This window comes from Saccoglossus kowalevskii, chromosome 12 (assembly GCF_978046115.1).
Source record: "Saccoglossus kowalevskii chromosome 12, keSacKowa6.1, whole genome shotgun sequence".
Classification (NCBI taxonomy): Eukaryota; Metazoa; Hemichordata; class Enteropneusta; family Harrimaniidae; genus Saccoglossus; species Saccoglossus kowalevskii.
In genome coordinates, this window is record NC_140652.1 from 21,171,013 (window position 1) to 21,315,191 (window position 144,179).

At 34.8% G+C, this 144,179-nt stretch overlaps 4 protein-coding genes across 6 annotated transcripts; 2 read left to right on the top strand and 2 right to left on the bottom strand.

The window, feature by feature from the left end:
- Positions 1 to 6,938: 6,938 nt before the first annotated feature.
- Positions 6,939 to 55,930, bottom strand: LOC100377934 (uncharacterized). 2 transcript variants are annotated; one of them, XM_085506492.1, is made up of 20 exons: positions 55,786 to 55,930; positions 48,383 to 48,486; positions 47,994 to 48,146; positions 47,124 to 47,225; positions 46,033 to 46,371; positions 41,517 to 41,690; positions 39,405 to 40,367; positions 38,010 to 38,127; positions 37,638 to 37,768; positions 36,762 to 36,947; positions 35,991 to 36,141; positions 34,945 to 35,120; positions 33,586 to 33,708; positions 22,351 to 33,308; positions 21,472 to 21,652; positions 14,307 to 14,437; positions 13,713 to 13,957; positions 11,497 to 11,551; positions 10,566 to 10,702; positions 6,939 to 8,758 (listed from the first exon to the last, which is right to left on the bottom strand). In XM_085506492.1, the coding sequence occupies exons 1-19, from the start codon at positions 55,808 to 55,810 to the stop codon at positions 10,576 to 10,578; spliced, it is 14,442 nt and encodes a 4,813-aa protein (XP_085362618.1). In that variant the 5' UTR covers positions 55,811 to 55,930; the 3' UTR covers positions 6,939 to 8,758; positions 10,566 to 10,575. The 2 variants fall into 2 exon arrangements, with proteins under 2 accessions (XP_085362618.1, XP_085362619.1); XM_085506493.1 differs by lacking the exon at positions 55,786 to 55,930 and adding an exon at positions 53,254 to 53,445.
- Positions 55,931 to 60,032: 4,102 nt separating this feature from the next.
- LOC100378081 (large ribosomal subunit protein uL1-like) lies at positions 60,033 to 63,049 on the bottom strand. Its single transcript, XM_085506495.1, has 5 exons — positions 62,941 to 63,049; positions 61,871 to 62,023; positions 61,023 to 61,171; positions 60,599 to 60,771; positions 60,033 to 60,261 (listed from the first exon to the last, which is right to left on the bottom strand). The coding sequence occupies exons 1-5, from the start codon at positions 62,943 to 62,945 to the stop codon at positions 60,091 to 60,093; spliced, it is 651 nt and encodes a 216-aa protein (XP_085362621.1). The 5' UTR covers positions 62,946 to 63,049; the 3' UTR covers positions 60,033 to 60,090.
- Positions 63,050 to 63,211: 162 nt separating this feature from the next.
- LOC144356726 (ubiquitin carboxyl-terminal hydrolase 47-like) lies at positions 63,212 to 73,721 on the top strand. Its single transcript, XM_078011407.2, has 4 exons — positions 63,212 to 63,399; positions 68,863 to 69,066; positions 72,845 to 72,970; positions 73,566 to 73,721. Exons 1-4 carry the CDS (start codon positions 63,361 to 63,363, stop codon positions 73,719 to 73,721), a joined length of 525 nt encoding a protein of 174 aa, XP_077867533.2. The 5' UTR covers positions 63,212 to 63,360.
- A 2,027-nt stretch (positions 73,722 to 75,748) lies between these two features.
- On the top strand, positions 75,749 to 107,818 carry LOC100378231 (ubiquitin carboxyl-terminal hydrolase 47-like). Of its 2 annotated transcripts, none has more exons than XM_085506494.1 (26): positions 75,749 to 75,852; positions 80,616 to 80,712; positions 81,677 to 81,822; positions 82,527 to 82,666; positions 83,040 to 83,129; positions 83,896 to 83,949; positions 84,694 to 84,833; positions 85,304 to 85,358; positions 89,732 to 90,031; positions 90,991 to 91,067; positions 91,667 to 91,854; positions 92,278 to 92,390; positions 92,842 to 92,946; positions 94,998 to 95,202; positions 95,748 to 95,863; positions 96,369 to 96,485; positions 97,428 to 97,554; positions 97,858 to 98,688; positions 99,612 to 99,703; positions 100,496 to 100,660; positions 101,263 to 101,378; positions 103,027 to 103,145; positions 103,552 to 103,682; positions 104,066 to 104,244; positions 105,127 to 105,198; positions 105,824 to 107,818. In XM_085506494.1, the coding sequence occupies exons 1-26, from the start codon at positions 75,771 to 75,773 to the stop codon at positions 105,924 to 105,926; spliced, it is 3,960 nt and encodes a 1,319-aa protein (XP_085362620.1). In that variant the 5' UTR covers positions 75,749 to 75,770; the 3' UTR covers positions 105,927 to 107,818. The 2 variants fall into 2 exon arrangements, with proteins under 2 accessions (XP_085362620.1, XP_077867523.2); XM_078011397.2 differs by lacking the exon at positions 75,749 to 75,852 and adding an exon at positions 78,475 to 78,577.
- Positions 107,819 to 144,179: the final 36,361 nt, after the last annotated feature.

A 144,179-nucleotide genomic window follows, 5' to 3' on the forward strand; every position in this document is an offset into this window, starting at 1 on the left:
TAAAAGCAAAGGTCGTGGCCGAGTTGTAACTCAAAATCTAAACAAAGTCATCAATCAGTATTATGACAAGCAAAACAAAACATCAAGACGCGGAGAAGAGGTCAGCACAAAACTAATAGGTCAAAAGACAAAGCTGTCTCGCACTACCTAGGAAAACTTGCGAATGTTCGAAGTACAGGTACCCATTGGACAAAAGATACATGGAAGTTTAGCAAACTATCTCCCCGACCCAGTGCAATGTATCCAGTTAGAATCAAAGCTCACGTGTCCCTTATTTGAGGGACCAAATTCTGCCGTAAATTCGCCCTTGGATAAATAAAATGGGATTTAAGAAAATAAAATGGGACTTTTAAGGTGTATTTTGGCGTTATTTTTCGGACATTTCAATCAATCCTGCCGGCTAAAATAGAGTTAAGTTTTACCGTAGTCATTGACGTCTGTCTATTCAAGAGTACACGTGTATGATTTTTATCGTGACTAGCGTGAGCGGGTAAGCTTCCTTTCGAGAATGAGCTGTTATCACTGTGAACAATGTTAAATTATTCTTCAGATGACCAGTTTATTTTTTAAAAACAACTAATTTTTTTATTTAAAAAAAATCATGCCGTTTTCGCATCAAAATCCAAGCCAAAATATCGTACTACAACATCAATCTCTTCCGCATTGCGTTCAATAACATTAACATATTTAAATAAGCTATGGTAATTTGAACACGTTGGCATCATCCAGCTTTTTGATTGGTTAATTAGCGATTTGACCTATTTGACCTAAGAGAACATGGCGGATATCCTACAGCATCAAACGTTTATACGAGACCGGAATCATTCGCTTACGATGAAACTAAGTTGACTTTTATTTGTATTTCATAACCATTCAACAAATTTATTTTGTGTACATTATTATAATCACTACTGAGTACAGTAATAATCAACAATTCAGAAACGCAGCATGCCGAGATTTTTGTGTTCGTTTTTATTTGAAACTTCGTTTATTTAGAATATATTTTCGTTACCAATAAAATAAAAATCTCTCAGTCATTCAAAAACCCGGATTCATGCCTTCGAGGAAGGTCCCATTTGAACGCTCACATCGTTTTTTTTTTCGTTTGGGGGAAAACTAAAACTGGTCGCAATTTTCGAATAAGAATGAGTCGGCAATTTTTAGTGGAGTCGAAAATTTGGAGGTAAATAAAACACCGAAACCCGGCAAATAAATAGGTGATCGAATTTTTAGAGGGGTCGAAATTTTGGAGTTTTCACGGTAGTAATTATTCCATTTCAATGAAACTTAGTACAAAGATGCTCTAGGACAATGTACAAACCTAATTAGTTTGGGGTAAAAATCTGTTCATATTAATTCCCTAATAAGCATAATAATTCATAATTTTTTGGTTCTAATCACATTTCAATTAAACTTGGAGATATAGATTTTCTGTTACATTGCGCAGACCTCATTAGTTTTACACTCAAATCTGGTCATATTAATTTTCTGATTTGCATAATTAGTTTTCAGCTAAGTAATTTCGAATTAAATTTAATGTGTCTCCAATACTCTCAGCACATGGGAGTTCTTTCTAAGCTTTCTTTGATTTTACTTGGTATAATACCACTATTTATCGAGTTGAGGGCATTCACGATTATAAGCCCAGAGTGTTTTTACTGGGCGTCGACGATATTCTTTAAAATATGCGTGTAAAAGGTGTGTTTCATTTCATAATAATCGTGATTGGCATGTTAGTTTGGTTCATGCTTTTAGTTTTATGAGAAAACTCGCATTAATTTTAAGTTCAGAGTACATGGCGAACGTACACAACGTGATTCGCATCGTTTCTATTCTGTCATTTACTCAGGATGAACATCGATGTTGCAATTCTGGAGTAATCCATATTTCTTTGAGTAGTAGCCTTCGAAAAGCCAAATATGTGATTGTCAAGGCGTGTACCTGGTTATTGGGCATGGTTTACTTTGAGACTATCATGAAAGGCCTAGGGTTTGAACGATGAGACATGTTGGTGACCGAGAAAGGTGTTTAAATTCTTCCTCCACACTCAGTTTACCCACGGTTACTATTAACCGTCGTTTATATTTCGGAAATTGCGAATAACCAGTTTTTAGGGAAAAAAATCATCGTTATTTCGTTGCAATCAGTGCTACAGATCGCATTTTAACATTGCGGTAATTCACTTCCGCATTGCGCTAAAAAATCATCGTCAATAATCGGAAAATTTCATCATTACGACACATCATTTTGATTGGTTAATGAAAGACATGACCTGTTATGTCAAAGGAAGTTGTTCCAGGTCAAATCGTGCTGAAAAAACTCATGGTGGAAAATTGTTTTGCGTCGAGAGTTTGCGTACGATCGAAAACATACCAAAACGAAGATAATGATAAATGCTTTCGTCCACTGTTTCCTCACAGACCCTACCCATTATTTCACCGTAAATTCAGACGGTATGTAAATCGTATTGTAATAAAATGTGTGTTTTTTATGAACATGTTTGTTTCTTCATTGTAAGTATCGTTCAAATCAATGACGCATTTTTTTTCAAAAATAAGTATTATTTTCCCGAGCCCGGCGTGGTGAACGAATATTTTTTTTGGATAATTTTTCGTTGTTTGCAAGATGGTTACAGTGTTTAACCCCAAAACAAAATCATTTTTTCTGAGTTGGTCCTCGAGTACAAGCTCATCCCTTACTTTTCCTTTACGTGTTCGTGCCTCCGGGCTTATGATCAAGGAAGTACGGTATACTGTGAAGATTCAATTCAGTCCAGTGTGAGTGATGAGAGTATATCGTCGACGATGCCCCTTGTTCGGATGAAAGTTTTATTTCAAATTACACGGAAGTCTGTGAACAATCTGCTTGGTGTTCCTGTGACACTTGTCCCATGATTTGCCAGTGCAGCCCCGTGAATACATGGACGAAAATGTTTCCACCACCACCCTACGAACTCAAGATTGCATACTCCAGCATCCATACTTTGAATAATTTGCACGCCGCACAGTGCAATACTGGAAACAGCATTTATTAGACAGACAAAAAACAAAACAAAATGCCTGTCTCGATCAATCGCACATCCATAATGTTTGTATGTTGATATGCTTGTAAATAACATTAACGTAAAAGTCGAAACAACCTAGACTAGAAGTCAATTCACCAGTCCAGCCAGCTATGGCTCCCTAAGTTGCTTATATTTAATCAGATACTATTTCGTTATCATGCTTTGTTGCCTTACCTGTTTATACCTCATGAGGGCGTTTTTTATGGCAAGATGGCGCAAACGGAAGTCCTTCGCAGGTTTATGGTTTCTCATATTTAAATCATCATAACTCTGAAGATAATCATTTTTTTTTTCATTTTTTTTTCAAATTTATAATCAATATACATAACTTGATAAATACAAACACCAAAATAGGCTCTATTTAGTTCCCCTTTAATCCAAATCTAAACGTTTTTATTAATAATTAATCACATGGTGAGGCTTGGTGATGTCATTTGAAACATGTGCTATTTTTGGAGCAATTTGTAGAAAAAATTATGTATTGCAGACATAGATAAAATTTTCTCTGTTACAATATAGCTTGTATGAACAGTGTATACTTCTTCATCAGTATTATTGTAAGATTTGTCGTAAATCTTGGGGAATGTTTTATAGTATAGCGCCACCAACGACTATAAGACACAGCATACTGAAAAGGACGTTAATGCAAGACTTGCGTTTCGAGAAGCCAGTCGAATTGTTGACTCCCGTGTGCGAAGCACAAAAAGGGAGTCTTTGCAGTTAGTGTGTGTGTGTGTGTCCGTCTGTTCCACTGATATCTCAAAAACCATACATCAGTTTTTGATGAAACTTGGTGCATAGATGCTCTGGGCCAATCCGCTGATTTGATTAGGTTTGGGTAAAAATCCATGCATATTAATTACCTAATTTGCATGATAATTAGCTAATTTTTAGCTGTTCCACTGATATCTAAAGATCCACTCATTGGATTTTGATGAAACTTGGCACACAGATGCTCCAAACTAATGTGCAGATTTGATTACTTTTGGGTAAAAATCTGTACAATATTAATTACCTAATTTGCATAATAATTAATCAATTTTCGGCTTTTCCACTGATATCTCAAGTACTAATCATTACATTTCAATAAAACTAGGTACATAGATTTCATAGGACACTACACAAACCTCATAGCTTTTGGGGTAATATCAGTATATATTAATTAGCTAATTTGCATAATTAATTAATTTTCAGCTTTTGATATTTCAGGTAGTAATCATCACATTTCAATGACACTTGGTACATAGATGTCATAGGACACTGCACATACCCGATAGTTTTTAGGGTAATATGAGTACGGTACATATTAATTACCTAATTTGCATAATTAATTAATTTTCAGCTTTTGATATATCAAGTAGTAATCATCATATTTCAATAAAACTAGGTACATAGATGTCATAGGATTATGCAGACACCTGATTAGTTTTAATTGGATATTAATTACCTAATTTGCATAATGTTTCACTGATATATAAAGAACCACAAATTGGATTTTAATGAAACTTTTAAAGAGAACTATGCAGAAACCCAATTAGTTTTTGGTAAATATTTATGCTTATTAATCACCTAATTAACATAATTAATTAACACTGATATCTCAATTACTGATCATCACATTTGAATAAAATTTGGTACATAAATGCTCTAGGACAATAGACAGGCCTGATTAATTTTGGGTTAAAATTTGTTCATATTAATTCTCTAATTAGCATAATAATTCATATTTGTTTTTGTTCTGTTCTGTTCATATTAGTTACCTGATTTACATAATTAGTTTTCAGCTTTTCCATCAATATCTCATGTACTAGTAATTTTGAATTAATTTTTAATGTGTCTTCAATACTCTCAGCACACGGGAGTTCTTTCTAAGCTTTCCTTGATTTTTATTTGCTGTCACCCATGCTAACCTCATGTTTTTTAATAAACGATAACTGTATTGACGATATGTATGAATGCTTTCTGAACTGTAACCGGAATTGCGTTTATACCCAGCATAAGTAAATTGACATTTGTTCGAGACATTTGGATAATAAATTCATATCGAATTCAACCGTGGTATTAAGCGCATTATTGCTGTTCTGAATTGCGTAGCCATCCCAACCTTTTTCTACAATTATGTGCATTTGTAAGCCTCGCTGAACTACAAAATACATCTGAAGTTACCATGCTATACCGTGCAGTGGATAAAGAATTTATGCAGATTTCCTATTATATCAATTGAATGTATTACGCAACACTTTCTCACCATATAAGGCAATTACCACAATATAATTAGCATAGAGGAAAAGAAAACTGAACTGAATATCTATTCAAACAAGTCATTGAAAATGACACAGTCCTCGTTAAATTTTCGAAAGTTCTTTGTGCTCATCATATTAAAGTGGATGTGCTGTCGCGAGCGTGTCCTTGAAACTTGAGTCCAAAGTGGCGTATACAGCAGATTCAAACACATGTTGCGTGATGACCCCTCCGGTTTAAGAAAAACATAAATCACAAGTGAAAGCATGTCCAAGTAATCACATTTTGAACAAACAAGATGGCCGCCAGTCGGCCATATTTTATCAAATTGCAAATTGAATTGACATGTACATATATCCATTTATAACATGCTAATTATCAATGAAAATGATACATGGGTGACAGAGACATAGTAATATGGCCAAAAATAAAAACAGCCGTTATTCTGCCATCTTTGATCTGATTATGAAACAAAGTGACATGTATGATGTATGCGCCAAATACGAATGAAAATGGTACATAAATCTTGGAAATATAGTAGTAAGGCTAAAAAGTGAGATAGCTGTCAATCGGCCATCCTTGATTCGATTTTAAAACAAATTGTCATGGACATTTATCCTAACATGTATAAAGTATGTGCCAAATTTGAATGAAAACTTACAAAGCTCGTTCACGATATCACAATTAAAAAAAACAAGATGGCTGCCAGTCGGCCATCTTTTATCCAATTGCAATAGAAATTGTTATGGACATGTATCCTAACATGTATAATCTATGTACCAGGTATGAATGTAAATTGACAAAGCATGTCCAAAATACAACATTTTCAAAAAACAAAACAGTCGGCCATTTTGAATCGTTCGCTAAAACACTGCATGTGCATATGTCCCACATAAAGTACTGGGCACATGCAAAAAAATGAATGGAATTGGTCAAAGGATCCTGAAATATGACTCCGGACGGAGACCGAATTATAAGTCCCTGTTTTCGGACTTCGTCCGAACGGGGACTAATAAAAGAACAAAACAACCAGTATTACAAGAATTAAAATTATTTTATTCTCATAAGCATAAGTTTTTTGTAAATCAAGTATGTGTATCTTTAAATTGCACAAATTATTAATTTAAATGTATCATAATTATTTCCATTAGTTTGGTAGGTCATGTACATTTAATACCAGAATCATTCTTTAGGTTAAAGAGATAGATGCGGCTAACCTTTCAAAAAACAATAACTTCTCTGTGTTTTGCCGAGTGGAAGATCCCATTAAATAATTAATGACAAACATATTTATTCCTAGGAAACAATGACTTAGTGATTTACCTCGGTGTTAATTCTTGTTTATTGGTGCATGTGGGTTTCCAGTTTGTCTATTCGATATTTTGTGGACGAAATCTTAACACATAATTTATATCCATAATTTTGACACACAATTACTGCTGTAATATATTCATAGTCGCGTATATACAATTTGGGAACATGTAGTGACCTAAAAAAACAAATAGAAATGATTTTACCGGAACCTGATGGGAGAAAAATAATATTCCCAGTTTAGAGTTCATTATAAACACAGGCATTCAATTCAAGTGGCCATTTTGAATATCTCAAAACAAATTTGAAGTTAATTTATGAATTTTTCATACTTTCAAACAAACAGCCACAATTTTAATAGTCAAAACAAGTGTTAGCCACATCTAGTCCTAACTGTACATTGACCACCATTTTGTTGAGGTAACACTCCAAATATAATACAGATTGAATCTACTCTCTGTGATACCATATTTCCCCACACCTCTCCTACATATTAATATATATCAATATATACACTTAATATTACATATGTATTATGCCAAACTAAAAATATTAAAAATTATCAACTAAAATGCCCTCGGAGCAAAACTCCTTTAAAATGAAAACATGCAAATAGATACATCTACACATCAATATTTCTATCACCCGTCTCTGAACATGCATTAATGTTTTCACCACCAATTCCATTTTTCCATCAGAAAGTCACGAAATAGTACATTTATAGGCTGCACTTTCCTTCAGTAGAATGGGACAAAAATAGCCAATTTTTGTGAGTAAAAACTGAAAATTTACTCAAATTTTGTCCGATGGCCACAAAATCAAAATATATACATACTAAGTTAGAGCCACCATCAGGCACAATGGTGTAGACTATACGTTTATAAGTATAAGCAACATATGGGATGAACCATTATAATCGGGGGAGAGAGAGGGGCTAATCACTCAAATGGAAAAAATAATAAATGACAGAATAAGTAGAATTACTTGGGACCATTTCACGTTAAAATTAAAACAATGTGATTTTTGTAGAATGATTTTGAAATGAAATTTAAGTTTTCGGGCAAAAGTTTATTTCAATTCAACTCATAAATATAGACTCCAACGTTTGTAACCACGAACATAATATCCGTGTCATAAACTTAACCATTCACATTCTTAATTTCCCGCCAAAATTTTTGTGAAATGTTTTTATGTCTTTTGGATTAGATGGACATGAGTCTTGATTAAAATTAAAAAATTAAAAAAAAAAACATTGGAGAAATTTATTTTGTGAAAGAGAACAAACTTGACTTTGGTATTTTGGTATATAGACTCATCGTGTAGAACATTTAAATTTAAACATCTAAACAATGCTATTTGCCTGTATTGTGTATGTTGCATGGGACCATACAAACCGCAACATAAAGTCAGATGTGTGGGGCACATTACAACATGTGACATATATAGAATAAATATATACGTTGATTTCATCATTTCACAACTTTGTGTTTCATCAATTTTCTTCATACAGAGTATTGAAATAAAAAAAATCTGGCAGTGGGTCAAAGTCATTTTATAAAGAGGGGGGTGAGCATGATATGAGAAAGATATTTAGTCTATGCAATTAACAACATTTTAAGTTTTAAAACAATTATTATAGCAACAATAAGCACCATGTAAATTTACACTGCAAGAATGGACGATGTGGGAGTATTACCCATCAGTCACCCTGTAATTGTACCACGATGCCTACCCCTAAAGTAAAATGGAAAATTCCAGTGTAGCAAATAGTCAAATACATCATTATCCACTTGAGCTGTTGTGAATGCTCATAAAATGTAAGCCTCCTCCCCTGTGTTTTTCTGAATGGAATATTTCTTGACAAAGGCTTTACATAGGGAAGCACGTCTTTTTTTCCTTAATAAAATCAGTGTAAATGCACCTCCTCACACAGCACTTGGTGCTCCTAGTTCACAATGGGATCTTCCTGAAACTGAAGTATCTTGAAGTCATTGGTGGGTCGTACCACTGACAGGGGGGGTTGGAAGACTCTGTTAGCAGTAAATATACAAGTAGAGCGAGAAGACGTGCAATGCGATGCAATACATCAGAATGGAAAGTCGTAAAATTGGTTTGGTATGAAAGAAGCGATAACAGAACCTCCTAAAAGATATAAATAGAAAAACATTATGTTACTGCCTAATTTAAAAACATCTAAATTGTAAAATAGAAACATGGTCCCTTTAAAGAATCTAGCCTTTCCTATCAATGCTGAATTACCAGTATTCTCGGGGGCGGAGCTACATCACAGAATGTTCTACGTTGCTTCATCGTGCACTCTGGGCTATGTGGTAGCTGCTGTGGAACACTGGTGGAAGGAGTCGGTGAAAACAGCTAAAGTCATGAAAACTCAAACAAACTCGTATTTGAGGTAATCCTGAGCAACAAAATTTATCTATAATGCCTATGTTGGGGTAATATTGTTCAGAAGAGTCTTGACAACTAGCTGAAAGTACAGTATCCTGAGAGTTGTCAGCTTTTGTTTTTCAGGTCAGGCGGTGGAAAAATGCCTGGATATCCATTCCTGAGAATTGGGGACAGTGCACTATATTGGCATTATGATATGGAGATGATCCCACATCTCTGTCACATTGTCCCAAACATGGAATTTGACCTGTGACAAAACACACCGTCAGTACTTGTACTGACAATTTTTACACATAAAATAAAGATAGGAAGGAGATACAACATTGATGCACAACATTGGGCACTTTTTGTCGCCTGGCACACAAACAAAATAGACCTTGCGAATCAGGAAGTGACATATTCAGCATGTTGTTCTCCACTAAGAGAAATAAATCCATAAAACATTTGCAGGAACAAACAAACATGCTATGCTACACTCACATTTGATGTACGACAGCCTATATAATCTACTGACTGTATACCCATAATGCATCATGCTGCCCACTATGAATACATGCATATATAACATCAGAATAAGAATATATCACGACACATATAAGGTTGGATGTTTTCCTACCAGGTCAAGTTTTGTATGAAAGTTTAGAAAAGTTGCATTTTTTTTTTAGTTTGTCATCTTATTACAATTGACCTAAGATATATCTAACACATGGTAGAAATTGCAGTATGGCAAATAAAATGATTCCCCCCCCCCCCACCCTCTCACCGAAAAAAAAAATATTGGGCTAAAATACAATGGCAGTAAACTGGCAGATGTATGGGGACTTCATAATTGCGTGGTGTGAAATATTTGTTGTTATGGCATTTTTTGTGTGGTGTGATGTCATGTCATTATGTGATATTATCTTTGGGTGATGTGATATGCGTGTTGTGATTTTATTATGTGTTGTGATTTTATTATGTGTTGTGATTTTATTATGTGTTGTGATGTCATTATGTGGTAGCATGTCATTATGTGGTAGGATGTCATTATGTGCTGTGATGCCATTATGTGGTGTGATGCCATTATGTGGTGTGATGCCATTATGTGGTGTGATGTCATTATGTGGTGTGATGTCATTATGTGGTGTGATTTCACTATGTGGTGTGATGTTATGTGTTGTGATGTCATTTATGTGTTGTGATGTAATTTATGTGTTGTGATGTAATTTATGTGTTGTGATGTCATGTGTTGTGATGTCATTATGTGTTGTGATGTCATTATGTGTTGTGATGTCATTATGTGTTGTGATGTCATTACGTGTTGTGATGTCATGTGGTGTGATGTCATGTGGTGTGATGTCATGTGGTGTGATGGTTGTGTGATGTGATGGTTGTGTGATGTAATTTATGTGGTGAAGCCATATTTGTGTGTGAATGTTGAACTTAATGCATGTTGATGTGGATATGATGTCATATTTATTCTCACACTTCAATGAAGAATAAAAACATTGAATACTACAAATTGATTGGATAAGCGGGGGTAAACTTTTTGCCATATACTTACACTACAGTGTTTACTCTGAATCTGACGAGGTTTCTTCGACTTCATCAGAAACAAACAATCCAGGAATAAAATAAATAGCAGATGACACTGCCCCTGCAATAGAGCTACCCTCACTGATAGCTGGTTGTTTTGGTGTACTGAAGGTAAAAATAATGAAAAATTACAGAGAAAAAAACTTTAGAATTTTGAGAAACACTTTAACAATGTCACTGGATATGCTAATTACACTTGGTAATGCAGGAGAAATAAAAATAAGTTTTCCTTCAGACTATTTGATGCATACCATAAGAACGAGGATCAGTTGTATTGAACATTTTGAGTCCCTTTGTTTTTTTACCAAAATGATACTTGAGTGTTTTATTTCATTTAACAAATAATCCAAAGTTTGTACGATGAAAATTAAAAACATCCATGAACACGTGTTGATATCATGCAGTATGCATATGAAGACCAGAGACAGATTGTAGAGCGCCCCCAATAGGTATAGAATGGAAATGTAAGACAGCCACAGGCAGAGTGAAATCTCCCACAGAGTAATACAAGGTGTTTATACATCTCGACAAGAAAAATGTTTCCTTGTGCCCCACTTTCATCACATATACAGAGAAAGATCACAAATCAACTTTCTGTTTTCATAATACTCAAAAACAGATAGATTTTTTTATTATAAGAGCATCTCCAATAGACATGGATTTCAACCAGCAGTTGTACGTGTTGTATTCTGAATCATTAAATTATTACTAATTTTGACTAAAAAATCACCTCAGAAATGTATGTAAATGCATGTGCTACTAATATAGCAAATATGCTTCTGTCTAATGAACAAGGTTTTCACTGAAAGTAAAATATTTTTCTTAAAATGAATGTCAAATGGTTTGAAAGTTGATGTTTAAATGAGACTGCACTAAAATGAATAATGGGTAATACCTACCTTCTACCAGTAATCCATCTCCCAACTTGGGATGGAAACGAGTTGACATTACGACCTGTACGAGAGAAACAGACAAACAATGAAGACAGTGCTTCCTATAATGTAGTCAAATCACCTGAAATGATACTTACAATAATTTCACAAAATCTTTTCATGTTTGGAAAGAGTTGTTTATTTTATTATTAATATAAGCGGATGAAATCCATTTAATTTACATTTAATTTAGTAAATTCATGAACTTAGCAAAGAAAAAATTGCTTTAGATCAAAAGATGAATTTTTTGCCAAATCCTAGACCAACATTATTTTTTTGAACAAAAATTTTGCGTGTGTTTAGAATATTCTTTATGCCAAATTTCTCATTTGTACATACATTAATTTAGTCGTAAAAAATTCTCCAATTCATTGCTGAACAAATTTTTTGCCAAATTTTAGGCCAAACTATTTTTAGGGTCAAAAAGTTAGAAAACCTTTCCCCCAGCAATGAGTTTGTAGTTTTTTCCTGACAATTTAATGCATGTACTTTTTTGTGCCATTGGGATAAATGATTCCAATCAACCAAAAAACAAGCAGCCTGTCGGCTGAGATAGCTCCGCTGTTAGCAATGCACATGGCAATTAAAGAACAGAAGATATCATTAGAAAATGAACAAATCTGAGAGAGGTCCACATGTAGTACCTATATGTATAATATATCAAAGCAATTGGACTTGCGGTTTTCAACAAGAAGTCGAAAATATCACTTTTTACCAAAAATTACAAAAATATTCATCAAAATTAGAGATATCATTATGAAATGAACAAATCTGAGAGAGGTCCACATGTAGTACCTATATATGTAATATCAAAGCAATTGGACTTGCGGTTTTCAACAAGAAGTCGAAAATATCACTTTTTACCAAAAATTACAAAAATATTCACCAAAATTAGAGAATTAAAGATATCATTACAAAATGAACAAATCTGAGAGAGGTCCACATGTAGTACCTATATATGTAATATCAAAGCAATTGGACTTGCAGTTTTCAACAAGAAGTCGAAAATATCACTTTTTACCAAAAATTACAAAAATATTCACCAAAATTAGAGAATTGAAGATATCATTACAAAATGAACAAATCTGAGAGAGGTCGACATGTAGTACCTATATATGTAATATCAAAGCAATTGGACTTGCGGTTTTCAACAAGAAGTCGAAAATATCACTTTTTACCAAAAATGACAAAAATATTCATCAAAATTAGAGATATCATTACAAAATGAACAAATCTGAGAGAGGTCCACATGTAGTACCTATATATGTAATATCAAAGCAATTGCACTTGCGGTTTTCAACAAGAAGTCGAAAATATCACTTTTTACTAAAAATGACAAAAATATTCACCAAAATTAGAGAATTGAAGATATCATCATGAAATGAACAAATCTGAGAGAGGTCTACCCAAGGTACATATACACCAAGTATCAAAGCATTCAGGCTTGTAGTTTTCAAGAAGAAGTCGAAAAAGTAAAACATTGACACGGACGACGACGACGGACGACGACGACGACGGACAATCACTCATATGATAAGCTCCGCTCGACAAAGTCGACAGCGGAGCTAAAAATTGTAATACACTACTCTTTCAGGAATGCAAATAAAATTCTGGGTATTTAAATGTGAACTAAATATAAGCACTTCACCTGAAGTATTTGTGTTTATTTTCCAGACCTATATCATTCTACACTACTCATTATTAAAGTCAATAAACATCATAGTTATGTGTGCTTATTTATATGTACATTATGTTTGCTATGAAGCAACAATTGTAAAATTCTCAAAGCTTTCTCAAACTGAAATCTATGACAGGAATACTATCCTCAAGCGGAGCTACGTCACTGACGTTCCAAGTTGCTAAGACGCACACCACTGTACCATGTATTTCTATGGGCTCTGCACGCGCTGCTGTGGAACGCCGGGCAAAGAACCGGTGAAAATTCAAGAAAACAACACAAACTCAACTTTGAAGTAATCCCGAACAACCAAATTTACATATGTTACACACGTAGGGCTAATCTTGTTACACTTTTCAGGGGAGTCTCAACACCAACCCCAAAGTACCGTTTTCTGAGAGTTTTCGGCCTTTGTTTCTACGGAGATGGTTGCCAGGTGGTGAAAATGCCCGGATGTTCGAGACTGAAAATAACTGAATTAATCCTGGAAGTATAATTTACTTACTTAATGTATATGTGGTCGCCCTGGTGGGTAACAAAGCATCCACGTCATCACTGGATTCAATTGTTATAGAGTTTTCTTCTGACGGCAGATCACGAGGTATACTCTCATTATATTCAATCTCCTCTGGCATTTCAACTAACGGTTCATCAAAGTGTTTGGGCCCCTCCCTTTCCTCTATAGATGCAGTCTCAGAATTGCCGTTATCTTCCACAAACTGTGACTGCGTGAGTTTTGTTTCTTCAAGTCTATGGGAACCAAAGATTTTTCAAAGATTACTGTCACTGCAATTGTTCGTTGTATCACAAAACAATAACACTGACAACTAATGTGCTGCCTGGTTTGTGGTGCATGACTCAAGATCGCTTATATCAGATAGAAATCTCACATCCCAAAGAAGTTGTCTACTTGAAGAAAGCCTTAACAAAATTATTTCAGTAAGTTTTGTCTATTTATTCATATGCTGAATCAAATAAATTTATGAATATTTAATTATGTTAGTTTATGTTTGGTGTTGTCATTTGTGAATGCTATTTTTGTTATACTTGTTGGCATGGTTACACAAGTTTTTCTAACAACAGCCTCACTTTTACTTACCTCTGGTTGAGTTCAATAATTTCATTTTGTGCCGTTTCTATCACACTAGGTTCTGGTGATGGTTTCCTTGGTGACAGCATTGACGTGTCTTGTAGAGTTATAAAGGCAGTACTATTCATGGTGTCCTGGTCCTGCATGATAACAAAATAAAACCATTTACTGCATGCCTTGATTTCAAATTTAAGTCAACCATTAACAAGTCATTGAAAATGACACAGTCCCCGTTAAAAGTTCTCTCTGAGCTCGTCATATTAAAGCGGAGGGGTTGTCGTGAGCGTGTCCTTGAAACTCGAGTTCCAAGTGGCGTATACAACAGATTGTTTATTTACATCAAAACACGTGTTCCGTGTAGTAGTAAAATGGCCAAAAATAAAAACAGCCGTTATTCGGTCATCTTTGATCTGATTAAGAAACACACTGATATGTATGATGTATGTGCCAAATACAAATGAAAATGGTACATAAATTGTGGAAGTAGTAAGGCCAGATTTTGAAACAAATTGTCATGGACATGCATCCTAACATGTATAAAGTACATGTATGTGCCAAATTTGAATGAAAACTGACAGAGCACGTCCAAGATACCGCATAAAAAACAAAAACAAGATGCCTACCAGTTGACCATCTTTGATCCAATTGCGAAATAAATCGTCATGGACATGTATCCTAACATGTATAATCTATATACCAAGTTTGAATGACAACTGACAAAACATGTCCAAAATACAACTTTTTCAAAAAACAAGATAGCTGCCAGTTGGACATTTTGAATCGAATCGCTAAACCACTGCATGTGCATATGTACCACATAAGGTACTAGGCACATGCAAAGAATGAAAAAAATCGTTCCACAGGATTCTGAAATATGACTCTGGACAGACTGACGAACGGACGGACGGACTCAGGAACTCACGGACGGTCAGGGACATGTATCCTAACATGTATGATTTATGTACTAAATTACATGTATGTGCCAAATTTGAATGAAAACTGACAAAGCATGTCCAAAATACAACATTTTCAAAAAACAAGATGGCTGCCAGTCGGCCATTTTGAATCGAATCGCTAAACCACTGCATGTGCATATGTCTCACATAAAGAACTAGGCACATGCAAAGAATGAACGGAATTGGTCACGGGGATTGTGAGATATGACTCTGGACGGACGCACAGACGCACGGATGGAGACCGAATTATAAGTACCTGTTTTCGGACTTCGTCCGAACGGGGACTAATAATAAGTTGTCCCTTTCAAGTCAGAATGTTTCATTTGCATAGTTACATGTTTAAATTTGGTGTACTTAACCCCACTGTGCACCAAGGTCAACTTTTGTCACAATTCACAAAAAAATGAAAAAAATGATCAAGACCTGAAGCCATTGGAACAGAACTTATTGAAAAGTACATACAATTGTGCAAAGGGTTAAATCAACATTTTGGTGGGTAAAGTTATGGCATTCAAAAACTATATTGATATCTTCAGATTACATTCCACAATTCATGCTTCAAATGTCATATTTTTTGACCACCTTTCAGTACAACGTTTTTATATACTTTTTATATACTTTTTATATATTTTTCATGTATATTTTCTACACTTTTCTATACAATTAGGGACCCAATACAGTGTACGGGTCTTGATCAAAATATTTGAAAATAAAATATGAAAACAATTAATATGCAGCTTTATTTTGTAAGAGGAAACAAAATTTAACTTTGGTGCTCAAATGGTTAATGATATGCAAATTACCTAATTAATATGCACAAACTGTACATTGAACTATATTGTTTAATGTGTTACTATTGTGTGGTATTTTTTTATTAACCTTTGAGCACCAAAGTCCACTTCAGGCACCATCTACAAAATAGTTCCATTCATAGTCTGCCCTTTTTTGCAAAAAATTTTGCGAAAATTTCAAATTTGTTTCATACATTTTGTTGGTTTGTCCCAAAAAACAAATTTACCCAAATTTGAACGAAAAAAAAAATTGTCTGTGATGTAATGTAAGAAATCAACATTTCTGTAACAAAACTTTAAGATTTGAAAGGGGATACTTCTTCATTCACAAAAAACAATAGTACATAAATTATTTTACCTATTTTAATATAGTAATACTTTTTTCTAACTGTGTTTGATCACTTTTCTTAAAATTCAGCTTTGAAAAAAAATTTTTTTTTAACTCACAATAAAGTAAAAGATACCTTTGACACGAAACCAACATAACAATAGAAATGTGAACTATAGCAGTTTTACAGCTATACTATTCAAATCAACATATGTCACGATGTGATTTATCTTCAATAGTTCATTAGGTCACAATACAATCAATGCTTTGTAGTCGATGAGTCTACGAACCCAAGGGTTTGATTGAGTTATTGCTTAACCATGTAGTGTACCAATACTATGGTTGCTAAGATACCAGTTAACAAATCAGGTGATATTTACAGATACCACTGGAAATTCACAATGTTGTCATTCTTTGTTTTAACCTGGTCCTTGAGAAAAAAAAAATGACCTTAGACTATGAACTAAATGATTTACCTCAAAGGTTATATAAAAAAACACTTGGTAAAATTTTTTCATATTTCTTTCTCATGCACAATATTTCAAACTGGCTACTACTATAATATTTTATTCATAAACAATTTTATTTTATTTCAACTTTACTTCAAAGTTATGAATGTGCAATCTGACGCTTATTAATCTTCATCAGGATATGCCACCACTTAACCTCCTCAGTTTGGTTAAAAAATGAATGTGCATCTTAATGAATAAATCTTTTGGGGAAAAAAATGGCTGAAAAATTCAAATTATAAAGGTGATATATTTGATACTGTATATTTAATAGAATAATAAATTTAATATAAAACAATTGTAAGTAATACAATTGTCGAGGTCAGTTCTCGTGACCTTAACTATTATTAGTAGTCTCAACATATCTCGTGACTTATCTTTAAGGGCATGTTGGAACAACACAACAAAACAACGTAAGCTAATACTGTTGACACAAGACTACAAAGGTGTGGTGTCTGGACCGTAAACGACAAACCATGGCTGCAAATACACCAGACGGGACTGCCGATAACTCGCTAACTTGTTCTCAGTTTTCGGAGCATTACGAGGATATCAATATATCATCTTGTCAGGATTCTTTTTGTCAGCGATGTTTGACACAACAGGTGAACGACCCTGGCGAACTGGAATGTTTCAATTGCCGACGACGCCTTTCCGCGAGTAGCATTCAACAGCCTCCCGAGAGTGTATTAATAAACTCGACAATGGAATTTCAAGAACAGGAAAAGCAGCGGGGTGGAGACAAAATATGCAATTGTTGTCGACAGAACCCACCAACAATGAGATGTGTAGATTGTGCCATGGATTTTTGTATGACAGGTAACCTGATTCATGGCAATTTGCCAACGACTCGGCAACACCACACTCTAACAACTGAGGACTTTGAAAAAGCTAAAACGAAAAATGTCTCAATAGCTCTGTCTGTAATTCATTGCATTCATCATGAAGAAAACTTGGTTCAACTTTATTGCAATGCATGCAAAGAACCAATCTGTAATTTGTGTTTGGGATTGGAACACAGAAGCCACGATGTTGCGGGCATACAGGAGGCAGCGGACCAGTTCTCGGGAACAGCAAAAAACTACATCAAACGATTAACGGCGAAACAGATAGAAAATCAACAAAGCGAAATAGACGCATCAAATCAACTTCAACTATTAGAAAAACAATTTGCCCAACAAGAGGAACTGATACGAAGACATTCCATGGAAACGATAAACAGAGTAACAGATTTGATAAGAGAACAAGAAAAAAACTTCATTGATGATTTGAAGGCAAATTATGATAGAATAAATGAAACAGTCAGAAGAGAAATACACCAGTATCAAATAAATGAGGAGCAGCTTACAAGTACGATAACGTCAATAAATGAAATATTACATTATTGCAGTGCTGCACAGCTGATGAAAACAAGCGAGGAAACCATAATTCAGTTAGACAAGATGGTATCACTACACACGACTTGGAATGAAAAAAACAGCATACTTCCAGCGTTTGAGACTGGTAGTGTAATCGTGCAGGGAATTCTGGGACAGTTTGAACCCGGGGAAATGGAAGCAGCAGCATCATCAGATGAAAGTGACGACCACGATGAGATAGTTAGAGGATTTGTGCCTGGTGGTGTGATCCAGAATGATAATATGGGGCAATTTCAATTGGAATTGACAGACCCTACATCACAAGATGGAAGTGGTTACTATGACGATTTGGGTCTGGAGTTTGAATCGGTGATAACTGACACGGCTTCAGAAGACGAATGCGATGATTCTACCGGCACATTTACAGTGTTTGAGTCAGAAGATGAGACCCTGCATGGAAACCTAGATAAACTTCAATCAGTGATAACCAACACAAACTCAATAGAAGGAAGTGATGACCAAGCTGCCACACTTCCAGAGTTTGACCCAGCTGATACAACCCTGTATGGAAATCTGGAAAAACTTCAACTAATGGTGACAGACCCAGATGGAAGCAGTGACCTTGACGGTATCCACAGGGGAGTCAAGATAAAAGCAAGAAAGGTAGCGATGAAGTTGGAGAGGGAATTAAGAGGGTATGTAAGTTTAGGAGGAGTGAACATTGATGAGGACGGTGATATCGTGGTTGCAGGGAAAGATAAAATTCAAATTTTTGATCTGCATAGACACAAAAAAGAGTTGACGTTTCCGGGATACAAAAAGATCGTCTCCCCGGTAGATGTAGCCATATCAGCTAAGAACAATTACTTCATAGCAAACGCGGATATGGACAACACCCAGTTGATGGTTTGCGAGAAGAAGGATGGGAAAGTATTGAAGTGTTTCGGTGGAAAAGAATTACAGTGTCCGCGTGGCATCGCCATCAATCGCAATAATGGCATAGTATACGTAGTAGATATGGGTGCGCAATGTATACGATTATACCAGATGAAAGATTTCAAGTACGTGAAATCCATCGGTGGTGTCAAAGACTGCTGCCAGTTCAAATGGCCAGAGTTCATAGCTATTAATAGTAAAGGACGCATAGTGGTAACTGACGAACAACGTATTCAGGTTCTGACGCCAGAAGGCGAGGTCACGTTTGAGTTTCGCGGTGGCCACCAACATTTCAAGCCTACGGGAGTAGCCACCGACAGTATTGACAATATTTATGTATGCGTTGATAAGAAAATACAAGTGTTTAATAGTGAGTGTGAATTCATCGCTAATATCGGTGTAGGAATTTTGAAAAATCCCAGAGGCATAGCAATTAATAACAACAATATCATAGTCACTGACGGCACATATGTCAAGATATTTAAACGTCCACGTTTATAAGTACCATACTTGTTTTATTAGTAGCGCATATCTTTACCTTTTGAATTCTATAATTGTACCCACCAAAAATTGATAAAACAGTTTGCAGATTTTTAAGTATTTTTCTTGAATTTTGTTGCTATTTTTGGACCAAATAGTCATAGTTTTCTACTGGTCTTGATATAAATTATTGGAAGCAAAATAGAAAAAATGTTGCGGGTTTAATTTTGTGTACGGTGACAAAAAATGAACACTCAAAGAGACATACATAAATGTCTAAGTGTATCGTTAAACCAAGTCATAATTTAATGATATACTCCATACTGTAACAAGGAATGCAATTTTTGGTTTTAGTAGGCTTCCACCAAAGATGGACTTGTCAGCTATACAGGTTTTTTGTCAAATTATACCTGTACCTAAGTGGAAATGCAACTTTACGGTAGCACTAGGGGGGGGGGCATATTATTTTTTTCATTTTTAGACTAAAGCGGGAAGGTTGACACCTGTGTACGCGCAGGAATTGAGTCCTAAGCAACGATAAAAACACACGCTAATAACGCAAAGGCTCATGGGTAGACGTTTGTGATAACTCCCTTGCTTTAATTTCAAAACAAAGAGGGCAGTGTGTTTTTATAGAGAGCTTAAGATGAGAAACAAACAACATATTAACAGTGTTTATCCCAGGGAATAAAAGCTTCCCCATTAAGGGCCTTGGTGAAATGTCGTGGGGGAAAATATAGAAAGGTGTTGACTATTCAAATTTATGGTGCTAACAGACTGTCTACAAATGTTTGTAGACATTTTTATATAAATTTCAGAAATCCTGCTTATAAACAGATATCAAATTTTATAAACCCTCACTGTTACAGGGACGACCAGTAAGATATGTCTATCCACAAAGGATTTTTCTTTTTTTTTCAAGAAAATTATTGTATGCTATTATATATTTATAGTATTGTAAATTCACATATAAAAGCATGGGTTTTTGATCTAGCAATGAAATACTGTAAAATACTTTATTTTCACTTTGAATAAATTTTCGCTATTTTTGATGAAGGAATGATTCAGTGAAAATAAAATCCAATGAATAAACCTGTTTTCCTATATTTTACATACAACTAGTCAAAAATCAGCAGAATTAAATTCTATACAAAACACCCAAAAAGTAATTTCAGCAAAAATTAATTCCAGCTAAAATAAAGTATGTTACAGTATGCAGTTTTCTAGTTTTGCTTCTTATTATCGTAAGCTTCATATTTAAACCAGTTTCTCACTTATTTTTTTTTGCAATTCTGTGTTTTGGTGATGTGTGCCATACACAGCACTTGTATTTTCTTTTTCTGTTTTAGAAGATGTTTTGTTGACCCAAATCAAAGATTGCCTCAAAGTTTTCACTATGTCATAATAAAATCAACATGGCCGCCAGTTGGCCATTTTGAATCAAATAGTGGAACCTGTACATTTCTAAAGTTTATGAAAGAGCTGGTCTGTGTTCATCATAGTGTTTTTTTGCACTCCCCACCCCTAACCCTAACTAAAATCTTACCCCTACCCTCCAGCAATAGTGTCATCAATCAAAACAAAACGCTTTACAAAAATTGTAAAATACACTTTAATATCTTTATATACTGGATACAGCTTTTGCGGCCCACAGTCAAACGGTTAACACACCTTGCAAGCTTGGGCGTTTCCGCTGCACAACCTTGGGCCACAACAGCTGTCTCCAGTCCAGAAAGACTACCCGGTATTATTGATACAGCACATCCTGGCCAGTTACAGTAATGCTCTCTCCGATATATATATAACAATGGCTTACCTCAGTAAGATGGCTGTTTGCTAATTCATAATATTTACGTTCCAGCTCTTGATAACGTGTCTGTAAATCTAGTAAACGATTTTCTGACTCTTGGAGTCCACGACTTCCGTTCTTGACTTGAAAATGCAAGTTGTTCTTCTCTTCAATCAGCTGCGTTAGTTTCATCGTCAGTTCTTGGACTCTGTTGAGAGAAGAATGGTGCACTGTAGGATGGATTAATGCTGGGCTGGTCAGGCCACAGATTTAGAATTGTCGTACTGAAGGAATGTACCAATTTTAGAGTAACATTTTTCTAAGGTTTAACATCATGACATACCGGTATATACATATGTATCTATATAACTGAATATGAATACGTTATTCAATGGTATGCAGTAACACACGACTGGTAGATACCGGTAGTTTTGCTTGCTGATCAACTAACAAATTCCATCCCAAAAAATAAATACAGTAGCTTGTCTGTGATTTTTGAAAGGGTAGAGATCGCCGCAGCTATGAACATTAAACTTATACAAATGCATCTGACCCACAAGCATATGTTGATATGTATAGCATGGAAAAATACACAATAAAACACTGTAAAGAGTTATAATTTTTTGTTGCTTTTAATATGAAAACAAATTCAAGTCTGAGATGCATGACGATAGTTTGTTTGTTTATTTATTCATTACTGAACAATGATTTCAGTGATTGAGTGTGTTCAGAGGCGACTGAGACAGTGAATTTGTTTTTGTTTACAATATTTGCTGAACATAATTAAATATTAAGTTTACTGTGTATGAAGTGGGTCCACTGAAAGGTGCATGAACAAGTCTTTTCAAACAAAAGAATTGAAAGCGGTGATCAATAGAGGGCAGTAGACATGGAATGGTACAGTACCTTATGTCTTTGCCATGGTAACCTTGCATCACGCCCTCAAATTCACTTTGTATCCTGTTTTTCTCCTCTGCAGTGTCATTCAATTCTTCTTTCAGGTTGTTCAACATTTCTTCCTTTTGCTGCAAAATTTGATTGTTTTGATTTTTCAAATCTTTGTTTTCTGTCCTTAGTTCCTGCACTTCAACCTCATACTTTTCAATTTCCATCCTGGACATTGTGTTCATTTCATTCACATTTTCTAACTCTTTTTTAAGCGTGTCCAATTCTTCCTCAAGATAAACATTTTCATCTTTCAACTCAGTGCAATCAACAACATGTTGATTCATCACTTTTTCAAGTTCAGAGATTAACTGAATGTTTTGTTTTTTCGAGTCTGTGTTCTCCCGCAGTGTTGTTTCATACTGTTCTTGCAAATTCTCAAACTCGTCTTGCAGGGTATCTTTCTCATTTTGCAAAGTTCTCATATCCTTTTTTAAATTTGTAAGTTTCTCAAACTCAATCATAAACTGTCGGTTCTCCTCGGCAAGCTTCTCAATCTCAGATTGAAGCTCCTCCACATGCTCTTGTCTCTGAACAATCTCAGACTCCAACTGCTTCTGATGTTTCTCATTTTCTTTGACAGTGCTTTCCAGGCCCTGCAGACTTTCCTGCAGCTCTTCAATCTCATCGTCTAACGTCTCTATATGCTCTAAATGTTGCCTGTTTTCAACTTTTAATTTTTCTTCATACTCTTTATGTTGTTGAAATTCCATCTGCATCTCTTCCTGCTTTTTCTCTGTCTGTCTGACCTTGGCCATCAAGCCGTCTTCTTTCTCTTTCAGTTCTTTAATCTCTGAGTGCAGCATCAGTAATTGTTCCTCATTCTCTTGGATGGTCGTTTTATTTTTCTGTGAAATATTTTTGAGTTTTTCGAGCTCAGCCATCAGATTTTCTTCCACACTTTTTAATATAGCAACATTCTTTTCAAGTTCCTTGTTCTGTTCTTTGACAACACTTAAGTCTCTTTCTAATGTGTGTTTTTCCTCCTCTAATAACTTCAGTTCATCTAACTCTTCTTTAACACTGCTCAACTCCCAAGCAATCGTGTCACGATGACTACCGACTTCACTCAATTGCTGCCGCAGAGAATGCATCTCATTTACACATTCCAGTTTTTCACTTTCCATTCGTGTCAAATCTTTTTTCAATTCCACAATTTCAGCATCATAATGTTCAACCTTCAGATCTTTGTCTGACAACTCCTGTTGTAATCTGTTTTCAAGTTCCTTATTTTGTTCTTTGACAACATTTAACTCTTTTTCTAATGTTCTATTCTGCTCCTCAACTAACTTCAGTTCATCCAACTCTTCTTTAACACTGCTCAACTCCCAAGCAATGGTGTCACGATCACTCCCGACATCACTCAACTGTCGCCGTAGAGAACCTGTCTCATTCACACACTCAAGTTTCTCACTTTCAATAAGTGTCAAATCCTTTTTCATTTCCGCTATTTCAGCATCATAGTGTTCAACCTCCACATCCTTGTCTGACAACTCCTGTCGTAGTCTAGCTATTTCATTCTCATACTTGTCTCTTGTGTCAATATTCTTTTGCTCCATATCCTCACGAATTTTTTCTAACTGTGATTTTATTTCAGTGTTTTGTCTCTCTAAAAGAGATTTCATTTTTTGGAGTTCAGCTTGTTGTTGATTGTTTTCATTTTTCCCAACTTTCAATTCATTTTTCATTTTCACAAGATGCGTATGATACAGAGTAGTTTTCTGTTTCAGTTTCTGATTTTCTTCACAAACTTGTTGATGCTCATCTTTCAAAGTTGTCAACTCCTGCATAAAAGATTCATTTTTCAGTCCTTTGTCTTGACAGCTTTGCTGCACAGAAAGTAGTTCATCTTTAACAGATGCACATTCATTCACAACAATTTGAAATTTTTCAGTGACAGAAGAAACCTCATTTTTTGCAATCACTAATTCTTTCAATGTTTGTTCATGTTTTTCTCCAAGAAGTGTCAGTTCATTTTTAATATTCCTTGTCTCAGTGTCCATGTCACTGCTACTTTGACGAAGATTCTCTATTTCATATTTTGACTCCTGCATTTTTGTATACCAGTCATCACGTTCTTTTATCAATGTTTCTGCAACATTGGATTTCTCACTTTTCAAAGCTTCAAGTTCATTTTTCACAGCCAATAACTCATCTGATGTTTGGCGATGTTTATCTCTCAGAACATTTAGTTCATTTTTAACATCCATTGTTTCAACAACACTTTCACTACTATTTTGACGAAGATTCTCTATTTCATATTTTAATTCCTGCATTGTTGTATGCCACTCATCACGTTCTCTGGTCAATGTTTCGAGTTGATTTTTAAATTGTTCTTCAGAAAGTTGTGCAGTCTCTAACCGTGCAAGAGTTTCATCAAATTGTTGCTTCAGATGATCTTTTACCTTCTGCAACTCTTCAACTTGTGACTTCAGCTGATTTATATAAGACTTCCCACTTTCCAAATCATTCCTCAATGCTTCACAAGCACTTTCAAGTTTTTCTATTGTTGCTGAAGATTCAATTTCAAGGTTTTGTTTTGCTGTTGTCACATCCTCCAGCTGTTTCACCATCTCTTGTTGACCTTCTGTAGAAGAGGCATTTGACAACTCAATTTCTTTGAGTTGTTCCATCACAGCGGATTTTTGTGTCTGCAACTCAGAGATAATGTTTTCGGCATCCTCTAAACTCTTTTTAAGATTTTCACATTCCATGGTTCTTTCTTTAATTTGTGCATTAAAAGTTTGTTCAAGTTCTTGTTTAGCCTCTGTCATGTCACTTAACTGTCTGGTCATCTCTTGTACACTATCCATAGAAGAAGCACTAGACAACTGGATAGCTTTTAAGCGTTCTTCTTCATCTGCTTTCTCCATCTGCATAGTTGCCAATTCCCCCATCACTCGAGTTATTTCCTCATGTGTCTCTAAAAATTCTTCCTGCTTTTTCTCAAACTCAGTTTTCCAGTGTTCACTTTCATTCCTTGCAGCTTCAAGATCTTCTTGCTGTTGATCTGTTTCTTGCACAAGTTTCTTTAACTCCTCGTCCATGACATCTTTCTCACGTTGAAGTGTTTCAAGATTAGTTTTCATGTGTTCATTCTCACTTCTTGTAGCCTCCAGCTCGACAATCTGCCGATCTGTTTCCTGCACAAGTTTCCTCAACTCCTCATCCACATTATCTTTCTCATGTTGAAGCATTTCATGGTTTTCCTGTAGTTCCTCAAGAAACAGTTCGAGCTTCTCTTTCTCCTCCCGAAGTGTTGCAATGTTCTCAACTAAATGTTCATGGTCTCTGCTCTTGCTTTTATCTGCACCTTGAAGTTGACTTTGGACTTCATCTATGTTTTTTATCACATCCTTATATTGTTTCTCAAACCTTGAAGCACAATCCTCAGAGTTGTGTAGTTTTATCTGTATGGCCTCTAACTCTCCTGTTACAGCATCTTTCTCTTGTTGTATACATTTCATCTGATCGTCCTTCTCTTGAATATACTGTTTGGTTTGTTCTAACTCTTCCTTTATAGCAACATGCTCTTTGAGATCATCACTCACTTTTTTTACAATTTCTCTTTCATTATCCAGCTCTTGCTGTAGTTCTTCTATCTTCTCTACTTGCATTTTCAATGTTTCTTTCAACTCTTGGATTTCACTTCTTTGAGACTTCACCTTTTCTTTTAAAAGTACAAACCCTTTTTGTAGTTTGGAAATACTTTCACTCTGTTCTTTGATTACTTCCTGTTGCTTAATAACTTTTTTGTCACTTATATCAGCTCTTTCAGTCTGCGAACTGATGTTGTTCTGCAAAATAACAATTTGTTCATTTAATTTTTCTAAGTTGTCTTGATACTTTGAAGCCTCTTGTTCCTTCAACTCCGCAAACTCCTTTTGCTTAATAATTTCATTTTCAAACTTGGAAACATTATCCTTCAAACTGAGCACCTTTTCATTTTTTTCCCATACTTCTTTTCTTAATGACTCAACTTCCTGTTTCAGATGTATATGAACCTCGTCTTCTGTGCCTTGCATTTTCTTCAAACTCTCAATTTCATCATTTAGTGCATTCTTTTCCCGTGAACTTAATTCAAGTTTCGCCTTAAGCTCCTTGGCCTTCTCTAGCAGCTTTGCATAGCGTTTCCTAATATTTTCAATTTCAATGCCATGTTTCTCCTTTTCCTCATCCAAAGTCGCCTGTAACGCACTGAAACTATGAGTCAATTCTTCAACTTTACTATCTTTTTCAGTAAAGCTAGTTCCTAATGTGACCAAATCAGTTTCCTTTTCTGTTAACTGTTCTTTGAGTATCTCTATCATTTCATTTTTTGCTTGTACTTGCATTTCCATCTCCTCTATCTTACTAAAACTATTCTCATAAGCTTCTCGATAACTCTGTGTCTCTTTACTCTGCTCACTTTCCAGCATTTGTATTTGGTTTGTAAGTTCGTCACAGAGTGTTTCTTTCTCTGACAAATTTTGTTGGATCATTTTCAGGTCTTCTTTTTCATTTTTGATGATCTCATCCTGGTCAGCTTGTTGCTGTTTTAAACTTTCCATGGCTTCCTTTGTTTGTTGTAGTTCATGTTCCAATGTTTCCAGCAGCTGGTTTTTGGATTGCATAGTTTCATTCAGACTTTTGTGTTTTTCTTGTAAAGTTTTCAGTTCTTGCTGTATTATTGTTTCCTTGTAGCTATGTTCTTTTTCTGCCTTCTGCATTTCCTTCTGCCAACTAGTTTCTGATTCTTGAAAGTTGTGTTGTAACTTTTCAACAGTGAAGTGTTTAGTCTGCAGTTCATCACGAAGTTGCTGGTTATACTGTTCAACACAGTCTAATTTCTCCTGCAGGGAGGCATGAGTCAATTCCTTTTCCTCATATTGTTGCAGCTGATCTTCCAATTGTTTCTTCTTCACAGCAGCAGCATCTTGAAAATCTTGCAATTCTTGTTCTTGTTTCTCAATCAATTCCTTCAATTTCTTGTCTTTCTCATGCAGCTGAACTGACAAACTTTCCATCATATTTTCGTTGTCTTCTAATACTACTTCAAGTTTCTTTATGCACTGGTCTTTCTCTTCTATAATCTTGTTGAGCTCATTCACTCTCTGAGCAAGATTGTTCTCTTCGTCTGAGCTTCTTTTCAGCTCAACTTCCTTATCATTCAAATTCTTCTTCAAATTTTCAATTTCTTGTACAAATTGTATTTCATTATCGATTACTTTTTGTGTCAAATCCTCAATAATCTCATTCTTATCATGCAAGTGTGTCTGAATTTCCTCCAGTTTTGAATGTAAGAGTGTAATACTCTCTTGAAGTTCCATTGTATTGGACTCCAAATTGGCTTTCTCAGCTTCCACTCTCCCCAACTCCTCCTGTAGCTGAAACTTTGCATCAATTTCATGTATCAGCCGTTCTTGACCTTCTTGCAACTCTTGTGTAATACCTGACAAAGTATGACGTGTTTCAGAAACCTCTTCTTGTAGTTTCACAATTTCTTGCTTATGTACCTCTAATAAACTCTGTTGGGAGCTGCTAGACTGTTGTTGAATATTTTCTATAATGTGTTCACGTTCAGCTAAGGATTGGTTTAGTTTTTCAATCTGAGCAATGTAATTTTCGTGCTGCTTCTTTGTATCATCCTGTGTACCTGCCAAGTCTTGTGTGAGCTTTGCTATTTGTTGTGCATACATATCTTGAACTTGTTCGGTGTTTTGCTGAGCAATCTTTAATTCCTCTACTAGATTTGTATTATGTTGAGTGTGTTGCTTCTGCTCTTCATGTGCCTTTTCCCTGACAACTGACAATTCTTTAGTCAGTTCAGCAATCTGTTCCACATATGTATCTTGCTGCTTTTTGGCCTGTTCATTCATGCCTGTCAATTCCTCTGTTAACCTAATGACTTGCTCAGTGTAATAATCTTCTTTTTCCTGCAATCTTTCCTGTGTGGCCGACAGCTGTTCAGACAATTTTGCTACTTGTTCATCATACTGACTGATATCTTTGGCTGTGCTCTCTCGCAACTGTGACAATTCTTCAACAAGTCTTGCAACATGTCCACTTTGTTCACTCTGTTGATGGTCTGAAGACTGCTGTGTAGCAGCTAATTCATCTGTAAGTTTAGCAAATTGTACGGAATATTGCTGTTGCATCATTTCCATCACTTTTTGTTTCTCTGCATTTTCCTCTTCAATATTTTGTTTGAGAACTATAACACGTTTCAGTTCATCATCAAGTTTACTTGTGTGATGTTTTTCTTCACGTAAATCTTCCTCTAGTTTTCCTATCTCTTTCTGAGATTCAGACAACTGATGTTCAAATTGACACTTTTCATTTTCCTTTATTGAAAGACCCTCCCTTAACTCAGTCAGTTCATGTTCGTACTCCACAATTTTTGTCTCATGTGCCATCATTTCAGACTGAAAATGCTCTTCCCTTTCTTGGAATTGTTTTTCTATAGCAATCACTATGTTTTGTTTTTCAGTAGCTTCTGATTTCAGGGTCTGAATGGCAGACATAGAGACCTGCAGTTCCTCATTAAGACTGTGGATTTCAGTTTGTTTTGTATTTTCTTCTTCTTGTAACATATTCTGTATTTCATCAATCTCCTTCACCAATGATTCAATTTGACCTTGCTGTTGTTCTACCATAGTGGTCTTCTCTGTGATCTCAGTATTGAGACGTAAGACAGTATTTTCATGATCTAAGTTTGCTTGTTTTAGATTTGTCTCTATTCTGTCACATTCTTCATTCTTCTTCTGTAAAATGTCTTCAAGCTCAATCATCTTTCTTTCTTTTCCACGAATTTCTTCCTCAAGTTGTTGAATCACTTCCATTTTGTTCATCATCATTTCTGTTGTTGCAGCAAGATCTTTATCCAGCTGAGCAGCCTTAGCTTGTGCTATACTTAGCTCATTATTCAAAAGGGATTCTTTCTCTGAACCTTCATGTGACAGCATTTCAATAACTTTGTTCTTTTCCTGCAGTTGGAAAGTGAAGCTTTCAACATCCCTCGCCAGGGACTGTTTCTTCTCATTATTAATTGCAATATCTTGATTCAATGTTTCAATTTGATTCAACATTTGACTGGCAGCTTCTTTATGATTTTTTATATCATTTTCTTGTCTCTCAATCTGTGCAGCCAAATCTTGATTAATCTGTATTTGTTGGTTCAACTGTGATGTTCTTTCCTCCAACTCATTAACATTGCTCTGCAGCCTCCTTCTAAAGTCTTCAACAGAGTTTTGCATCTCTTGAAGTTGTACCTCCAGATTCTCTTTACCATTACTAACTTCTTGGAGCATGGCATTAGTACCAGTCAACTCATTTGTAAGTTGTTTACACTTATCATTTAAATTAGATTCACATTCATGAGCATTTGTTTCAATCAAAGCAATCATTTTCTGCTTCTCTTCAATCATGATATGCATATTTTCCTTCTCTGCCACTGAAGAAATTAACTGATTCTGCATTTGATCTATGAGTTGTTCTTTTTCATCAACACTTCTTTCCAGCCCTTCTTTCTCCGACTCTAGGAATTCTAGTTGCTTTTTCAATTGCTCTATAGTGTATTCTTTCTCCTCAATAAGTTTATTCATTTGTTTTATGACTTCGTTTTTCTCTTGTATTGTCACAATCAGAGATTCCTTTTCAGAAGTAGCTGACAACACTTCATTATGTTTATGTTCTATTTCCTGTACTTTCTCTTCCAAAATAGCACTCAAATTTTCTTTTTCAGTTATCAAAGCCTTTAATTGATTTCTTATTTCCTCAACTGTATCATTCTTCTCTTTGATAACAGTATTTAATGAATCTTTCTCCACCATCACTGCCATCAGCTGATTATGCACCTTATCCACCTCTTTCTCTTTCTCCTCTATGTTAACTTTCTCATCCATCAGTTGGTTGCGCATTTCTCCAATGGTGTTCTCAAACATCTGTTGCTGCTCGAGGAGATGTTCTTCTAGCAGGTTAACTTTTGCTGTGGCTTGTGTCAGCTCTGAAGCGACATTCTTGGCACGCTCTTCAGTCTGTAGTTTCAAATCTTCTAGTTGATTAAAGTGAGATTTTATCTGACTATTTGCGGCTTCCATGTCTTGATTCTGTGCTTGCAATTGATGTGTCAACACTGTGATCTGACCCAGCTCTTCCTCTTTTTCTTTCACCTCTCCTTGGAGTTGATAAATTTTCTGCAAATTATCTTCAACAGTTTTCTGAAGAATCTCTTTTTCAGTACACATCTCTGCTGATGTCTTTTTCAATGAGGCAATTTCACATAACTGTTGCTTGTGTCGTTCTTCCGTTGTTGCATTTTCTTGTAACATAAACTGAGTTTGATTCTCAAGCTCATTCTGTAACTCTTGATGTTTTTTCAAATTTTCATCTAGCAAATTCTGCATATCTTCTGCAACTTTGATATCATGAGCATCACGTTCCTGTTTAAATCTTGTCATGTCTTCTTCTTTTTCGGCAATTGAGTTATTTAACATTAGAACACAGTTTTCACTTTTCTCTAACTGACTCTGCAATGATGAAATTTCATTTTGTGCTACTGAAAGTTCTTTTTGGACCATCGTTAGTTGCTGCTGCAATTCTTGCAAGTTAGCATCTAACTGCTTTGACTTTGAGAAGCTTTCATTTCTTTCTTCTCGTAAAGTCTGAATTTGAGTTTGAAGAGTACTGTTGCTGTCATCAGCTGACAGAATAGTGTCTTCCAAATCTTCAGCCCTTTTTCTTAATGTGTCAATATCTTTATTTTTCTCATCGACCAAACTTTGCTGCATCACAATTTCTTTTTGAAGAGTTGACAGCTCAGCTAATTTTTCCTGCAACACAACATCCATCTCATTTTTTTGTGAGTGCAACATATTGTCTTTCTCTTGCAACTGGTGTTCAAGATTTTCTATACAGTGTTTTCCAGCTTCCAAAAGACTTTCTTTTTCTATCAACTTCTTCTGAACATTTTCTATCTCTTCCTTCTGCAACTGAAGCATATTTTGTTCTTCTTGGAGCTCCAACTGCATGCGATGTACCTCATCTTCCTGTGACTGCAGGAGGGTGACTTTTTCTTGCAGCTGACTCTGCAGTTGTTCTATTTTTTCCTGCTGCAGACACAGCATGTTTTCTTTTTCAATCAGTTGTTGCTGCAATTTTGCTATTTCTCCCTTTTGTGATTGCAGCATACTTTCCTTCTCTAGAATTTCTCTGTGCAGTGTGTCCACTTCCTCCCTCTGTGACAGCAAAACTTCCTCTTTTTCTTCCAGGTTTTGGTGCAAGAGTGCAACTTCTTCCCTTTCACATTGCAACTGGTTCTCCTTCTCTTGAATTCGTAACTGCAATTCTTCAACACCTTTTTCTTGTGATTGCAATAAGGTTTCTTTTTCCTGTAAATCATGCTGCAATCGCTTAGTTTCCCTTTCCTGTGAGTGAAGCTGGCTGCGCTCCTCTTGAAATTGTTGCTGCAGCTTTTCCATCTCTGAATTAAGTTTTGTAATACTTTCATTATTCTCTTCCTGTTGAAGCAGTGATCTTTTTTCTTTCTCTGAAACTTGTTGTTCCAACTCTGATATTTTTTCTGCTGAGTTTGAATCTGTTTCAACCAGCTTTTGTTGCAACAAATCTAAATCTTTCTGTGACATAGACAATTTTTCTTGCAAACTGTCAAGCTCTGACAACAGGTTCCCTTCTTTGTTATTGAAGTGTTTCCTTTCATCATCTAACTGCTTGCTCACACTTGTTAAATCATCTTGAAGGCTAAGTAACTGAGTCGATGAACGGTTCAGCATCGCCTGATGTTTTTCCTGTTCCTGTTTCAGTTTCTGTTGCAGCTGATTAATTTCCTGCATTGAAGCATCTTCTTTTTTCGCATGTTCCATCTGCATTTCTTCCAGTCGTATTTGCAGATTCTCACATCCTGCTGTTAACGTGCCAATTTCACTGGCAAGATTATTCACATGTTCTTTGTTATTATCTTCTAAACTCTGATACTCTTCTTTGGCAGTTTTCAACTGCTCCTGGTAACCTGTTTCTTTGTCTTGAACAAGTTGCAGCGTATGAATGAGCTGTTCTTGAACACCTTTCAACTGGGTATCTCTCTCATGCAGCTGCTGTTGCAACTTCTCATGGTCAGTGTTCAACTTAGCTATGACTTGCTCCTGATCATGATTTCGGTTCTGCTGTTGCATCAACTCTTTTTCTATATCACTGATTTGCTCCAATAGTGAAGTGATTTTCGATTCAACTTTTACACCTTCGACAGACTGACTTTCTTGAAGGACTTCAATCTCACGATTGGTACTACTCATTTTCAGCTCCAACTCCTGGAATTCCTGACTCAGATGCTGTATGTCCTGAACCTTCTTTTCAAATTGGTTCTTCTGCTTCTGAACTTCACTTTCCAATAGTCTAACATTTTCTTTTAATTCATCTGCAGCATTACTATCATTTTTTCTTGCTAGATGTAGTTCTTCAATGTCTTTATTTTGCTGCTCTATAATTCTTTCATACTCTGATTTATCTCCGTTAAATCTATTCCTCTCATCTTCAATTGACTTGTTGGCTTCATCCAACTCAGACTGCAAAGTGTCCAATGCATTTTCCAATTCTAAAATGTGCGTGTTCATGTTCTTCACTTTCTCTTGGACACTCCCTAACTGTACTTGCAGCTCTGCTACTTCAGTTTCTTTGCCTGCAAAGTTTTCCGCCCAAGTAGTTGCTTCCATTTCTCTTTGTCTGAGTTTTTCGGCAGTATCTACCAATATGTGTTGTTTTTCCACCAGCTTTTCATCTAAATGTCCTTTTTCTGTCGTTATATCTGAAAGCTCTTGCCCAAGTTTTGCTAACTGTTCTTCATTTGTGGCTTTGTGTCTTTCCAGTTCTTGAAGTGTCTTTTTCAAAATATCTACCTCTGATGCTGTACTTTCAGCTGTTTCGTTCTGGGAAAAAAAAGACACACACAATTTTGGATTACTTTATTGTTATTCAATGTTTCTAATAAATAAACAATACTCATAATTGTGCTAAGCGAGTACAGACGTCTAGCAATAGGCAAATGCATGAATGTATATCAAGCATTTTCACACAGAATTAAAACTGTTGAGAAATCAATTGTTGCAATTCAGTCATTATTAACACATCAACAGCTGAAAGCCTTCATGGATTACTGATAGCAACTGTATAAAAAAAAGCCATAAACGACTGAATTTCAGTTACCTGTGTGATAACAGCAGTCTGCAAGTTATCCACTTCCTGTTTTCTTTCCCTCAAACTATTCTCAATTTCAATTTTATTGCTCAAAAGTTCTTCAATTCTTTCTTCTTTCTGTCTCAGAAGTTCCTGAAAAAAATCAAGATGATAACATGCGTGTCATTTCCACATATTGTGAGGGATGGTGATAGTTTTTTATTTACTAAAAATAACCAACATCCAATATGGGCAACAAATTTTCCAAGATTAATATGGTAATAATAATGGTAGGTGCCTGTTATAGAACAACTGTAATGTGTCGTGTATGTAAATTTATCACATGATTCTGCTGGGCTGATTTATAATTCTGTATGCACGCTTGTATTACTGATATATCGCCCTCTGAGTGTGGCATCCCCACATGTTTTTTCTTTCATTGCTTATATATCACCCTCTACAGGCAACATACACGTGTCACCCTCTACAGGTGACCTTTAGAGATGTCACCCTCTACAGGCAACATGCACAATTGTTGCCCTCTACAGAAGTCACCCTCTACAGGCAACATGCACATGTGTTGCCCTCTACAGGTGAACTCTACAGGTGAACTCTACAGAAGTCACCCTCTACAAGCAACATGCACATGTGTTGCCCTCTACAGGTGAACTCTACAGAAGTCACTCTCTACAGGCAACATGCACATGTGTTGCCCTCTACAGGTGAACTCTACAGAAGTCACCCTCTACAGGCAACATGCACATGTGTTGCCCTCTACAGGTGAACTCTACAGAAGTCACCCTCTACAGGCAACATGCACATGTGTTGCCCTCTACAGGTGAACTCTACAGAAGTCACCCTCTAGGTCTCATGCCACTAATTAACCAATGGCTGCTCGTAGCCCTCAATTTAAATGCCCAGCAAGAACCAATGAAATTTTTTAAATATTATTTTTCTCAGGTGCTCCCTGTTTGAGGGCGTAATCACTTGGGTCAGAGGTGAGACCAACATGTGGTCTTTTGTTTACTACTTAGCGGCTGTGTACCTGTGGGTTTATTCTGTGTGTTAATGGATGTTCTAATCTTGGTGTTTTTCCAGTGATTTCTCTTGGTGCAATCCAAATACAGTAGGTGTGTCTTGTTTACCTGAGATTTGCAAGAGTTTGAGCTGGCCAACATGTTAGTTTTTTTCATATGGTTGATTACTGGCATGTTGATTTCCCATTTTTGAGCCATATTTTCAACTTTCTTCGTCATTTTCATATAGCAATCTCGTCATATGTTAACATTGTCGTCTATGGAAATTCAATTAGTGGTATGAGCCCTCTACAGGCAACATGCACATGTGTTGCCCTCTACAGGTGACATCTACAGGTGAATGTTGACTCACCTCTTTCTGCTGGTGACTTTGTTGAATGTCATTGAGCCCCTGTTGAAGTGAAGTAATCTCATTCATGTATTGTTTTCTTTCATTTTCAATCTCAAACAATGGACGGTGTTCATTTTCTATCTTGCTGTTCAGTGACTGGACCTCTTCCTTTAACTCGTGTTTCTCTCTCTCTAAACCTGAAAAGATGGATACATATTGACAACAAACATTTTACTAACATGTCAAACCACCACTTTATAATTGAATTATTTCTTTGCATTTGGTTTATTTTTCAATTTCGAAAAGAATCTTTGAACCTGGTGATGCAGAAAACAAACTCTTCAAACTGCATTATGTTTTAATAATCATAATATCTTAATAATTACAGAAAGGCTTAAGAGGGTACCTAGTTCTGAAGCCATTTTGCACACTGTGTATAGGAAGTATAGGTATTTTTTCATTGGGACAAGACCAATTGGTTTGCCAATTGCATTTGTTACATTTATAGTGAAGTTCAAGACCAAGTTATTCCTACAGATGGTTGAAAACAAAGTTAAACAATGGCAAATTTTAACTGTTAAATTAAACTAAAATTGAGTCTGAACACAGACTATGCAGAAAATGTTCAGAATGAAGTACATGTTTTTTAGACTGTACATACTTTGACACTGCAAGGCAAACACTATTGCAGGAATGTGTAATAAATGTATACATGTACAATGAAAATCATATTCAAGAATTGATTTTCAGTAAAGCTACAGACAGCAACATTCCATTTATAAAATATCTCAAGAAAACAGTTTACAAATCATCAATTAAAGAGCACAGGTATACTTAGATGTATTGTTATAATATCGTAACATTAAATCATGAATTAAATTCACTGTGAATTATTATTATTGAATTATTGTACTGCTGTGTTTAAATTACCATACTGTATCCTCTGATGTTATACACGTAGTAATGTAATCAAGTTATTACTATAACTGGATCATCATCTATACTAATAATATAACTAAAATTAAATGTACTTTCCAGACTCACTCTGAAATCTGGTATTAACCTACCATCTTTCTCCTCTTCAATCTGTACCAGTCTCAGTTCTAAAGTCACCTTGTCTTGTTCAATACAAGTGTTTGTCTCTTGAACCTCTTTCAACATCTCTGATAATTTTTCCAGATTGTCCTTCATAGCAGTGATGGTTTGGTTCTGAGATTCCTGGAGGTTGAACACAATAACTCTAACAATGATGTGTTGTATCAGTCAATCAAGAAATTATTGTACCAAATACATGTACATACAAAACTCCATCTGGGTTAAACAGCCTGTACATACAGCATGTCTTGTACATGTATGTGTATGAATACATACAAATACATGCATCAGTGTACAGATCCAATAATTTTATTTTACCCATAATGTATTGCAATCTGACTTATCATAATCCATGCATACATGTGGAACACAAAAGAGTACCATCAACACGACAAAAGCATTCCCTTTCATTTTTATAAATATTTATAAAAGTTCACAATTCTACTGAGATAAAAGGTTTCTCTTGGCTGATGGAATAACATTGGAACATTTACAAATGAGGTCATTGGACACTGCGCTCGTTGATAGGCTGGTTGAACTCAACCACCATTGAAATTTACAAATATTTATTAAAATTAAGAGAATGGGTTTATTGTGTTAATAGTAAAATGATATTATTTCAATCTACTCATTCAAAGCGACATTCATTAGCATTTTGGGATTAGTATAGCAATGCCTTCTGCGACCTCTGACCTCTCTACTGTACAATACTAGGCATGCAGTGCTGTTATCTCCCAACTTACAAGTGAGAACTCATTCCTTCTTTGTATCTCTTCAAGCTCCAGAATTCTGGCCTCGAAACTTACACGAGCTTTCCTTTCGGTGTCCTTTTCTTCTCGCAACTGCTCCATCATGGACTTCATCTCATGTATCCGTGCTTCATGTTCAAGTTTCTGATCTTCTTCTGATTGGCTGAATGTTGCTTCCATCTGTAAACACAATGAGTACGAAACATCAAGAGCTAAATACGAAACACAGGAAGTGTCTACAATAATCTTGACGAACAAATTTCTGATTTTCTCTTCACATTCAAAAATTGATTAGAAAAAAAATACCAAGCGACAAACGTCTCCCATGAGAGTTTGAACAAAATTTAATACTGAACGTGTTACTGAGTATACTGTTAATACTGTTAATTTTTCTGATAAGTAAAATCCACTAAATTAAATTCAAGTAAACATGTAAAATACTCATTTTTTTTCTCTGCCAAGTTCATAAACTTAAAACCCAGCGAAAAGGCTCAAACATCAAAATGGTGAAACTAAGTGACAAAATGGTTTTACAAAATGTAATGCATTATGTGAGATAAATGCTCATTCACAAAAACACAAGAAAGCTACTGAAATATAATTTTTTTTTTCAAATTGTATCAATTAGGACTTTTAACAATAACAAAATATGTCACAAATCAATCTTAAAATTTACAAAGTATAAGAAAATACATTCGCAACAGAAACCCAGTGCAAAAATAAAGATAAAATTTTTGACATTTTCAATGACGTTTAGTTTTTTCAAAATGTCAAATGACCCTAATTGCATTATAGGTATCCTGATGGCATGAACCTATAATAATTAAAACATGAAGACAAATTACATAATTCTTAATTCAGCTTTCTTACCATTCTAATCCGGTCTTCAAGTTCATGTATTGTTGCATCGTTATTCTCTTTCTCTTGTTTCAACTCTGACACACTTTGTATCAATTCTTGTTTTTCCTGTGTTAGCAGGTCAATAGTATCTTGCAATTCAACTGAAGACAGAAAATTTTACAGTAAAACCACAGTAAATAACCTGAGACGGTATCCCCTGAATATCAAAGGCATTGTTGTGTACAATCTGGTGTCTCATCCAAAGAGTACATAGATAGGAATTCAAAAATCAAAAGCAAGAACATATAGAAAGCTTTGATGTTAATCTCTTTCATTCCATGAATAAATTATGCAAATGAGTATTTTAATATGCAAGAATAATACAAGTAAATCGGTGATTACCTAACTTAATGTTCATTTCATCGAAATCAACAAGCTTTAACTGCAACTGTCCCTTCTCATCTTCGAGTTCAGCAATCTGATGTTGCAGTCCACTCACCTCCTCAGCTAGTGAGTCAGACTAGACATTAAAATAAACCAGAACTAGAAAAGTTAATATTGTCCACATAAATTAGTCCCCATGATGGAAAGGATCAACTGACATTATTCAATAATGCCTACCGAGATCTTTTTGAGAACCACGCAACTTGTTTTTGCCCCTCGAATTGAGTTTCATTCTATTCAATTGATGACGTCTACTGTTCCACCAATCTATGTTAACCACAGTATTTAGAATATTTACAACAGTGGACATGATGACAAAGGAAAATGAAACAGACGTAAAAAAATGAGTTGCATGGTTCTCTCGCTATCAACACAATCCCAGCGTAAATTTGCAAAAGATGATCCAAAGTCGAACATGTTTGTAATTGCGATTCTGAGATTTGTATCCTGAGTGGTTGTGACAATTGCATATTTCAGTGAATAGTAATAAACTGACAATTATACGAGACTGAAACAATTATGTATTAGTGTTAAATATTCACAGGGTTTTAATTGGAAAATGCGTTATAAAATTAAAACTCAGTCAATATGTAAAATTTAGCATAGAACACATTATCTACATGATAAAACCGTGAATATGCCTTAAATGGTAAATGAGCAAATTTACAGCACAATGATTCTACTTGCTGTGTGACAATAATATACACACTATAGTGTCCATAGTTGTAATTTCAGTGACATCGGTGTTTAGGACTATTATGCGATATATTCAATGATATGAATACAATGAGTACACACTGTAAGAAATGACAGAGGATTCATCAAGGAGGTCTTCCCTAAATTACTGTTACTTGCAGTTATTTGGAAGAGATTCTATGTATTCTTTTGTTAATGGTAGTAGAGTATGTACTCACAAAATTTATTCCTATGGTCAAAATACGTAATATTTCAATGATTCAGTATACAACTAATGTGATGTGTTGTTTATACATGTATGAGCTTCTATTAGAACAAACACTCTACATGGAATTATAATTGAAAAGTGGTAACAGTAAATTTGGGACCAGAAATGAAAAGATGAAACAATTGGCAACACTCTTACATGTTGAAATGGCTTAATTTAGTGCAATTCAAGCAAAGTCATCAAGCCAATCAAAATAGGTATTAGCACATTAGCACGAAAATTGCATTTGTTGTTCAATTTATACTGAATCATTAACACTTCTAATTAAGTGTCTAATTAATTACTTCTTATGTAAGTGCAGAGAACTACGGTAATACAGTATTAACACCAAAAATATAACCTGATCTGTTCTTGAGGAGTGCTATGCAATACATGGCCAGATTCCTAACCTGTTTCAACTGTTCCAACTCAGTTTCCAGATTTCTCATCCTTTTCTTGGAATGAGCTTTTGCTTTCAGTACTTTTGTCTCAGTCTCCTTCAATGACTTTGACAGGTCCTTGATGGTTTGCTCTTTCTCTTTCAGTTCTGTCCTGAGTTTATCAAGCTCTTCCGATTGTACATGGTGTTGCGATTCCGAGGCACTGTCCAGTTCAATCAAGCGTTGTTTTGATTGGTCAAGCTCACCCTGAGTTTGGTGTAAAAGTGATTCTAATTCTCTGTACCTTTTTTGAATAGATGAATGGGCTTCGTTTAACGCAGTGAAATCATTTTCATACTGGGCGGTTGAGGTTTGTAAAGCACTGATGGTGTTCAGTTTTTCAGATAGTTCATTTTCATACTTTTCCTTCACGTCTGAGATGGCCGTTTTCCATTCGGCTTCTTTTACAGGATAGGCTTCCTGCCACTGTTGTAAATACCCTTCTGTCATCTGCAGCTTTTCGGTTAGCGACCTTATAGATGATTTTTGCTCCAGTAACTGTCGTTCCCTGTCTGCAATCTCAGCTTGTAGGACTTCGATCACTTTCAGCTTACCACTTAAGACTTCCTCTCGTTCATGCATCTTTTGCTGAAGCGTCTTGACAGCTTCTTCTTGTAAATTAGAATCAGTTTTTGACGCTAAGTTCAACAACTCCTTTTCGTGTTCTGCTATCAACAGAGCAATTTTTTCCTCCCTGTTTTTTAACATCAGTTCAACTTCATTCAGTTTTTCTTTGTAATATTTTTCAAAGTCTTCAAGTTTTTTATGATTGTTTTCCTGTTCCTGGCGGAGTTCATTCTCCTTAATTTCCAGCTGCTCCTGGAAGTGACTGCGACGTTCTTCTCCGATTTCGACTGTGTGGCTGAGCTTTTCTACGGCCGCAGTTTGATTATGAATTGTCGAATCTTTTTGACTCAACTCGTTCTGTAGCACCTATAAAGTATAAACACTTTTAAATAAAGAATGCATACACAAAACACTGTTGTGAAACATCCTGATATAATTAAATGGTGGCGATCATCGTGCCATGCATCGATCAGAAATGGGACGGCAGTGATAATTAATAGTTTATCACAATGCAATGCGCACATATCCACAGAAACAAATCTGTAGCCAAATTAGAGTGTATATGAACAAAGGAACAGTACAAATGCATATTCTCTATCGCACTGCATCTATTTCGTACAGAAAAAACCTTGGATAATAAACGCGATGACAGAAGAAAAGAAAAAACAAGTCACATGGTCTCTATCGCTCTCATCGACTAATTTCGTCTGAGGTCTATTGTTCACACCACCGTGACTTTGAAGTATGAGACACGTTGCAGTAAGTATCTCTACCAGACGACAAAGTTACTTAATTCAGAAAGCAACTTGTTTGTTACTTCATGTCCATTATTAACAAAAAGGTGGGCGCCATGCTGGTTCAACATAGCATAGTCACATATATGCATAAAAAGCTGGTTATTTGCATATATTTGCATAAATTACAAATATGCCTGACATGACGACCACTGCACATTACATTACTAGTCACAAAAAAACACAAATCATCCAGTACTGCGGTAAAAAAGAATAAAAAGCTTGCCATGAATGATTTAACAACACAGAAATAGAAATCAAATCAATTAAAACATCCTAGTTTTAATAATTGGTTTTAATGAGACAAAAACAGAATTAATTATGAGTTCTTACATTAATTTATTAAACATGCCATGCATTAACATCGCATTCACTGTTGTCATAGTTACCATGCAAGAACATATAAAACAAGATGCAACATAGAGTATAAGTATAACAATTTTCTATATTATAGTGACCAAGTATGAAATAATACTCATGAATTAGGCAAGAAAATACGAGACCCTTGACCCCCAGCAAAGCCAAAGCAGTGTTCATTGAGAAACAGATTTCAATGTTTTAATGATTTTTTTTCTAATTGCCATCATAATTATAGATGAATAAGTCATAATAAAAATCCACAATGACAGAGAAAGTAGCTATATGTAACTGAAGGATAAACTTATCAGAACTCAGAACACACATTGCCATGGCAATGCACTTTGACCTCTGACCTCCTTACCTTGATAACCTTATCTCTACTGTCTATGACTTCATTTTTGTCCTTGACATGATCCCGCAGCTCCGATATCAGCTGGTCATTTTCAAGCATTTTATTGTTTAACTCCACCACCATTTTATCCTTATAAACCATCTGGGCATACATGTCCTGCAGCTGGGTGGACTCAGCTGAGATCTGTCCCAACCAATAAACATGCAACTGATTACATGACCAATGCATGCAAACAATAATAGGACTACAATCACCACATTCAGGTTTGACGCTAGGATCCCATCACCTTTAACCTTTTCACCACCAGTTTCCTCTTTTCATCACAAATTCACAAAATAGTTCTGCTCATAGTCTGCACTTTCCTCCAGAAGATTGGGACAAAAATAGCCAAACTTTTTGAGTAAAAACAAATAATTTACACAAATTGTTCTCTGTTTGCTCCAAAATTAAGGTTCATTTTCAAAAATAATGAAGAATATTAGAAAAAAGTGCTGAAAAATTTGTTGAGAAAGTCTGGTGGTAAAAAGGTTAAAAAGTTGCATTCCCACTTTTTACGATCTGCAGAAAACCTCTCACGAATTCCTGCAAGCTTTATAAGAGCTTTAGGCTTTGTACAGTTCATGAGAAATCTTATCTATTTACAATAGAATGCTGGAATAAAATTTAGAAAATCCTCTTAAGGATGCTGTATAGGTTTTTGGTATTGATTTTCTAAACGGGTGTTTCCATATAAAATATTTACTGAACCATACAAAGCTATATATTGATGGAAAGCTTATTTCACACTGAATGTGAAATCGACAAGATAGTGTGTGTATGGACGTGTAAAGTCACGTGATCTCTGTGTAAACACAGAAGCCATTTTCGGTAACAAAATAATTGAACCAATGAATAAACGAATTTAGTGGAACATTGGCAACAAAACAGTTTTTCAGACGACGCTCACCACCATTCTGCGTTGATTGAGATATATATCTACATGATAGTTGGAGAAGAAATAATAATTTAGCTATCTTGAAAAAACAATGCGATCTTGTTCTTTTCGGTATTCAGAAATTAGAACGTAATTTCGAAACAAATAAGAAAATAGAAAAATCCCAGCGCCGCTTGAGAGGCAACATATCGAAGAGTGTCTGTGCGAAAAATTAGTATAATTCGTCCACTAGAACTCAAGATCAAAGGCCTGCAGTTGCCGTGAATCGCTGTTTTGTTTTACCGAGAAAACGGCAAAAACAACTTAGCAGCAACGTATCGTTGGCTAACTCAAAATCCGTTTGTCCCTTGGATCAAAACAAACTCATAACGACTAGTCATGGTATCTGTCTGTCATAATCACGCAGATGTGTGGATATGCGTGGTTGCAATTGGTTATAAAGTACGAAATTATGCTTCCGAATCCAATAGGAAACACTGTTTCACGGCGTGACAAAGTCGCGCCAAAATGACGTCATGATTTACATATTCATTATTAAGTTGTGGGAGGAGACACTCCTTTTTTCTGGAAGACTCATTACCATACATTGCCCTCTATGGAAGGTCATTCTCTTGCTCCGCTGCTGAACCAGTAACCGTGGCTGAACGCACCACCAGAGTCAACTACATGTAGTTTTCTTTCCAAGTTTTGTTTTTACAACGCGAGATGTCTCGACTAAGATCTGTATTATCTGATTTGAATGGCAATGGGGGTGAGAGAAGTCACAGCGAGTACTGAACTGAATCGGGAGTTGCGATCGCTTGGGTTTAAAATTGTCTGTCCATCGGGCGGTGAATTTTCAGTTTGTTTGCTTTTGCGTTATTATTTTGTAGATTTGTGAAATAACCTGTTTGCCATAAATCGAGTTTTCCGTTTTTTAGTTCCCAAAACTGTTGTGACAAAAGTAGTGTGAAGATTCTTCTTCCATCTTCAACGCGTAATGCATAGTACCGGAACAACCGCTGGCAGGGACCACTCCCGGTATCTTACATTCAGTTCACTTTCTATATCATGTACAACAAATCTAACTTAATTGAATCTGTCAAGTTATTTATTGAGAATGTGAAGATTAAGAAAAATAAAACAGGTAAAACAAGGATGCTCACACACACAGACGCGTACGTTTTCTTTTACAGCTGATTGTCTCAGGCTTTACGTGTGGCCACGTGTTGAGGGACGGTGGTGTGGCCAAGTGTTTCACTTCCGACTCATTGTGGTCGGAGTCCATGACACGTAATTTGGTCACGAAAACTAAGTCTGCCATGTGCTCAAATTGTCTACATTCTGTTTATACCTCCATGGTCTAGTCGATAAAATCGTGGAAGGTACTAACGTTAGCACCTTTCATGATTAAATTTTAATAATAATCGCTTTACATACTGTCAACGTTCTTCTCCAAATTTCTTTGGATTCGTTTTCTTTCGTCACTGTCATAGTCGACCCCAAGACGGTTTTATAATCGACTGTTTGAAGAGCGAGAAATTCAACGAAATTAATACTTGTATTACTAGTCTGAGCTTGTACTGAATGCAAGAGACTGTTTATATTTGCTATGGGTGGTGACTATTATGCAAATTATCTGTCTATTATGTCTTTGGCTGATTAATTAAAACATAGCTTTCAAAACAATGACATGTGCTTTTGTTTTTAATTAACAAAAATTGATTTTTACACCATATAAAAACATCCAAATCACTTTTTTTCCTACTGAGTGTTTGCTCCTTGTAGTCAAGCATTGAAAAATACAAAAAAGTAGAATTTTGGGTTTCAAAGCAAAAAAACCTACACAGCATCCTTAAAGTAAAGTTAAGTGGCCCAGAGTGAATACAACAGTGGAAAGTATGGTATGTTTGATTTTGTGATACATCACTACACCCTTCAGTGCAGGATTGCTTCAGAGCTCAAATATTTCAGAATTCAAACCACCTGATTTTATTATTTTACATTATGATCACAATAATCAGTCAGAGGTGTATACTTATGATAAAAAGTGAGATTGCAACTTTAGAAATCTAATTTGAATACGCTGCCAAAAACGCTGTAATCAGATGCTTTATACATGTATAATCAACCTCAACAATGTCTACAACCGAGAACAGAATGGTGTGTATCTTACATATGCTGTCTTTATGTTTTGTGATTAATCAGTTACCATGTCCCATTTCGGTGACATTGTTTTGCACACTTCATAATAGACTGTCAAAATTCCCTCTGGCCTGATGGTTTTTTTTTTCAACTAAAATGATTTAATCAAATGTCGCGATGCGGTTAAAAAAAGCTGAAGGCCCTCGCTTGACATGCCTACGCAATTTCGCAAAAGCATTGCTGCATTCGATTAAAGTAGTTTAGTTGAAAAAAAACATTAGACCAGACTGGTGGTAAGAATTACTATGTACGATGTCAACCACAGCCATGGTGCATGTACGAATATATTATATACGTTAAACGTTCAAATAGTCAGCACGTAAAGAAACGATCACGTAGCAACCCTTAACATGCATTCATGTAAACTGTTCAGCATATACAAGAAACGGTCATGCAATTCTGTTCTTCATTGCAGATTGCTGAATTTGGACTCCTTCAATTGACTTTGTCATGTGACTGATTTGACCTCATGGATTGTGACTGTAAACTGGCCAGTATATTGAATGCATGATGTCACATCCTGTGTTCAACACCTCAGCCAATCATTATCCTATCAATACACCTTAAAACAGGATGTGACATCAACTGCAAAGAATTGTGGATGTATATGATGTCACATCCTGTGTTCAACACCTCAACCAATCATTATCATATCAATACACCTTAAAACAGGATGTGACATCAACTGCAAAGAATTGTGGATGTATGTGATGTCACATCTTTTGCTAATTATATTTAATCATATCATTACATTTACCCATAATACACCATATACAGGATGTGACATCATTTACAAGCTATCAAGCATGAACACGTCAGATCAATGGTTTGTAGTTACAATGAAAATCTCGCAAAATTAGTTAGTACTGGTAGTTAGGTAATATCGGTTGATAGTCAGTACTGTTAGCTGGAATGGTTTATTTAAAAATGATCCATACAATGAAAAATAACAATCATCACTTTCCATTAGCGCATTATGACTGAATAGCATTACATCACAACTGAGATTATGGGTGCATCTAAATAGTGCATTCTATCACCAGATGGAGATGATTTTCAGCTAACAAAAAAATTCTTCTTTTAAATTAATATCTGTTCTATCTTCTTAGCAAATTCATAATAAATGTCTATATTTTGGATGCAGTAAACTGCAAAAGTTCCAATGTTACAAAAAACAAACGTTTTCCACAGTAATTGTGATAGAGGGCGGTATAACCTCAAATTTAAATATGGAATAGGAAAAAAATGAGTTTTTCAATGAAAGTAATGTCATCATTTTTATAGTATTCTAATTTTAGGCATCAAATTTATATTGTCAGTTTATGAATTAGCCGCTGTAAACAAGAAAATTGTAGACAAATAAACATATATTTATCTGAAAAGTGGGTACATTATGGATGACCTTACCTCGCTCGTTGTAAGACCGCCACTCCGCATCGCTTCAATAACAGCTTCTCGCTTTTCAATCACTTTATCTTTCTCTCCAAGTTCCCCAATCAGAAGCCGCTCTTTCTCCTCCAGTTCTTTTATCACCATCATCTGCTCTTCAAACTTCTTCTCCATCTCCTCCGCATGACCATTGTTACTTTTCAATCGTCCCAACTCTTTTTCAATTTTTTTTATGTGCTGATCTTTTTTTTTCAACATCTGCTCTTTGTCATCTAGTTTTTTCTTCATCACAAGTAGTTTCCCTCTGTTTGCCGATTCTTCTTTTGTGTCTCCTTCAGCCCCACTAGCACCGTTGCCCTGGAAATGAAAGATGATGATCTTTCAAATTTACTGTCGAGTCAGTGATTTTAGGAAAGAACTGATTTTCTTTTTTAAATGCAAATACAACTTTTGTCACCATTAACATAATTTATTTTAAATTGTTCTTAATAATTTTGACCTGTGGGAATAGTAAACTTATGTCTATTTGGTCCAAAAAGTTACTTCTTTAGGCAGCAAAGACAACATTTGTCAATTTTCACAAAATACATCTGCATATTTTGATCACAATATGTCACAATGAAAAATACATCTATTTTGTTGCCCCAACATTTTTATGGGAATGGACTTTTTACTTTGGGCCAATGGAGTAACTGATCCTAGGAAATCAGTGACTTTTACTGGAATCATAGAAATTCATATTAACTTCCACTGGCATCCTAGGGAGTCATGTTGACTTTCACTGGGATCCTAAGGAGTCAAAGTGACAACATTTCATTCTCATGAATGCCTGTTAAGTTTTAAGTTATAGCGCCATCAATTGGTTTCCATGCAAGAATGAAGGGCAGATTTCTAGCTTGCTCAATTTATTCGCTGGATTCCCTGTTTATACAACAAAATCACCTCCCTACAAAGACGAAATTGGAATGTTACACCAGAATGCACAAGTTTTAAAGTAGACCTCGAAATTTTTTTATTGTAAAATCATGGAAATTAACAGAGGCAAAAAAAACTAAAACGTTTTACAGTAAATCGCCACCCAAATTGACAAAGATGCAGTAGTTACTGACCCCGTCAGGTTTATCTTTCTTTAGTTCTTCCAACTGAGAGGTCAGAGACGAAATCTTGGCTTTCGCTTGTAACTTGAACTTGGACAATTTTCCATTGTGTTCCTAAAATGAAGAATACAAAATAAAAGTAAATCAAATACTGGGATCCAAATTCCTCATCACAAACACACTTCCGTGAATTTCCAACTAGAGTGTAATTGCAAAAACTGCAGCGGTGAACAATCTATTTAGGTTCTCTACATAGAAATGGAATCTTGTTTACTTTCGGAAAACCTAAAATTTTTCCAGTGTGCCCTTAACCTTTCCACCACCAGTTCCCTCTTTTCATCACAAATTCACAAAATAGTATATAATCTGCACTTTCCTTCAGAAGAATGGGACAAAAAAACGAAAATTGACTCAAATTTTGTCTGTTGGTTCTTGTTAGCTCTTGGCACCTTCTTACAATGGGTTACGCTAATCTCAAGCATTCGGTAATATTCGGAGCATGTTAGGTAGTAATAGACGAAATGCGCATACACAAGATTGAAAATGATGTCTAGTTGGAATGTTGTTTTTAATGAAAAATTGGCAGATACAACATCGATTGAAGAAGAACTAATGAACTATCTTGTTCTTGTTACAATTGCTATTAATGAAAATCTGTGAAATCAAATGATCTGTTGAATTTCCGGTTGTGAAATGCGTATTTTGACCTTTCACACCTAAACTATCATCAACATTAAAGATGAGCTAGACAATGTCCTTATCAGGATTAACTTGGGTTGAAACAAAAGGAAATAAGCCAATTTAAGAGGCTTAAGTGGCCAATTTAAGAGGCATCGTGGCTCCTTCCGTTAGTACCTTCCATGTACATATTAACAACAGTACCTGTATTTGTTTTTCTTTTTCACTGAGTTCTTTGTCTTTTTCACGTATCATATCTTTGAGTTGAGCCAGCAATTGTTCTTGTGGATGCAACTCATCGTTGGTTTCAGATGTCGATATAAAACTAGCGTCATCCATCGTGATGTCTTCCTCAGTCTATAAATAAACCAAAGTTATTACAATAAAACTAAAATAGGTATTGAAGCATGTGTACAAAGCCAACTCCTACATAGTGTCCAAGTCTAGGAGATTACAACAAATAAACTGCGAAAAATTGGAATAATGTGTTAGACGCAAGTTTCAAACTAAAGCGCACAATGATGATAAGCAAAACCAATTTTTGTTGCTAGTGGGAGAAATGAATGGTGGGAGACAGAGCAAGTGATACTCACCGTCTCAGGTAAACCTTGTTCCATCTGATCGGTGCCTTGATCCACAACAACAGCACCTTGAACCGTCTGTGCCAAGTTAGACAGCCTGTTCCACATGCCTTCGGCTGAAACAGATACAAGATTATGCATGAACAAGACTGATTTAAAGATGGATGTCAGCTTGATATTAAGTTTTTAAAGTCACTAGTCTGAAATACATGTTGCTTATATATTTACTATAGTCTGATTAAGAAATCCACGTCACGATCAAGTTGTCCAAATGACTTAGTGCCTCACCCCTTTCAGGAATTTCCTGAAACTTAGCTAAATGGCGTGGTGGTCTGAATAAAAAACTTTGGATAACCAAACAAATTTCTAAATTATAAACCCTCAATACATTTTTCCCATAAATCACATCCTCTCGTGCTTCTTGACACAAAGATCATTCAAACCATCAATATCTTTTCGATCAGTAGACATTCATCAATAAAGATCATGTTTTTGCAAGAGTTTACTGTATTCTAGATGACATACTGCCACACAACATAACACATTTGTTGCTTTGAATGTCATTGTTTTTATCCACATCCGCCATTTTGATGTCACACAGAAAACTAACAAGAATTTGTAACGCTTTTAAAAATTCTAAAATTAGTAAACTGATGTTATTTTTTTATTATTTGTTTCTGATTTCAATATTAACTATCACAGCAAGTCATGATAAAAACAAGAAATATGATGGACAGTATTGGTTCTACGGCTTTTGTCAAAGTGAAACCAATAAAACTTGAGTCAGCTTGTTGACTGCTGGGGAGGTCAAGGGATAACATGCAGACACTTTCGTAGATCAACAGCTGTTCTTTTTTTTTTTATTAATATTGATACTAAAGTGTAGACCAGAAGCTTGTTACTATGTAAATAAATATAAAAAAAAACATTGCAGAGAAAACAAATATTTTGATAAAAAAAATTATTATAAAATTATTAATTATTTCCTAATACTGCACACATCCTTAAAATATCAATGAAAGAAAAATGTTTGAAATTCAATGTCAGGGTATATTTGCAACCTTGACATTCAGTTCAGCTTGCATATATATTTGTAGGTCAAAGCTATACCCCGATATCAATAACAAAACAGTGTACCCCATAAGTTTCTCATAATTATGTAATAAACATCTATGATTACAGCATATGTATGGTGACGCAATAAAGTTATTCAGCATTATTAATTATTTAATCTATTTATGCAAGTGTAATCCTCAGAGTGGCTAAGTCAACATTTGACATACATAATAAAAATTAACGTCGCTATGCTGTAAAAATGTACTGTAGATTTAGATTTTTTTTTAATTTAATAAATTACTGTAAAATCTTCATTAAAATGGTACAATGCAACAGGGGGGATGCAGCTTCTATCAGAGCATCAACACATATGAGAAATGATGAAATTTAAAAAAAAAATGGGTGCAGCTTCTACCGGGTATTAGGGATGCGGCTTCTAAGAGGGATGCGGCTTCTATTGGGGATGCAGCTTCTATCGGGGATGCGGCTTCTATCGGGGATGCGGCTTCTATCGGGGATGCGGCTTCTGATACAGATTTTATGGTTATACATGTAACATTCACATTAGTAAGTATGGAAAACATTTTCTTTTTCTTCTTTTTTCTGTCAATTGTAAGATTTACAAATTTTTCCTTAAATCTGCCCATCTAAAATTCCATTTCTGAATTTTCAACTAGTAGGTAATTATCTTGTTTCCAAGTAAAACCCCTCCACAGACATGTGTATGAATAATTCCATGAAGTCAAAAATTTTGGTTGTGTTAACATTGTCTTCTGGAAGCCTCCACAGACATACCAAAATCAATAGGAAGAAAGATTGTTAATAGGGAAAATGTTAAATATTTTTAAGAGATTCCTATGTACTTCTAGAGTGTAAAAATATATCGAAAAACAATTACTTTGGTAAGTGAGTCAACAATGTCATTATTAGACTGCAAAGTGACAGCCATAGAAAAATAATATTCGTCTCAGGCTGATGTTAAAAAAAATGGTTTGGTGAGCCTTCATTTTTGAATTTTTTTTAAATTTTAAAAGAAACCAGAAAAATATGTCAGTAACAGCTTTTGAACTGATGCACGCACTGACCATTCTCGTCGCTGCCAGTAAGTAATATGAAAAGTATTGCCTGTTTGTATTTTTCCGATGGAAAGCGACTAAAACTAAAATATTCTAGACATAAATAACGATGGAAACACTACCATAGTTGTCCAAATGTTAACCCCCACAGAGAAAACGGCAAATTAATGAAATAATTAAGAAGGCTTATAAACGGATATGAGTCAAAACGATAATTTAAATTTATTCATTAAAAAAAATTGTTAAGACCACTAGAATTTACTCGTACTAGACTAACCATGGACCAAAAACAGTCACTAAGAATGTATATCAAGATCCCAATACAGCCTCAAATGGTTGAAAACAAATTTATCCTATTTTTATTTACAAAGCTTAGTGAGATAATGTTTTTACAATCAGAACAAGTACAAGTATATGGCATAATTAGAGGTCATTTTTAACCAAAATTTCTATAAATTTTCTGTTGCAGCAACATTTTTCTAAGTAGAAATTTGCATAAGAAAGTAAAAGTGCATTGTCTGAATGTTGTTTAATATAAACAAATGTACCGTAAACATATTGAAATAGCTACATGCCATTTTAGCAAATTTGACTCTATGCATGAAATAACTGAATCTTCATTTACCTAAAGTGTCAACAATCTCATTGTGAGAATATGAGGTTATTACGAGGATACCTTAAGTATGCGCAGCGGAGGTCTATGCGACGACGTACTGTCTGAGTGCATACTTTGACGTGTCCTCGTAATAACCTTTTTATAATATTATACATCTTTTTCTTCCAAGGATACATCATGGGAATGTCGAAATCCAAATAGCTTAGAACAGAATCAACAAACTTCTTTGTGTGAAGTCCGGTCAAACCCTGGTGGCAGCCATGTTTGTTTTTATTATTAGAGGACACTTATGTGCGTAATCATTCCATATTTGGAATTCGCATTTCCTAATATGGTAGGATGAAAATACCTTGTAAAATACCGCAAAATTACAGCACACTGTAACTTATGACATTACCGTGACAGATGTATAATAATATACTTTATTTTAAATAAGTGATGTCTTGAATTAGTGAAATTAAGGATTAGCTAGAATAACTTGCGAGCTAAATAGTCATATTTAACAGTACCACTTGGACATAAAGTCATAGCAAAGTCCTTTGCAGGTCTGGTTGAATTGCCTGATTTATCAACACTTCAACATGTGACTTTAGGCTCACCAGATTTTTTTCAAATACTAAATCACTTGCTGATTACTAGAACATGAAATCTGTATCAATCAAAGATGAAGAACCATCTACCTGTGTTTACACATTTTCAGGAAAACTTCAAACAAACTTAATGCGTTGAAGAGATGATAGCAACGAGTAAAAACAAAATGCATGTTCATCACTCCCAATAGCTAAATTAAAAATGTAAATCCCTATTGACAAAGAATTTCAGTGGGGCTTTAGTGTATAGAATCAGCATAAACTGTTTTTGCTACCAGTGATGGTGTGGATTGTACATAGTATAAATCATGGCATAACAAGCAATAAAGGTTCATTTATAAAAAATTAAATACATGTACGAAGCTCATTTTAACTTTTATTTTAACAAAGTATTTTTATCAAAATTTGGTGATGTGAATTTGATTAAGTATTGAGCTCAGTGACGAGTACATGTCACGACATTGACCCCAATATGCACTTGAACTTTTGTTTCACAATATGCGACAAACACGATATGTCATGTTTACAATTCACCAGTCTCCCTGAAGAATGTTATGATCAGTATGAAAACATGAGCTGTCATTCATTTTTATTATCCATGTCAGAAGGGTTATAATTGGGAAAATGCTGTAAATTTCATAAATACTGGTCAGCCTTGGGGCAATCCAAGTCCCCTTGATGTGGCAACACTACAACTGCTATTCTACTTGAGTCTTCTCCCGCTTCGAAAGGCATTCGTCACAACATTAGCTTAGGATATTTTGTACAAAATGGAAACTAGCATCATGGGACAATTCTAATTATCTGCCATATTTTGGGCGTGAAACAATAAATGTAAAAGAAAACACTTATATACATGACCTTTGTCTGAAATGATTGAACAAAATAACATGTAGGACATTTTGAAAAAAATACCAGAAAATTTCTGAAGTCCAGTCATCTGAACTGTGAATTATATAAAATTAAAAACAAGCATCTAAAGGTCTTTACTAGTAAGACTGCGATTATGATCTACATAAATTAAAAAAAAATTACAACTACGGATTCAGTTAAATATCGACACATATGATAATTTATATGATTTCCTGCCTTTTAATAATTACATAACGAGACCTTCAGCCCTGCATGTAATATACCACTCTAATAACATCACGGATTGATGCCCACTGCTGGTACGGATTACCGACCGATCAACTGTTACTATGATTGTTATTGCGAGAAACTCACGTTCGGGATACATACTTCCCGATCACCCACGGTTGATTCGTGGCCGTACTGATTCGGTCATGAAAACACGAATCTGACGAACACGACTGATTCGTTGCGTTGAATTGGATGGGAAATACGGTCAAGCCACGTTAATATCACTCGTTGAGTCCGTGTTCGCAGTTCGCAATGCGTGGCTGCTTCGAGTGATCTCTCCAGACAAATTCACAATTTCAAGAAGTTTAATCGTGGTATCCCTTGGAGCTGGGTCAAAGTGAAACTGGCGAAATACCGGGTTGGCCAAGGGAATACCCGTTGATATATCATGATCGGACTCACCTTATTTTTGTAGCTAGAATGATTTCATAGATCAGTTTCCGTGTCAACCATATAATCGCGTTCCATGTGGCAAATCTGTGCGTTCCGGATTATTTCGTATCTATCAACCTACACTCGCAACAGCTGTGCACAGGCCGCCATCTTAAATGCAACGTCAGCGGTGACCTAGACTCTAGGTGGCGCTATTCTCTGACCTAATTTCACTCTTCTTCCCAGAGGCCCGAGCGCGCTTAAGTGACCTAAATTCGTCCCTGAAAAGTCACAAGAACCGGGCAATCCTGCTATGACTGTACGAGATTTATATACCGTTATACTGTAATAATCCCAATGAACGTGAAGAAAGGCGTAGAGATAAGGGGTTGACCATTAGGAACACTTGAGGGCGGGCGATGACAGAATAAGAAAAAAAATGCACAGGAAATCATGAAAGGATTAATGAAAAAAAAACTGCACACCTAAGTCTTAGGGAAATATATTTTACACAGGTAGAAAGATACGGTAAATTCATCATGGAAACAAAAACATTGCACAAAATATTTTGCACAGTTTTTCTGTCGACTCCTGTCAATTGTGTAAATAAATGATGTCATTCTATTTCAATTCTTCAATCCACTTTGCCGTGATTGCGGGGTCGGGTACGCATGTGTAAACATAAAAACGAATTTTCAAGAAATATTTTTCTACAGATTTACGCGGACCAGGTTGGCCGCTGAGGGCGGCCCACCATCGGACCCAGGAAAGAGACATAACGCACACGGGCGTGTAGACTGGCGCAGTCGGGGCGATTAACTTGTTTAAGTAGTTTAATTAAAATTAAAAAAATCGTGAAATGGAGGTGTAAAGCGAAATCCCCCCGACTGGTTTATTCTGCATGGCCCTCTATCGACACTGCAGGAACCCGTCGATTTTTCAACGGGTAATTATGTTAATGAGTGTTCTAATTGACAATCATCTAAGCCAATCACAACGTCTCTTCAACTGACCTCTGACCGAGAAGACGTCGGCTGATTGTAGCAGCCGATATTTTTTAATTCTACTACTAGTACGAGTTACTTTTTTACACATTGTGATGAATTAGAAACGAGGACTACGATAAACTCGAATTTCAACGAGCCGCCATGTTGTGTCTGCAGTGTGACCTTCACCATGTTGACCTCATTATGCACGTATTTCCGCGCCCACCTCATTATAATATGTGCATCATGAATATTTAATAGCAATGAATTTCCTGCAGAATAAATCAGTCGGGGTGATTTCGCGCTAACACCTCCATTTCGCGATTTTTTTTATTTTATTTAAACTACAAAAACAAATTAATCGCCCGACTGCGCCAGTCTAACGGACGTGTTGATGTCGAAGCTTTTCTGCTGCAGTGTTATAAACAATTGATTTAAGGTAGAAGCCTACTCATAAATTAAAAAACCCAGAATTTATTCATTTTGCAATAAACTGTACTCCAAGGCAATATAAGGATTTTGACCTAAAAAAAATTGGGGGTCACCAGCCTTTTTTTCGAGAAATAGATGGTTGTATTTTAGTGGAAAGTCACCATTTTGGTACTATTATAATGCTTTTACCATAGGTTCCTATGGCAGAGATATTATGAAATATCTCAAAATCTAGCCTGGTGACATAGGCTGAAAAAATCATATATTGTTAATGATGGAGTAATTTTTGTTGTTCTGAATTATTTAAAAAATCTAGGTTTTAAAAGGTATCAACAAATGCAATTATTTTTAACATTGTGTTCTATGTAATTGTCTAAAAATAGCAATTTTCAAGAAATATTACGACACGTTTCTCAAAAAGCGTAACTGTAACACACATTGTACCATGATACATTAGCTTCATGATTGTACATAATAAACTAATGAACATTGTCATGCGATTTATGACCAATTTTGTTATGGGCTTGGAAAGGTTGGTTTTAAAAAGAATGCAAGCTCGACATCGAGAGAAAATATTTGCATGTTTTGCATTTTAGAGACGTTAGACATTTTTGAAGCTTCTATATTTTGAAAATGCACGTTTGATATTTTTCGTCAAACGTGTATTTCAAAAATGAAAAATTGTCTTGTCCTGAGCTGATGCATTAATGCGTACGTGGGGTCACAACAAGGAGTCACAATAATGGCCACTTGTGCGGCCTGTTATACTCCTCGGACATAATACGTCAGTCCGTTTAATAAACTGCTGGAAACATGCTACGTGAATGTTTGATGTCCTGGTATTGTAAAGGTCAGCACAAACTTGAATTTGTACACCCAATGCCGGCACAATTTTGCTCACCCTACCGAACTTGAATGTCGTCACAAATTTGCTTACCCTGATGTTTTCACAATTTTGCTCACCCGGGTCACATAAAGAATTATTGTAGTAAATAATAGTGAATCAATATATCAGATACTAACTTTGCTGCTTCCTTGTAATATAAAAAAAAATCCGTTTCAGTAAATATGAATTTAAAATTATTTAGTGACATCATGAAAATATCGTGAACTCACATATTCAAAAAGTACGCAATCTACTCACTGTTCCCTGAGTTACTGAATGACATGAACAATTTTCCAAATTTCTCTAAGCAACGTAAAATCCACCAGCGCGACAGTTAAAATGCAACATCCGTCCAACAGTGTGAGAAAATCATATCGACCTAGAATTCACAGCTGCCGTAGATTGACCAAATGTTCGTTCGATAACAAGGATAATATTATATGAAACATCTAGCGCATGTTTTGGGTGTGTCCATGAAAAATAATTGTATGTTATTCTTTTAGTTTGTATTTGCATGACTACCATATCTCATCATTATATATTTTCAGCATTACGAGTATTTACTATCATGGGTCACGATAACAGTCGTTAGTGAAAGACAAACAATATTTGCTATGTTTTAAATAACCAATAATAACGCAAAAAATAACAAAAATAGTTGGATATTTGCGTCGCAGAAAAGCTTCGGAACTAGAGGGCGTGGATCAGATAGGAAAGGTGTTTTGCATTTACGGTCAGTCAAACCATGGAGCTCCATAGTTAAACGAAACACCTGCACTCAATACATTTCCTGGAAAATTGAGTTCATTCTTCACAAATAAAATATTCCTATCATTCCTACGTTGTATTATAAAAAGAACACTTTCCACTGATGATACCGAGAAGTTATTGGAGCTCTGAAGCTAGTCTGCACTTGACGGAAACAAGATTGCCTGACCACTAAAGCAAACACACTTTTAATTGTAGTAATTACTGAATGCCACGTGGCGTTTGCATTATTTAGATGGTTTCAGGATTCTGTTAACATTTCTTGGGAACAACACAAAATCCAAAGCCATTCATGATGATGCTGACAGGGGTCAGTGAGATGGTTTCTACAAACCATAGAGTGGAAATGCAACTTCAACATACTAACATACTTTCGATGCACGAGGCATTGTCCAAAAATTTACCGAGTTATATTCCTAGCTTTGTTTTTTTTGGTTTTGTTTGTTTAGTTATTCACGCCGACGTAACGTGTTCACCATTCCCTTTCACCGACGCAAGGAACACAGATGTGAACACGTTATTATAATTAAATGAATTTAACTATTACATGTATAACACTTAAAATAGATTCATTGGCTAAATTTTGTGTGAAACAGTTAAACATTACGTGTTTGACAGCGCACCATATGTGCTGTCTGTAACGGTACACCGGTTCCATCCATCCAGCCAATCATCGAGTCGTATCAGTATACTAATTATCATATGTGTCACGGCGAATAAACGGCAATAATTGCGTAACGAGACAGTATCAGCGGCCAATTTTGTCGACTCGAGAAGGAGGGAGAGAACAGGACAGCCGTAGAACCGCGACATTTCTCTCGAATTCAGCCTGACATACTGCCAGTTTTGTGTAGACTAATCTCATTCAGGGGTATAGATTGTGATTTGAAGACGTGTACTCGGAGAACGCCTTCTAAAACCAACGTTGATCACTTACTCAAAAATATTCAACAGTTAATGGAACCATCTATAAAAATAAATGTATCTTCAAGTTGCTACACCAACCAATTGATTCAAAGAAAACGGATTACTCTTCTTCTTTGGTAAATGACAAAGAAACATGCCGTAATTCACCGTTTATGATCCTAAAATCACTTCTAAATAGAAAACAAGAATCTCCACTGCCATCGCATACATCTTCAAGGAAGAAGACAGAAAGATGTCATTTTTTTCAGATAAAATCAAATAGTATCAGCCTTCTAGTAGTCCTATAGAAACATACTACCGGTGCGCTTGAGTTGACGTCCTTTCATCAAGCCCCAAGGAAGAAATTGGAATTAGTACGACTCATGATAAATAAATCATGCAACCTCGATCGACCGTGATACTAAAAGATGCGTCGTCACTTTAAATAGAATTTTTTGAGAAATATTAAGACTAATTACTCCAAATACGTTATAAATCAATGAACTTTGTCACGATTTATGACCGACTTTCTCACAAATCACAATCGAGCCTCTACCATTAATAGAGATTTATCTAATCACCTCGTCCATATGTTAGTGTCCCTTCCAGACTATGCAGATACTTCTCTGCACAGTATAACACAAGTCAACATAAAGAAACTTCAACAAATCCACAACACAGTAGCTCGTTTATAAATTACCAAAACTAGAAAGTTTTATCACTGATATCACTCAATCGATATCATACCGACAAGCTACTTGACAGAGCCGAGCAATGGTTTAGTATAAAGAATGCCTTTATCGTGTTATTAGATTTACATTGTCGATTGCAGTGATGTTCATTTAGATTCGCATGCAACAAGGCAAATCTGATATGAACAGACGCCCCCACCGACTTTCTAACAAAACGGCCACTAGACACAGAGGGCGCAATACACTAGTATAGCGATGTATATTCGACCAAAGTGCATAATACCAGATTAAGCACCCCCCCCCCCCCCGAGTGTAAATGCGCATCGAAATTAGTTTCTTTTAAGGCTAAAATAAGGTAATTAATTTACATATTCTACAGTTTAGGACATAATTAATCTTTTCACCACCAGTTCTTTCTTTTCATCACAAATTCACAAAATAGTCCCGTTTATAGTCTGCACTTTCCTTCAGAAGTTTGGGACAAAAACATTTTTTCAGTAAAAACTGAAAATTGACTCTCAAATTATATCTGTTGGCTTCTGAATTAGTGATCATTTCTAGAAATATTGTATACAAGAAAAAAAGTGCAGAACAATTTGGACGAGAAAGTCTGGTGGTGAAAAGTGCCGAGGTCATAGTTGCCAAAAAAGTATTTTCTGTTCATTCGTTACTTAGGGACGACGTCAAAAGATCGATGTCGGATAAAAAAACTTATTTCCTTTAGTTTGGGGGTGGGGGGTTTTGACCTCAAAAAGTTTCCATCCTACAAAAACGATTTTATTTTTTAATGAAGTCAAAAAAAATCTTGGAGTATTTGTAGTTCGTTTTTTTTCTATCCAATCATGGACAGAAAAAAACGAAAAGGGAAAAAAACAGAAAAATGGTTTGGTTCGAGTGTAAATCTGTGCGTCAAATGAGGCGCATTTGTAAAATCTTTTTACATCCACCCGACAACCAACTGCTATGCAATACTACTGTCCGATTATCAATTTGTATTTAATGGTGAATGTAGTCTGACGCCATGACCAATATTTATCAATTAAGTTTCAGTGGGGGGTAGGGGGGTTTGGAAAAAAACTAAAGGAATTAAGTTTTTTATCCGACATCTATCTTTTGACGTCGTCCCTTAGTCCCTATGAAAATACATTTTCATTAAAAAAAAGTTGCATGCATTATTGGCCAGGTACCCCATTGTGTTAGATTAGCGTTTCTGCAACTCCACACTTCCGTTTCATCTCTATGTAGATTAATATTCACTTTTTTAATACAGTTCAGTTATCTGCCCTTTTTTTTTTTATGTACATTAGCAAGACCCAGTTTTGTTCTATGTATACGTAGATTAATAATTGACTCCATTTCATATATAGATTAGGGAATACTCTGGTATTGAAGTTAGATTGCTAACGTTTTAGTGTAGTTATTATTCAACTACAATGAATGGTTGGTTATACTAAAAACCCTGATTGTTGGGATAGCTCTAAAAGACATTTAACAGACACATCTGCAATCGAAGGCCTAAAGTTTATGCGAGTGGTTCAATATATCTGTATTTCTAGTTTTAAATTGTTGTATCATTTGAGTTCTTTCTGTAAACACAGCCTTTGACCTCTTGAAATTCACAAGATGCTGATGGGAAGCTTAGGCATTACAACTGAACTCCAAAGCTACTTGTAGGATCAACCAACGACAAGTTACTCTGGTTCAAGAACACCATTTAGTAAATACCAAGACGCTCATTTCCAGCAAGTTTGTAGTTGCTAATGGTCACCACAATAAAAGCATGTTCCAAAAAATTATCTTCTTCATAATATCAATTACCCGGTATACCAAAACTTAATAGTTTTTAATATAATTAAACATCGGCAAAAATAAACAGTATATACCCACCATGTAGCACTTAAAGCGAGAGGGTTGTCACCTGCTAACGCGCAGGAAGTCCAAAACAACAACACAACGCTTTTTTTGGTAAACAATGAAACGCTATGGCCAACTGACGCATGTGCAGGTGACGACTCCCCCGCTTTAAGGGATTTCAGCGTACACTGCAAATACTTAATACCGGGTACATATCACTCGCGTCTTAAATCCATTGCAGTGACTGGTGATTCAACCATACAAAGACAACACAACTACCAAATGTACACCTCGGACCACTCATTTATTTGTACACATCTGATCTTACAAGATGAATATTAAATTAATACAATCGCTGAGGTTTTCCCATGGTGCTCTTAATATAAAGAGATCGGACATTCTGCCAGTTCTTTTTCAACAATGAAACTAAGAAATTGATGCCCAAATTGATGTTTGCTGCAAGTTCATCTTCACCCATTCCAACATGGCCAATAGCAACAGCCAAGCACAACACCTGTAAATAAACAGTGATGTAATGTTTATATCAGCAAGTGGGTTGGTCTGTCCAGGAACTCCAAAGAAAGATTTTATTTCTCCCCTTCAGAAAAGACAAACTTTCCATTATTCTTAATGTTCAAAAATTACCCCTCTTTATTTATGTAATTAGATAGTTGTCTTTAAATGAACACAAGAATAGTCTGATGAAAACAAGACATTGAAAAAAACATTTTCATTTATAAATTTCCTTACATTTTTTAAAACAGTTTGTTCGATAAAAAATTGGCAACTAGAGGTATTTTTTGTGCACATGCCGAGATTTGCGGTCTAGATCATAGAATTTTCTATCTTACCTTCTTCATTTGGAATTTGATGGTGGCTTTGACTTCTTCACACTTGGCAACCATTGAGTCGTTATGAGTCAACAGAGTTGGAAATTTACCAGCCTTGTTTAGACCAGGACCAAGGAGTCGAGGAATTTGCTTGATGAGAGAATCCGAAGCTAGGAAAGCATCATATTTCTTAGCTAAGGTACAAATAAGAATATAAATTAGAGATCTACAACAGAATTAGTGATAGATCTTGTTAATTTACCTTTAGCTTTATTTTCAATTTAAATCACGCATTGCATTTGCTCTATTAATAGGTAGTGAATCTATGCTCAAAATTTAATGATACAAGAAATGTGAATTTTGTGTGTGCTTTGAACAGGGGGAAATACGGTATTGCATGTGCCAACAGCATTGAGCACTTCCACTTTTAATTTCGCTTACTCACCTAATTTCTTAACCAACTTTTTGTTCTTGTTCAGCTTTTTCAAAGCCTCAGCATCCATACATGGCAAGTTGTTAGCTTTAGCTTCATCCATATGCTGCTGATCAGCAAGAACACAGATCCTGAATTTCGGTCGCGGTATATTCCTCAGCCTGTGAAAAGGAGGATTTATCATGAAGAGGCCCGCTCATAGTTCAAACTATAATAAGGGCTTGAAAAGATTACCAACTCTGATCCCAAAGGCAACTACATTTCAGCAGTTTAGTCAAAGCATATATACAAAGCAAATTTTATTATTTCTAAAAAAATCAAACGAGCTGCTCTGATTGGTTTAACTGTTGCAGTTGGGGAAGACAGCCCAATCTTGCTAGTAGCTTCACAACTCAAAACAGGATATTCCCTGTTCACTTCAAATACGTCTCTCGGGGTTTTTGAATACCAATTTTTCAACCAACAAGTACACCAAATTTGAGGGCAACCGCTTAAAATGCCTTGAACTGATTGAAATTGTAAATGAAAGACCACTTGAGGTATTCAGGTATCTGATTTTTGAACTCTGCATTTATAGATTTTAAAGTAGGTTATATTAAAAAACCACCTGCATGCCTAAGTTAATACATGCCAAATAGTTAAATCATCACTGAACTGAATCCATGCGTTTTGCCAGCCATTCACTGTATACAGTAATGTATTGAAAATAATACCACAACCACAAAGTTCTACCTTCTAGTTATACAAGGAAATTAGTGGCATATCTGCCTCCCCAGTTTTTAAAGACCCTGGGTACGAGTCCGTTAGACATCAAAGTCCAACTACCCCAGTGGGGTTTGAAAACTCAAAAGCCTTCATACTTCACTGTTCCAGAGAAACGCTTGTCTTTCTGTGGATCATAATTTTTCAGGTTAATCTGTAGTTCGACTGTCTCTTGAAATTTCCTTTTTTTCTCTTGACTTCCTTTAAGGACTTCTTGTACGGCTTCGTACAGGGTATCCCTGGTAATCTTACTGTAAACGGGAAAACAAGTTATTTAATCAATACTGAAGACCGACAAAAAATAAAGCAAATCGAAATTTGAAGAAAAAATTTGACTGCATGCATTATAATTTGTTAACAATATGTTGTGATTAACAAGTTGTGTACATGTGCCCCCAAATCAAACGTGCAAGTGCATTTTCCAGCAAGTCACACAAGTATTGGGACTGCAAGTTAACAAACGTAATCACCAACCACAAGAGTTTTGACTAAATTTTGAATATTACCATTCATTTTTTCACTGTAAAATTGCTAGTAATATCTAAAAAACAAAGGTTGATGTTTTTGTATGCAATAATGTTTGTCATGGTCAAATCTGTTTTGTCAAACCTAAAGTTATCAACGATTAGTGAGCAAGTTTGCTAACTTGCTGTCCCAATACTTCTGTGACTTGCTGTAACAAAATCTTAATTTAGCTTTCACTCTTTTACATACAGTATCTGGAGATGGTACAAACTGGTTAAACGTGTGTCAAGAATGAGCCACTGAATAAATAAGATTGTTAACACGTTCTCATACCGGGACTGGGGACAAATCGCGCAATTCGTCGAGAAAGGAATGCCTTAAGTTCAAGTAGCGAAAGTCCGAAAAACCATACAGCATGCACCACAAGATGGTATGATGGATGCACAAACATCTCCGTTTGTTCAGGTTATCAAATCAATAAATTAATGTTCATGTACTATCTATTTTTCATTCATAGGGCCCGAGAACATATGTTCCGGACGGGGCAATCCCAGAAACTTTTTGAAATGTAAACACAATCAGTATAAAAACATAACATAAAATACAATGAACTACATATTAAAATATCATTGAACTATCAAGGTGATAACATGTCACAATCATCAGATGGAAGTGGATTATTTTCAATAATTATTGAACGAACCTCATCTTGCAGTAAGATGGCGAACACCGATGGTGAAAAAGACCATGTGATAGCGAGGCTTCAGCCTCGTCGGAACCAATATTTTATGAGTTGAATGTTCCTGTTTAAATATTGTCCAAATGTTGATCTAGATATAAAATTAACATATATAGATGTAAAATGCATTATTATTTATAATATATTTCGACATTGTAACTTCTATTTTAATATTTAGTTGATAATATTGTCGCTGTTACGAGTAGTCGTTCGAGGTCATCATCTCGCATATTGCGAGACGATAATTGTCGAGACTTCCTGGATTTCTTTTTTCGCCATGTTGTGCATTTCTGCGGATGAAGTAACTAAAAATATACTTGGAATGGTGGGCTCTCCAGCGAATGACACACATTCCCGGTATAGTACCTAACCCAGACATCAATAATGTTACCAGGAGAAAGTAATCAGCTCGTAGCAACTGAGGTATGTTTCAAAACTGTAACGTACCACCCGATCATCATTAATCGCTAAAATCGGTGTCTCGGCATGCTCGGCCGTACCGGTTAAGTTAAAAAAAAACATCCGACAACCACAGAATGATCCGATCCGTCACCGCTTTTCAACAAGTGTCCCGTTATGTGACTATAATCCTCATGCGAGAATTCATCAACGCGGCCGGCAACTTTTACTCAAACCGTTCGTTGTTCCGGTCGAGCCGGAAGAGAAATAAAAAAAAATGCCACGACTGATTATTTTCAAAATAACGATGACGACATCATTTGTTTCTATCATTGAACTAAAAAGAAAATTATACATAATATCCACATATGTATTTTCAAGAATCGGCACCACCAGTAACTTCTAAACAATACGATAACGATCTGTCAATTCGTTAGGTGATCATCGGTGACACGAATGTACAATGGTGGGTGGGAGTGAATGAGAGCGTGAAGGGGGTGAAGCACCCTAGTTTGACAAAAAGTGGGACAGGTGACAACTATTGGAATGTTCGCTTCAAACTCTTACAATCATCATTAGTTAAAATAAATAAGGATTACAACAATCTCTATACCCATCACATTAAAATGTTTATTATTTGGTATGACTATATTTGTAAATTAAAAATGCAGGGTAGATATAAATACAGTAATACCCATGATCAACTCTGTGTTGGAAACACAGAGCTGATTACGGGTGTTACGTTACCCTACTGGACGTAACTAGGCCGCGTTAGCACCCAAGCCCCCTTCCCTTTGCGCAATTTTTATATTCGGGGTCACATTCGGCAAAACACCCACCTTTTCAAAATGCCACTAATTTAAAACTTGGTCTTTGATCATTGCCTAACGAATACTGGTAATCGTTTTTATATGATACAACGTGGATATCAACCAACGAGAGTATGTTGTGAATGCGTAGACCCTGGTAATCGTGCATAAACTACGCTTCAACAATGGCCTGTTAATAAAAGTAATATGTGGTTAATATTTCATGTCATACTCAGTTTATCTATCAAAAATTGCTGGTTACCTGTTTTTTGACCAATGTCCATGTCGTTTATTCACCGAAATCAATTCCAGAAGATCGTACAATTCACTTCCACATTGCGTAACCAGAAAGTCTTAAGGAATTTCTAAAGAATTATGTCGGTACAACACAACATTCTGATTGGTTAATAACAGACTTGTCAATGATGGCGCAACTAATTTTCAAAATTCTATTTTCCCTCAAAGACGTAATATTCCCCCTCAATCTGTCACTTGGTGAATTAAAATTGTCATTTGCACTTTTTTCCCAGAGGGGGTGCTTGGGTAATCATGATTTTCTGAGTTGAGAACCCTGGGTGCTAACGCGATCGAGTACGGTAAATGTCGTTACTGATGATGTTATGGATGATGGGGACATAAAACAACAGATTAAATCATTCTATGGTAAAGCAAATATACCGCTTCGAAAATCTTCTAGCTGCAGTAGTAATGTTAAAATTACATTGTTTCAAACCTTTTGAGCTAACATGTGTTGTTCACAGCTTTGGTTTCAACATAATCGTAGAAGTATTAATAATCTCCATGTTTCATATAGTAATGCATTTCGTTTATTTTTGGGCCTGGATTGTAGTGCTGGTGGTATGATTGTATCCTCCAACATTCCTACATGTGACATTCTTAGACAAAACATGTCTTTTTTCACTCTATACCCGTCTTAATAAAAGTGGTAATAGAATTGTTGTAGTGCCTTCATCATCTGATACGCTTTTTTGCTCCGCTGTCGACTTTGTCGAGCGGAGCTTATCATATGAGTGATTGTCTGTCGTCGTCGTCCGTCATCGTTCGTGTCAATGTTTTATTTTTTCGACTTCTTCTTGAAAACTACAAGCCTGAATGCTTTGATACTTGGTGTATATGTACCTTGGGTGGACCTCTTTCAGATTTGTTCATTTCATGATCATATCTTCAATTCTCTAATTTTGGTGAATATTTTTGTAATTTTTGGTAAAAAGTGATATTTTCGACTTCTTGTTAAAAACCGCAAGTCCAATTGCTTTGATATTACATATATAGGTACTACATGTGGACCTCTCTCAGATTTGTTCATTTTGTAATGATATCTTTAATTCTCTAATTTTGGTGAATATTTTTGTCATTTTTGGTAAAAAGTGATATTTTCAACTTCTTGTTAAAAACCGCAAGTCCAATTGCTTTGATATTACATATATAGGTACTACATGTGGACCTCTCTCAGATTGTTCATTTTGTAATGATATCTTTAATTCTCTAATTTTAGTGAATATTTTTGTCATTTTTGATGAAAAGTGATATTTTCGACTTCTTGTTAAAAACCACAAGTCCAATTCTTTGATATTACATATATAGGTACTACATGTGGATCTCTCTCAGATTTGTTCATTTTGTAATGATATCTTTAGTTCTCTAATTTTGGTGAATATTTTTGTCATTTTTGGTAAAAAGTGATATTTTCAACTTCTTGTTAAAAACCACAAGTCCAATTGCTTTGATATTACATATATAGGTACTACATGTGGATCTCTCTCAGATTTGTTCATTTAGTAATGATATCTTTAGTTCTCTAATTTTGGTGAATATTTTTGTCATTTTTGGTAAAAAGTGATATTTTCAACTTCTTGTTAAAACCGCAAGTCCAATTGTTTTGATATTACATATATAGATACTACATGTGGACCCTTCTCAGATTTGTTCATTTCGTGATGATATCTTAAATTCTCTAATTTTGGTGAATATTTTTGTCATTTTTGGTAAAAAGTGATATTTTCGACTTCTTGTTAAAAACCACAAGTCCAATTGCTTTGATATTACATATATAGGTACTACATCTGGACCACTCTCAAATTTGTTTATTTTGTAATGATATGGTCAATTCTCTAATTTTGGTGAATATTTTTGTCATTTTTGGATAAAAGTGATATTTTCGACTTCTTGTTAAAAACGACAAGTATAATTGCTTTGATATTATTACATACATAGGTACTACATGTGGACCTCTCTCATATTTGTTCATTTTGTAATGATATCTTTAATTATCTACAGTAATTTTGGTGAATATTTTTGTCATTTTTGGTAAAAAGTGATATTTTCTTCTTGTTAAAAACCACAATCATTTATGGTTAAAAATGATATTTTTGAATTTTTGTTGAAAACAGCAAGTCCCATTGCATTGATACTATTCATATTGTTCATTTTCTAATGATATCTTCTGTTCTATAATTGAAATGTGCATTGCAAACAGCGGAGCTATCTCAGCCGACAGGCTGCTTGTTTGTTCTTTTTTTATGTTCTGTACCATACACTTATGTGATACGTCACAGTTACTCTCAAGTACTAGTATTAAGTCAATTCTGTGTTCTCCCCAATATACAACATTAGGAATAAATTATGTAAATCATATTCTAACTATTATGCAAACTAGCTGTCATCCACCTAAATCCTGGGGAAAACACTGCAATTCTTTTTATATGTTTTTTCTCTGACGTTGTTGGTTTTATACATATTGTTTTATATACAGGGCTTCAGTGTTCTCCCCAGAAATTTTCCATAGAGTCGCGGCTAATTTGCATAATAATTAGCATATCATTAACATATTGTTTGTCATATGGGGGAAATAAAACAAGACCAGTTTTTTTTCCTTTTTTTTCTATTTATTTTATGTACAATCTGTATACAATAAAAGTGCACTGCATGTTTAGTATTGCAAATGTCGCGCAGAAATACTGAGTTTTCTGATTTTTTTGCTTGGCCCAGCAATCAGCAACTTTATAAAACCCTGTTCGGTCCCGGTAAATTAAACATTGGGTTGATGATTCTCAGTGCTTATCTTCCGTTTCTGTTGTTTTCCGGTTAAGTACAACAACTGTTACAAGTCACGATACTTATGCTACTATGTTCGAGCAATAATAGTTTTTCTGGCTGAAATCATCCATCTTTATGTATTTTTTTTAATCGTCGATGTTGTCTGTTCAACACAATTGTGAACAAGTCGAGACAATGGAGTTCTGAATTACGAATTGTCACCATTGTTATACCACGTATAATTGAGGCTTTTCCTTCAAGAAATAACACAAGTGTCACTCCAATTTCCACACGTTTCTTGATTAGAATTCCTGATTTCTTGATAAATATATTATTTTCCATTATGCTTCACTTAATTCATCCGGATCTGAGCACGATATGCGATCCGAGTGGGAAGTTCACGCTCACTGGATCTTACGTGGATGACGCCATCTTGGATTCACAATCATGAGGTCAAAATTGTTTACATCATAAATATATATTTTTTCACATTTTGATCACAAAAAAACAAATACAATATCAAAAATACTGATAAAAATCAAAACCTAGAATAATAGTACGACTACATTTCTAAAAATAATAATAAAAATACGTTTCGTACACACCGGAAACATGTGGTTTTTGTCCCTAAGTGTGACTCTATCATTTGCATATGAATATACGTTTGGCAAAAAGCGTTTGAGACCGGAGCTTACGGCTTTGTCTTTATAGAACTGCTTTGTTTTTTTAAACGATATCCAACCAATGAGAAACAACAGGGAGTTATCCCGGGAAATTGGCGTTAATACAATGCATTTGTAGATTTAACTAGTTAGCCAGGAAACTTTACAGTCTGTGAGAGACTGAAGAAATCAGATCACGGGATAAATAATAGCATCGCGGAGGAAACACGTAGCGTCGCGGGAAAATCCGATCGCGCCGCGTATAAGATGTACAAACTTTTAATAAAGATTTAATAAATAAATTTTCACTTCGAGAGATTGTTATAATAATTGACCAATTTAATTGATAGTGGCTCAAAATAAACTATAGTCTTGAACAATCATATTTAGTATGGAACGTGTACATGTGAAAACTAGTTGCCCATTGATATCAACTATCAAGTAAATACAAAATACAAAAATAAAATACATGTTTCCTTTTTCAGTATTATTTATTACCTATTTTTAAAAACAATTTCAAAGTTTTTTTTTTTCAGTGTTTGTAAAAATAATCGTCTAAAGAAATAACAACGCTATATTGAAACTAAGCGAAATCATTCAAATCTCGCACTATGTGAGATTTCAGTGTGAGATTAAACTGTGAGGGTGCTGTCATGCTCAAATCTCAAATTGTACCAGAACTACTAATAGCCTTAAAGAACGGAAGTCGTCGTGCCACACATGTGCGATACATATGGGTCTCATATAAACAAAGATGGCAACTTTGACTGTTGCAGTTTAGAAGGAATCGAAGGAGTCATGAGCGGTAATTAGTTCTAGTCACGCCCAGGTCGAACCTCACATTTGTGATTTCCATTAGAAGAGGGCATTGGATTGTGGAAAAATCAACGACGACTACCACCTTTTAACCATATCTACTCAACAAGCCGATTATCAAATATTTTTTTTTTTCATTTCAGGTTTCGTGCGTAGCTGATGCACCCAAGATTTTGTGTATTATTCGAGATACTACCAATCCACAATGGCAGACATGCAATATTACGATAAATTTACCAGCCAGTTGCCCTTGTCGTGAACTACACGATGAAGTTGCTCGGCATGCTAACTATGAAACAGACAGTTTCTCATTGGTGTGGATCAGGGGAGGGCAAGACACTGATGAGGCAAGTCACTTGTTTTCTCGAAATTAACCATTTAGACGAGTGATGAGAATGAGATCATTTGTAGGGATTATCTACTTGACACTTGTTTTCCTTAACCCTTTCCCCGGCAAACTTTCTCATTCAAATATTTTTGCACTTTTTTTCTTGTATTCTTCAATATTTCCTAAAATGACCCCTAGTTTTGGAGCCAACAGACAAAAGTTGAGTTACTTTTCAGTTTTTACTCAAAATATTTGGCTGTTTTTGTCCCAATCTTCTGAATGAAAGAGCTGACTATAAACAGGACTGATTTGTGAATTTGTGATGAAGGTGGAGAATAAGTTGAGGTAGAAGCCTAGTCATAATTTTTGACAAAATTGGTCATAAATCGCATGACAATGTTCATTAGTTTATTATGTACAATCATGAAGCTAATGTCCCATGGTAGAATTAAATAGCATTATTTTGTGTGTTACAGTTAAGCTTTTTGAAAAATGTGTTCTAATATTTCTTGGAAATTATTATTTTTAGAACTATTCCAAAGACACCAATGTTAAAGAAAAATTGCATTTTTTGACACTTTTTAAAACCCCGATTTTTAAATAATTCAGAACAACAAAAAGTACTCCATCATTAACAATATATGATTTTTTTTCAGCCCATGTCACCAGGCTAGATTTTGAGATATTGCATAGAAACCTGTGTCAATATAATAGTGTCAAAATGGTGACTTTTCGCTAAAATACAACCATCAATTTCTCGAAAAAAAGGCTGGTGACCTTTTTTTGATCAATATTCTTATATACCGGTAGTACAGTTTTCTGCAATGTGAATAAATTTTGGGTATTTTAATCTATGAGTAGCTTCTACCTTAAGCAAACCTTACTTTGGGGATCACTCAGCTAGTCTATCAATAATCACTTGCCTGGATCAAGATTTAGAAGTTCTAATCATCACTCTTCTCATGCATACCACTTTGATGTGATTTTCACCTTGTTCCAATTGTCTATTTTAAGCTCCCAGGCCATATTCAGAAGGAAAGGCCTATTGTTAGTGGTTTTATTAACTTTGGCAAATACATATTTATTGAAAGGAAAGAACCACCCAAGAATTTTCAGAATTTATTCATTTCACAAATTGTTTTTCTCAGTCAAAAGGATACTGACTTTAATCAAATTGTCTATTTTAAGGTCTGCTGTAAACTTAGTCGATAGAGCTGAGCTCTTCATTTTACTGATTATTCTTTGGCATCAACTTTACATTTTCGACTTCGATTTTCAAATCTCTAATTTTGATGAATATCTTTTTAATTTTTGACTTAATTTAAAAAATGGGCAGCCCACTTGCCTTGATATTTTATATATCGGGAATGGAATATCACTAGCTGATATGGTACGATAAACTTCACAGTATTAATGTTATAATGTAAATGTCATCATTTCTTTTGTGGTTGAACTATACAAGTATTTCCTACTGAATGACAATTACTTGAATGATGTAATTATACTATTGTGTAGTAATATAAGTTCACTTTGAAAAGATATAGAGAAGGGTAATATTTCTATTAATTATTATTCAAAAAAGATTTAGATAGACGATACATGTAGCCACAAACGCCATATTAGCATATGAATTGTAATCATATATTTAAAATGAATTATGATTTCTCTGTATTTTTGGCGCTCATTCATCTGATGAAAAAGTTTAATATCATTTTTTTTATAGAGCTGGTTGAATACTAGTAGCCCCAAACAAGCAAGTGGTACCAGCTATTAACCCTTATAATCTTGTGAAATGTTTGGTTGCCTTGGTGACACACTCATTATCAATAATATGTCATGGAAATTAATAAACTTTTATTAGTGTGAAAGTGAATCAATGCTTTGCGGTATATAAATAATTTGCAATAATTGAATCGTTGTCATGGAAAATACCCAATATTTAACGTAGTTGACTGCCATTTGTATAACTGATCTGATTTTCTTGACGATTACGCATAGTTTTATTTTATGCTAGTTCACTAAACCCAGATAAAAATAGATGGTCAACTACTTTATACAAAACACTGGTCAAGCTTATAAAAATGGTTGTTTTTGAGTCATTTACTATTGGTTCATTTCGTATATATTGTTACACCGTGTCTGAAATTTTTGTTTTGTTACATGTGGTGAAAAAATAATATTTAGTTATAGTATGGGTACTTAAGTTAGGCATTCTGACGGTTATTATTTCTTTTTTTATTATTTGTGAAAAAATGCTTTATAATAGCTTCCTATAGAAATTATTAAAAAATGACTATTATGTTTTGTTTTCAGCATTTTTTCTCTCAAAAAATATTTTGTACCAAAAATAAACATGTGTGTCAGAATCATGAAATTAATGACATGTGTCACTTTTAAAACAAAAGAATGTGAATTTTTTTTTATCCCTATTTGTCTGATTGAATACCTGTGATCTACCCCAATTAGTCCCCGTTCGGACGAAGTCCGAAAACGGGGACTTATAATTCGATCTCCGTCTGTGCGTCCATCCGGAGTCATATCTCAGAATCCCTTGGACCGATTCCGGTCATTCTTTGCATGCGCCTAGTACTTTATGTGGGACATATGCACATGCAGTGGTTTAGCGATTCGATTCAAAATGGCCGACTGGCAGCCATCTTGTTTTTTGAAAATGTTGGACATGCTTTGTCAGTTTTCATTCAAACTTGGTACATAGATTATACATGTTAGGATACATGTCCATGACGATTTATTTCACAATTGGACTGGCAAGCATCTTGTTTTTTGAAAATGTTGTATTTTGGACATGCTTTGTTAGTTTTCATTCAAATTTAGTACATACATCATACATGTTAGGATACATGTCCCGACCGTCCGTGAGTTCCTGAGTCTGTCCGTCTGTCTGTCCGTCCGTCCGTCCGTCCGTGTGTCTGTCCGTTCGTTCGTGCGTCAGTCTGTCCAGTCATATTTCAGAATCCTGTGGACCAATTCTGTTCATTCTTTGCATGTGCCTAGTACTATATGTGGGACATATGCACATGCAGTGGTTTAGCAATTCGATTCAAAATGGCCGACTGGCCGCCATCTTGTTTTTTGAAAATGTTGTATTTTGGACATGCTTTGTCAGTTGTCATTCAAACTTGGTACATAGATTATACATGTTAGGATACATGTCCATGACAATTTATTTCGCAATTGGATCAAAGATGGTCGACTGGCAGGCATCTTGTTTTTTTTTGTGCGGTATCTTAGACGTGCTCTGTCAGTTTTCATTCAAATTTGGCACATGCATGTACTTTATACATGTTAGGATGCATGTCCATGACAATTTGTTTCAAATTCTGGTCAAGGATGGCCGATTGACAGCCATCTGACTTTTTGGCCTTACTACTATATTTCCACAATTTCCACCATTTTAATTCATATTTGGCACATTCATCATACATGTACATATCAGTGTGTTTCATAGTCAGATCAAAGATGGCCGAATAACGGCTGTTTTTATTTTTGGCCATATTACTACTACATGGAACACGTGTTTTACAATCTGTTGTATACGCCACTTGGAACTCAAGTTTCAAAGACACACTCGCGACAACCCCTCCGCATTAATATGACGAGCACAAAGATAACTTTCAAAAATTTTACGGGGACTGTGTCATTTTCAATGACTTGTTGATTTTCCAATCGTTTTACTAGTTTAACACTCTTCCGAATCACAGGTACATGTATGGTGGCTTTCTTGATTTTCAGCTGTCAATTTTTTTTTTTTAATCATCAATTTTTTTTCAATGTAGATTTTGCTGAATGGTCTTGGTGAGAAGACGCTATTGGAATGTGGAATGCAGCCTAATAAAATTAAAAACTACCTCCAAATAAGAGACAGAGATGGGGAACAGCCAATACCCATACCAGTCAGTAAGGTGAGTGGCACAATGAATTTCATTTTATTTTCAAATTTTACAATGCGACCGATGACATTCGCTACTGAAACCGCTCCCTGCCAAAGTTAATAGGTGATTTTCCGTTCACATTGCCTTGTGCGAAAAGTGTATCTGTCGCAAAAAACAAGTGACTTTTTTTTAGCTGAATGACTAAATGCCAATCTTTCAGAAAGGAACATCACATTCTGACACCCTAACTTCATCAAAATTGACCATTAAGAAATGTATATACAATGTAGCACATAATTAGGCATGGAAATAACCCAAAAATTGATGAGCATTTGTTGAAACACTCTTTGAGACTATGACTTTTGTTTGTTCTGTTTTTATGTCTGATTTGTGAAATTTCCGTGTTTTTCTTGATTGAACTGTGAGGGTGCTATGTGCTGTATGGTTCAAATTTGTGGGGGCGCTATTTGTCATATCATTTATGATCATTCTTCGTGCCCCTGCTGAGTATTATTATTATGACAGGAACATTTTCCAACTGATTGTCCCTTTTCACAATCAGATACATTTTTTTTTTAATATTTCGTCCTTCTAAACCATACATGTATCTATTAACTCTGTTTAGGATGTAAGTACATGTACAGAAGAAAGCAGTAATAGTAGTCTACAAGGAATATCACCTATCATGGATGCATCATCATCTATATACAGTGCTAGTGACTATCCATATTCCTATACTTATGCATCAGCAGTCAAGGTAGATACGGGTAAGTCTACATAGAGTAGTTGTCTACAAGGTATATCACCTATCATGGATGCATCATCATCTATATACAGTGCTAGTGACTATCCATATTCCTATACTTATGCATCAGCAGTCAAGGTAGATACGGGTAAGTCTACATAGAGTAGTTGTCTACAAGGTATATCACCTATCATGGATGCATCATCATCTATATACAGTGCTAGTGACTATCCATATTCCTATACTTATGCATCAGCAGTCAAGGTAGATACGGGTAAGTCTACATAGAGTAGTTGTCTACAAGGTATATCACCTATCATGGATGCATCATCATCATCTATATACAGTGCTAGTGACTATCCATATTCCTATACTTATGCATCAGCAGTCAAGGTAGATACGGGTAAGTCTACATAGAGTAGTTGTCTATAAGGTATATCACCTATCATGGATGCATCATCATCTATATACAGTGCTAGTGACTATCCATATTCCTATACTTATGCATCAGCAGTCAAGGTAGATACGGGTAAGTCTACATAGAGTAGTTGTCTATAAGGTATATCACCTATCATGGATGCATCATCATCTATATACAGTGCTAGTGACTATCCATATTCCTATACTTATGCATCAGCAGTCAAGGTAGATACGGGTAAGTCTACATAGAGTAGTTGTCTATAAGGTATATCACCTATCATGGATGCATCATCATCTATATACAGTGCTAGTGACTATCCATATTCCTATACTTATGCATCAGCAGTCAAGGTAGATACGGGTAAGTCTACATAGAGTAGTTGTCTACAAGGTATATCACCTATCATGGATGCATCATCATCTATATACAGTGCTAGTGACTATCCATATTCCTATACTTATGCATCAGCAGTCAAGGTAGATACGGGTAAGTCTACATAGAGTAGTTGTCTACAAGGTATATCACCTATCATGGATGCATCATCATCTATATACAGTGCTAGTGACTATCCATATTCCTATACTTATGCATCAGCAGTCAAGGTAGATACGGGTAAGTCTACATAGAGTAGTTGTCTACAAGGTATATCACCTATCATGGATGCATCATCATCTATATACAGTGCTAGTGACTATCCATATTCCTATACTTATGCATCAGCAGTCAAGGTAGATACGGGTAAGTCTACATAGAGTAGTTGTCTACAAGGTATATCACCTATCATGGATGCATCATCATCTATATACAGTGCTAGTGACTATCCATATTCCTATACTTATGCATCAGCAGTCAAGGTAGATACGGGTAAGTCTACATAGAGTAGTTGTCTACAAGGTATATCACCTATCATGGATGCATCATCATCTATATACAGTGCTAGTGACTATCCATATTCCTATACTTATGCATCAGCAGTCAAGGTAGATACGGGTAAGTCTACATAGAGTAGTTGTCTACAAGGTATATCACCTATCATGGATGCATCATCATCTATATACAGTGCTAGTGACTATCCATATTCCTATACTTATGCATCAGCAGTCAAGGTAGATACGGGTAAGTCTACATAGAGTAGTTGTCTACAAGGTATATCACCTATCATGGATGCATCATCATCTATATACAGTGCTAGTGACTATCCATATTCCTATACTTATGCATCAGCAGTCAAGGTAGATACGGGTAAGTCTACATAGAGTAGTTGTCTACAAGGTATATCACCTATCATGGATGCATCATCATCTATATACAGTGCTAGTGACTATCCATATTCCTATACTTATGCATCAGCAGTCAAGGTAGATACGGGTAAGTCTACATAGAGTAGTTGTCTACAAGGTATATCACCTATCATGGATGCATCATCATCTATATACAGTGCTAGTGACTATCCATATTCCTATACTTATGCATCAGCAGTCAAGGTAGATACGGGTAAGTCTACATAGAGTAGTTGTCTACAAGGTATATCACCTATCATGGATGCATCATCATCTATATACAGTGCTAGTGACTATCCATATTCCTATACTTATGCATCAGCAGTCAAGGTAGATACGGGTAAGTCTACATAGAGTAGTTGTCTACAAGGTATATCACCTATCATGGATGCATCATCATCTATATACAGTGCTAGTGACTATCCATATTCCTATACTTATGCATCAGCAGTCAAGGTAGATACGGGTAAGTCTACATAGAGTAGTTGTCTACAAGGTACAGTACAGTTCTCGCGGAAGCTTTGGCTTCACTTCAGCTTCACCTTCGCTTCAGCATCGCATCATTATGGCATTGTTATGGCTTCAGCATCGCTTCAATGTCGCGACATTAAAAAGTTAGGCGATTATCGCTTCGCTTCATTGTGGCCTCATTATGGCGACAATGTGGCATCAGCATCGCTTCATCAAACAAAGAAGTACTGTACTCATTTTCCCCAAACCTCTTGACCGCTTCCGCTTTTGACCGGTCAATTTCCGTTTTATTTTCGACCGTGCAACAATTCGGACTACTAAAAATTTTCTGGTTTTCATAGATCACGGTTACTAGTTTAGTAACCGTGCATAGATGTTGAACAACCGTCAAAAGTTCAAATACTTTTTGTTTTAACTATCTATAATTATATGCACGCAATCTGACCCTTTGACCTAGATTTGGCTGGGATTGAATATTTTATTTTAGACAATATTCCGACGTGACGCACTGCTCCAAAATGTATTCAACAGAAGTACAACATGGTTGTCTGGGTTTCTTTTCCTGACTGTGTTGAGTTTACGATTTGTATAATTATTGTTGTTCCCCTCCCCCAAGCAGAAGACAAGCCGAAGGACCATGAAGCTAAATAGAATTCCCACGCATGGACGTGGACTGAGTGAAAAAAAATATTTCTAAGTCTAAAATAAAAATGACCTACTATTACACCTCTTTGTGTATTTGTCAATTTTGTATATATTTGGTATGACCGTATGATCGTAAATACCTAGCAAAATCTCGTCTTTCGTTAATAATTTCATTTGTTTGAAATGTCTACCGACCGTAATTTGTTTCTTCAAACGGTCCCGACGTCCGTCATTCAACACAATCAGCATTTATTTATCGCAATTCATGGGGATCATGTCCCGTAATTTGCGGGTTGTACAACCAAATAATTAAACAAGTACTATTTATTGTATTTTTGTTTTACCTCGCGAAACTATAACAGAGCGTAGAGTTGTCGCGGTTAAATAGTCGCCTTGAAATCGATGGAACTTCAACTACTAGTATCCATTTCTCACGTTGAAATAAAAAAATCGAAGAGCATCGGGGGATATATTATTAACCGGTCTTACGAATCGCTAGCTTTATTTTATTCGAATTCATAAAATTCACGAGTTTTCGACATTTGTTGGCAACTTCCGCGCTAAAATGGTTGAAAATGTGGGTGTGGTTTTCTCGCAAAGTCCTGTTGATAATACGGACTAATATGGTTCTGTGACCCAGGTCGTGCTCCGATCAGGTGACTCTCAGCCAATCAATGATGTTGTAACAAAACATATTTAACGCAAATTGAAGGGTCGTCGTACCATCCAATCTCAATCGTCGATTCACAAAGTTTTTTTTTGTGCTGTGACAGGCTTCGCAATTATTCACTGAAAAACATCGGTATATTTTGACAAACGGATGGGATTTTACCTCAGTTCAAAAAAAGAAAGAAAAAAAACAGGGCTGAGATACAAATCAGTTTTGCAAGTTGGGAAATAAGGTAAACCAGACTGGGGTCGATGATTTTCAGTATCGAAGGACTTCCGTGTGAATCATGATTTTCAAATTGTTCATCGGCTGGTGACCAAATATTTACGGCCACACTAAATGGACACGTTTTTTTTTTCTGAAGCCCAATAAATTATTTCTGCATGTCAAGTGCTATTCGATTTTTTACAGGGCATGTGGCTCGTTTTCATTCGAAAATATGTTTGTGAGAATACTTTTAAAGTACGTATAGATCGAGCTCAGATCACTGATCGTGACTTAATTTTGAGAATTGGTTGTCAAATTTTACCAGACCGACGCCACCACAACCATCCAATCATATGTTGGAAATGTACGCACTTGTTTTGGAACTTTGTATCGAGATGACTGGCGCCGACGCACCCGGCGGCGTACGTGTGTATTGCTTTGTTTTAGTAGTCCGGGCATGGGGTCGGACTCGGCTAAAACTAAACGAAACACAGAAAAATACCACCGAAATGAGGAATTCGAATCTGCTCTTCTAGCAACAAATAAAATGAGCGAAAAAAGGTAAATTTTATAACAAGAACAGTTCGACTTCGTATACAGCAAATTGTGTTGTATCAGAACGACGATTCCATCGTGTGATTTGAATTTATCGCGATTTTCCTTCCAGTCAATATGAAACTCGTCACCTTGCCGATTGTAATGTACTTCGCAAAGTTTTTGGTGCCCAATACTCGCAACACTAAAATAATTAAACAAGATATCTTTTTAAAATATCATTTTACTCTTGATCATATTATTTTATTCGCCTTGAATTTCAAATCGATTACATATCGAACTTCTGTACATGTTTTTGTCTACTGCCCTTCTGCGTGCAAATAATGAGGTCATACTCATGTCACAATAAGTTGAAACTGATGCCATGTTGATGCCATGAGACTGCGAAGCTGAGGCCACGATGATGCCACAAAATAGCGAGGCGAACACAGCTTCAATTTTCAATGACGCGAAGCTGATGCCACAATGATGCGATGCTGAGGCGACAATGAAGCCATGCGTAGGCGACTGATGCCACAAAAGCCAAAGCTTCCGCGAGAACTGTACTGTATATCACCTATCATGGATGCATCATCATCTATATACAGTGCTAGTGACTATCCATATTCCTATACTTATACATCAGCAGTCAAGGTAGATACGGGTAAGTCTACATAGAGTAGTTGTCTACAAGGTATATCACCTATCATGGATTCATCATCATCTATATACAGTGCTAGTGACTTGTACATATGATTAATTTGAATTATAAATACTCGGCCTCCAGCCAGTACACACAAAAAATAATACAATTGGAGTATACAAATTATAAATGAACACAGATATACACAAAAAAAACCAGCCAATTAAAATTAAAATTACTTATTAATTTTGCGTAATTTCTCTGATGTCCTGTATGCAAGGAAGCACATATTTTTCAACGCACTAGCATATACATGTATAGTGCCCTTTACAGAGATAAATTTACCATGTTTTTTGAGTGATTAATTTATTGACTAGTAAGTATTTCACTCACAAATCCCGTAAAGCAGGGTATATTAGAAGAAAGCGGTATTCGTCTTCCACATCAGTACCGTTGCTTACTTTACACAACCTAGTAGACAATGCTTTCATGTCGTTCTACTTTTATTGGTGGGCACATGTACAACAGGCTTGCCAAAGCGTGAATAAATTTACAATAGAGTAAAAAGTATGTGTTTTTTTAGGCTGTGATTCTTTTTCATTATTTGTGTACGTACATATGCAATGAGTTAGTTAGTCAAGATACGGTAGATATGGGCAAGTTCAAGTTTGGTACTACATGTATGAGGTTACCTAGAGGTTCCTGAGATACCACCTTTTCAATAAGAGCTGTAAATTTTAGCATGGGATTCATGCCTGAGTTTAGTGATGGGAGTCCATTTCTGTACCATCCTGTTTTGTATAGGATTTTACGGATGACTAGAATCAATTGTTTGCGATGCCAGATGTGTAATAAATTAATAAATAATATCTGTATGTTGTTTTGTATAAAATGAAAATTTTTTTTTCATGGGAAATCGAAAATTATGTTCATTTGTACCTAGCTAGAATTATTCTAGAAAAATATGTGAAATATTGGCGATAAAAATTATCGTGTGTACATGATATTCATAGAATAAAAATATATCCTGACTTGCTCACATGACCTCTCCTCATCATGTATTTGTAACAATGTATTTAAATGACAGCTGATAGATAAAACAGAGGTCACTATACTCAACAGATTTTGAATTAGATTGTAATGAACTTGACCTTTAACTCTAGATATGAAACCAAGGCAAAATAAAAAGGGAACGATGAAATAAATATGTATTGGTTTTTTACTTTAAGATGAGCACCATTTATAATTGGCAAAACAATATTGTTATGATTTGGTGATTATTGTTTTTGTTATCTGTATCTCTTATTGAATTGCACACAAATCAAAAATTGGATATGTTTTACATTGAATCCTTACAATGACTTAGGTTGACCATGTCATTTACGTAAGTGCATATTATAATGAAGCAAACCAAATTTGGTCTGTTAGATGCGCACATGCACAGCAATAATTGTGTCCAGAAGAATTGCTGTAAAATACTTTCGCTTGGAATTCATTTTCGCTATTTTAGCTGAAGGAATGATACAGTGAAAATAAAATCCAGTGAATATACATTTTTACTTATATTTTACATTCAACTTGTCAGATATCAGTGAAATAAAATCTTGTTTTGTTTTAAAAATGTTTTTGTGCCCAGTGACAGTTCTGGACATTGAATGTCACTGTTGTATCTCCTGACTTTTTTTTCGTATGTGCAAGTTGCAAGTGCTAGTGCTGACATATAGTGCATTTTTGCCACATAAGTCATATTCATGTTTGGGACTACTTGATAGAGCTGTGCGGCCAGCACATGTCATGTCAGTGTTTTTTTTTTTTTTGAAACCTACAATAACAAAAGTTAAATTGGGAACAGAAAATGTAAATAATGTTTTTGACACACTCGTAACCCCCCCCCCCCCCCCTGATCATTGATTTCTTAGTGGTTTAGTTGGTCACCTGTACTACTAGTACTTGTCTTATCTTTAGCGCAATAGTTTCAGTGCAACACTGAATACATTTCCTGCACACACCTTTTGAATTGTATGTTTATGATCATCGTCTTTTTTTCTTCCACACTTAGGTTTTGTAGGACTAGTGAATCAAGCTATGACCTGCTACCTCAACAGTCTGCTACAAACACTTTACATGACCCCAGAGTTCAGGAATGCCCTCTACAGGTGAATAATGTTAATCTTTCCTTTTTTTCTTTCTAAAAAGTCTAGCGTTTGTGGTGAAAAACGCTGGGTTGGTTGTGTTCAGAATAGTGATGGGCTTCCACTAAAGATTGAATAGTTTACCCATGATAGTTGATACTACATTTTACATTTTTTTAATTAATAATCAGCTTGTTTAGTCAATTCACAAAAAGGGAGACAATAAATAATATTATGATCTAAGTCTAAAACTTGGCAGCTCGGTGTTTTCGCTAGATAGTAAATAAGTCTTGTTTCAATTACTCAGACTATACGACTTCTATGTGTGTTCATTTCCCTGTCAGCTGGTGTGTGCCCATTTATTCCTCCTCGAGAGTAGTGAAAAAAATAAATCTTAATAAGAAAAGCAATTCATGGTAAAAAGAAATTTTGATTCATTTATTGAATACTGGACCATTAAAATATGACATAATCACTATGGACAAACCTGTCATTTGGATAGCATGTGTTACTATTAGAGCAAATACTGTGTACAAAAACTCTCGGTAAAAAAGTAACATGATGGGTGAGATACAAGATAAGATGACCACACTAGTCAGAAATACCGTAATTGCTTTATTGAAGGCACATCTCTGAAATAAGATGTTAATTTCATTGTATGCTGGATCATTAAAAGGACTTATTTTGACCATTTTTACACTTCATTTACATATATTTAGTATATACAATATTAATTGCGCAAATATGGTGAATGTGTTAATCAATCACTGGTTTAAATTTAAGTAAAATCTGCAAAGTTAAATCGATGTGAACAAGTAAAACAATTTCCCTCCTGAGTTTGTGAAATTTAAAATCCAGTGAAATTGCTTGAAGCATTAACATAGTGGAATTAAATGCCAGTGAAAAATGGTTTTACAGTGTATGCCCCCATCCCGACATGCTGATAATCAAGAACCATGCCCTTTCTTAATCATACTTTCTTTCTCAGATGGGAGTTTGATGCTACTGAAGAGGAAGAGATGACAAGCATCCCGTTTCAACTCCAAAAACTGTTTATACAAATGCAGACTAGCAAGAAGAAGTCAGTGGAGACGACGGAAGTCACAAAAAGCTTTGGATGGGACAGCAGTGAAGGTGGGCCGATTGAATCAGTTATATCTGCTTGTCTGCTACCTCAACAGTCAACAAAAGTAGATCATCAATCAATTGTCTTTGCAACTTAGAAAGCATGTTATCTGAATCACTAAATTTGCTAAATGTGAATGCCCAGATTTGATTCAACAACGCAGAATAGTGTGGTCTTGATGTAAGATTTTCAATCTGTCCTATATTATGTGGAAATGACCACAATATTTTATCTTAGTTTGACGTCAACAAACATGAGTAGCAGTTGGCGAGAATTTATGCTACTCTGGCGACAATCATGTGCGCCTTGTATGCTAATGTTGTTGACGCCACGGTGTGCTGTTTCACAAGAACATGTGTGTGGCAACATTACTTGTGCATGATATTTGAAAAAATATTTTGGAGGAACCAAACAAGAAATCCCCAAATTTATATACATGTACAAGTTTGCGAAAATGAACCATTTTTAACACAATACAGGGTTTTACGAACCTTATATAAACCAGATACTTATGAATCTTCAGGCAGTGCATACAGAGAAAAATAGTATGTGATATACATGTAGAACTATGTGATATGCATATTCATCTATTCTGTGTTAAGAAATTCTTTCTTAATTTTCTTTCTCTCTTCTAACTTGTGTATCTTACATAAAGTTGACTGTTCTATTTAGAAACCTTGTCGCTATATAACAGGTGGTACTTTGTTTTCAGCTTGGCAACAGCACGATGTGCAGGAACTATGTCGTGTCATGTTTGACGCTTTAGAGACAAAGTTTAAGAACACAGAACAATCTGATTTGATTAATCAGTTGTACCAAGGCAAAATGAAAGATTATGTCAAGTGTTTGGAGGTAGGTTAAGCAACCACCATCCAACCTCCATCCTACAACCACCCTAATGCCACCCAACCCTATCTCCACTAAACTATACCATACCAAGGCAAAATGAAAGACTATGTCAAGTGTTCAGATGTACGACCAACGTCCCTACAACTCCTTCCAACCCATCTTAATTATTAAATTTGATTAATCACCCCTTACGCCACCCCATCACCACCCTCCACTTAACTATTGAATTTGATAAATCAGTTGTACCAAAGAGGAAAAGTATCTGGAAGTAAGACAAATCACCCTTCCCACCCTTCTTCTGAACATAACTTGAAAATGCATGTAATAACTGTCAAATTTACATCTGGTAATGATAACATTTCATGTTTCATTTCAGTGTGGTTATGAGAGTGCAAGAACCGATTCCTTCCTTGATATTCCTCTAACCATTAGACCATTTGGTTCAACACAGTCTTTTTTAAGTGTGGTAAGTTATTTCTCCTTTTGACACCTTAATAGATTTACCGTTGCCATGTAACGAACCAAAGTCTGTATTCTGACATTGTGTTACATTAACGACACTCAGAAATAGAGATCGGCTACTGCTGTCTTTTCTTGGGATTTGAAGGGAATACAAAATCAATGTGTTTTTTATTTACACTATTGATGTGCTCTATCAATGGAGTATTACTTTACAGTGTTCCATTGGCCCTATCCCTGCATGTCATTTTGACATTTAGTTATGATAATTATGTAACATTTCATGTTTTCTGTTTGAGTTTGTGGCATAACAATCAAAGGATGACTATTATATTCTCATTGCAGGGCCAGGCATTACATGCATTGGTCTAATCAGAATCTTCTGATCACAGATTATTTAACTACCGGTATTCTCATTACAGAGCCAGGCACTACATGCATTTGTCCAATCAGAATCCTCTGATTACATATTACTAACTATTCTCATTGCAGGGCCAGGCACTAAATGCATTTGTCCAACCAGAATCCTTTGATTACATATTACTAACTATTCTCATTGCAGGGCCAGGCACTACATGCATTTGTCCAACCAGAATCCTCTGATTACATTTTATTTAACTATTCTTATTACAGGGCCAGGCACTACATGTATTGGTCTAATCAGCAACCTCTGACAGTAGTACACATTTATTCTCATTGCAGGGCCAGGCATTACATGCATTGGTCCAATCAGAATCCTCTGATTACATATTATTTAACTATTCTCATTACAGGGCCAGGCACTACATGCATTTGTCCAACCAGAAACTTTAGAAGGTAGTAATCAGGTGGGTACAAGTACAAGTCTTGTCACTTTCAGTCAGTTTACAGTTTGGGTAATTTACATGAGATGGCCCATCACAAATAAATTGGATGTGTATTGAATTCATATAACTTGCAAATGTGAAACTTGTTCTGATTAATGAGTACAATATTGTTTAACATAGTGCTTCACCTACTGACACCAAAGGGAACTTTTCCACAAGTTTAGTTTTGTCCTAAATATGTTTTTATTAGCCTTGCTAGCTTTGCAACTGATTTTGTTACTGAGGCTTATTTGTTTAATATTTTTTGACCACCTGAGGGCGCCATATACTGTGCATCTTATCCTCTGGGGCGGAGCTATGTCAGAAGACGTTCCACGTTGCTAAGACACGCACCACTCTTCCATGTATTTCTATGGGCTCTGCGCGCGCTGCTGAGGAACACAGAACGCCGAGCGAAGAGCCAGTGAAAATTTGAGAAAACAACAGGAACTCAACTTTGAAGTAATCCTGAACAATCAAATTTATATGCGTTACACATGTAGGGATAATCTTGTTACACTGTTCAGGGGAGTCTCAACAACCATCCCAAAGTACTGTTTTTTTGAGAGTTTTTGGCCTTTGTTTTCACTGTTATGGTTGCCATCCGGTGAAAATGCCCGAATGTCCGCCCTCGAGAATTGCTGGTTCTCATGATACTATGACAATGCTGATACTGTATTGTCACTGGCTTTCTTAAGCGGGAATTTCACTATTTTTTTTTTACAGTATTTCTGTGAGAAGTGCAATAAGAAGTGCGATGCTCACAAAGGATTGAAGTTCTTGAAGTTCCCATATTTACTAACATTGCAACTGAAACGATTTGACTTTGACTACACTACTATGCACAGAATCAAATTGAATGACCAGTAAGTACACTAAAAACTTAAACCAATGCTCGAGAATAAAAGGACTTGGCACTGACATTATTATGTGTTATAAATCACTACTATAATAATTAGAGTTTTGACATTATCACACAGCGACAAATTGTGGTCGACAAAACACAGCAATGACAATTGTGTCTGAAGGTACAGTGTGTTAACTGTTTCATCACGACTTCCCTCTTTTCATCACAAATTCACAAAATACTCCTGTTTATAGTCTGTACTTTCCTTCTGAAAATTGGGACAAAAATAGCCAAATTTTTTGAGTTAAAACTAAAAATTGATTAAAATTTTGTCTGTTGGCTCCAAAATTGGGATTCATTTCCAGAAATATTAAAGAATATATAAAAAAAAAGTGCAAAACAATTTGGGTGGGAAAGTCTGGTGGTGAAAATTCAGATAATTGTTATAAAATGTATACTACATACTAACAATGTGTTATTTCATTTCAGGATGACGTTTCCAGAGATTATTGATCTAAGTCATTTCATCACAGATGATATTAAGGTAAAAAATAGTCATCTTGGGTTCTTAACCTTTTATGTACAATAATTTGCATAATATTGTCTGTTTTTATGTATTTTTTTGATCATAATTTTAGAAAAATTATGCGAGTTTGAAATTTGAGAATGGTGACAAAAAATGGCTGGTGCTCAAAGGATTTAATGCATATCATAAAATATGTACTGTACTGTTCGACCATTTTTTTTAAGAATTGCTGAATTATAGGAATAAAAAATAAATGGTTGAGTTTATGAAAAACGAAAAGGGGATTTCATTCACTATTCATTTTTATCAAGGAACAATGAATTTCTATGAAAAACAAAAATATGTTGAGTGAACTGAATCAACCATGATAAAAACATGCTGCATCACCTAGTTGACCTTTGACCCAACCTTTGACCCAGTAGAGATTACTCACTAACCAATCAGAATGATTAAAAATACCATTTACTATTTATTGATACACCAAGCGTAAAAGAAATTTCCAGGATGTTTTCTAATCTTGATTTATCCACTTTTTAGCTCCGCTGTCGAGCGGAGCTTATCATATGAGTGATTGTCCGTCGTCGTCGTCGTCGTCCGCGTCAATGTTTTACTTTTTCGACTTCTTGAAAACTACAAGCCTGAATGCTTTGATACTTGGTGTATATGTACCTTGGGGAGACCTCTCTTAGGTTTGTTCATTTCATGTTGATATCTTCAATTCTCTAATTTTGGTGAATATTTTTGTCATTTTTGGTAAAAAGTGATATTTTCGACTTCTTGTTAAAAACCGCAAGTCCAATTGCTTTGATACTACACATATAGGTACTACATGTGGACCTCTCTCAGATTTGTTCATTTCGTGATGATATCTTCAATTCTCTAATTTTGGTGAATATTTTTGTCATTTTTGGTAAAAGTGATATTTTCGACTTCTTGTTAAAAACCGCAAGTCCGATTGCTTTGATATTACATATATACAGTACAGTTCTCGCGGAAGCTTTGGCTTTTGTGGCATCATTGTCGCCTACGCATGGCTTCATTGTCGCCTCAGCATCGCATCATTGTGGCATCAGCTTCGCGTCATTGAAAATTGAAGCTGTGTTCGCCTCGCTATTTTGTGGCATCATCGTGGCCTCAGCTTCGCAGTCTCATGGCATCAACATGGCATCAGCTTCAACTTATTGTGACATGAGTATGACCTCATTATTTGCACGCAGAAGGGCAGTAGACAAAAACATGTACAGAAGTTCGATATGTAATCGATTTGAAATTCAAGGCGAATAAAATAATATGATCAAGAGTAAAATGACATTTTAAAAAGATATCTTGTTTAATTATTTTAGTGTTGCGAGTATTGGGCACCAACAACTTTGCGAAGTACATTACAATCGGCAAGGTGACGAGTTCCATATTGACTAGAAGGAAAATCGTGATAAATTCAAATCACACGATGCAATCTTCGTTCTGATACAACACAATTTGCTGTATACGAAGTGAAACTGTTCTTGTTATAAAATTTACCGTTTTTCGCTCATTTTATTTGCTGCTAGAAGAGCAGATTCAGATTCCTCATTTCGGTGGTATTTTTCTGTGTTTCGTTTAGTTTTAGCCGAGTCCGACCCCATGCCCGGACTACTAAAACACGCGTATGCCGCCTGGAGCGTCGGCGTCGTCGCCAGTCATCTTGATACAAAGTTCCAAAACAAGTGCGTACATTTCCAACATATGATTGGATGGTTGTAGTGGCGTCGGTCTGGTAAAATTTGACAACCAATTCTCAAAATTAAGTCACGATCAGTGATCTGAGCTCGATCTATATGTACTTTAAAAGTATTCTCACAAACATATTTTCGAATGAAAACGAGCCACATGCCCTGTAAAAAATCAAACAGCGCTTGACATGCAGAAATATTTTATTGGGCTTCAGAAAAAAAACGTGTCCATTTAGTGGTGACCAGCCGATGAACAATTTGAAAATCATGATTCACACGGAAGTCCTTCGATACTGAAAATTATCGACCCCAGTCTGGTTTACCTTATTTCCCAACTTGCAAAACTGATTTGTATCTCGGCCCTGTTTTTTTTTCTTTCTTTTTTTGAACTGAGGTAAAATCACATCCGTTTGTCAAAATATACCGATGTTTTTCAGTGAATAATTGTGAAGCCTGTCAAGGCACAAACAAAACTTTGTGAATCGACGATGGAGATTGGATGGTACGACGACCCTTCAATTTGCGTTAAATATGTTTTGTTACAACATCATTGATTGGCTGAAAGTCACCTGATCGGAGCACGACCTGGGTCACAGAACCATATTTGTCCGTATTATCATGGAACTATAGTTCCATGGTATTATCAACAGGACTTTGCGAAAAAACCACACCCACATTTTCAACCATTTTAGCGCGGAAGTTGCCAACAAATGTCGAAAACTCGTGAATTTTATGAATTCGAATAAAATAAAGCTAGCGATTCGTAAGACTGGTTAATAATATATCCCCCGATGCTCTTCGATTTTTTTTTATTTCAAGGTGAGAAATTGATACTAGTAGTTGAAGTTCCATCGATTTCAAGGCGACTATTTAACCGCGACAACTCTACGCTCTGTTGTAGTTTCGCGAGGTAAAACAAAAATACAATAAATAGTACTTGTTTAATTATTTGGTTGTACAGCCCGCAAATTACGGGACATGATCCCCATGAATTGCGATAAATAAATGCTGATTGTGTTGAATGACGGACGTCGGGGCCGTTTGGAGAAACAAATTACGGTCGGTAGACATTTCAAACAAATGAAATTATTAACGAAAGACGAGATTTTTCTAGGTATTTACGATCATGCGGTCATACCAAATATATACAAAATTGACAAATACACAAAGAGGTGTAATAGTAGGTCATTTTTATTTTAGCCTTAGAAATATTTTCTGTCACTCAGTCCACGTCCATGCGTGGGAATTCTATTTAGCTTCATGGTCCTTCAGCTTGTCTTCTGCTTGGGGGGAAACAACAATAATTATACAAATCGTAAACTCAACACAATCAGGAAAAGAAACCCAGACAACCATGTTGTACTTCTGTTGAATACATTTTGTAGCAGTGCGTCACGTCGTAATATTGTCTAAAATAAAATATTCAATCCCAGCCTAATCTAGGTCAAAGGGTCAGATTGCGTGCATATAATTATAGATAGTTAAAACAAAAAGTATTTGAACTTTTGACGGTTGTTCAACATCTATGCACGGTTACTAAACTAGTAACCGTGATCTATGAAAACCAGAAAATTTTTAGTAGTCCGAATTTTTGCACGGTCGAAAATAAAACGGAAATTGACCGGTCAAAAGCGGAAGCGGTCAAGAGGTTTGGGGGAAATGAGTACAGTACTTCTTTGTTTGATGAAGCGATGCTGATGCCACATTGTCGCCATAATGAGGCCACAATGAAGCGAAGCGATAATCGCCTAACTTTTTAATGTCGCGACATTGAAGCGATGCTGAAGCCATAACAATGCCATAATGATGCGATGCTGAAGCGAAGGTGAAGCTGAAGTGAAGCCAAAGCTTCCGCGAGAACTGTACTGTAGGTACTACATGTGGACCTCTCTCAGATTTGTTCATTTTGTGATGATATCTTCAATTCTCTAATTTTGGTGAATATTTTTGTAATTTTTGGTAAAAAGTGATATTTTCGACTTCTTGTTGAAAACTGCAAGTCTGATTGCTTTGATATTACATATATAGGGACTACATGTGGACCTCTCTCAGATTTGTTCGTTTTGTGATGATATCTTCAATTCTCTAATTAATTTATTTTGGTGAATATTTTTGTAATTTTTGGTAAAAAGTGATATTTTCGACTTCTTGTTAAAAACTGTAAGTCCGATTGTTTTGATACTATACATATTGTTCATTTTCTAATGATATCTTCAGTTCTTTAATTGAAATGTGCATTGCTAACAGCGGAGCTATCTCAGCCAATAGGCTGCTTGTTCATAGCATTATAATATTTCTGCTCCAAGCTTTTTATTAGGACATCATAAAAGTAAAATGCATATTTGGCTGTTCAGCTAATTTAGGCAGATTTACATTTATCCCATTTCATCAAATATTTACTCTGCTATTTTTTACGACTAACTAGGCAAATTCACTTTTGGCCATTCTCGCATATAAAATTATGCTTTTGGCTATTTAGCTAACTTGGTAGATTCACTTTTAGCCATTCTCATAAATTATTCACTTGGCTGATTGTGTGCATTGTAATCCTTGATTTACAAATATGAATTGTCGGTAGTTTTACTAACTGATGGCTGTTTTTGATTCAAATCATCGCCTATGCAAGCAGGGGTATCCATATCCGAAATTCATCTTTTTCTCTCTCTCTATCTACCTCAGAACAAGGTTGATGCAGATAGCAATACTGACAGTGGTGCTGAAAACGAGGACAGTTCCCATAGCAACAACAGCAGTGACTGTCAGCAGGATGGTGTGGATGAAGGCATTGATATTAAATCTACAAATAGTGAAATGGCTAATGAACAAAGTAGTGCCAGCAGTGAAATGGCTAATGGACAAAGTAGTGCCAGCAGTGAAATGGCTAATGGACAAAATAGTTCCAGCAGTGAAATGGCTAATGAAAAACAAAGTGCCAGCAGTGAAAAGACTAATGAACAAAGTAAATCACAACAAGATAAAGTAAGCATAGTGTATGTGCTACACAAAATTACTGTTTCATGGGTTATTTTGTAATATGTTGTACAGTAGACAGTTTACTGGTAGTGTAGTGGTTGTAACGCCAGGCACGTACTATTGGTAGGTTAAGGGTTCAAATTCAGCTTTGGTTGTATTCCAAATGGAGGTCAACACATACCCGAGTATGTATGTTGTAGACTGAATAGGATTCTTTCAATCTCTGCAGTAACGTTGTGAGAAACGTTGCTAAACTCTGCAGTTGCTTGGCTTAGATTTGTCCTGCTTGATGTCTGGATAGTGCATTGCTGTTAAAATAGGAATATGGTCTTATAGTCCTAAACATGGTACATGGTTTCCATGGCAAAATGTACTACTGTAAAATCTTCTATTAAAATGGCACAGAGGGGATGTGGCTTCTATTAGAGCATCTTACACATATGAGAAATGATGAATTTTTGGTTCTCAGTTATTCAAAAAGAATTGGTGCGACTTTTATTCCGGATGCAGCTTCTAATACAGATTTTACGGTACTTGTCAGTACTTGCACATAGTCATGAAAAACAATAATCAATGTCTTGCGCTGTCACTCGGTAAAATAATATTCAGTAATAATTAGAAAAAAAATATGTGATAAAATGGAGAATACACCAAGACAGTGCTAGCTGTAAGCAATACCTACTACCGTAAAATCTGTATTCGAAGCCGCATCCCTAATAGAAGTCGCACCCATTCTTTTTGAATAATTGAGAACCAAAAATTCACTATTTCTCATAGGTGTAGATGCTCTAATAGAGGCTGCATCCCTTCTGTTTTATTGTATCATTTCAATAGAAGCCGCGGTTTCTAATACAGATTTTACAATACAACTACTTAGAAAAGGCCATTTGTGTTGGTTTGTTGCCCTATATTCTAAATAGAAAAGATTGGTAATAATACTTCATTCGTGCGTTTGTCTAACTTAGGGTCCATCATATGAATTATTTTCTATCATGGTGCATTCTGGTAGTGCTGCAGGGGGACATTATTACGCCTATATCAAGTAAGTGTACAGTTCTTCTGTACCTATAAACACTATTGAAATTCCAAATCTATAATGAATTGTGCAATAATTTTGACCGAATCGAACATAACTCACAAAGCCAAACACAAAGCATTCATGCAACCTGACGAAACTATTCCCACAATGCATTCAGTTGTGGAAATCGTTATATGATCCATATAATTTCATGTGGCTGTGAAAATATGATTATTTATTTAAAGATGATTGTACTTGAATATATTTAAAGAAACACTGTTATCCGAGATATGCACCAACCCATAACATGAGACTAGAATTGTGCCAAAATCTTGCCCAACTAGTAAACTTAAAACCTTATTTTGCATTTATTAAAACATATTGATGAATTCATGAAGCATCACCATTGTGTGTGATTGGATACTGAAAATCGTCAGTCTTTTATTTTATACTCCCGGAGCTGCAGTTAAACATGTTTTATTCTTGTTAAAAGGTAGTGGTCGTCACGCATTTTACATGCATTGTTATACGTCGCTATGAGCCTCAAAATGAAAAGAACGCAACGCAATGACTACGACCCTTTACTTAAAGTCTATTATTGTTACACCTTCCTGTATTGTCAGATCTTTCACTGATGGTCAGTGGTATTGTTTCAATGACCAACACGTCACAACAATAACGCAAGATGATATCAGGAAAACGTATGGCGGCTCAGTGAGTGGTTACCGTGGTTACTACTCCAGCGCCTATTCCAGCTCCACCAATGCCTACATGCTAATGTACAGGCAAGTGCAACCTGATAAAAACAAAGGTACAAACATAATTTTTCATATTTGGTATGAAGAGATGTACATTACCCTGAATAATAGGTGATTTTCCGTACAATTGCGAGATCTCGCGAGATGCATGAAAGACGCGCGTCAAATGTCTGCCGTAGCTTACATTGACCGGCCGATCTTCGACAGAGGAATATTGCTTCCGAATACCCTTACTTAATCGAAATTGCCTATCATCAAATGTGGACAGCACATTATTAAGCATGGAAATGTCCCCAAAATACTTTCGCGCTTGTCGAATCCCACGCGATGTTTGACGCGACTACGATGCTATGACCTTTGTTTGTCTTGTTTTTACGTTCGATTTCACGCATAACGCGTGATTCTCGCAGTGAACGGAAAATGGTCTATTTGTCCTTACTTGCAATGTCATTATTCATGCGTGTTTTATTTTGTAGCATTCATCAAGGAAAGCGACTTCCCTCCCCATATTGTATCACTGGTAGAAGACTTGAAACAACAGGAAGAAATTGAAAAAAGACAGCGGGAATTAGACCGCAACACTTGCAAGGCGAGTATTTGTATTTATTACTACTCCATTGCTATGGATTTGATACTATTACCTTGCTGACATCATCCTGATGTATATCAGGGGGTTCTAGTCTCTTAACCATGTGTGTTAAGTCCAATGTGGGCAACTGTGAAAGATTGAAAAAAATACTTTGATAACGTGAACAAATTTTGGAGTGCATGATTTTATGTTGGCTTGATCTCAGTGCTCTTTTATAACAATGCACTTTTTTTAAGAAGCCTCTGTATTCATTCTCCATGCATGCATGTTTCAGGTTCAGGGGAAAATAAATTGTTGTTTTATGAAACTGTATTACAATAATTAATACCATCTAAGTAACTAATAGAGAAAGTAACAAACGTTGTATGGTTATAAATTCTGTTTGTGTATTAGCAACTTCCATAAGCTTTCATGAAACGTTCCTGAACAATTTGAATATTTGTTATTGCAGATAAAGCTGTTTGGATTTAATTCAGATAAGAATAAGACTTTGGAGAGAAAGTTAGAAGTCCATAAGGATAAAACTTTGAAAGAAGCCACAGAATTAGCGCACAAGGTAAGAACTGCTCTTTGTGAAACAGCAACTTGCTTCAAACAGCACTCTGAAGTGATTTATAAAGCTTTATAGGGGATCTTGGAACTATTATGTGTAATATTTGATGGTATGAATACAGTATGAATTCTTAGATTATTCCTATAGCTGTATTGGAATCTTGGGATTATTATGTGTAATATTTGATGGTATGAATACAGTATGAATTCTTAGATTATTCCTATAGCTGTATTGCAATCTTGGGACTATTATGTGTAATATTTGATGGTATGAATACAGTATGAATTCTTAGATTATTCCTATAGCTGTATTGGAATCTTGGGATTATTATGTGTAATATTTGATGGTATAAATACAGTATGAATTCTTAGATTATTCCTATAGCTGTATTGGAATCTTGGAACTATTATGTGAAATATTTGATTGTATGAATACAGTATGAATTTTTAGATTATTCCTATAGCTGTATTGGAATCTTGGAACTATTATGTGTAATATTTGATGGTATGAATACAGTATGAATTCTTAGATCATTCCTATAGCTGTATTGGAATCTTGGAACTATTATGTGAAATATTTGATTGTATGAATACAGTATGAATTCTTAGATTATTCCTATAGCTGTATTGGAATCTTGGGATTATTATGTGTAATATTTGATGGTATGAATACAGTATGAATTCTTAGATTATTCCTATAGCTGTATTGGAATCTTGGGATTATTATGTGTAATATTTGATGGTATGAATACAGTATGAATTCTTAGATTATTCCTATAGCTGTATTGGAATCTTGGGATTATTATGTGTAATATTTGATGGTATGAATACAGTATGAATTCTTAGATTATTCCTATAGCTGTATTGGAATCTTGGGATTATTATGTGTAATATTTGATGGTATGAATACAGTATGAATTCTTAGATTATTCCTATAGCTGTATTGGAATCTTGGGATTATTATGTGTAATATTTGATGGTATGAATACAGTATGAATTCTTAGATTATTCCTATAGCTGTATTGGAATCTTGGGATTATTATGTGTAATATTTGATGGTATGAATACAGTATGAATTCTTAGATTATTCCTATAGCTGTATTGGAATCTTGGGATTATTATGTGTAATATTTGATGGTATGAATACAGTATGAATTCTGAGATTATTCCTATAGCTATATTGGAATCTTGGAACTACATGTGTATTATGTGAAATATTTGGTGGTATGAATACAGTATGAATTCTTAGATTATTCCTATAGCTGTATTGGAATCTTGGAACTATTATGTGTAATATTTGATGGTATGAATACAGTATGAATTCTTAGATTATTCCTCTGTATTGGAATCTTGGAACTATTATGTGAAATATTTTGTGGTATGAATACAGTATGAATTCTTAGATTATTCCTATAGCTGTATTGCAATCTTGGAACTATTATGTGTAATATTTGATGGTATGAATACAGTATGAATTCTTAGATTATTCCTATAGCTGTATTGGAATCTTGGAACTATTATGTGAAATATTTTGTGGTATGAATACAGTATGAATTCTTAGATCATTCCTATAGCTGTATTGGAATCTTGGAACTATTATGTGAAATATTTTGTGGTATGAATATGCATGTATTGAAGGGAATTTTTTATATTAATGATTTGTCCTGATCCAAAATTTTTGCAGTCCACTGTAATTCAGATTCCAGGATATTCTATGAGAATCCACGCACTTTGAAACACAATTCAAAAGTGTTAGTAAATGAAATGCTCACCAACATATGGATACATTTCCCACAACTTAAAAAATAAAAAAATTTAGGCCATCTGTAGACTTGCATACAGTCTCTTATTTTTTGTGTTTTTTTCAATAAAATAAAATATCTTAAAAGTGTATAAATGGCGAAAGCCAGTTTTTGTGAAATACACAAGAAGCAGAACCATCAACTACATCACGCAGTAACCCCAGGAATCTATGATCTTAGATAGAAAATAGAATAAAACTTTGAAAGATTTTAGGTAAACTAACTTCTTGAATTAACTTCCCTACTTATTCAGTTGTTGGAACTTGATGACGTGCCACTCGAATTATGTCGGCTCATTAAATACGACGAGTTCCATGATTCATTAGAGAAGTCATTTGAAGGGGAAGAAGACACCACGATGGGAGTGTTACTCGGTGGGGTCAAATCAACATATTCCTTTGACTTACTCCTGGAGACGAGAAGAGCCGAACAAACATTCCAAGTGTATAAGCCTGGAGGTAAGAAGTAAACCCTTTGTGATGTTTTTCTTTTTGGGCAGAAGATCAATAAATCTTTTTTTCACATTACCCATTTTACAGTATTTATTTTTTCAATCATTCAATTTCCGAATAGTGCAACCTCTTAAAACATAAGCACAGTATAACCCATGGCAGCTGTTCAGTAAGTAAATAAACAACATGTAATCTTTGCAGGAATAAAGACTTATCGCATTGGAAACTATTTTTTACTTGTTGTTTTTTTTTTTCAATTTTCTGCTCTTGTCTGTTTACTCTGTTTTAATGTAAAAATGTGGTTTTGGGTGATTGATAATTATAAAGCATGCAGAAAAACACACTACTCTGATACTACATTCATAGGTTATCCTACTTGTTAATGTGTGTGTACCCATTGACAAGAAACTGATTATTTGTAAAAAACAAACAAACAAAAAAACACTTCTGTCCTACAATAAAAGTCACTTACATTTTAATTTTCACTGAATAACCTTGTGATTTTCGCAAAATACAGTGTTCCTATTATGTCTTGTTTTTCTGGATTTCAGGAGTTACGGTGAAAGTGTATGAAGTGGATATCTTGGCTGATATCATCCATCCCCCTATCACTGTGCGAGCTCACTTAGAACAAACAGTGCAAGAATTCAAACAGTTACTAGCACAGGTAAATAAGGCAATATGTCTGTTTTCACCTTGTAGACTCGATATGAGCAAATTCGAGTGTAATCAGGGATTGTACATCTATAATTTGTGCGAGGCTTCCACATTTTCTTACTTCAATCAAACATTAGACCACCTGTGTATAGTACGTGTGTGGTTAGCATGTATGTCTTGCATCATAATGGTTGTGGGTTCAATCCCCTCAGCTGACTGCTCACTCATCAAAAAAGTAACAGTTCAGAGAGAATGACACTTTATCAGACGAGTGACCATTTTGGTCCCAAAAAAAATTGAAAAACGAAAATGTCAATGTGTACTTGGACATGTCTGGGCTGATTTCATTCAAACTTGGTTAGAACCTCACACATAGTAGGTTACTGATGCATATTTTGTTTCACAAATCAATTGAAACATTTTTTTAAATGTTGAAACAGCGCCCTCAATGTCAATTGAATACTATGAGATTTGAATATTGTGATGTCTTGTTAACACAAACTTTAATTTGTCAGGTTACTGGTAAAAATAATGAAATGCGTGTGATATTAGAAAGGTATTACAACGATTTACGAATGTTAACAGTACCTAATAAAACCCTTAAAGGTGAAGGGTTTTTCAGAAGCAATAAGGTAAATAATGTCACTTTTTTAAAGACTCAGGCTTACAAGCTATACTGTATTTTCTATATTGAAAGTTCATGAGCGAAAAAAAAATACAAACCAAAAATGTACACTTAATCATAAAATAATTTTTGATAATAAAAACACCTCAATAAGTGCATATCCAAATACGGACACTGCTATAGGTGCATTATAATGTATACTGACCTCGCCATTGATTGGTGCTGATTTCTAGGAAGTAGTCACTGACATGTACATAGATCATTAACATCACATTATGCCCAAATATGGACACCACTATAGGTACATTATAATATATACTGACCTCTTCACTGATTGGTGCTGATTTCTAGGAAGTAGTCACTGACATGTACATAGATCATTAACATCACATTATGCCCAAATATGGACACCACTATAGGTACATTATAATATATACTGACCTCTTCACTGATTGGTGCTGATTTCTAGGAAGTAGTCACTGACATGTACATTGATCATTAACATCACACATTATGCCCAAATATGGACACCACTATAGGTACATTATAATATATACTGACCTCTTCACTTATTGGTGCTGATTTCTAGGAAGTAGTCACTGACATGTACATTGATCATTAACATCACACATTATGCCCAAATATGGACACCACTATAGGTACATTATAATATATACTGACCTCTTCACTGATTGGTGCTGATTTCTAGGAAGTAGTCACTGACATGTACATTGATCATTAACATCACACATTATGCCCAAATATGGACACCACTATAGGTACATTATAATATATACTGACCTCTTCACTTATTGGTGCTGATTTCTAGGAAGTAGTCACTGACATGTACATTGATCATTAACATCACACATTATGCCCCAATATGGACACCACTATAGGTACATTATAATATATACTGACCTCTTCACTTATTGGTGCTGATTTCTAGGTGTTTATTGAATGTGAAGACATAGAAGATGCATTACTGCCATTGCTGGAATCAAGGCTGTATGAAATCATAGACCGCCATGCTCACACAATACGTGTCTTTATATCACTACCTCATACAGTACCAGGTCAGTAAACTAGCATTTATGGTAATAATAATAATAATTTATTTCATTTCAATAGGCCACTACACTACAATACCATGCGATTTCCGGCTATTGGTGAGAAACTTCTGATGCACGCATGTTGAGAACATCATAACTGTTGCATTTATTATATTTCACATTAATACTTCACATGCCAAAGGCTTCAAACTAAATTTTGTCGACAATGCAACATTGTAACGAAAATCTTACTGAAACATGTAGTATACATTGCAATGGATTCGAATTGAACATGCCGCGATAAATGTATTTGATCTTCCGTTTCAGATGTTGATGACAGTGACGCCATGCAGGTAATGAGTGAAGAACATGCTGTCAACATTGCTCAGGACCACCACAGGCCTGACAGCATCACCAGGGAGAGGCCTGACACCATTAAGGACATCCTACAATCTAACGATGATATCACCACAGATGTTGTAAGGTCTGTGGCGGATAAACTAAGCCAGTTGAATTCAGGCTCCACAGACAGGACGATAAGAGACGATGGCACAGATCAAAGTGCTGGCGAGAACTGTAGCAATAATGGAACAGATACAGTCGAGACAGCGTCTGTGAGTGATTCGGATCATAATAATCAAAACAATGTTGAGAGTACGTTAGCTACTGTGGATAAGGCTGTTTTGAATAAGGAGAATGTGGCTAGCGGTGACCATAATAGCAGTACAATAACTGGTGCCTCCACTCGTAGCAGTGCTGCGTGTACACAGGATGCTATACATGGAGAGGAACTTATGTTCAGTGATCCACTGAAAGTTACAGAACAGTGTAAAATTATGCACTCCGTCGATGATACTGCAGCTTGCAAACAACGTGGCATCGATAGCATGCAGGAGATATCCACGAGAGCGCGGTCCGCGAGTGCCCCAGTGCAGACTGCCAAATACAGTGATTCCGAAATTAACTCTGAAGTCTCCAGCGTGTGTGACAATTGCAATAAAGTGGCACTTCCAGTGCAAGAAGTGCAGCTATGTGCTTCTGGTAAAGAAACTCTCAGCAATACGGTAGTTGATAATACTGAAGCCAAAGAAAAAAGGAACGTTAAATCAAAGAAGAAATCTTACATCAAAATTGAGAAGTACAAACATGATGATTCAGGTATGACGTCTGCTATGTTAGGTTTCATGCATGAAGGTCACACACCTTGCTAATTATGCATGACCCCTGGAGGTCACACATCCTGGTACTTATGCATGACCCCTAAAGGTCACACATCCTGGTATCTATGCATGACCCCTAAAAGTCACACATCCTGGTACTTATACAAGACTCCTAAAGGTCACACCTCCTGGTACTCGTTTAGTTGAACAAATTCACTTTTAATAAGTTTCAAAAACGAGGAAACCAGTTTAATATTAGAAATTAGTCCAAACAAGGTTACCAGGATGTCTGACTTTTAGGAGGTCGCAAGTAAATCTTAATTGACTCAGAATAAAAATATTTATATTAGTCAAAAATTTTTAAAAAAATTTGCACGCGTGGATGTTGTGAAGTTTTTATATAGCCTTATTAGAAACATTTTTGGACAGTATTTAGCTGTAGAGTTAAACGACTGCTCCACAATCCTAAAGATTGCACCAGTGTGCAATGGGGAATGTTATTTTTGGATGGCATCACCCATTGTTAACTGTATATCTATATACAAGTTTTACCAGATCCTACATGCTAACATCTTGCATACGCCATTGTCTGCCCTAAAAGGATATAATGTCACAAATTTGAATAAACTTGTGATTGGTCAGTCATTTTTGAAAACTTTTGCATGGCTGTAAAAAAACATGCCTTGATCTTAACTTTAAGGCAATAATTCCAAAACTCAGAAACTAAAATTCAAATGATATTATTTTTAACATGTATGTGAAAAATGAAGTTTTTTTTCTTGGAGAACTCCAACCAAATACATCACTATGGAGTGTGATTTGCTCTCTGGATTCTTGTCTCCATATTTCATTTCATACGCTCTGGTCCAATGCTAGAACTTTATACTTACATCCATTAACACTTACACTCCCTGCTTTCAGTACTAATGGTGTGTCTGGACAAGAGAGTATCACTTGGTATCTTAAAAAAATCCCTGGAACCCTACGTTGGTGTCGCATCTCCTGATTTTAAGGTAGGAATTATTGATTTGAAGGGGAAGCTGCCATCCCTGGGATTGTACCATGGAATTATGGGTCACCATTGTTTATATTGTATTACAGCAAGCATCAAAATAAACCACCATCTCCCTATCAATTTTCTGTAGAACATTTTTAACAGTTTGTTTTGGCTTTAGTACTTTCAATCTCAGTTAGCCAAGGCTCTAGGACACCCATCATCATGTGGGTGCTGGGTGGTAAAAACATCAATTAGGAAATAAGCAATACACTTGTTTTTTTCCCACATACATGTGAACCACATATGCTATATTGAAAATGAAAATTCAATTATGGCTGTAGACCTGGCAATATATTATGAATAAACTCGTCCATATAAAAATGACCTTTATGGAATAGCCCTGTTTGTCGATATTTCTGAATCGTGTGTTGCAGATTGTGCTCCTTAAATGCCAAGACATCACAGAATTTTGTGGGCAATGTGGACCACGGATTCAAAGTCTGCGACAGGGCCTTAATTTCAGAGTTTGTAGGTGTTTCGCACTATCACAGTCATTCACCATTTGATATTCTTAATTTGAGAAGTATCAACATTTTTAAACATAATTTTCGAAACTTGTCTTTTTAATAAATACTTCAAAGTACTTTTTTTGGTGAATTTAAACTTTTTACATCATTTTTAAGAGATGATGTAAAATACACTGATATATATATATATATATATAATGGGTTTTTTGAAAAAGATGTCCAATATTAATATATCACAAGGTGATTTGAATGTGTCTAACATTATTATACGATGATTGCAGGTATATAGAGTATATCCTAACAACCAGGAGTTCGAGTGTGTGCGACTTAATGAGAATCTGACATCCTATGGTGATGATAGTAAAATAGCAGTGAGACTCGGAAGAGCTCTGAAGAAAGGTGAATACAGGGTAAAAGTATACCAACTTCTAGTAAACGATCCGGAGGTAAGTCACCATATCCATACTGTAAACTGCATAGTTTTCGCTATGAGGAATTTTCACAAATTTGAAGATTTTATGACACTTTGTTTGCAAAAGTCATCAAGACTCCATGTTGTACTACCCCAGAGGTATTCTCAATGCTACAAAATTTCTCCAATCTGCACTGACTCGCCAAAAATTGTCTCTTACGAAATCAATGCGGTTTACAGCATAAAACCAGCCTAGCCTGCTTAGCCTACTTTCAAAACTGCCAAACATACATTTGTATCTTAACTGTACAGAGAAAATATGTCTCATACTAGAAATATTAGTGAATGCTACGAAAAATAACAAAATATTGCTGACAATGAGGGAAAAATATGCTGTCAACATTGCTCAGGACCACCAAACAGGCCTGACAGCATCATCTAATAGCAAAGTAAGCTGATAGTTAGCTTCACCGCTAAGGTATACCCAGACTTTACTGCATTTTCTCTACTACTACACCACATAGAAGCGTGCATAAACTAATGATTGCATTCATTGTTTACTGGATCATCACAGTATGTTTTATTTTAAACATGGACTTGCATCTGTCATGCAATTATGTGCTTTGTATCTCGCAGCCATGTAAGCTGTTATTTGAGTGGATATTTGCAAAAGGAATGACAGTATTGGAATCCAAGCAGCAAATCATAGAAGAGATGAATAGAATGTACGATACAGATACACCTGTAGAAAGGTAGGACAGTATTCCTTGCATGAGCTTTTAGTACATGCTTATCTGGCACCACTATTCTAGTTTTTAGTCCCCGTTCGGACGCAGTCCGAAAACAGGGGGACCCTGTTTTGACCGTGCATTCGTCCGGACCTGTATCTTAGACATGCCTGAACCAATCACAATCAAACATTACACAAACATCATACATAATATAATACGTTGGACATTATGGGACCTTGATGCACATTTTATTTTTCAGATCCAATTTAAAATGGCCGACTCTCTGCCATGCTTTGACTGATTATGCTCGAATTATATATATTCATTATACATCATGACATAGATATATTGGTTTGACTATCTGATTCAAAATGGCCAAATGTCAGCCGTTTTTGTGCTAAAAAATCATCAAAAATCAAGCATTTCTGGCATTCCAGAACTGGATCTTGGTGTTTATGGATGGATTTTGTTCAAACTTGGTACATACATTGGAGATTATAGGACCTTGATGCAAATCATTTTATTTTTATTTTTTATGATTTGTTAACATTCACTCTATTATCATTGACACAATTGATTGTCAGCTGCCTAATTATTCATAAGTAATCATGAGTAGTCATTAGTAAAATGTTTCACTCACCAGCTTAAAGCTTAGACCATAGTACTATTTTGAGTGAAATCAAAGATAGCCACTGCAAAATCAAATAAATGAAATCAAAGATGGCCACCACAAAAAAACAGAATTAACTTATGCATATGATATTACGAACACCAGTGACTTTCAAATATTTTATTGAACAAACAAATTTAATTCAATCTGGTTTGCACTCATCCTAAAGGAAATAAGAGACTTTGAAGAAAAACAACAGATAGCCTTATTATGACAATAACAAAAATATGGTCTGTATTATTTTAGCTGATTAATTAACCATTTAGCAAGGCCATCAATGATCTGATTGGCTAATGATAGCCTGAGATCATTTCTGATTGGCTAATGATAGCCTGAAATTCTTTCTGATTGGCCAATGATAGCCTGAAATCATTTCTGATTGGCCAATGATAGCCTGAAATCATTTCTGATTGGCCAATGATAGCCTGAAATCATTTCTGATTGGCCAATGATAGCCTGAAATCATTTCTGATTGGCCAAAGATAGCCTAAAATCATTTCTGATTGGCCAATGATAGCCTGAAATCATTTCTGATTGGCCAATGATAGCCTGAAATCATTTCTGATTGGCCAATGATAGCCTGAAATCATTTCTGATTAGCCAATGATAGCCTAAAATCATTTCTGATTGGCCAATGATAGCCTGAAATCATTTCTGATTGGCCAATGATAGCCTGAAATCATTTCTGATTGGCCAATGATAGCCTGAAATCATTTCTGATTGGCCAATGATAGCCTGAAATCATTTCTGATTGGCCAATGATAGCCTGAAATTATTTCTGATTGGCCAATGATAGCCTGAAATCATTTCTGATTGGCTAATGATAGCCTGAAATCATTTCTGATTGGCCAAAGATAGCCTAAAATCATTTCTGATTGGCCAAAGATAGCCTGAAATCATTTCTGATTGGCCAATGATAGCCTGAAATTCTTTCTGATTGGCTAATCAAGGTTATAGGCATTGAATTCTAATCTTGTAAACATTATATCTGCTGTGTAGGTGCCGCATGAGAAAGAAAACATGGAAGAATCCAGGCACAATATTCCTAAATGATCAGATTTATGAAGATGACATCCCAATTTATTCAAATTGGGAGATATTTGTAGAAATACTACCAGGTATAAGCATTTTACAGTTATTATTGGATATGGGCATCAATAAGTTGTATGAAAAAAAGTTGTATTTATTTTTTGTAATATATTTAAATGTATTTATCATGGCACTTTTTAGGGTGCTGGTGTCGTATCACAGGAGTTATTTTCAATTTTGAAGTTCAGTAATAATTTTTTTTTTGGCAATGGTAATTTAGAAAATTTCTTAGACATTTTGAGTTAACTTGGGGAGTACTTGGATGATACTGTTTTCAATCAGTATTTGGTGGATATGTCACCTTGGGCACTGACTATTTCACAATTAACTTATACCAGTACATCAATGTAGTCTTTCTTGATGTTGATCATTTTGCGACTGTTTGGAATATTAGTTCATTTTCCAAATTTTGACAATGATTTTTATATTTTACAGAACCAGAAAAAATGATGTCTATGGCACAGTTGTCCTTATTTTCCAAGCGATGGCGGCCTTCTGATCTATCCCTGGATTCATTTCAGGAGATAATCCTGGAAAACTCCACTGTTGAAGAGCTGAAAAAGAGGGTAAGGTTTTCCATATTACTATATGTGTCATTTTTGCTATTCTAGTAAATGTGAATAGCTACTACTTGAATAACAACAGGAATATGGTTGTATATTTCCATCTTTGGATTGTTGTTATAGTTCAAATAATGTGGGCAAATAATACTGATTTAACAATTCTACAAAATAGTACATGCTGCATTGTACTATTATTGTCCCATTTATTTCTCATTGACTGATATTTTGTGATTTTGACTTAGCGTTCATTCATTTCATATAATTACCAAAGCGGGACTGTCACTTGACCTTATTTAATCATCTATAATAACTTTTCTGTGGTAACCAATCACTTTATAATATGACACCACTATCCTTATAAGTATGGTATTTTTTTTTTTCTTAAGCTTTCCGAAGTAAGTGGATTGGATCCGGAAGTCATAGAATTTGCTAAAGGAAGAGGAACATTTCCATGTGAAGTACCTATATTAGATATGCAGACAGAGTTAGAATGGGAACCACCAGTGTTATTACTCAATGTTAATCCTTTGTATATATCGGATGATGGCCAAGTTATATATTACAGGTATGTAAATATGGAATAATAACATTATAGTCTGACTTTTACACATATTCACACAACAAAAACAGGTCATATATAATTTATATACCAATCATAATATAAATGAGAAAACTTGTTTTAAAATTATATAAAAAGTCAGTATTGGTTAATAATACCCAGGATTATTCGGCTAATTATACAATGGGTTACTCTGTGTTACCCAGCTGCCATTACCCTGATTCATTTGGATAATAATGCCTTTGGTTACTCAAATAACATTACCCTGGGTTACTATGTTAACATTACCCTGCGTCACTTGATTAATAATACCTTGGGTTACTCAGTTACCATTACTCAGGTCGCTTGTTGATAAAGTTCATAATTCCCTGGGTTACTTTGCTAGCATTACCCTGGTTCATTTAGCTAATAATACCATAGGTTACACAAGTAATATCCCTCTTACTGATGTCACTTGCTTGGTAATTCCATGGGTCACTTGATTGATAATTGACATTACCCTCAGTCATTTGGCTAATAATACCCTTGGTTTCACAGCTATCATTACCTTTGGTCATTTAATTATTTATACCCTTGGTTATCAAGCTACTATTACTCAGGTCACCTGATTGATAATTCCCAGCGTCATTTGCTGATAATACCCTTGGTTACTATGCTACCATTATCTTTGGTTACTTGGCTAATAAGACCTTGGTTTTCTCAGTTAAAAATAGCTTCAAGTTAGTTCATTTTGGTAATAATATACACAGAGTTTTTTTGCTGGCATTATCCTGGGTTAGTAATTTCCTGAGTTACTCTGTGAACACATTCCTGGATCACATTTTTACTGTATATGCAAATAAAATATCTTTGATTATACTTTTAAACTCAAGCACTTTCACTTTTCAGAGATAACCGTGAAGAACTGAAAGAAATCTCTGATGAAGAGAAAAAATCCATCCAGAAAAAAGAAAATGCAAAGTAGGTTTTTTTGTTTATCTGCAAGTAGTCTGTGTACTTGTTTTACCATTAAATATACCATAACTACTTTTAAAAAAAAATGCTTACGGTCAGTCGTGTACAATTTCACTTATATTGCTGACACTAAATGTAATAGATTTGGGCGCTTTAGTAATGTGCTTTAACTAATACAATTAATACATAAGAAAATTTCATAGAACTATACAGGAGGAAGGGAGTGATCTAAACTAAAGAACATAGCAACCTTGTCTTGCGCTGTAATAAGATGTGAATCAAGTGTGATCACATCTTGCATTAAAGCAGACATTTTTCGCTTTTTAGATTACTGTACAAATCTTTGTTTTACCTGTAATTTTAGCTGAGAAGTATTTTTTGGGTGTTTCGTATGGAATTTATTCTCACTGCTTTTTGGCGAGTTGAATGTAAAAATATAGGAAAAAGGGTATGTTGGCTGGATCTCATTTTCACTGACTCGTCCTTTCAGCACGCATTTCACATGCACTATTTCCATTATACTATATGATATACATGTATTCATCTTTTATATGGAATGTTGTGTACTGGTGTCTTTCTTATGGGATGTCATTGTGTTGATGGCAACATTAAAAGGTTAATTTCTTTACAGATGGGTGAATTCAACGCAACGTGTAACTTACTCTCCGAAGAAGGAAAGAGCACTAAAGATCTACACTGACTCTTCTCCGCCAACTCCAAAAAATGAAGACTAAACTATGAATTCAACATTTACAATCTGTTCTGGTAGCAGGCTTGGGAATTGCTGACTGCTTGGATATATAGTTACATCAGAATATTTGTGTTGACCCTTGAACCAAATGTGTGAAAATAAACAGTAATAAATCCAAAATTTTTTGATAAAGACGAAGCCAATCAATGGTGAAATGACCTATAAATTTATAGTAAGGCTGCTTTGCCATGCAGGAGATACTTGTATCTAACTCTTGATATATCTGACTGTCTGTGTTTTTTAATCTGAAGAATATTCCCCCTCATACCAGTGACTGTTGTCATATGATTTTTTGATCATGGCATTCTTTGTTATTTGAAACAACCAACGAATATTTTGGAAGAAATGTTTTCTTCTATTTATAATGGAGGTTGATCAATTTATTTTCCCAAAACCATCCAATCTTTAATTATAACATAAAAAACAACAACATTGAGAGTGCAGTAAACCAGACAATTTTTCAGAATATGGGAGATACTCTATTGTTTCAATATGTCGCAATACTAATACATGGGGTAATATATACTACAGACTATTTGGTACAAGCCAACCAGCTAACTTTCCCTGGATTGTTTGGTCAATAACCTTGGGTCAATTGGTTAACAATACTCTGGGTTACTCTGCTAACATTACCCTGGGTTACTCTGCTAACATTACCCTGGGTTAATTGGTAATTCCCTAGGTTACTTCGCTAACATTACCCTGGGTGACTTGGTTAATACCCTGGGCTATTCTGCTAACATTGCCCTGGGTTAATTAGTTATTACCCTAGGTTACTTCGCTAACATTGCCTTTTGTTATTCTGCTAACATTGCCTTGGGTCAATTGGTTAATGCCCTGTGTTATTCTGCTAACATTACTCTGGGTTATTTGGTTAATACCCTGGGTTACTCTGCTAACATTACAGTGGAATATCTGGTATATACCCTGGGTTACTCTGCTAACATTACAGTGGGTTATCTGGTTAATACCCTGGGTTACTCTGCTAATATTACAGTGGGATATCTGGTTAATACCCTGGGTTACTCTGCTAACATTACAGTGGGATATCTGGTTAATACCCTGGGTTACTCTGCTAACATTACAGTGGGATATCTGGTTAATACCCTGGGTTACTCTGCTAACATTACAGTGGGATATCTGGTGTATACCCTGGGTTACTCTGCTAACATTACAGTGGGTTATCTGGTTAATACCCTGGGTTACTCTGCTAACATTACAGTGGGATATCTGGTTAATACCCTGGGTTACTCTGCTAACATTACAGTGGGATATCTGGTTAATACCCTGGGTTACTCTGCTAACATTACAGTGGGATATCTGGTTAATACCCTGGGTTACTCTGCTAACATTACAGTGGGATATCTGGTTAATACCCTGGGTTACTCTGCTAACATTACAGTGGGATATCTGGTTAATACCCTGGGTTACTCTGCTAACATTACAGTGGGTTATCTGGTTAATACCCTGGGTTACCCTGCTAACATTACAATGGGTTACTTTGCTTACATTACCTTGAATCACTTTGTTAATCATACTCCAGTGTTTCAAAAGTGTTTCAAAACACATTTCTCTAGTATGCTTTACAGTGTTATTCAAAAGAATACTATCTGATATTTTCACATTCAAAGAAAAAAGATTAAGTGTCATCCTCGTTGTAAACTGACTTTCAAGCAAATTATTTGTCAAAATGCTGATGGTCACCGTCTAAAAAACATGACCATAGCCCCCAATTGACGTAGCTTATTGTAAGACAAGTACTGATTGATTGCTTGGTACATGTGGACATTATAGTATGATGTCATGTCATATTGATGTTACATTCTATGTTTTTTAAAGCCAAAATCTAATAATGAATAAACTTAAATACAAGAAGCGTCTGTTGGTGTGGATACAATGGTCAAACTGCTGTATGGATGTACAAGTATACATGTATCATATTTGTTCTACTAGAAGTGCATCTCTTCATTTAATAAAGGTGGTAGTTTTAGTACAACAAACTAACTAAGTGATTTGTTCATGCTCACTTTCCAACATAGCATATATGCAAGTGTACGCATTTCTTTCGAATAGAGCAAATATGGCACATTTTGGAGGAAAGTTTATGTGTGCAATGTTTATGTAACCATTTCTGAATGCAGATATAATGTTTGATTGGTTTTCCACTAGTTGATGAAAACAATTGTAATATGTGTACATTTATTCTGAAATTAACTTACCGTTATAAAAAGGTAGTTGTGTGCGTTTTAAATATTATAAACAGGAACCTTAAGAATGACCTTTAGCAAATCTTGTAAGCTGGTGTATCTGTATCTTTTTTACAAGTACATTGCCACAGATGTTTTCATTTGGTGACATTGTACTTGGCCATGCATATGAATGCCAAGATAACATTCAGGAGAAATGGTGATATTTTTTGTGCATAAATAAAAGATAGTTTCACAAAATTAGTATCTTTTTAGTACAGGTAATCATAAGTTGTAAACTCTGCAGTTGAAGTCGAAAGTCCAATGTGTTTATAAAATGCTGAGCACAACTGTTTACGATCTTCCATGCACAATATCCAATTGCAATTTATCAGAACTGCAAAATTAGAAGATTCATCAATCAGTTGATTTGCCCCATACAAGGTGGAATTAACGTTGATTTGCATAAGTGCAAAAGGTCTATTGTACGCTCTGGCATTCGCTCATTAATAATTCAGTGCACGAGAAAGAACCTCCAAGATCGTTATTGGGGGTCGACCTGTAGCAGTTGGTAGAGTGCGTTCAGACCCTACGCATGGCTAACTTTATCAGTACTTTAGGAAAGACTTCATCTTAACACCACTCCAAACGTTGCACCTAGACTAAAGCTCCAACGGTTTACAAGAACCACCATAAATCACGATTTGCGATCATATCAAAGATAAACACCAATTAGTATATACAATCCTATATTAAAAGGATTTATACTTACTAGTGAAAAATGGAACTGACGTACAAGTGGATGTTGAATGCGTGGTCCACTAAATGAATGAATATGGTTATTTTTAATATTGATAAGACAGATTGTATCACTGTCGTAGTGTAATTGGACACGAAAACTCGTGTCGCATGTCTGTGCCATTATGACTTAAAATATACATGTTAACATATTGTGTACACTGCTGTTCCAACAGTATCTAGCATAATCTTCCCAAAAGTGTCCACATTATTGTATTGTGGCCGAGTCAAGTAAAGAAAATCTGCTTACATTGTGATTTATCTTCAGCAAAAGGATGGGAATGACGTTTTACCGCATTTGGGAAAAATATACTTAAATTCAAATTTGTCACCATGACCAACAAAAAAGTACTTTGAGAGGCCAGGCATAGATGGTAAGCATTATTACGAGAATGGGAACAACAGCAAGAAGAAGCAGAAGGTAATACTTCATATGTGCCCTTATAAACTATGGATGTAATTTTTATTAGAAGCAGTCATCCTTGCGATTTTTTGACCGATTTAGATAACTTTATGCTCAATTGTTAGTCTCCAAGAGCCAGTAAAATTCAATATTTCAAGATGGTTAATCCGATAATAGTACCGATAATTAAAATCCAATAAAACAATTTCTGTAGCAAATTGTACAGTTACAAATATCGACCTATTGTCACTTTGAGCCGAAATTGTGGACTTAAAATGAAAAATCACAAAGAACATTCACCCCCCCCCCCCCAGTTTGGAAAGTGCCTAGCTATGATGCCATTTAAATTTTATTAATTCCCTTCGAACACAGTCCAAAACGCGACTTGTTTTAACTTGTGTGTCAATTTTAACGTATTGCCTTTCAAATTCAATGTCAATTTTCTGAACAGTTCCAATAAAGCTTTTTTTTTTAGCTCTGCTGTCGACTTTGTCGAGCGGAGCTTATCATATGAGTGTTTGTCCGTTCTTGTCCGTGTTAGTGTTTTACTTTTTCGACTTCTTCTTGAAAACTACAAGTCTGAATGCCTTGATACTTTGTGTATATGTACCTTGAGTAGACCTCTCTCAGATTTGTTCATTTCGTGATGATATCTTCAATTCTTTAATTTTGGTGAATATTTTTGGCAAAAAAGTGATATTTTCGACTTCTTGTTAAAAACCAAAAACCCCAATTGCTTTGATATTACATATTTAGGTACTACATGTGGATCGCTCTCAGATTTGTTCATTTCGTGATGATATCTTCAATTCTCTAATTTTGGTGAATATTTTTGGTAAAAAGTGATATTTTCGACTTCTTGTTAAAAACAGCAAGTCTGATTGCTCTGATACTATACATGTACATATTGTTCCTTATTAAAATGTGTATTGCTAACAGCGGAGCTATCTCAGCTGACAGGCTGTTTGTTTTCTTTATCTTCATCATATGTAAAAAGGCGACCTCTGCACAATCAAAACTGTCTACAATGAACCGTTTATTGTGGTGACATAGAGCAGATATCACTAAAGTGAACAGGACGTGACCCCCCCCCCCCCAATATTCATCGTAGTGCTTGTACTGTGGCCACTAAATACATTTAAAACAGTTTTGAGTACATTTTTACTAGGTTCCTAAATAACTTTAATTGTAATCCAGTTTTGTTGACATAATTCGGACATACGTAGACAACTACAAAAGTCTTTCTCGGAAAGTGGTAAAAAACAGCTATATTGAATTTCTAAAATAGGAATGCTTTTAGAAAAACCCCAACAAAGTACCTATTGTGGAATGCTGTGATACCTGGCTGATATGTATAACGTATAATGACATAGTTGAATTCTGGTGACCTTGCCCTTTGTTATATAATATTATTCCCTTTATCACAGTTTGTTTCAGTATGAATATGCATTGCCCTAATTAATTTTGAACACAAACAAGTTTTGGGATTGAAACAACATTGGGAAAGCAGTTTACTAAATGTCCGTGATAGATGTAAATATCTTACAAAAACATTGGTGCCTAATTTGTTTAATTATTTCAAGAGACATAATTTCCAGCTTTATTCAAATAATTCAGATATTTTAGTATAAAAACTAATGCCTCATCTCAGAAAAAAAGTGCTGCATTTAGACGTGAATAGATTCATAAAACATGCAAGATATCCAAAATTCTTAGCTGGCTTTTGTATTTTGTACAGGTGTCTCTCAAAAATTTATGATTCACTGAGACAAATATGAACTGCCTTATTATATTCATTGTGTTACTACTGTATTATTTGACAAGTAAAAAAATATCAAGTCAACTTAAATAGTTAGTTGGTATCCAGTAGAGAGAGAAATCAACAGTACTACATAATATATATATATACATATTACGTAATAGACGAGATAGCTGCAAACGTAAGTATACAACATAAGACTACACTGAGTTGTCTTTCTAAATGAGTGGCTGTGACAAACATAGAACTGATCGGTAAACATTATTAATAACCGGAATCACTGCTAACGAGGTCAGTCTCTATAGCAGACATTAAACACATGTTGTTTACAATTATGCTAGATATAAATACACGCACTGCTATTAATTACCATTGAAACTCCTATAACTGACAACTGTTGTGTAGTTGTTTGTAATCTTAAAATATCTGAAACATAATGTTCATTGATTGTCGACTATAAATCGAAAAGATATCGATGCATTAAATGGTTTTCGAATCATCTATTCACATCAAATAAATATAAATTATAATGTGATGGACGTTGTGGGCATATTGAAATATGCAAATTGATCAGTAATCTTTTATCAAAATCTGTTTTAGGGAGTTATTAAAACACTTTGACAACAAAATAAAACACTAGGTGTTTTACGGGGATATAAATGTGTTTATTTAAGTCTTTATTGATAGAAAATTTATGGATTAATGAATACAACCTTATGCAAGCAGTATTAACAAAATTGAGTGAAAAGTCTAGGGGATCGCGAGTAAACATTATGGTATATATGTCAACTAGACAATCACCGAAAGTGACGTAATACAATGCACAATGTCAAGCACCAACCTATATGGTCTTACCAACCTAAGTACAACTAAAAAACGAGACACGTGGTGAATTATGTACTTCGTGGTCTTACGGATTTTATTAAACCGGATTTGGTGAACGGTAGTTGTAGTTCAAATCACATCTGAGCATTCTCACATGTGATTTAAACATGTGATTTTTCTCGAAAAATTTTCATTTTGAAACACTTCAGAAACAAAATCACCAACGATGTTTCAACCCGATGAACCAGTGTTAATGTGAACACCAGTGAAAAGTGTTAATGCATTAGACACATTTGTGTTCATGAGAGTAAAACACTAAAACACTTTTCTTCTAAATTGTTAAATTGTTTTATCATGAAGCACTTCCTAAAACAAACACAGGTGTAATGTTTCAAGGTAAAACACTCAACTATGTATGTTTTATAAGTGTTTACGTATATGACATGTACACACGTTCATATAAGTAACAAAAACACTTTTCTTTGAAACTGTTTCATTTTGTGGAACTTCAGAAAACAAACAGACATACAATGTTTCAACCTAAAACACCTGATTATATACAGGTAACATGTGTATGCCGTCTACGGTGTGCATCTATAATGTACACAGTACTTATTATCGGCTGTATGCAACGTATTTATTAGGAAAATGCTAACACACGTCACATTTGTCAGCAAATCATACTGTGCGCATGTAGTGATACATTTATCAATTTAAGCATTTTGCGAGTGTGCATACCATGTACCTGTCACAAGTTTAATAAACGATGGAATTAAACATGCACTGTATTGTTATCAATATTCGAGTTAGTAAGCTGGATGACGCTGCTCTAAACAGACATTATTTTCCCTGTGATCTAATCATTAGATTCGGTGTTGAATTCCAATCTATCTATCTCTATCTAAAAAAAACTTATATAGCGCTGGTATCCAAAACTAAGTTTTGTTCAAAGGCGCTGAAAGCGAACACTACAAATCTGTAGAGTTATTCCACACTGTAGGCTTTGCTGAACAAGTAGGTCTTAAGTCTCTTTTTAAAAATATTGACATCAGTAACTACACGAAGATCAAGTGGAAGGTCATTCCAGAGTTTTGGAGCTGCATATGAGAAGGCACGTCCTTCATATGTTTTCTGTCTGTAGTTAGTGTTATGGAGAAGCTTCTTATTGGATGAACGAAGACAGCGACTGGGTGTGTACACATGAAGTAGATCAAGAATGTAGTTTGGAGCAAGTCCATTCAGAGCTTTGAATGTCAATGTAATGAGGCTATGACGTTTAGTTTAGTTATTTGCATAATGATATTGATACATTGTATGGAACATCACGCGAGTATTTAGACTCAGTTCCAGGCCTAGCAGTTGAGCAATAAACACCTTGGCTACGAGTGCTCATCTCCAGTGTGTTATTCTCCTCCCGGATCTGGTGACCAATACTCACTTGGTTCACTCTACCTTGAGAAGTCTGTTCTCAGTTTACAGTCAACAACATAAGTTTGTAGTCAATCCTATAACGAACCAGTCGCCAATGTAACTTCTGTAGAACTGGAGATATTTCATCATATTTTCTAGTGCGGGTGATGATTCTTGCAGCAGTGTTTTGAGCATGTTGAAGAAGATTGATGCTATTGTCCGGCAGTCCAAATAATAATGAATTCCCATAATCAAGCTTAACAGATAGAACAGCATTAATTAATGTCTGGCAAGTGTCATTACTGAGATATTTTCTAATGCGACTGATGCGACGAAGATGGTTGTAGATGGATCTGCAAGTAATCTTGATGTGAGTGTTGAACATATGAGTACTGTCAAAAGTAACTCCCATGTTACGAGCAGATGTGACTGGTGCAAGTGAACTGGTACAAATGGTGATTTTGTCAATTGGATTAGGCAACTTGGTAAACTTAGAGCGAATGAGCAGTACTTCAGTCTTAGAGTCGTTGTGTTGGAGCTTGTTTTGCGTCATCCAGTGTTTAATATCAAGCGTACAAGCCTCAATTGAGGCTACAGCCGAGATGGAGTCCTTGCGAGTGAAAGCGAGATAGAGCTCATTATCATCAGAATACTGGTGAAAGTCAAAGTTGTGTTGACGAATGAGTTTACCCAATGGGGAAATATAGATGGTGAACAAAATAGGGCCAAGTACAGAGCCTTGTGATACCCCAAAGTGAAGCTGAGATGGCTCACTAGTGACACTTGAAACTGAAACTGATTGACATCGATGTTGAAGATGTGATTCAAACCACTGGAGAGCCATATCAGTAACACCAAGATTGGACAGTCTGTTGAGCAGAATATTATGATCGATGGTGTCAAATGCAGCTGATAGATCCAGGAGACAGAGTAATACGTAGTCGATGAAACAACAAATGTCATTATGGATTTTCAGAAGAACTGTTTCAGTGCTGTGGTACTTTCTATATGCAGATTGCAGTGGTTCCAGAAGTGGGTTTGCAGTAAGATGGTCCGTCAGTTGAGAAGCAACAATCCTCTCCAAGACTTTGGAGAGAAACGGCAAGTTTGAAACAGGACGATAGTTCAAATGATTTAATGTTGGTGATAGGTTTCCAGGTAGATAACTTCAGTGAAGATTTGTAGATGAGTGCAATACCACCGCCAGATGACGTGTTGCGTGGAGTATGCTTGGAGGAGTATCCATTAGGGGTGCATTCAATAATGACATGTTCATCAGTATTTTCTTTTATCCAGGTTTCAGTCAGTGCGATAATGTCAATGTCCTTGTCAGTGATATAGTCTCCTACTTCAGGTGCTTTATTACAGAGAGATCGAATATTCCAGGTTGAAAGCAAAAGTTTACACTTCCTCGTGATAGGTATGCATTGGTCAGCGACAGGTGTGGTTATTCTTGGTGTAATAGTGGTATGGAGATTTGGTGCAGATGAGGTGATTTTCTTCTTCTTGTGTCTCTGTGTGTTGGTAGTCTGGCTAGAATCTTGGGCACAGATCTAGAAGCAGTACCTACACACGAATTGGTGACGTCATAAAATACATGACCTTCAATCGGGGTCGTTTCCTCGGTATATACGAATTGGTATATACAAATTACAATAAAAATACTTAAGACATTACACATAAGGTAAAACAAATCACGTGACAATATAATGATAATAACGGTAATAAATCCTACTAGCTTAACAGTTGAAGAGAACGCTCATATAGTCAGTCGGGTGACGCCGAGGGTCACGAACTGTGTTGCAAAATGGCCGTGTGGTTGAAACTGGGTCATGGCGTGACGCGTGAGGAAGACATCATTAAACACTCAAAATCACAATAAAACGGGGAAGTGGTTGCATATTACGGCGTAGCTAACATGGGAAATAAAAAAACGCCCAATACAAACGACATGGGTTCGAATCACACTAGATACACACTCACCAGAACCGAAGCAATCAGAAACCAGCAATCGTTTTGGCTTTTCCGTTCAACTCATCGGAACACTGGAGTAGTTAGAAAAATGAACACCACTTAACGACCAACGTCGTGGCGTGGTACACAAGCGTGCCATCAAAATAAAACAAAATTAGCTTGAAAAGACAGTGGGTTCGAGTCCCGCTCAGAGCTACCGTAAAAACGTAAATCAAATAAACTGAAATCTCTCAAACCGTAAACAAGTAAACAAAGAACGTCGCAAAAAAATAATAAACCTCACAAAACTCCACCATACAAAACTGAATGAATAAATAATAAAATAACTAACGTCTTAAACTGGACGACGCGCAATTTGTTCAACAGTTTCCAGATTGTGACAAGAGATAAACAAGACCCAAGTCAAGGTAAGTTTTGTTAAAGTGTCGATGGCGTTCCCTATATTACGAAAACAATTCAGGCAACAGACGAATATCTTCTGTGGTGCTGTTGAATTTATACTGTGTCTGCGGAATTGTTGATTGAGGGTTCGAAGCCAGCAGTTAACATTTTGTTAGAAAGTTTCACAATTAAATCAAATATCCAATGATACCAGTATATTTATTTCATTATTTTAACAACTTGCAATGGTGGAAGTTGGTCAAACACGAGTTCTTACACCTAAATAAGTATCAAATATTTGTCGACACATTTATTCTCTCAACCTTGTAGAGGTGGAAATTAATTAAACAACAGGTATTTACTCACAAATATAATGGTCAATATTTGTCCATACATTCATTCTGTCAATTTAAGAACTTGTAAATGTTGGAATTAATCAAATGAGAGTTGTCTACACCAAAATAAGTTTCAAATACTTGTCCATACATTTATTCTCTCAATTTAACAACTTGTAATGGTGTAAAATAATTAAACGAGAGTTGTCTACACCAAAATAAGTCTAAAATATTTGTCCGCACATTTATTCTCTCAATTTAACAACTTGTAATGGTGTAAAATAATTAAACGAGAGCTGTCTACACCAAAATAAGTCTAAAATATTTGTCCATACATTTATTCTCTCAATTTAACAACTTGGAATGGTGTAAAATAATTAAACGAGAGCTGTCTACAAAAAAATAAGTCTAAAATATTTGTCCGCACATTTATTTTCTCAATTTAACAACATGTAATTGTGGGAATTAATCAAACGAGAGATGTCTACACAAAAATAAGTCTAAAATATTTGTCCGCACATTTATTCTTTCAATTTAACAACCTGTAATTGTGGGAATTAATCAAACGTGAGTTGTTTACATCAAACTAAGTATTTAATATTTGTTGAGACATTTATTCTCTCAATTTAACAACTTGTAATGGTGTAAAATAATTAAACAAGAGTTGTCTACACCAAAATTAATCTCAAATATTTGTCCACACATTTATTGTCACAATTTAACCACTTGTTAATAGTGGAAATTACTTAAATGCGACTTGTTTAATCAGTTGCCATCAATGCAACTTACCCGCAGACAGTGCACAACAGAGTATCATTATTGAGCAATTATAAACAAGAACGTGTCTTGGCATTAGGGTTAGGGTCGGGTCAGGTATGGGCAACGGAATTATTAACAGGAATGTGTCTTGACATTAGGGTTAGGGTCGGGTCAGGTATGGGCAACGCAAATGGCAAACACCCAATTGGCAAGATGTACACTAACGGGTTATGGCATGCATATAGTTTACACAAGTAAAAACACAAAATTGGCAATTTTTTGGACAATTGTAACTCAATAATAGAAATATGTTGTATTTCTATATATATACACACTATATAGTCTTATCAAATGCAAACACATCCAGTCAATCCAATGTGGTCTTGTGGGTCAGTTCTCTGCATAGTGATCAGGAGGACCTGGGTTCAATTCCCTTGCCTGCCCATCTTTTTCTCGCAAACGCCATTTGGCAATAAAGCTAAATATGACAACAAATTATTTAATTTGCATGACTACCCACATAGCTCAGTTGATTTGTACTATGTCAGCAATGTGAGCGATCGCTGGTTCGAATCCAGTATGTTTAGTTAGATTTTTGAATGCTAGTGAAGACAGTGCTCCTATGAATAGGACTTAAATCCTAACTCCTGTGTGAAGACACTCGTGGTACAGAGGACAAGACAGTGCGCTGGGAACTCAAAGATCGCAAGTTCGAATCACGGATTGGACACTCCTACAAAAGACATGAAAGACGTTAAAAACATAAACAGCGGATTCAAAAACTCAAGTCAAACAGAACACAAGAATAATACCCCACATGGAAGCCAGTGGAAGTCGTCGAAGAACGAACACAGTTGACAGCTGTAGGTCACGTGCAACAACAGACACGAGGAGCATGGCTGCTCTCCAAATGGGTCCCTTCTTTTGTATTGACCCCCTAAGGATTGCTAATCCCCCTTTCTAACTCTTCCCCCAAAAATAATATATCGCCCCTTTTAAAATGTATTGACCCACAAATTAATGAATATTCATGAGCACAGAAACTGCTACGTCATGAATAATTTTAGCATAATTTTAAAAAAATTTGCATAAAGTGTAGGTACTCCTTCTGGAGCTCTGCCGAATCTTGTAATAAATGATGGCATTTCAGACTGGCAATGGCAGCCTTCTATGGTGGAAGGAAAGGAGGTTCTTGAAGTTATGTAAGAGTGCTCTGCTGTATGGCATGTTATAAAAATTAACATAACAATGCAATCCTTGCAGAGAACAAAAGGCTATCAGCAGATGTGGTGAAGAACAATAGGCACGGTACTGTGCAGAAAGTCAAAGTCAAAGTGAGAAAAACCAGAGATTTTTCAAGTTCATAAAACACAGCAGAAATGCGATAATCAAAAATCTGATGAGAGTGAGTGAAGTCACTGGATATGCACGAAGCAATAATGATAATAAATGAGACTGTAGGATGGCTGAGCACTGAAAAAAAAAACCCATCATAATTCAGGAGCACAATGTGTAGGCTAAGGCGCACTTCAATTCAATAAAAATGGTAAAATGGTAATTACGTCTAATTTAAACCAGCTCCCCTAAGCCTCTGATAGTAAATAACCATTCAATTGTTATTTAGAGATTTGATTAATACAATAAATATTGAACAATAAATTAGTTTGCTACTTCTTTTCAAATATTTTGAGATACCTTTCGTAAACGACGGCGGACATTAATGTTTGTTGCGTGTAACTGGTAACTCTTGTCGTGCGCACGCTCATTCATAATTGAATTATACTATTGGGAGTATGTGGACAGGTTGCATATTCGTTAAAGAAACAATAACAACATTAATCGGTTGATGTCTTTTTGATTTTCTGAGTAAAGAAGGGAACCGGAAGTTATCCCAAAACAAACCTGAAGGTATAATGATATTGTTACTTCGTTACGAAGCGTGTGGAAAGTGTAATTGATAAAGCCAGCGTTGGTAGATGTGTATTACATTGATATTTTTAGCGGCCTCAATTCATTTCTTTTCATTTCAATTCATGTGCGGGACAACTGATTACGTCTATGTCGACATCCCCCAGCAACAAGATCTGAGTTACCAAATATAATCATAGGAATGTTGCAGAATTAAACAGGAAATTACAGTTCAATTCGTGTGGTCATATTTTTCACATTATATGTGCGTTAGTTTATAACAACAATAATATTTTACATCGTATATTTCTGATTCAAATATCGCATTGCTTGAAACAATATTGATAATTATTTAAAAATTACTCACTGCATTTTGATAATATTATACTTTTCAGATTTTAAGTGAAGCTATCGGAGCGGACAAGATACTACTGCGACGATTCGAAATTAATTTTCCCTTGTTAATATTGGTTATTGTATTGCGAAAAGAACTCTGCTTTGATAGGTAAATATAGTTTCCAAATACCACACTATCCGTTTTAGGAGTGATTTTAAAAGTGACGAAAATAAGCAATCAACCCATTTGACGGATAGAAAAGTAAAAGATGAATGAAATAGAATTGATGTAGTGCATATATCCAGAGTCAAGGATTGAGTGTGAATGGGATAGCAATAAATGACATTGATGATTTAAATTGGGTATTGTATCTACAGTTTAACGAAAGGTCCGAATTTCAGTAAACACATCTAATCAGCTGCACACAAGTCACGTGCGATTGATAATATCTTTTACACTCGAACGTACCTTATTAATGTTTATATTTAGGAATACTGTACAATAGTGCGAAGTGCCTCATCATGAAACGCATATTTTTTTTTATGATTTTATACCATGTTATCAGTGTAAATACATTTTAAAATGTGTCTGTTACGAGCACTTGTCAATATTCAGTTTGTGTTGTACTTTTCAAAGTGTTGAAGCGGTGATTACAACTCTTTTCAGAATGTGTGACTAGTGAAATCACTTTTCAAAGAGTTGTGATAATAAGCATTTTTTATACATGTTCCTGGTGGAAAAAACTTTTAAAAACGTGTTTCTAATGGCACTACTTTACATAATGTTTTATCGGCAAAAACATTCTTGAAATGTTCCAATAAAAGTGTTTTCATAATATACACTTCTCGCAATTATGCTGATTACAAACCTTCAAGTGTTTTTAAAGTGAGGACAAGCTTATAAACACAGTAAAAATATTTTATTTTAAAACAGTAGTGTTGTAAAAACACTCAATGTGTTTAATTATAAATCATTTAAAGTGATTTTAAAGTGGGGACAAAAATGCCAGTGTCATATATTAAAATACTTAGATTTACAGTGTAAATAAACCTACTAAGTATGTAGTCTTGATCAAAAAAAAAGCTGCAAATGTTCATTCCTTCATGCCAAATTTGAATGTGATTCGTTGATCAGAACTACTTACATAGAGTCATTTGTATCTGTATATTCTTCACTTATTTTATATTCATCTGAATCACATAATCCATCATTAATTAATATCGTAACACATATGTACACAGCAACAAAACCAATTTCACAATATAATGTAAAAAGTGTCACTTGCTCCACAGTATTTTTAAAACGTTAAATGAGTTTCAAATCTGAATAAATTATTGTGTTGCTTCAATTACGTAATAATCACAGCGGCAATAATTCACCGATTAAATAGATTCAGATTATCAGTGCCTAGATTGCAATAATATACTGTAAAATACTTAAATAAAAATATTTTCACTTGGAATAAATATTTGCTATTTTCGCCTTTTTCTTATATTTTACATTCAACTCGTCAAAAATCAGTGAAAATAAATTCCATTCAAAACACCGAAATCAATTCCAGCTAAAATAAAGTATTTCACAGTATGTGTTGTCCCCCGAGAGATTTATTTATGTAATTATTTACTATAATTGTATAAATAATTACATAAATATAATTGCATATGTCCATGCTCATCACTCCAATATCTGGTGAGCAGATCTATTCAAATAAGGTTAGATAATTATTTGGAGAGGAATGTTCTGTAAAATAACTCATTTTTAATTTTTGAGTTGGGTGTTTTTTCATTCTGGTTTTAATAATAAAATATAACTACCTAATTTGTGTTATGCTTATAGCAAAGGAATTGTTCACACATTCAAGTGATATTATCTGGCATATTTATTGACAAACACAATAAAACATGGCTATGCTGTATTCGCTGATTCTGTGCGTTTTTTATTGGTTTTAATAATAAAGCATCTAGTTAGGTATTGGTGAGTGTCTGATATAATTGTTGTTCATCTCAAAATTGTGTACAGTCATTAATAAGATGCTAAATTTTTTGCGTGCAGGGGTTAAAATTTGCTCATAAACATAGCACGAGGGGGGGAACACTTGCCAAATGGTACATCATTTAAAATGACGCACAGATGTGTGATTTTATAATTCATTGAAATGATATCAGTTACAAGGCAATTATATTAATCGTTTTAATTACAATTATTTAATATTGTGTAACCAAGTGTTGCAGACGGTCTGAGAACTACCCTACATCGTGTGAAACAAGCAGGACTGACACCTAATGAAAAGTGTGATTTTTTCAGCATACAAAAAAGTTCTTCAGACATGTCATCGATGCATTGGGAATACACATAGAAATTTCCTGCTCCTACAAACATCACTGAATTGCAATGCTTCATGTGTATGTTTAACCAACTCGGCAAATTTATTCCAAGATTGCAGATCACAATGAGCAACTACACGCATTACTACGTACAGACAATAATTGGATATGGGAGTTGTTACTCTCAACAGAAATTCTTGACCATTATGACCCAACCCGTCCAACAATCATTGCAGATTACGCATCCACTACAGGAAGTGGTGCAGTATTACTGCAAATACAAGATGATGGAAAACGACGCCCTGTTTGCTACGCTATGCGATACATAGAAATGATATGTGGTCATCGAAAAAGAAGCACTAGCAGCAACTTGTGCATGTGAAAATTCCCTGATTATGTTTTCAGAATGTACTTCACACTAGGAACATATAATACGTGCCACTTGCTAACACTACAGAATATTCGAGAATGCCACCTCGCATACTACGTTTCCGCCTCAGAATGATCGGATTTACTCTCCAATACTATGTCGGTATTGGGAAAAGAGAAGTCGTCTTACGGTGATTGATGACTTATTGCTATGCGAAGAGCGAATCGTAATACCAAGAGTAATGCGACTAAATATACTAAACTGTCTTCATCAAGGTCACCTTGGAATCACAAAGGGCCTTTACCTCAGTCTGGTGGCCTGGACAAGTACTGAAGACATGGTTTTCAATTGCTTCACATGTGCTAAAACCCGTCCTGAACCAAAAGCAGCACTCATGCCATCATTATCCCCTTCCCGTCCATGGGAAGGATTAGGAATGGATTTCTTTCAATACAAAAGAAAAGTATACTTAGTAATCGTGGACTATTACTCACGTTGGGTCTACCAATGCTCACATCTGAAAGTGTAATCCAGATAAACCAGAATCTACTAATCAATGTTCACCAAACACACATGTCCCAACAAAGAACGATTCAAACAATACTGGTATACCTGATATAGTGCAGACCCGATCCGGAAGAATTGTTAGAGTTCTAAAACGTTTATATTTATAATCATTCACAGAAATAGACATATACATAATTTTGTACTTGTTCAATTTTACTGATGTTGTATTCGAGAAAACCGTGGATTCATGAACAATAGCAAGATATTCACCACTACAGTGACACTAATCTTAGAAGTCCTTTCAATACTTGAAAGGAAGGTGTAGGATTAAGCATTATATATACATAATAATATATGTGTATGCCGCCCTCTTGTGGTGAGCTATCAATATTCACTTGTCTGTAAACTTATGTTAATGAGGTCACAATCTTGGATAAACCACATGAATCTAATCTGTTGACCGACTGTTGTCTGGAATTTAAATTTGTGTGTGTTGTATTTTACTTTAGACAGTATCGTTTATCTGCTTGTAATTTTTTCATTTTTTTATCTTTCACATTCGATAATGTTTTATTTTAAATCATTCTGCTGTGTTTTGGGAGAGGGTTTGCTTTTCCCGCGTGACGGGAACTTAATTGAGATGGTATGCGCAGAAGAGAGATAACAACAGACTTAAAATTGTTGCATGGCTTTAGACGGTGCTCAGAAGTTTGAAATAGTATTGAACCACCAGTTGAGGTGAACGCTTCAAATATTAAGCCCCCGAGGCGTCGTCTGTCGAGGAATATCAATGTGTGACGTCATTTGACCTTGTTTACGATGTAAACATTATGGCAGCGCCCATGTAACAGCCTGTAATCCTGATAATACCGTTCGAGCTTGGATATTGCATTGGAAACGTTGTGTACTGATACATGACGCAATCTGCACACTCAATCACTGTGTGCGAACAGTTACCTGCATGTAAACAACAGTGATCATGACATTCATCATGCTTTGATTGACCGGTTAATAGACCATTACACTGATGTGACTGGTCGTATTCCTTTAATTATTTAAATGGTATAGATAGATGGGTTTACGTAATCACTACATATTCAATCTAACGCATATTTAGGTGTTTAATTGAGACAGAGAAGGGATGTTTGGTATCAGAACAAGGTAAATTTAAGCAGCATTTATTATATATTTATATCTATGACGTAAAAGCATTGCTTGCCGCTTTAAGCTCTACAAATATCTCATCTCTCTATTTAAATCCCGAAGTAAGTCAAAATTTTGAGTGACATGCAAAACAGTCGTTTTGACAATGCGTCTATTAAAAGAAAAACAACAATAAAACGTCACGCCTAGACATTCGTCATATTTAACAAGAGAAAAAAAGACATGTTCACTCACTGTGTGATCAAAACTACCATCAATGATAATTGCATATATTTTGTCTGGAAAAAAGAAATGGTTAAAATATAGCACGTTTTATTTTGCGCATGTAATTGTTAATCCGATCAGCACCAGTACTGAACATTTGGCACAATCAGCATTGAAATTGTTGATTATTTCGACAGTAACTAGTGTTTAAATTATTATATGTGTAATGTGATATTTAAGTCATGAAACACACTAGTGTAACATACTAGCTTGATATATACTGACCTTCCATCGTTTAAATGCATAGCGATTGTGTTCTAAATATATTCTGTTAATCTAACCTAATACTTGGTGCATATTTTCTCTGTTGAATTGTCGGGAAAAGGGGTTGATACCAGAATAAGGTAAATTTAATGGGGAAGCATAGGCTAACAGCATGATACTCTTAGATGAAACAGGTCTCTGAATGCAGAGGAATACAATTTATTTCACTTTTTGCTCGAAACATATTCAACATTTCAATAAGCTGTCTATCATTTTGATTTTACCTACAGGGAAACATGAGAAAAATTTGCTGTCGCTACCACTTTTGCAAAAAAAAAAACGCCTTTCCAATTATAGTCTAAAATATACTAATCCAAATTATTTTAAATTTTAGATGTGTATTACATTGATATTTTTAGCGGCCTCAATTCATTTCTTTTCATTTCAATTCATGTGCGGGACAACTGATTACGTCTATGTCGACATCCCCCAGCAACAAGATCTGAGTTACCAAATATAATCATAGGAATGTTGCAGAATTAAACAGGAAATTACAGTTCAATTCGTGTGGTCATATTTTTCACATTATATGTGCGTTAGTTTATAACAACAATAATATTTTACATCGTATATTTCTGATTCAAATATCGCATTGCTTGAAACAATATTGATAATTATTTAAACATTACTCACTGCATTTTGATAATATTATACTTTTCAGATTTTAAGTGAAGCGATCGGAGCGGACAAGATGATTCTGCGAATATTCGAAATTAATTTTCCCTTGTTAATATTGGTTATTGTATTGCGAAAAGAACTCTGGTTTGATAGGTAAATATAGTTTAAAAATACCACACTATCCATTTTAGGAGTGATTTTAAAAGTGACAAAAATAAGCAATCAACCCATTTGACGGATAGAAAAGTAAAAGATGAATGAAATAGAATTGATGTAGTGCATATATCCAAAGTCAAGGATTGAGTGTGAATGGGATAGCAATAAATGAAATTGATGATTTAAATTGGGTATTGTATCTACAGTTTAACGAAAGGTCCAAATTTCAGTAAACACATCTAATCAGCTGCACACAAGTCACGTGCGATTGATAATATCTTTTACACTCGAACGTACCTTATTAATGTTTATATTTAGGAATACTGTACAATAGTGCGAAGTGCCTCATCATGAAACGCATATGTTTTTTTATGATTTTGTACCATGTTATCAGTGTAAATACATTTTAAAATGTGTCTTTGTTCCGGGCACTTGTCAATATTCAGTTTGTGTTGTACTTTTCAAAGTGTTGCGGTGATTACAACTCTTTTCAAAATGTGTGGCTAGTGAAATCACTTTTCAAAGAGTTGTGATAATAAGCATTTTTTATACATGTTCCTGGTGGAAAAACTTTTAAAAACGTGTTTCTAATGGCACTACTTTACATAATGTTTTATCGGCAAAAACATTCTTGAAATGTTCCAATAAAAGTGTTTTCATAATATACACTTCTCGCAATTATGCTGATTACAAACCTTCAAGTGTTTTTAAAGTGAGGACAAGCTTATAAACACAGTAAAAATATTTTATTTTAAAACAGTAGTGTTGTAAAAACACTCAATGTGTTTAATTATAAATCATTTAAAGTGATTTTAAAGTGGGGACAAAAATGTGTCATATATTAAAACACTTAGATTTACAGTGTAAATAAACCTACTAAGTATGTAGTCTTGATCAAAAAAAAAAGCTGCAAATGTTCATTCCTTCATGCCAAATTTGATTCGTTGATCAGAACTACTTACATAGAGTCATTTGTATCTGTATATTCTTCACTTATTTTATATTCATCTGAATCACATAATCCATAATTAATCAATATCGTAACACATATGTACACAGCAACAAAACCAATTTCACAATATAATGTAAAAAGTGTCACTTGCTGCACAGTATTTTTAAAACGTTAAATGATTTTCAAATCTGAATAAATTATTGTGTTGTTTCAATTACGTAATAATTACAGCGGCAACAATTCACCGATTAAATAGATTCAGATTATCAGTGCCTAGATTGCAATAATATACTGTAAAATACTTAAATAAAAATATTTTCACTTGGAATAAATATTTGCTATTTTCGCCTTTTTCTTATATTTTACATTCAACTCGTCAAAAATCAGTGAAAATATATTCCATTCAAAACACCGAAATCAATTCCAGCTACAATAAAGTATTTCACAGTATGTGTTGTCCCCCGAGAGATTTATTTATGTAATTATTTACTATAATTGTATAAATAATTACATACATATAATTGCATATGTCCATGCTCATCACTCTGGTGAGCAGATCTATTCAAATAAGGTTAGATAATTATTTGGAGAGATATGTTCTGTAAAATAACTCATTTTTAATTTTTGAGTTGGGCGTTTTCTCATTCTGGTTTCAATAATAAAATATAACTACCTAATTTGTGTTATGCTTATAGCAAAGGAGTTGTTCACACGTTCAAGTGATATTATGTGGCATATTTATTAACCAACACAATAAAACATGGCTATGCTGTATTCGCTGATTCTGTGCGTTTTTTATTGGTTTTAATAATAAAGCATCTAGTTAGGTATTGGTGAGTGTCTGATATAATTGTTGTTCATCTCAAAATTGTGTACAGTCATTAATAAGATGCTAATTTTTTTGCGTGCAGGGGTTAAAATTTGCTCATAAACATAGCACGAGGGGGGAACACTTGCCAAATGGTACATCATTTAAAATGACGCACAGATGTGTGATTTTACAATTCATTGAAATGATATCAGTTACAAGGCAATTATATTAATCGTTTTAATTACAATTATTTAATATTGTGCAACCAAGTGTTGCAGACGGTCTGAGAACTACCCTACATCGTGTGAAACAAGCAGGACTGACACCTAATGAAAAGTGTGATTTTTTCAGCATACAAAAAAGTTCTTCAGACATGTCATCGATGCATTGGGAATACACATAGAAATTTCCTGCTCCTACTAGCATCACTGAATTGCAATGCTTCATGTGTATGTTTAACCAACTCGGCAAATTTATTCCAAGATTGCAGATCACAATGAGCAACTACACGCATTACTACATACAGACAATAATTGGATATGGGAGTTGTTACTCTCAACAGAAATTCTCGACCATTATGACCCAACCCGTCCAACAATCATTGCAGATTACGCATCCACTACAGGAAGTGGTGCAGTATTACTGCAAATACAAGATAATGGAAAACGACGCCCTGTTTGCTACGCTATGCGATACATAGAAATGATATGTGGTCATCGAAAAAGAAGCACTAGCAGCAACTTGTGCATGTGAAAATTCCCTGATTATGTTTTCAGAATGTACTTCACACTAGGAACATATAATACGTGCCACTTGCTAACACTACAGAATATTCGAGAATGCCACCTCGCATACTACGTTTCTGCCTCAGAATGATCGGATTTACTCTCCAATACTATGTCGGTATTGGGAAAAGAGAAGTCGTCTTACGGTGATTGATGACTTATTGGTATGCGAAGAGCGAATCGTAATACCAAGAGTAATGCGACTAGATATACTAAACTGTCTTCATCAAGGTCATAATTTTGTACTTGTTCAATTTTACTGATGTTGTATTCGAGAAAACCGTGGATTCATGAACAATAGCAAGATATTCACCACTACAGTGACACTAATCTTAGAAGTCCTTTCAATACTTGAAAGGAAGGTGTAGGATTAAGCATTATATATACATAATAATATATGTGTATGCCGCCATCTTGTGGTGAGCTATCAATATTCACTTGTCTGTAAACTTATGTTAATGAGGTCACAATCTTGGATAAACCACATGAATCTAATCTGTTGACCGACTGTTGTCTGGAATTTAAATTTGTGTGTGTTGTATTTTACTTTAGACAGCATCGTTTATCTGCTTGTAATTTTTTCATTTTTTTTATCTTTCACATTTGATAGTGTTTTATTTTAAATCATTCTGCTGTGTTTTGGGAGAGGGTTTGCTTTTCCCGCGTGACGGGAACGTAATTGAGATGGTATGCGCAGAAGAGAGATAACAACAGACTTAAAATTGTTGCATGGCTTTAGACGGTGCTCAGAAGTTTGAAATAGTATTGAATCACCAGTTGAGGTGAACGCTTCAAATATTAAGCCCCCGAGGCGTCGTCTGTCGAGGACTATCAATGTGTGACGTCATTTGACCTTGTTTACGATGTAAACATTATGGCAGCGCCCATGTAACAGCCTGTAATCCTGATAATACCGTTTGAGCTTGGATATTGCATTGGAAACGTTGTGTACTGATACATGACGCAATCGGCACACTCAACCACTGTGTGCGAACAGTTACCTGCATGTAAACAACAGTGATCATGACATTCATCATACTTTGATTGACCGGTTAATAGACCATTACACTGATGTGACTGGTCGTTAAAGGTAATTATTTAAATGGTATAGATAGATGGGTTTACGTAATCACTACATATTCAATCTAACACATATTTAGATGTTTAATTGAGAGAAGGGATGTTTGGTATCAGAACAAGGTAAATTTAAGCAGAATTTATTATATATTTATATCTGTGACGTAAAAGCATTGCTTGCCGCTTTAAGGTCTACAAATATCTCATCTCTCTATTTAAATCCCGAAGTAAGTCAAAATTTTGAGTGACATGCAAAACAGTCGTTTTGACAATGTGTCTATTAATAGAAAAACAACAATAAAGCGTCACGCCTAGACATTCGTCATATTTAACAAGTGAAAAATAACATGTTCACTCACTGTGTGATCAAAACTACCATCAATGATAATTGCATATATTTTGTCTGGAAAAAAGAAAAAAATATAGCACGTTTTATTTTGCGCATGTAATTGTTAATCCGATCTGCACCAGTACTGAGCATTTGGCACAATCAGCATTGAAATTGTTGATTATTTCGACAGTAACTAGTGTTTAAATTATTATATGTGTAATGTGATATTTAAGTCATGAAACACACTAGTGTAACACACTAGCTTGATATATACTGACCTTCCATCTTTTAAATGCATAGCGATTGTGTTCTAAATATATTCTGTTAATCTAACCTAATACTTGGTGCATATTTTCTCTGTTGAATTGTCGGGAAAAGGGGTTGATACCGAAATAAGGTAAATTTAATGGGGAAGCATAGGCTAACAGCATGATACTCTTAGATGAAACATATCTCTGAATGCAGAGGAATACAATTTATTTCACTTTTTGCTCGAAACATATTCAACATTTCAATAAGCTGTCTATCATTTTGATTTTACCTACAGGGAAACATGAGAAAAATTTGCTGTCGCTACCACTTTTGCAAAAAAAAAAAAACGCCTTTCCAATTATAGTCTAAAATATACTAATCCAAATTATTTTAAATTTTCAGTTAATGTAAATTACTGGTGGTTTAAATAAAAAGAATCGATAGAAATAAGAAACATTTTCTCAAATCATAGTTTCCCGAATTACCGACAGTCGCGATGTGAAACTTCCCTTTCATACATAACCTGGGGGGGGGGGGGGTAAGAGAGAAAAGAAGAATGTTTAAAAGATTACAGACAGGTGCGGACAAGTAAAACACACGACAACTGCAAGAACTACATATGACAGAAAACGTGGATTACCAGTTGAAAAAAAAGATTTTTTTTTAGAAAAATTAACCTGAAAAGATTCAGTACGTGTGTGTTTCGCTGTATAAATATGCCCGTGACATAGAATTTCAACCCCCAAAATACTTGATAACAGCATTTCACCGTACTCATTCTGACGGGGTTGCTAAGAAAATTTAGCTCAAACTGTCTTAGTACCCTGTCTATGAATATTCATTATTTTTTTCTTTTATAGTTTTTTTTTATTCATATAATATTCAAAAAGTACATTACTTATAATCGTACATGTCAAAAAGATATAAAAAATATAATTCACAACAATAAAATGAAGTAATAATAGAAAAAAAGAATCTTTGTGCTGTTGAACAAATGTTCAAAATTGTCCTCATTTTGACAATATTTACACAAACTATCTATTTTTGTATAAGAATAAATTTGTTGTTACAATTCTGTGCAAGATTTTGAACTAAAAAAATCTCATTTTTTCTTCACCTGTTTGCCTTCTATTTTCTGCTATGTCCCGCCCATAAATCAGCCCACAAATAATGTCCCGTCCTGCGTCTCACAGTAATTTGACGTGTGAGCTTGTCCAGCACAAACTCCAAATGACAATACACACCCAATAAACAAAATAATCATGCAAATACAACACGACAAATAACCAACCGACTGTCTTCACTCAATGAACAACAGAACAATGTAAGCTAATGCTGATTTTCACGGAATTACATACTACTATCAAGAGCACTCAAGCTCATACAAACAAATCGTTCTCAATTACAGAATTAAATGAAAATTATATGCATACATACTAGATGTTGCCGAAGTCATCCGGATTTTTAGTTTCGAACACACATCTTTTTATATCTTCTGGTATTTACAACACATATAAATCCACTGCCGACCTATGAAACTCTCTCTGTCTGAAGACGAAAGAAGTAGCATTCATCACAAGCAGAGCCAGATGGAGTTGTAAGTTAAATCAACACTTTTTTCAAATTCATATTCCTTCTCCGGATGAATCATATTGATATTCATCAAAAGATTCAGACCGCTGTATCTCAGATACAAATTATACAAATACCATAATATACATTACAAATTCTCAGATAGATATTAAATTCATTTTATTCTAATTCATCCTCATTTATACAAGTAGTATAAACACAGTCAACTAACCATCTTATACTTGCAATGGAAACGCAGTCTGTTGTTTCCTTATACAGGTTTGTAATCATTTTCTATATAAGGGTAGTGGAACCACATGCATTGTTATAGCATCTCCACTACTACGACAACAAATTAGCACATAGAAGTCCACTGTATCATGTGTTAAGGTCGTTGAAATACGGTATTGTGCATCCATGTATACAGTTAAAAGAAATGCAGTTCGCTATATTCTTATAGAGGTAGTCAAATACAGTGACACATGCCCAGAGCAAAGGTCGCCCGTATACATAATGATGTGTTCTGGTTCGGAATGTAATCACATAACACTAATGTACAAATTCATGGACAAGCACAATTGAATTTACTATATCTTTGTGTAAACAAAGTCAACTGTTCCTGGTGTACATGTAGTTTAGATGTAGTGTAGTCCCTTTTAGTTATTCTGGCATCTCCTGAGACTAAACCACATCACATAATAAGCTCAAGATCTGGTGTTGATAACAGGCAGACAATCCACTCGCAAGCCCTCCGGCATATGCACAATAACAACACGCCAACTAACCAAATCACTAATCGATTATTTTTCAGCTGCACCTAATGTCTGAGTTCACACTAACTTAAAGCATGTTTCCTACTCTTGACCCAATAAACAACGACACATTGTAAACAAAAACTGATATCAGTAAATTACATACTACTATTAAATACCACTCAACCAAGTAGGAACAAAAATCGTTCAAAATTAGAAGAAAATGCTATGCATGATTATTTGGTGATAAATGTTGTCGGACACACCCGGATAGTTCCCTGTTTTTCATTTGAAACACCCACTCGTGTTTATATCTCCTGGTATTTACAACAATAGTGCTAATTTTAGAGTGGAGACTAAACCCACTCCCGACCTATGACATAATCCCTGTCTGACGACGAAAGAAGAAGCATCATCACAAGCAGAGCTAGATTGAGCTGTAAGTGTTTTATTTTTTTAGTTTTTTTCAGATTCATATGTATTAAATACTAAAAATGAATCACATTGATATTTATCAAACGGGAATTAGACCACTGTATCTGATAGAAAACTGTAAACATATGTTGCAGAGTGTAATTACTATAATATACGTTGCAATGTTACTGATAGATATTTTTGAACAGATGATTTATTGGGAGGTATAACTGGCAGAAAATGATGGGATCAAGTGACATTTGCTGCAATTCACCCAATGCTACTCCGTCACATATAGAGATACTGAAATGTAAATGTAATCTAGAAATACATATTTCTATAATTTTATGATTATTAGCAAGTGTATTCAAATTCTGGCTGCCATAAAACTGGTTTATAATTATCTGTATTCGGCTGTTTGAAATTCTTCAGCAGTTCTGAATAAAATGCCGATGGTTGATTTGAATATATGATTATAGATATCATAATGATGTCGTGAACCACACTATGCTAGCATTGTTAAAATCCAGATTCCTATAAAATAATTGGTCTGAATATTTGCAATGCATTACAAATAACAATGAATATTGTAAAATATCGGGCTCACGTCGCATATGTTATCATATTGGAAAATATGCTTGGGTGTTTCGTGCAAGTTGAAAGGAAATCAACCAATATCTGTTCACATACACACTTAACATATAGGCGAATCCTGTAAAACAATAACAGAATTACGTAAACGACTACTTACCTAAGTCTGTGTTTACACTTACTGACAACCTGTGTCGCCCCTCACAATAACCTACAATAACTCAAAAAAACAACAACAATGGAACATTGCAAGCAAATGCGGTATATATTCTTGAAACTACATACTGATATCAAGAAGCACGCTAGCATAAAAGAACAAAATATTTAGAAACGAGCACTTGGTTACCGGGTGAGAATATTAGATGTAAATGATACACATAAATTGTAGTTGCTATATACAAAATGTATTGCAAAGGATTTATATCTTCTGGTATGTACAACTGAAATATGAATTTTAAAATTGGACAATAACATTTTTTTTTATAAGCAACAGTCTGGATTCGAACCAAGAATTTTAGGTTTTTCCGTTCAATGCAACATGTTGGTCCCGTTTACAATTATTGGATATGAGTGACAGCATCAAGAATAAATAACCTGAATGTAAATATTCTCCAACGCCATCCTAGAATGAACATGCCACTAATATCAAATGCAATTTTACTTTTCTACAGATGTCAAGCTATAAAGCAATGATGGTATTATGTGTTGTTTTACTTTTGGTCGTAGATATAAAGGTAAGGATTTCCGGTATCGTTTTGTAGTACATACACCTAAATTACATGTAGATGTAACGTACTTGATCTACTCATCACAAATGAATAAAATAAACTCAAATATGCCGCAAAAATATATAATAAATCATATGCACTATACTAACATGGTTACTAGGAGTGGGATATCCATTACAATTTATATGGGTAACATAGAAATAGCGCTTTATCAAATGCTACTGTATTGTTACGAATATGTACATACTGATTCATGTACACATCGATATCAGAGGAAAATGACGATTTAATATAGATTACATGCCACAATACAAATTGTTATCAGATCAAAATTACACATCCGTTTTTTGATTATTTTTTCAGCATCAGGCATTTTACAAATGATACATTGGCAATCAGAAAGCATTTTGACACAATTTTATCGAAAAGACGATATTTACATTGCTCATTGAATATTAATGCAAATAAGACGATTTACTCAGTAAATAGTATCACCCCAGCCCTGTGAAATATGTTTGCGAATTACTGTACTGTACTGCTACTAACGAGTATTTTGTGAGTGTTAAGTGTTCTCAATCATACACATTTGATGTTCTTTTTTATTTTATCCAAATGACATACGAGCCACTTCATTGAATACCCACAGCAAATACTTAACGTGGGCGTCAAATCGTACAGATTTTTCACAACTACGTGCTATAACAATTTCCTATAATGCGTACTAAGTTACCAATATTTTAATTCAGTAATCTGTAATTTAAGCACTGTCTATAGCTGTTCTTTGTTGTTAGTACTTTTAATATTTTACCTGTTATTTAAGAACACAACTCAAACATAATTAAAACATAGTTGTGACTGAACGGGTTTTTATGATGGTCATGGCAAATTATAATAGCATATTCATAACAATGTACATTGCCACCTGTCGACGGGCATATTTTTGTTTTATACATGTCACCATCGTTCAGGTAATAAAGGAACTTCTGACTTTTGCATATTTTTGTTTTTATTTAAACAGGCCCAAAGTTATCGACTTCCGAGAAGACGTAAGTAGTCATTAAATGTTAAGCTCTCATACGTCAATGCATAATCCTGTTTTAAATATTGTTGGGCGTGTAAGCGTTTAGAATCGGATAATAATGGAATGTTTTGCTGGCGTTGTTTTGTATGTATGTGTGTTTGTATGTTCGCTTATTTTAAAATTGCATGGTTATTAATGTTGACTACCATAATTATAAATACCGTATATTTCAGCGTACATTGCTGTATGTTGTTTGTCATGTAAGGAGACAGCATGCACATATTCGATAAGAAATATTGCTTCAGGATCAGAACAAACTCTTGCCCAATTATGGACTGCAATGACTAGTATTTTAATTAGCATTCCTAGATTGTGACGTTGTAATAATAAAATTATTCTACTGTAGCACTAAGATGCTTCATGACAATGATCTATAATATTACCATACAATATGCATGCAAATATTTTATTGATTAAATGTAAAAGCGAATATGATTTAAGTAAACACAATCTATCTAATCTAACGCTTGGTGCATATTTCCTTTTTTAATTGTTGCGGCAGATGAAGGATGGGTACAAAAACAAGGTAAATCAGAGCAACTTTAACTTAAAATGCTCACCTGTGCTCTATTAATATTGCCAGGTAAAATATGCTAATTTTCCGCATACCCGGCTTGTCGTTTTAACCTCTGTAGCAAATTAGGCGTTTAATATGGATGTATATAAACCTAAAACTAATTAGATTGTCGCATTTTCATTGAGTATTTATGTACCAACATTCATCGAAATAAGATATGTAAATATTGATGTAAAAGCAGAAAAATAATTATTATGTAAATTAGGTACTTCATATGAACAGATTTAATGTAACACAATGTCACAGACCATTTATGTACCAAGTTTCATTGCAATGGGAGATATCAATGTAAAAGCAGAATATTTGCTAATTAAGCAAGCTTTTAATTTATATGTCAGAATTCCCCTCAGGTCTGTGCATAGTCATAGAGCATCTAAGCTTCGTTAAAATGTAATGATATACTTGAAATGTCAGTAAAAAAGCAGAAACTTGACTAATTATACAAATTACGTAATTACCTGTATAATACTTGTACTATTGTGCATGGATTTTTACCCAAAATTAACCAAATATTTGTATAAATCCAGAGCATCTATGTACGTAGTTTCATCATAATCCAACGAGTGAACGATGGAATAGCTAAACTTTGGATAATTATCATGGAAAGTAGGTAATTAATATGTAAAACCCTAACCAAATCAAAACTGCGCATTAGCTCAAAGTATCTATGCATAAAAAAATAAAGTTTCATAAATTTTCATATAATTCGTTAGATTCCACAGGAACGAACACATACACACTACATACATACGTCCTAACTGCAATGGTTCCCATTGTATGCTTTGATTTACGTTTGTGCATACGTCTGCAAAACAATTTCTAGTAACAAATATTTTGCCAGAACAAAAAAAACATGGCGATGATTGAAACATAGTCACACTACTGTCACGCTATTATGATTTATTACGCTCATCTATGATATCAACATATTTACAGAACATATGCAACTCTTCCATCGTTTAAAAAACATAGCAAGACTTGTTTAAATAACAATTGTCTATCCAATCTAACACTTGGTGCACATTCTCTTGTTTAATTGTTGTAACAGAGGAAGGGTGGGTACCGGAACAAGGTAAGTCTGAGTAACATTAATTTAAAATATCATTTTGCATATATTATCCACTTCCACAGCATGGCGATAATTGTAATCTGTATGGAAAATACGAAATACATTTGAATCGACTACATATAAACACACTGCAATATGTACATGATATTACTGTTAATAACTTGAAAGCAATGACAGATTTTTTATGACATATTTGAGGGGAGTTAACCTGCATACAAAAACTGTAGATTAGATTGTGAATAAGATCTGAATTTATCACCTATTAAAACATAACTCATTCCAATGATTCGTTATTGCAAATTATATTATACCAGTATATTGATGGTGTTAATCCATTGATTTGATTGGTCCAAACACAAAATTTGCATATGCAATCCATGGTATATTGGCTGATTATGCACGGCTAAACCAAGTGGCCCTGGAACATGAATTGACTACAGGTTTAATACGGAAATACATAAAACCGGTATTATTTGATTTTTAGGGAAATATAGTGGTTGAATTTTAGAAGAATATTGAAAAAAATACTGAATTAAAAACATCTGAAAAGTTATATAACTATAATATTGCTTTTTGTTAATGGTTGGATCCAAGTTGTGAGCGTCGGTCGTTGGGTGATTGTCGTTCGCCACACAAACCTAAACCACCGTGAGGTGCCTACACGAACGCCAGAACGCTATGTTCTCAGGGTTGTTACTTTGGGATGGATTGCGAACTTCTAACAAAGAAAACATGATCTTTAAGTACAAGATATAATTGAGGGATTTAATGACATAAAAATGCAAAAAAAAACTATGAGTCACAGGCAAAAATGTATGCCACCAATAACAACCGGTGTCTGGTAGCGGTAGCTGTGGAATCATAGCCCTATGTTGCCGACCGCATTATTTACGTGACTGACTCTGGCCGGCCCATAGGGCTATGGGGCCTTGTGCGACTGAATACCGGTTAAAATCCACATGCCAAATTTGGTCGTCGCGAAAAATCACATTTTAAGACCTTCGAAAGTACTCACTATGTTTATTTACTTCCAAACAATGACCAGAACCTATTTGCGCTGTGAAATGATGACGGTGGTCATAAAAAATTGACTTTATTTACCGTACACCGAGTCGCAGAAAAATAACAAGACGAAAGACGCCATTTTGGACCACAGAGTTACGCGAGACCTATAGCAAATTACGCGAGACCTATAATTTTGTACCACGTGACCGAAATCAGTAGATAAATTGCGTTTATGCAACTAGTTTCTATTATTAAACAAAAATCATACAATTATAAATACTGTATGTGATTGCTTTGTTGGAACAATAAGAATAACGGGAAGAGTGAGTTTTATTCTTCCACCACTGTATCACATGACCGCCAAACGAGATTACATTTATTCTGCGCTAAGGAGTGTGGGATGTCAATGGCTGTCGTTTTCTCGTAATTTGCTTGGTTTCCGCGGTAATTGTAAAATATCCCAAATTATTGCTTATTTATAAACACAAATTGCAAACAAAAGTTTGTATGTTATTCATCCAGCTATCAATTCACAATAAAGGTATGTCACACCATCGTAATCGAAAGCAAAAGCGATTTAATTTACGTATGCCAGATTTCTGTTTTTAAACGGTGATAGATCCCGTAGCTCTATGTTCGACGTACAACAACAAAATTAAAAAAAAGACGTCCAAATGAAATTGTTAGGGCGAAATTCGATTGTAGGTCGCATCAAAGAGCTACGGAACCGCAGCTATGGTAGCGGCAGCTGACAAAATTGCAGTGCATCCGGGTAATTGCCATCTGTTTCAAAAAACACGGGACAACGCAGGATTCGACGACGATATATGGTATTGTAATTCTTCACTATGGGTAAATAAATTACAGGAGATGATGAAAGTAATTTCGAAAGCTACAGATTTGTGCCGAGTGTACACCAACCACTGTATTAGAGCGACGGCGTGCAAAGTCTTTCGGCCGGAGTTGAGACAAGACATATCATGTACGTGTGTTAAGACTTCAAAAGTGTCCCTGACTTCAAAAGTGTCCCAGAGCGTATATGCAGTAAGATAGGGGGTTATGCTCGGTGTGTATCCCATGTGACGATGTAGTAAGTCAGCATAGTGAAATGACAGCAATGCTAGCAGACACTAAACACCGAAGGGATATATAGTTTATTATATAAATATTAAGTTATAAATAAATGATATATACAGGTCGTATAATGTAACCTACAAAATAATTTTAACAAACACAAAAAATATTATTTATAATTTAATATTTATAACATATTAAAGTTTCGTTTAGAAATTGCTAAGATTTAGTGACTAAGGCTAATTTGAAAGTGTGATGAAAATTAGTTCATATATGTATTTCTAGTGCGTGCAAAATAAATGCAAATTATTAAATTAAAAATATTAAGTGACTCTTTTTGAAGTCATATTAATTTGTTATATTCATGAACAAGTAATGGTGACATATATGCAAATTATTAAATTAAATATATTAAGGGACACTTTTGAAGACACAGGACACTTTTGAAGTCGTATTAATTTGTTATATTCACAAACCACTAATTGTACCATGAATGCAAATTATTAAATTAAAAATATCAGGGGACACTTTTGAGGTCATATTAATTTGTTATATTCATGACCAAGTAATGGTGACATAAATGCAAATTATTAAATTAAAAATATTAAAGGACACTTTTGAAGACATGGGGACACTTTTGAGGTCATATTAATTTGTTATATTCATGACCAAGTAATGGTGACATAAATGCAAATTATTAAATTATATATATTAAAAGACACTTTTGAAGACATGGGGACACTTTTGAGGTCATATTAATTTGTTATATTCATGAACAAGTAATGGTGACATAAATGCAAATTATTAAATTATATATATTAAAAGACACTTTTGAAGACATGGGGACACTTTTGAGGTCATATTAATTTGTTATATTTATGACCAAGTAATGGTGACATAAATGCAAATTATTAAATTATATATATTAAAAGACACTTTTGAAGACATGGGGACACTTTTGAGGTCATATTAATTTGTTATATTCATTAACAAGTAATGGTGACATAAATGCAAATTATTAAATTATATATATTAAAAGACACTTTTGAAGACATAGGGACACTTTTGAGGTCATATTAATTTGTTATATTCATGACCAAGTAATGGTGACATAAATGCAAATTATTAAATTAAAAATATTAAAGGACACTTTTGAAGACATGGGGACACTTTTGAGGTCATATTAATTTGTTATATTCATGACCAAGTAATGGTGACATAAATGCAAATTATTAAATTATATATATTAAAAGACACTTTTGAAGACATGGGGACACTTTTGAGGTCATATTAATTTGTTATATTCATGAACAAGTAATGGTGACATAAATGCAAATTATTAAATTATATATATTAAAAGACACTTTTGAAGACATGGGGACACTTTTGAGGTCATATTAATTTGTTATATTTATGACCAAGTAATGGTGACATAAATGCAAATTATTAAATTATATATATTAAAAGACACTTTTGAAGACATGGGGACACTTTTGAGGTCATATTAATTTGTTATATTCATTAACAAGTAATGGTGACATAAATGCAAATTATTAAATTATATATATTAAAAGACACTTTTGAAGACATAGGGACACTTTTGAGGTCATATTAATTTGTTATATTCATGAACAAGTAATGGTGACATAAATGCAAATTATTAAATTATATATATTAAAAGACACTTTTGAAGACATAGGGACACTTTTGAGGTCATATTAATTTGTTATATTCATGAACAAGTAATGGTGACATAAATGCAAATTATTAAATTAAAAATATTAAAAGACACTTTTGAAGACATGGGGACACTTTTGAGGTCATATTAATTTGTTATATTCATGAACAAGTAATGGTGACATAAATGCAAATTATTAAATTATATATATTAAAAGACACTTTTGAAGACATAGGGACACTTTTGAGGTCATATTAATTTGTTATATTCATGAACAAGTAATGGTGACATAAATGCAAATTATTAAATTAAAAATATTAAAAGACACTTTTGAAGACATGGGGACACTTTTGAGGTCATATTAATTTGTTATATTCATGAACAAGTAATGGTGACATAAATGCAAATTATTAAATTAAAAATATTAAGGGACATTTTTGAAGACATGGGGACACTTTTGAGGTCATATTAATTTGTTATATTCATTAACAAGTAATGGTGACATAAATGCAAATTATTAAATTATATATATTAAAAGACACTTTTGAAGACATAGGGACACTTTTGAGGTCATATTAATTTGTTATATTCATGAACAAGTAATGGTGACATAAATGCAAATTATTAAATTAAAAATATTAAAAGACACTTTTGAAGACATGGGGACACTTTTGAGGTCACATTAATTTGTTATATTCATTAACAAGTAATGGTGACATAAATGCAAATTATTAAATTAAAAATATTAAAAGACACTTTTGAAGACATGGGGACAATTTTGAGGTCATATTAATTTGTTATATTCATGACCAAGTAATGGTGACATAAATGCAAATTATTAAATTAAAAATATTAAAGGACACTTTTGAAGACATGGGGACACTTTTGAGGTCATATTAATTTGTTATATTCATTAACAAGTAATGGTGACATAAATGCAAATTAATAAATTATATATATTAAGGGACATTTTTGAAGACATGGGGACACTTTTGAGGTCATATTAATTTGTTATATTCATGACCAAGTAATGGTGACATAAATGCAAATTATTAAATTATATATATTAAAGGACACTTTTGAAGACATGGGGACACTTTTGAGGTCATATTAATTTGTTATATTCATTAACAAGTAATGGTGACATAAATGCAAATTATTAAATTATAATATTAAAGGACACTTTTGAAGACATGGGGACACTTTTGAGGTCATATTAATTTGTTATATTCATTAACAAGTAATGGTGACATAAATGCAAATTATTAAATTAAAAATATTAAAGGACACTTTTGAAGACATGGGGACACTTTTGAGGTCATATTAATTTGTTATATTCATGACCAAGTAATGGTGACATAAATGCAAATTATTAAATTATATATATTAAGGGACATTTTTGAAGACATGGGGACACTTTTGAGGTCATATTAATTTGTTATATTCATTAACCACTAATTGTACCATAAATGCAAATTATTAAATTAAAAATATCAGGGGACACTTTTGAAGACATGGGGACACTTTTGAGGTCATATTAATTTGTTATATTCATGACCAAGTAATGGTGACATAAATGCAAATTATTAAATTAAATATATTAAAGGACACTTTTGAAGACATGGGGACACTTTTGAGGTCATATTAATTTGTTATATTCATTAACAAGTAATGGTGACATAAATGCAAATTATTAAATTATATATATTAAAGGACACTTTTGAAGACATGGGGACACTTTTGAGGTCATATTAATTTGTTATATTCATTAACAAGTAATGGTGACATAAATGCAAATTATTAAATTATATATATTAAAAGACACTTTTGAAGACATAGGGACACTTTTGAGGTCATATTAATTTGTTATATTCATGAACAAGTAATGGTGACATAAATGCAAATTATTAAATTAAAAATATTAAAAGACACTTTTGAAGACATGGGGACACTTTTGAGGTCACATTAATTTGTTATATTCATTAACAAGTAATGGTGACATAAATGCAAATTATTAAATTAAAAATATTAAAAGACACTTTTGAAGACATGGGGACAATTTTGAGGTCATATTAATTTGTTATATTCATGACCAAGTAATGGTGACATAAATGCAAATTATTAAATTAAAAATATTAAAGGACACTTTTGAAGACATGGGGACACTTTTGAGGTCATATTAATTTGTTATATTCATTAACAAGTAATGGTGACATAAATGCAAATTAATAAATTATATATATTAAGGGACATTTTTGAAGACATGGGGACACTTTTGAGGTCATATTAATTTGTTATATTCATGACCAAGTAATGGTGACATAAATGCAAATTATTAAATTATATATATTAAAGGACACTTTTGAAGACATGGGGACACTTTTGAGGTCATATTAATTTGTTATATTCATTAACAAGTAATGGTGACATAAATGCAAATTATTAAATTATAATATTAAAGGACACTTTTGAAGACATGGGGACACTTTTGAGGTCATATTAATTTGTTATATTCATTAACAAGTAATGGTGACATAAATGCAAATTATTAAATTAAAAATATTAAAGGACACTTTTGAAGACATGGGGACACTTTTGAGGTCATATTAATTTGTTATATTCATGACCAAGTAATGGTGACATAAATGCAAATTATTAAATTATATATATTAAGGGACATTTTTGAAGACATGGGGACACTTTTGAGGTCATATTAATTTGTTATATTCATTAACCACTAATTGTACCATAAATGCAAATTATTAAATTAAAAATATCAGGGGACACTTTTGAAGACATGGGGACACTTTTGAGGTCATATTAATTTGTTATATTCATGACCAAGTAATGGTGACATAAATGCAAATTATTAAATTAAATATATTAAAGGACACTTTTGAAGACATGGGGACACTTTTGAGGTCATATTAATTTGTTATATTCATTAACAAGTAATGGTGACATAAATGCAAATTATTAAATTATAATATTAAAAGACACTTTTGAAGACATGGGGACACTTTTGAGGTCACATTAATTTGTTATATTCATTAACAAGTAATGGTGACATAAATGCAAATTATTAAATTAAAAATATTAAAAGACACTTTTGAAGACATGGGGACAATTTTGAGGTCATATTAATTTGTTATATTCATGACCAAGTAATGGTGACATAAATGCAAATTATTAAATTAAAAATATTAAAGGACACTTTTGAAGACATGGGGACACTTTTGAGGTCATATTAATTTGTTATATTCATTAACAAGTAATGGTGACATAAATGCAAATTAATAAATTATATATATTAAGGGACATTTTTGAAGACATGGGGACACTTTTGAGGTCATATTAATTTGTTATATTCATGACCAAGTAATGGTGACATAAATGCAAATTATTAAATTATATATATTAAAGGACACTTTTGAAGACATGGGGACACTTTTGAGGTCATATTAATTTGTTATATTCATTAACAAGTAATGGTGACATAAATGCAAATTATTAAATTATAATATTAAAGGACACTTTTGAAGACATGGGGACACTTTTGAGGTCATATTAATTTGTTATATTCATTAACAAGTAATGGTGACATAAATGCAAATTATTAAATTAAAAATATTAAAGGACACTTTTGAAGACATGGGGACACTTTTGAGGTCACATTAATTTGTTATATTCATTAACAAGTAATGGTGACATAAATGCAAATTATTAAATTAAAAATATTAAAAGACACTTTTGAAGACATGGGGACAATTTTGAGGTCATATTAATTTGTTATATTCATGACCAAGTAATGGTGACATAAATGCAAATTATTAAATTAAAAATATTAAAGGACACTTTTGAAGACATGGGGACACTTTTGAGGTCATATTAATTTGTTATATTCATTAACAAGTAATGGTGACATAAATGCAAATTAATAAATTATATATATATTAAGGGACATTTTTGAAGACATGGGGACACTTTTGAGGTCATATTAATTTGTTATATTCATGACCAAGTAATGGTGACATAAATGCAAATTATTAAATTATATATATTAAAGGACACTTTTGAAGACATGGGGACACTTTTGAGGTCATATTAATTTGTTATATTCATTAACAAGTAATGGTGACATAAATGCAAATTATTAAATTATAATATTAAAGGACACTTTTGAAGACATGGGGACACTTTTGAGGTCATATTAATTTGTTATATTCATTAACAAGTAATGGTGACATAAATGCAAATTATTAAATTAAAAATATTAAAGGACACTTTTGAAGACATGGGGACACTTTTGAGGTCATATTAATTTGTTATATTCATGACCAAGTAATGGTGACATAAATGCAAATTATTAAATTATATATATTAAGGGACATTTTTGAAGACATGGGGACACTTTTGAGGTCATATTAATTTGTTATATTCATTAACCACTAATTGTACCATAAATGCAAATTATTAAATTAAAAATATCAGGGGACACTTTTGAAGACATGGGGACACTTTTGAGGTCATATTAATTTGTTATATTCATGACCAAGTAATGGTGACATAAATGCAAATTATTAAATTAAATATATTAAAGGACACTTTTGAAGACATGGGGACACTTTTGAGGTCATATTAATTTGTTATATTCATTAACAAGTAATGGTGACATAAATGCAAATTATTAAATTATATATATTAAAGGACACTTTTGAAGACATGGGGACACTTTTGAGGTCATA

What these genes read in the sequence shown, in the direction of transcription:
- LOC100378081 (XM_085506495.1), bottom strand. An exon ending in AAAGTTGGTTAAGAAATTAG is followed by an intron (nt 60,772 to 61,022) that starts GTGAGTAAGCGA and finishes TTTGTACCTTAG; the next exon opens with CTAAGAAATATGATGCTTTC. An exon ending in TCAAATTCCAAATGAAGAAG is followed by an intron (nt 60,262 to 60,598) that starts GTAAGATAGAAA and finishes GTTTATTTACAG; the next exon opens with GTGTTGTGCTTGGCTGTTGC.
- LOC100378231 (XM_085506494.1), top strand. Translation starts at nt 75,771, where the DNA reads ATGGATGCATCATCATCTATATACAGTGCTAGTGACTATCCATATTCC. An exon ending in AGAATCAAATTGAATGACCA is followed by an intron (nt 84,834 to 85,303) that starts GTAAGTACACTA and finishes ATTTCATTTCAG; the next exon opens with GATGACGTTTCCAGAGATTA. An exon ending in CAGAAAAAAGAAAATGCAAA is followed by an intron (nt 105,199 to 105,823) that starts GTAGGTTTTTTT and finishes ATTTCTTTACAG; the next exon opens with ATGGGTGAATTCAACGCAAC.
- LOC144356726 (XM_078011407.2), top strand. Translation starts at nt 63,361, where the DNA reads ATGTTACCAGGAGAAAGTAATCAGCTCGTAGCAACTGAG. An exon ending in ATCAGCTCGTAGCAACTGAG is followed by an intron (nt 63,400 to 68,862) that starts GTATGTTTCAAA and finishes TTTTCATTTCAG; the next exon opens with GTTTCGTGCGTAGCTGATGC. An exon ending in TACCCATACCAGTCAGTAAG is followed by an intron (nt 72,971 to 73,565) that starts GTGAGTGGCACA and finishes AACTCTGTTTAG; the next exon opens with GATGTAAGTACATGTACAGA.
- LOC100377934 (XM_085506492.1), bottom strand. Translation starts at nt 55,810, where the DNA reads ATGTCATTCAGTAACTCAGGGAACA. An exon ending in AAAAAGAAAAACAAATACAG is followed by an intron (nt 47,226 to 47,993) that starts GTACTGTTGTTA and finishes TCTTCATTTTAG; the next exon opens with GAACACAATGGAAAATTGTC. An exon ending in ATTATTGAACTCAACCAGAG is followed by an intron (nt 13,958 to 14,306) that starts GTAAGTAAAAGT and finishes TGGTTCCCATAG; the next exon opens with ACTTGAAGAAACAAAACTCA.